Consider the following 144,179-nt stretch of genomic DNA (forward strand, 5'->3'; position numbering starts at 1 on the left):
CACTATGACAGTAGATATACCTATTTCCCTTGAAGATACACAGTTTTGCTTTTTGTTTTGTACGTTTGAGACTCTACAATTTTAAATTTTCATGCAGTTAAATTCTTGCAATTTTTAAAAAACTTATATTTCTCTGGTGAATTAAAACTTTTCTTATAAGTGACCTTGTTTTTCTATGCTAATGGCTTTTGTCTTAAGTTCTAGTTTGTCTTAATATAGTTGAATAAGTTAAATAACTTAACTGAATAACTGGTTATTCAATTGGTTACTGTTTTCCTGAAGCATCTTTTTCCTTTCTTTTATTTTCAATCGATCTTCATACTTACATTTAAGATGCATCTCTTGAAACAGCATGAAATTAGACTTTTTAAAAAGTCTAAAATATCTTCTTTTTACAGAAGTATTTAATCAGTTACGTTTATTGTAACTATACAGTTTTGGTTAAATTTCTCATATTATATTGTGACTCACATCTTTTTTTTCAGAAAGATTATTTTTATCTCTCTGGTTATTTTCTGTTTTCTTAGTTTGAAGATTATACCATCTTAATATTATTTCAGTGGCTACTCTCCATTGTATCATGTAACCTTGACTTACATTTTAATATCAATCTTTACTTTTATATTATTTCTAGACGATGGAAAACATTTAGAATACTTTAACTCAATTTGCTCCTTCCTGATTTATACCTAAATATTGTTAGATATAAGTCATCATTTTACTTTATTATTTTATATTATTATTTTCTAATATAATTTTCAGTTTTATTTTTACTTAATTTTTTTTTTGTTTTGCTTATTTCACAAGTCTCAGATCCTCCATCTGGAATCATTTTCCTTAAAACTGAAGTGAATCATTTAGAATGTCTTTTGTTATGGTTCAGCTGTGGCCAGTTCTGTCAGTTTGGGTACGTTTGTTAACATTTTTGTTTCATATCCATTCTTGATATATATTTTGATGGAGTATAGAGTTCTAAGTTGGCAGTTATTTTTATTCATTAAATTAATTCCTCTGTCCTGGCTTACATAATTGCTGGTGAAAAGGTAGTTGTTCATCAACTGCCTCTCTTGTAATGATGATCTTTCTCTTTTCCTCTGTGGTTTTTAAGATCTTCTCTTTGCCTTCTGTTGTCTATAGTTTCTTTATGATGTATCTTGGTACGAATACTTTTTGTTTTCTAAATAGGATTCACTTTTGGTATAGTACTTTCTATGGGTTTTGATATGCATCTACCATCGTCATACCATAAAGAATAGTTTAGATGACCTAAACATCCTCTGTACTTTACCTATGCATTCTTCCCTCCCCTCAACCTCTGGCAACCATTAATCTTTTAACTGTCTCCACAGTTTTGCCTTTCCAGAATGTCATGTAGTTCAAATCACACAGTATGAAGCTTTTTGAGTTTGGTTTCTATCACTTAGCAACACTCATTTAAGGTTCCTTCTTGTATTTTTATAGCTTGATAGCACATTTTTCTTGTTAGAAGGAATACTATTTTATTGATTGAAGGTATCACAGTTTATTATTGCTCACTTATTGAAGGGCAGGTTGCTTCCAAATTTTGGCAATTATTAATAAAGATTCTCTGAACATCTGTGGATCTTACGTCCACCCGTGTGCACACATAAGTTTTTACTATATGCCTTTTCAATGTTTCTATTTAAAATTAGGCTTCTTGGAGCTGTGAATTGTTGTTTTTCATCAATTCTAGAAAATTTTCATTGTCTCTTCAAATATTGCCTCTGTTCCTATCCTCTCTTTATTTTCTTTCTATGCCTGATAATTCCCATATATGAAATATTTGGATCAGTGCTGCTGATTCTCACTCATGGTATCTGTACCTGTATCCTCGATGCTACTCACTGCCCTTAAAAAAATTATTTACAGGGGCTGCCCAAGCCTTTTTATGAAGTTATCTTCCTCAAAGAAGATACGGGTTTTTTTCCTGCCAGTCATTTAGTATACTATCAGTCCCTAACAAGTTTAGACCAAATCGATGGTTTGAACTTTCTTGGATTGCCCTGGTAAAATCATTTGTACTTCTGTATGGAAGCCAGTGCTTAACTTGTAACCTTCCTGGGAAAGATTTTCCTTTTTTTCCCTTTATACGTACCCTCTCTGCTCAGTGTTAAGGCAACGCTCCTGTTCCATGGGAGAATTAGGAGTATAATAGTGTTAATTCATGCATACCTTAAGATGAACATGTAGTTCTTCAGAATCCAGCTTCATGTGAATCTGTGTGGGTATCTATCAAACCCCAGATTTTTTACAGACTTTCACTTCTGTTGTCCTTGAGGTGCTAGGCAGTCAAAACAAATGTGCACATTCATTATTGTTTCTTCTAGGAAGACAAATGCTCTCTGGGTAAAATTGATTTTGCATTCTCTCTTAACTTTTAGGGTTCTCACTTTCATGCTGGCTTGATTTTGACCTAAAAATTTTTCACCAGCTTGTAGCATTATGATGTTTTTAAGAAAAAAAAAAGTAGACATATGGATATCTATATCTATTTAAATTTCATCCAGAATTTCTAGTAGTTCTGGAATAAAAATTGGTCAAAGTAATGTAGCCCATCATGTCTGGAAGCTGACATTCCTTTAAATAATATTTTTGAAAAGGAAAATAGTGTTTTCTCTGTGAACTCTAATTTTATTCAGACAATTTTTATGAAATAATATTGCTATGTCAAGTGTGTTATCAGTTGTATAGTGGGAAAGCTATACTAAATATTTGGAGTCTTTAGTGGGTTTTCAGAGTTATGTCTAATCTCTGAATTCTCAGCGGATGTTGAAGAGTTAAAACAGTTGCATTTCAAAAGAAATAGTTGCATTTACTATATAGTACGATAATATGGTTCTTTTGATCATCGTATTGTGATTTAACTCAGACATGTTCATTGTTTGTGCAATTTCTCCAACCCCCTGAAAGATGATATATATCCCTCTGGCAGGAAACCAACACTCTAGAGTGGCACTGGGTTATTTAACCACCCTGATAAATAATTTACACTTGGGGATATTATGCAGAAACCTTTTCAATTAACTTGTGTTGACAGAGAAACTAAATATAGTAGTCTGTGAAAATTTTTTTAACGCATTCTTGACCTATCAGGCACAAATAATCTTATTTGAAATAACATCTAGTCTAGAAAATGAATATATGAAAGAGAAAGATTTTGAATAATAACTATATTCGAGAACTAAATATCTATGTTTTTTTTTATTTCAGAGGAAATTTTAACTTTTTCTAAGTACATCGTTTTAGTTCACTAAAAGAAGGATCTGCTGGTAGAGTAAAAAAAGTCAAAGGTTCTAAACCCTAAAGATTTTGGTTCAAATCGTGGCTTCAGATGAGTCACTTCAGTTTTCTAAAGCCTTGTTTCCTTATCTATAAAATAGGAATAAGAATAGCTTACAATGCCGTTATAAGAATTAGAGATAATATATGTAAACTATCTCAAATAGTAGTTTTTATTCTAGAGATAATTTTCCCTAATGAGTTTAATCACACGTCCTATTTTATTCTATTAACTGATGAGCCATGGTCTTAGGGATTTGCAAGAATGTGGCATTATTTTAAAAAGAAAATAAATCTTCTTTAGTTTTTTTCCTACATGTAAACTTATTTGAAACTTAAGAGCTGGAGTAAATTAATACTAAATATGGCAAAATTAATTGTGTTGGATTAAGCAAGTCACATCTGTCAACTGAAGACAGGCTGCTTACTAAAATACACAGGCATCTGCAGAAAGAACTAGAAGATGGTAGTCAATAATTTGACTGAACTATACAGAAGTTTCCAGGGGAATTGGTGGCAGGATGATGATGATGATGATGATGATTGTCTGTATGCTTTCTTTGTAGACATTCTAGTTTTCCTTATACTAATTCCCAATTACCATCGACTATCACTGTCAAAAATAATGCCACACTTTCTTAATGGCATTTTCGTGCCTACCATTTTGACTGTTAAATATGAGTGTTAAAGAAGAATCCAGCATTGTCTTCACAAGTCAGAAGAGCTCTCTTTTCTTCAATAAAGATGGAACTCATTTCCTAGGGTATAATAAGAGACCATCTACCAGGACAGCCAAATCAGCTCCATCTACCTTGACTATCAGTAATGTGGTAGACACCTGTGCTTTCAGGTCATTAATTAACTAATTAATTTGTCAACCTAATATTTTGTGAGTGATTGATATATAATAGCCCCATACCAGATGTTAGCAGGACGCAGAAAAGGTTCAAACAGATTCCTGCTTTCAGCGTACTCACAGTTTAGTGCTTGACCACTCACAACTAACCTTTGAATCCCTTCCTATCTCTACTTCTCTGACTTGATTTGCAGCATGGACATATAAATAAATATTCCTAAGGTAACCAAGGATTCGGTCATGAATGTCTTTCTAATCCATTCACACTACCCAAAACACTTATGTAGGATGATCCATCACGAGTCATTCTACAGTCCTAATCACGCTGGCTGCTGAAGGAAGCCTCGTATTTATTACATTTTTCCTAAATGGAAAACAGCTGTGATAAATTAATCTGTTCACCAGAAATCTCATATTAGGAAATGAAGTATCATATTTCTCATATAGGAATATCTATATCCTGATATAGATTTTTCTCAACTGTCAGTGTCTAAAACTGTGAATAATATCTTCCTATACCTTAGCTGTGTCTTTGAATGCGACTGGTTCACTTGGCCTCTTCTACTTCTCTGTCATACAGCAGAGACAAAATGTTTCCTCAGTCAGGCTAGAAACATTTAAATGATAAACACATATTTAAAAAAAAAAAGTCACTCAGATGCAGTAAAGTCGGCAAAACAGAATGCATAATTACAAGGCCCACTTAAAGAGACACATCCAGAGCATAAATCTCCTGCTTAAGGATGGGCCTAATGTAGATACTACTGCTAATGCCACTAAGCATTCCGTCTCAGAAGTCACTTCCTGTGCTCTGATTCTAGAAGAACTAATTAAGATTCTGGGTATAAGTTGCCTTCCCAAATGGATTTTCTTTATTGGGATACATTTTGCTACCCAAAGAAAATTTTCCTGTTCTTTTGTTGGTTTCTCATTATTGACAGATATTTTGACAAATTCAAATATCTGAGGCTACTAATCTAAGGCTTAAACATTGTAAAATTGTGATTAAAGAAATGTCATACTGATTGCCTCTCTTCCCCCAACCCACCCCCAGTCCTTCAAGTGGTAATATTCAATTTCTTTGTGCCTTCTATATATGCCGTGGCTTGGTCATTTGCAAAGTGATTTTAATTACCAACTTATGTTTTTCCATTCTGGTCAGTAATCCTGCTAGACTACATTCATTATATAAAACAGAATCCATCCCAGATATTTTAAGGAGAGAGGAACAGAAAACAGTAAAGTAAGTATATATAAAATAATGGGAAGGGCTGGAAGAATTGCTTAGGTTCTAGAAATAGAAATGACTCCAAGAATACACAAGAACTGACCTGCGAGGGGAAGGTACTACTTGTGCCCAAATCTGCAACTTCAGAAAGGTGTAAGACCTAAAGGCTGCCAATGGAAATACAAGTTAAAACACATGGATTCATGTGTGTCATACTAAGATCAAAACATCAGGGAACTGGGATCAGGATACCACCGCCACTGCAACCTCCTCTCAACACCCATCAGGAGGTGAGTGGACATGGAATCATTGTAGAGTCTGCCCTAGTTGCCTCTTGTTATAAAAACAAAGAAAACAAAACTAAACAAAAAAATGACTCTGTTTCTATGGCCTTTCTTGCTAGAAGAAAATAGCTAAAAACAGTAGGTAAAAAGGCCTGCTCAATTGTCCCCTCAACATCTAATTTCATGGGTATATGTTTGCTGGAAACTGGTTTTCATTCATGACATAGGCAACGTAGTTTTTGTTTTTGTTTTTGTTTTTAAATTGTCCAACTCATGCAAGATAAAAAAGGGCACTCTAGATGTAGGTAGGAAAGAAAACTGAATACCAATTCACCATATCCAAGATATTTCATGTTCCATTTGTCTTATGTTCCTATGTTCCTACAAATGTAAAATAAAAATTTATGCGAGATACCCTATCTTACACATAGTCTACTCTTTGCATGCAATCTCTTAAGGCAAATGTATGTATGCATTTGAGAATATGGTTGAAATTGTACCCTGGAGTTGGTTGTAAATTATTATACTTAGTAGCATACTGCATGAGATTCTGTGTCGTACTATACCTGAGGATGCTATAACTAATGATTAAGTATGTAATAAGTTCATCATTGAACATCCCTATGCCATATATAGGCTGAAGAAAAAGCCAGACAAACCTCCACTGAAAAAGAGCACACTTATATGACTTTTTACATCCCACATTTACTTTAATGAAATATGGATCCCCCAATCTGCTGTTTCTTTCCTTTCTACTATGCTACAATACTTTTCTTATTTAAGAATAATCACTTTTTTGGTAGCTTCAGTTATTTGTTTCAAAATGTCCAATACAGTTATCTTCCTTTTTCTAGTTCGTAAAGAGAAGATGCAAACTGTGTGTTCAGTGAAGAATGAAAAATATATATCCAAGCCTTCTCCAAAAAGGCCTCAGTGACTTTTGCAACATCCTCAACTTCATTTATCTATAGGATGACTTTTGATAGCTTTATGTAAGCTTTTTAAAGTTCAGCCAAGCCAGCTGCATGATCAACACAAAGACAATAGCTCCCACACACAGGGTTACATGGATTAAAGAACCCGATCCATCAGTAAACCTGCCAGATGGCAGTGGAAGAAAGCTTGTAACTCTCTCACTTTCATTTCAACAGCAGCAAACAATGTTCAATGTTTAAAATAAACTCTTCCAGATGAGCTAAAGATAAACTCTGAGGTGGGTGGACTTGATCTTGCTAGGCTGCAGCTCTGAAGTGTTTGATTACATTAACACAAAACCCCTGGGTAGAACCCACTTCTGTCAACAGAATGCCTAGACTCAAACACCTACTACACGAAGCCATTTCCTGTGCTTTCATGGGTTGGTGGCAGAAACTCGCTTTGCTTTTTTCACAAACTAATAATGATTATATATTTTTCTGTGCTCAATATTTCCTCAAACCGTGTGGATAACTTCAAGATATAACTAAAATGCCAACATATATGTATGTCTGCACAGATAAAATGTTTTGAATCTGTTTACAACTTAAAATTCTACTATTTATTCACCTTACTATTCTCATAGTAGCAAAAGGGGGGGGCTATTAGCAAGATTTAGAACCAATTTCATTCTGTCAAAAGCTGGAGAACTATCTACATCTGTGGGTTATACCAAAAAGAAAAAAGAGGAAGGTACAAGTGCTTAAGTTCAACATTATAAAGGAAGGTAGAAACAACTTTGTTTTTAATAGACTCTAAAACCCCCAACTCAGGACAAACTAGGTTGGAATAGTTCATATGCAACATGGCAACTTTCAAATATAAAATGACATACTGAAAAATAACTTTATTAAACATTCAGAAACTGATTTATCACAATTAATAGGAGCTTTTTAAATGAGAGAGAGGGAAACAAAGCTGATGATGAAATTAAATTTTAAGAACTGGCTACAAAAACACTTTAGGACCAAATATATCAAGTTATCAATTCAATATATTGGTGCATTTTAAAAAATAAAACTATTCCCAAATTTAGATTAGAACTCCTTGGAAAAATATGCTTCACCACACAGAACACATTTATTGTCAATCCCACCAAACAAAAACTCTTCTGATATGAAGTGATATCCCTGCTGTACAATAGAAGCATTCTTATTTTGAATTGATTGGTTACATTTAAAAAGTTGATTAAAGCAGAAAATAAAAAAGATGAATGATATATACCACAAAATGTTTGAACTTAAAACATGTAACATGTTCATTTCTTTGTCTATCTTCTAATATAAGGCTACGGGTTCAGCTGGTATCTTTGTTGTTTTCCTTTTTGAACATGGAATCACTTGGAATTTCATTTTCTTACATTGTTCAAGAATATCTTGTTTTATTATGCTTCACTTAACTGTGCTTTGCAGATACTGCTTTTTTTTTTTTTTTTTTTTAAACAAATTGAAGGTTTGTGGCAACCCTGCAGGAAGCAAGTCCATTGGTGACATTTTTTCAATGGTTTGTGCTTACTTTGTGTCTCTATGTCATATTTTGGTAATGCTCAGCAATATTTCAAACTTTAAGGCCGGGGGCAGTGGCTCACGCCTGTAATCCCAGCACTTTGCAAGGCTGAGGCAGGCGGAATCACGAGGTCAGGAGATCAGGACCATTCTGGCTAACACGGTGAAACCCCGTCTCTACTAAAAATATAAAAAATTAGCCGGGCGTGGTGGCGGGCGCCTGTAGTCCCAGCTACTCGAGAGGCTGAGGCGGGAGAATGGTGTGAACCTAGGAGGCGGAGCTTGCAGCGAGGAGGGATCGTGCCCCTGCACTCCAGCCTGGGCGACAGAGCAAGCCTCCGTCTCGAAAAAAAATATGTATTTCAAACTTTATTATATTATCTGTAATGGTGATTTGTAATCAGTGGTCTTTGATGTTATCATAGTAATCGTTTTGGGGCACTAGGGGCCCCGCCCATATAAGATGGCAAATGTAATTGATAAATGTGTGTGTTTGACTGCTCCAGTCATTCTCACATCTCTTTCCCTCTCCTTGGGTCTCCCTATTCCCTGAGACACAACAATAAGCGTTCAAGTGAAAGAAAGAGTCTCACATCTTTCAATTTAAATAAAAAACTAGGAACTATTAAGCTTAGTGAGGAAGACATGTCGAAAGCCAAGAAAGGCCAAAAGTGAGGCCTCTTGTGCCAAACAGTTGACCAAGTTGTGAACGCAAAGGAAAAGTTCTTGAAAGAAATTAAACATGCGATTCCAGGAAACACATGAATTTTATAAGCAAGTGAAACAGCCTAATGTTGCCGATATGGAGAAAGTTTTAGTGGGCTGCCTAAAGTGATCTTCTAAGATCAAACCAGCCACAATATTCCCTAAAACCAAAACCTGATTCAGAGCAAGGCCCTAATTCAACTCTATCTGGGTTGAGAGGGGTGAGAAAGCTGCAGAAGAAAAGTTTGAAGCTAACAGAGGTTGGTTCCTGAGGTTTAGGGAAAGAAGCCATCTCTGCAACATTAAAGTGCAAGGTGAAGCAGCAAGTGCTAATGCAGAAGCTACAGCAGGTTATCCAGAAGAGCTAGCTAAGAACATTGATGAAGGCGGCCACACTAAGTGATATGGTTTGGCTGTGAATTGTAGCTTCCATAATTCCCACGTATTGTGGGAGGGACCCGTGGGACGTAATTGAATCATGCGCATGGGTCTTTCCTGTGCTGTTCTCGTGGTAGTGAATAAGTCTCATGGAATCTGGTGGGTTTACAAGGGGAAACCCCTTTTGCTTGTCTCTCATTTTCTCTCTTCCCTGCAGCCATGTAAGACGTGCCTTTCACCTTCTGTCATGATTGTGAGGCCTCCCCAGCCACGTGGAACTGTGAGTCCATTAAACTTCTTTTTCTTTATAAATTGCCCAGCCTTGGGTATGTCTTTATCAGCAGCGTGAAAATGGACTAATACACTAAGCAACAGGTTTTTAATGCAGACAAAATAGCTTTCCATTGGAAGAAGATGCGGTCCGAGGCTTTTAGAGCTAGAGAGAAGTCAATGCATGGAAACAAAGCTTCAAAGGACAGTCTGACTCTCTTGTTTAGGGCTAATGCAGCTGGTGACTTTAAGTTGAAGTCAATGCACATTTACCATACTAAAAAGTCTAAGGCCTGTAAGAATTATGTTTAATCTACTCTGCCAATGTGCTATAAGGGGAACAACAAGGTCTGGATGACAGCACATCTATGTACAGCATGGTTTACTGAAATTTTAAGTCCACTGTTAAGACCTACTGCTTAGAAAAGATGCCTTTCAAAATATTACTGCTCATTGACAATGCACATAGCCACCCAAGAACTCTGATGAAGATGTATAAAATGATTAATGTTTTCATGTCTGCTGATACATCTAGTTTGCAGCCCACGGATCAAGGAGTAATTTTGACTTTAAAGTCTTATTATTTAAGAAAAATAACATTTCCTAAGGCTAAAGCTGCCACAGTTATTCCTCTGATGGATCTGGGCAAAATAAATTGAAAAAATCTTCTGGGAAAGTATTAACTGTTCTAGATGCCATTAAGAACATTCATAATTCATGTGAGTAGGTCAAAATATCAACAGAAGTTAGAAAAAATCTGAGTCCAGCCCTCCCTCATAGATGACTTTGAGGGTTCAAACCTTCTTTGGAGGAAGTAAACACAGATGAGGTAAAAATCACAAGAGAATTGGAAGTGGAGCCTAAAGGGTGAGTGAACTGCTGCAATCTCATGATAAAACTTGAAGAGATGAGGAATTGTTTCTTAGGGAATGAGCAAAGAAAGTGGTTTCTGGAGATGGAATCTACTCCTGGTGAAGAGGCTGTGAACATTTCTGAAATGACAGCAAAGGATTTGGAATATTACATAAACTTAGTTGAGAAGGCAGCAACAGGGTTTGATAGGATTGACTTCAATTTTGAAAGAAGTCCTACTGTGGGTAAATACCACCACATGCTACAGATACATATTTCATGGAAGGAAGAGTTTATCAATTTGGCAACTTGCATTGTTGTCGTATTTTCAGACATAGCTCCAGCCAACCCAGCCTTCAGCAACCACCACCCTGAAGTCAGCAGCCATCAGGGTGAGACCCTCTACCAGAAGAGAGAAAATGACTCACTGAAGGCTCAGATAATTGTTACAGGTTTTTTAGCAAAAAAAAAAGTATTTTTAAATTAAGGTATGTACATTGTTTTTAGACATAAGGCTCTTATACACCTAACAGACAACAGTATAGTATAAATATAACTTTTACAAGCACGGAGAAACAAAAAAGCTTGTGTAACTCACTTTATTGTAATAATTGCTTTATTGTGGTGATCTGGAACAAAATCAGAAGTATCTCTGAGGTATTCCTGTACTCACTTAAATAGTAACATCGGATTTCTAGCTTTTTTGTCCTTAAAATGGACTCAAAGTTTAATGTTACTTGCAAAGCACTAACTACAGACTCCTTTTATATTTTTGTATTTATTTTTAGTATTTGATAGTTTGGAAACTTTAGTCAACAGTAAATTTTTAATGACTTGCTTTCATTTACTTTTCACAAAACTACTTTTCTACTTTTCATATAAATTCCCTTTGTACTCACATTTCATTGACTTGCAGTATGATTAATAATTTGTAATGTGATTATTAACCAGCACAGGTGACACATGCATGCACAAATTGGGTTGGGTTTTCTTTGTTGCCTGGGTTTTCTGCACGCCTGGAACTAGAATAATGCCTGGTTACATAATAGGTACTCAATAAATATTTGCTAAGTGAATAACAAATGGTACACAACTTACTCAAGTATATAATAGAACAAGAGGAAGCAGAAGGGCTGTTGTGTGCTAGAAGAAAGCCTATCAGCCTAGAGTTTCACATGCTAGTGCATTAGTATTTTTTTTTTTTTTTAAGAAAAAGAGAATGGAGAATCAGTTATTATTGCAAATCTCTTAGATGGTAGTTGCTTAAAAGTGCTTCCACTGCACTTTGATTACACATCTGGCTTAGCAAAAGCTTTTCCTTACCGTCTGCATAAAACTAAGCATTCCGTCTTAGTTTCCTCTAGGAGTAAATTACCTTTCTCCATGTTAATCTGTAACTAATTTAACTCTCTATTGCCCAGAGAAGGTTTGTGGAACATCTGAAGCTGTCTGTGGGGGCCAAGCTTCTGAAGGGTGATTAGTAACATGTTCTCTCTTCAGTGTTCCACAGGACATTTGGAATCAATTAAATATTCAAATACAGAGTCCCTCAGATCTATGGCCAAGCCCAGCAAGTTTGTCAGGGGAGGGAGTTGAAGGCAGATAACTGCTCTTCCTCACACCAGAATCTGTAGCTGGAGACAGACTTTTAAAATATACTCTCTAGGCTTCCTGGTCTGCAAGCAAATAGTTGTCCACAATTAGAAATAATATAGAAAAACAACAGCAGCCTTATAGAGTAATAGGATTCACAGCATATATGACGACTACTCCCAAACAAGGTGTCTTAAAGGTAAACAAGTAGGTGAGTACATTCAGCCTGGAAGACTGTACCAGTCATTTCAGTACAATAGTATGGTATGTGCTGGCTACAAATGGTTTTTACATTTTTGAAAGATTATAAAAAGAAATCTGGCCTTTTAGATGAAGTCTGCTGAGCCTTGGTTTAGAGTTTTGTTTCCATCAGATGTACTTGCTTAATCATTAGCATCGCTAATTACTATTACTGCTAATAGATAGTAATGATTATGTGCATTGTGGAAGGAGAAATGGATGTGTGCCCATATGTGCCAGGCACTTTGCTAAATGCTTTACCTACTCTGACGCTTTCATTCACTGAGCAATCCTTTAACGTAGACACTTATATTTCAATGTAGAGCCAAAAAAAAAAAAAAAAAAAAGCTCAGAAAGGTGAAGTAACTTGCCAAGGTTACAGGAAGCATTACACAGTAGAGTTGTTAGTCAAACCCAATGTGGTGGTGTGTTTAAGCTGTGAAACCCCTTGTCCAATTAAGTGCTACTGAGAACCCCACTATATAAAATAGTTACTCTGAGCGAAGTTGAAACAGAAGGCCAGCAACCTTAACCCTTCTCAGAATAAGCTGCTTGAAACAGGAGTCAATTTAAAAAAAAAAAAAAAATGAAGCCGAGAACCAGCATGGAAAATGGGCTTTCAACTCACTTCTTCCATTATCTGGCACAATACAGTCTCCCCTCTAATATATTGCTGAGGGTGAGAACAAGTATCAAAATAACAGGACTGCCTTTTACTTATTTCTTTGCCCAGTAAAATGGTTTAAAGTGAGTCAGCAAAAGGGAGAATGAAGGAGGGGAAGTTAAGGACTTCTTCAAAATCTAATTCATCATTTTGGAGCTCTTAGTCCTCAATTCCATCAAACAGTGGTGGGAAGGACATCTTCCAAATGGCAGCTCATTTTACCTTAATAGTTGGTGTTTCCAGATAAGTTTCTAGTTTTCCATCATGGTAAGTTAATATATTCTGTTTTATTATGGTGCCACAAACAAGAACTCTGAAAGGCTCAACTCTTACAAAAGGTCCAAATCCCCTGAAAAGCATCAAGTATCAAAATGCAGCCAGAAAAAGATGGTATTAAATGAAAAAAAGGGGGCTTCCTTTTAATGAAGTCGAGGTGTAGGACAGATTTATTAGCTTCCATTTTTCCAAGTTGCATTCTGGTATATTTCCTGCCCATATTTCTAAGTTCAGCAGGTCTCTTTGTAGGATTACTTTTTTGAAAATACAATGTTTCAAAGAACATGATGCAGCTAAATCCACTACACCTGCAGAGACACACCTGTGATGATACGCTGTTTCTCCAATTCACAAGGCAATGCTCTAACAGAAAACAGACCTTCTGCATGATATGCCAAGATCCTGCCATTCTTGAAAATAACTGATACTCATAAGCTGATATTATAAATGGTCTTAAAAATAATAACCAATCAAGAATTATCCCTGGACTAGTCATTAAATTCAGTGTAACTGTCTATACTTTATAGTGTTATAATTCCTTTTTCCAATATGAGATAGTGAAACAAATGAAATTAAGTAGATACTTTTGATGTTGTAACACAGATGCCTACAATATTACTATTTGGGCTCAATTATTCTTATGCATGCCATTATTTACTGATTTTTTACTATGTGGTGGGCACTATACTTGATTCTTGAGGGAGGAAAGCTAATAATAAATCTCTTTTCCTTAGAGAATTTCTATTCTGATTATCTAACTGAACCTGTGAATGAACTCTTAAACTCCTAGTAAAAGTACCAAGATCAAGGGGGGAAAAAAAAGAGAATTGTCTCTGCCTACGAGGGTTGGAGAAAGGAACACATTTGAAAGGGACCTAAAGGCTAAGTTGTATTTCCAAGGAGAAAGGAGAGGGTATTCCAGACTGAAAGAACACTATAAAGAAAGGCCCAAAGCAAGTGAGTAGGTGACCGTTCTAAAATCAGGACTGGGTTATCTGATGGGATGATCAGAGATGTACTGTCCAAGATACCAGTTGTTAGACATATGCCTATTTAACATTACATATAATTAAAAATTCAGTTCTCAGTTGAATTTGAAGTACTTAATAACCCCATGTTTCTAGAGTCCACATCAGACAATGCAGAGTATTCCTCCCCTCACTGCAAAGTTCTACTGAACAGTGCTGAGTGTGAGAGTATAGGGTAAGCATGGTGCCGTCTAATGGAGCCTCAACTCTATCTTCAACAGTTTAATCTTCAGTTGAAATAAAAGTGGTTTATAAACCACTATATTCTAAGAAATCCCTTTAGGAAGAGCCTTTGGGGACTCCACCTTGGCAGCACTGCAATAACCTGCTTTACCCCTCCAGCTTCTACATTTCAGTGAAACACTTCTTTTGAAGAAATAATTCTGCAGATTTTTTGGTTGTTTGTTTGTTTAAGGCTCAAAACCCACTGTTTTTTAAGCAGGAATGTGATAGATTTGGGTTTTAGAAATATTATCTCTCAGAGCAGTATACAAGATATGTGATAAGAAGAGACTGGGCAGACCCAAGATCAGCAGAGGCTAATGGTGATATGATAAAGGACTGTACTCAGTGAAGCCTCCAAAGAAATACACAGCTAAGAATTTGTATCAGTAAATTTATTCCAAGTAAGACTTGTATGCACACACCAGGCAGATTATTTCCACACAAACACCAAACATTGTAGTAAAAATAGTTAACACTTTGGCCATGAAACTCAAAAATACTTGAAAAACCTCTCGATAGCACTTTGAGTCACTTAATTGTGACAAATATTAATATGTCATCCATGCTTGCCCAGTTATAATTTTACAATATAATTGTATTTTTCATTGTACTTATTATTCATTATACTTACAATATATATTTAAAACATCTTTGCTGAAATTCTCTTATCCCAAAAATAATTTTTCAGTAACTCCAAAATATCCACATGTACCTCTTAGCAGTGCTACTGCAACATCAAAATTCTTTTTCTTCAAGTAACAAGTTCTCAAGCCACACCATTCCTGATCACAGATATAACTGATATGCAGTTTTATAAACAGCTCTTTTACTCCTTGTTCCTATTTTAGCAGGCCAACCATCACTTCACTGATATCCCAGAGTTTTCTTGCAACAGATTCATCCATAGCTTTGGGCAATAATTCTTCCTCTTTACAATCCCCAAAGTATCTTCCTGACACTCCTTCTACTTCAGGTGAAGAGGCCAAATAAATGGAAGTCTGGGCACCTTCTACTGGAGTTTTGAAAAAAGCCCATGACACCAAATTGAAGAGTGGTCTGACCAACAGTGGAATGTGTATGTGCCTCCCCAGATTTGTCCGTACAATACCAGGATGCAACACATTGACGGTGACATTTGTGCCTTCTAAGCGGCGGGCTAGTTCCCTGGTAAAAAGAATGTTAGCCAGTTTGCTCCGGCTATAACAAAAGCTTTTATTATAGCTTTGTTCACTGTTCAAGTCATCAAAGTTGATGTCTCCATATTTATAAAGTTTGGAAGAAACTACCACAATCCTGCTGGGAGCTGAACTTTTGAGGAGTCCAAGGAGAAGATTGGTGAGTAGAAAGTGCCCCAGATGGTTCACTCCGAACTGCATCTCAAACCCATCTTCAGTCTTCATGTAAGGGCACTGGAAGATCCCTGCATTATTGATCAAGACATCCAGCCTGGGCTCTTCCTTTAAATGTCGAAAAGAGAATGGCAGAATTAAGAACACATGCCTTGTATTGCTTTTTCTGTTCATGATAATTACATTTTAATAAAAATGGAAACTTGAGACTAAAAGCATTTAATTTGTTGTTGATCTATCAATCAGATAACTACTTGAAACACTGGCAATTTTGTGTTTAATTAATGGGGAAAGGGATTCCTCTGCAGGATGTTCCTCAGATAAATACTGATATTCATGATCTTTCATTCAACAGCTCTTTTTTCTCATTTATTAAAATGATATACAGAAAGACATTTATCCAGTCATCTTCCAATAAAAGATGTAGAAACTAACTGTAAGACTTAATTTCTTGTTTTATGCTTTTATAACATTTACAAATATATAAACTTTAACACTGCACTAGAAAGTTGACTACGTGATCAGTACCAAGATCTTTCTCAAAACAGAAATACAGTCAATTTGAGGACAAGGTGCTCCTATAATCCCACATTTCTCCCTTTAATTTCAGTTGAACTAGGAAAATATCAATTTGGGAGTTATCAGGTTAATACTGAGATCGTATCAAAATTATAATAAGTATACCTATGATAAAATGTTTAAAAATACTTGCAAACTACTAAAATTGTACTAACAGCTTCTATGAGCTTCCAATAATTGAGAGAAAAATAGAAAAAAAAACAGACGCACAAGCTTGATAGGAGCCTGGCTTTGTGCTTGTCACATGTCACCACATCTAATTCCAACAACTCTATAAGCAAATGAAGCTCACAGGCTAGGTGACTTAACCAGTATCAGAGCTCCTAAGTAGCAAAATAAGATCAGATCTGAAGATTAAGTTTTTGGCACCAAGGCCTATTTTCTTAATTAGTAAGCTGGCATAGTTTTCTAATTGGGATTTTCGAAACAGCTAGAGAGGCAATGAAAGCTAGACAGACCATATGCAGTAGAAAACAGATAAGCATAGTTTATTCCCAGAGCTACTAGTTATCAACACCAAAGGAAACTTATGGTTGCTTTATTCTGTAGTTCTCTCAGGGGAAATGGCACCATGGGGGTGGAACAACTTCAGGACATTTTCTTAAAACTGAAACAAGCAATAGAAAAGGTCAGCAATGCAAACAACACTGGAGAGAACATCATGAATAAATTGAGATTCATAAAGAATAATCAAAGATTAAGAAAAAAATTAAATAGGTAATATAAAAATATCCAGCATAAAGGGGACTCTAGGAGATCTGTATCATCAACATTTTATACTTTGAACATATGCTTTTGTATCTTTTCAAATTAAAGTCCTAAAATTTAGACTGTTCTCATAGGGATGTCTTTTTATTCCTTAAATCATGTAAGATCGTCTTCTCTAGCCTTTTCTGGGTTGTTCTATGTTTCTTTTGATGGACAAAAAAATGCACAACATGTTCCAAGTGTAAAGACACTGTGATGACCCATGATTAATTTGAGGTCAACTTTCAAATTTCACTGGCCCTTCTGCCAACTATAAGTGAAAAGAAAAATGTGTTATATTTCACAACTGTTATCAAAGCCCACCTGTCAGAGGATTAACTATTTCTCATTCTGCCCTGTCTGAGCAACTTTGGGTTTTCCAATAGTCAACTTCAAAAAGAAGGCAAGGAAGGGTTCACTCACGGGGGAAAGAAAGGAGTATTCTTTTTCACAAATCCTTTGGAAGAGTTTCCTGAATTAATCATTTGTTAGCCAGCATTCTTTGCTGGGCTTGTGTCATTTTAAAATTTTATCATTTACTATTTTTTAAATTCTAGGAGATAAATGAAATAAATACCAAGAATACCAACCTGTGGGAAATCTAAATTTCCATTTTTTTTTTCCTTCTAATTATAGTCACTTAACTTCAGAGCCAGGCAGGAACTGAAATACTTAGAAGCAAGGACAACTTAGTTATCTCTTTGTGTCCTCACTTTTTAATTAGTTCTGCCTCAAGTGCCAAAGAAGCACACCCAGTCCCAACTATATTTTAAAGAGGAACAGAAAGACCCACTTTTAATGCTTCCAAAATCTCACTGATGAGTATTATTTCTTAACCTGTGTTACACAATAATTAAATACTAGCAGTAAACAAAAAACCAACTCTCTAGTTCTGCAACAGCTCCCAAACTGTGGCCTACAGCGTTTAGCAAACTCTCAGGGTGTTGTGGAATATTTTAAATTTTCGAGGGAAACACAGTGATACTTGCTCAATTCCTCAAAAACTACTAGCTCCAGGTGGTTCACAGCTTGAACATTACATTGTGCTATATTCCTTTCAATGACATTATTTCTTTGTGGAGCTGACTTTTAAGCAGCTGTTAGCAGTTGCTGTAATAAAAAACAAGAACAATGCTAAAAATCTACCTAGAACAGGAAATGAGGGTGGCAGTGTCCAATCTGATTCCAAGGTTTCAGACACTGGTGTAATGACCAACAGGGATACATTTCCCATTAGTAGTTATGGCTGTTTAAGAATAAAATAAAGATATTATTTTTTTCTTTCAATTATATGCTATCTTCTCAAATAGCTACTAAGTTGTTAGGACATAACTACTTATTAGGTTGTGTCAAAGGAAAATAAATCTCAGAACCCAAAATCACTAAGTCAAAGGTTAAAGTCAAGCTGGGAACTGCCTCAGACAAATCTGCCTCCCATTTTATTCCTAAATAAGATAGCTGCAAAGAAAAAGAAGCTACATACCACCCTCACGATTTGCCCACGTGGGCCTCAAGATCTTTACCCTAAAACAGTTCTGTTGAATTTCACCCTGGCAATGTATTAATAAATTGATAGCTCATCTTCACAAGTGCCAAACAAAAGACAGAACACTAAAGTCATCCTTCTGCTCACCTGAGACACATGCTTATCTGATTGCTGCCTCTGCCCTATTGTTTATGTGAAAATGCAGACTCACTGAGCCAGTCTAAGACATAAGTGATTATTCCTCTATCCCTCCTGCACGTGTAAATTGCACATTCAGTGAAAGGCTAATCAAAGACCCAAAAGAATGCAACCTTTTGTCTCCCATCTACCTATGACCTGGAAGCCCCCACTTCGAGTTGTCTCACTTTTCCAGGAGAACCAATGTATATCTTACACATTTGATTGATGTCTCATGTCTCCCTAAAATGTATAAAACCAAGCTGTGCCCCGACCACCTTGGGCACATGTCCTCAGGACCTCCTGAGGTTCTGCCACGGATGCATCCTTAACCTTGGCAAAATAAACTTTCTAAATTTATTGAGACCTATATCAGATACTTTTGGTTTTACAGTTGTTTGGACTTAACTACGTAACAAATGAACTGGGAAATATTTCTGGGCTAACGGCATCATGAAAAAATTACTGAGAAAATGTGGGAACCTGTTCTATAGACTCAAGAGACTCCATGTCATATAGGCACCTTTCTTGTCCCAGCTAATTTTAAATTTCACTCTTCTGAACAAATGCCCTCTGAGTGCCAGTTATCCCTGCAAGAAACCCTTCTACCTCAGTCTCAGCAGAAAACATCCACTTATGTGGAAATACTTACCATTTGCAAAAAGAAATCCTCACACCTCACTGCCAGGCAGCAGGAGGAAAGAACAGGGGTTAAAAGCAAGTGTTCTGCAGACAGACTACAAGCAAGTTGCTTAGCCTTCCTATGCCTCAGTTTCCTTGCGTTGTAAAGTGGGGATAATAATGCCTACTCCACAGGGTTACCGTGTAGCTTCAATGACAAGTTATAGGCAAGGACACTTCATTTTCATTTAAAACAAAAAGGAAAATCTGAAATCCTTGGCACAACTCCTGGCATACAGATCTTCAATAAATGCTGGGTATTATTTTTACTCCTGTCCCTGTATGGAGCATGACCACTGGGTTCCAAGCTCTATTCTACTTGGAAATCAGGCCACAGTCCCGTTAAGGATGGTGCTGAGTTTACTGGTGGCAGCGAGCGAGGGCCCTACCCCAGCAGAAAAGGAGCAGAGGCCGCGGGAGGAAGAACTTTTTTTTAAAGGACTGATCTGAGGTCCTTGGCTAGCAACTTCCCCCAGTGCTCTGGGGTTCTGAAGACACAGCTCGGTGCAAATTCACGTCTGACACAGGAGAAACAATTCAAAGGCCATGGATCTACTCCAGGACGGTCCTCATATAACGAAATGAAATGTTCAGAAACTGGTTTTTCTCTTGGGCCCATTTCTTTCTCGACATCCTTAGAGGACAGAAGGCAGCCTTCCCAGTTAATCTTTCCTTCTCAACCCTGCAGCTTCCCGGCCACCTCTAAGTGGCTTTTTGGACTCCTTCACCCTCAGCGGTTTCCAAGGTGACACCCTGAACCACCGGGCGGTACCTCGAGGCTCCGCCCCAGCCCGCAGTCCCCTCCCACCCCGTGCCCACCCAGGTCCTCCCCACCAGCCCAGGCCCTCCCCACCAGCCCGGCCCCCCGAGGCCCACACCTGGAGCATTTCCTGGCAGAAGGCGCGCACCGAGCGCAGCGAGGCGAGGTCCAGCTCCCGGACTATGAGCTCGCCCGCCCCGCCGACGCCGGGCTCTGGGCCGCACTCCGCGGCCTGGCGGAGCTCGCGACGGAGCTGACCCGCCGCCTCCTCGGCGCGCGCGCGGTCCCGGCAGCCCATGATCACACGCGCCCCCAGGCGCACCAGCTCCGCGGCCGTAGCGCGGCCCAGGCCGCTGTTTGCCCCGGTGATCAGCACAGTCTTCCCGTGCATGAGGCCGGAGTCCCCGCCTCCGCGCTGCCGCTGGACCCCGGACCCCGCGAACCGCCGGGCCGCCAGCCACAGCGCCCCGCCCAGAGCGGCCAGTACTGCCGCCGCAGTGGCCACTGCCATCGTCGGGCCCGAGGGCCCACCGGTCCTGCCACGGGAGTTCCGCAGCGGCCGCCTTACCGGAACCCAGGAGACACCTGTACGCGGAGAACTCTGAGGCGCGGCGGGTCGGCCCCTGACGGTGTGCGTGGGGCATCCTGGGACTTGTAGTTTCCCGCTGGGGGCGCCTGATTGGTTGGGAGAGTTCAGCGCCCCGGGTCCTGCGCCGTCCGTGAAACCTGCTCCCAGCTTAATGATGGAGGCTGGGCACCCAGCACAGTGTTCAGGCTGCTGGGGTTCATACGTATGGAAATCCCAGAGTCGGGGCGCACTTCCCCGTGGGAATGCCTGATGAGTACTTTGAATTACAGATCTCTGTACAGGCCCTGTTACAAATGCCACTCCTCAGGGCATTTCGTGTGTTTTCCTTTGAGGGCTCCTGGGACTTGTAAATTCAGTTCAACTCACCTTCTGGGGAATGGGCCCTGACAAGCTGAAGTCTGAGGTAGGACTGTTTTTCATAGATGAGACAAAGAATTAAGCAACATGAATCAGTTGGAAATAGAATGGGCGAGAAGTTCTCAAACTTAAATGCACATTAGAATCACCTGGAGGACTTGCGGTGGGGGTTCGGGGTAGGGGAATGAAACAAAACGAAAACAAAAAACCAGGGCCCCAGTAGTAGGGTTTCTAATTTAATAGGTACAGGATGGCGCCTGATAATTTGCACTTCTAACAAGTTCCCAGGTGCTGCTGCTGCAGATCTGGGAACCACACTTTGAGAACCACTGAACAAGGCATTATGTCACTGGTCCCTACTAAAAAAAAGAAAATCATCTTCAAATGATCTTGACACTAGCAGAGGTACAGCGGGAAAAGGTTGGACTTATTGTAAATATAGGCTTCTGAGCAGGCCATTTACAAATGCCTCCCTGCCCTCTCCATAGGACTGTTACACACAACGATGGAAGGCAAAGTGCTTGGCTCACTGTAAAATGCCTCATTAATATCAGGGTTAGTGTCACAGGAACCTATCTTCAAGCTACAAATTTCATAGTTGTATACGAAGCTACTTTTAAAGACTCATTCGTTCATCTGCCTCTCCATCCAATATGTGCCTGGCCTGTTCCCTGTTAGAGCCACAGAGAAATGGGACACCATTTCTGCTCTCAGGGTGCTTACTTTCTGGAACTGTGATCTCCCACTTCCCACCCTCCACCCACTGCAGGTTCTTCACACAAGGAAAAAGAGCCACAGCTTGTATAGTTTGAGACAAACTCCCCAATAATTGTGATAATCCATCTTCCACTCCCTTACATTTGGGAAGGATGTAACATGCAATAGTCAGAATACAAAGAAAAAGGGATGGATTCCAGGAGGTTTCTTATGATTAATGAGAATGGAGCTCAGAGGTGGGAAAGAGCACTCTTACTGGGGATTATACAAGGCACCAGGAACAGGAATCATGAGAGGTGGTCCTACACCACCCTATCCCCAATTTGAAGCTGCTACTCAAACTCAGTGATCCCCCAGCATATCTGTTTCCACTTTATTGTCCTTTCTTCCCCATCCACATCTTGCCCATCCATCAAAATTACAGGCTACCTCAAGTCTTTGTATTATGACCACTTCCAGCCTATGAAGATCTCTGCTCCCTTCATGTGTGACCCTCACTGGCACTGAAGACAAACAGCCTTCTAGTGTTGACTGTTTGAGTTTGCACATTTGACTTCCTTGACCAGATTGTTAAGGTTTTCAGTTTCCTAGAGGATAGGGTTTTGTCTGCATACCTCTTGTGGTCTTTGCATGGGAGGACACCTACAAAATAGTAGGTACACAGTAAGTGTCATGTGTCACAACTGATATATTGGACTGCTTTACATAAAATTAGGGAGCATCAGAAGATGTGTTTCAGCTGTGGTCTTCTCTCATCTAGAGTCAGGGGTAGAATACATGTGTCCAGGTGGAGTAGAGATGAAGGCGGAGGTAGAGAGAGCAGGAAAGGGTAGGAGGAAAAGAGGAGGGAGGAATCCTTAGACCTGCGGTGTAACTGCTGTGTAGTTTATGCATGGAACTTAATGAAATGATTAATCTGTACCAGATGGGTCCAAAGGCCATGAAATTAATAACTCTATTTCGAAGGGAGGAAAGAGACCTCATTATAACTTTTGAAGTAAGATTTGAATTTGAATCTAATTAGTCTTAACACTCATTAGCTCCATATCCTTAAACAAGCTGTCTAATTAACCTTTTTGAATCTTAGGCTCCTCATTGATAAAAAGGACGGTAATAATAATACTATGTAACAAACATTTAATTTGATAAGAAAATGAAGTAACATGTGAAAATAACCAGGTCACTGTGCCTAACATATATTTAATGACCAACCAATTTTTGTTGAAAACAAAACAAAAATCACATGAGAATGACAATGAAGGACCAGGATTCTACACTTCATGTCACATTTTGAAGTGGTAGCGTAGGGTCTTTTTTTTTTTTTTTTCCCATACAAATATGGATGTGCCAGCCTGCCAGGCCCAAAGCCAGAGACTTCAAATATGAAACTCTGTGGACCAGAGGCATTTAACCCACCAAGTAATTTTCAGAGAACCTTTCTTAAGAGTTTCTGTTTAAGGCTTATCTTAGAAAGTACCCTGGAGGAACAACCAGATGATTTATTTCTAAATGAGCAGTATCAAAATTGTTATGCAGGTAAAGTGAAATTCTCATTTTGCTTTGTTTAAAGGGCTGGCCATAGCAGTCACAGAATACAAAGCTCCAGTTTTCAAGAGTGTACTTAACCATACTCCTTCTACCTTTGAAGACACTATTCTACAATGCTGATGGGTAACAATTCATTGTTATCTACAAACATCCAAAAATGAGCAGTGCTTCATGAAACTAAGTAAGCTTCTAAAACAGTCCCTTAAGCATGCAAATATTCAAGTTCTAAACTTATCTTGAAGAGTCATCATTATGGCTTACACAGAGATAGGTGCAATGACATTCAACAGTATTGGTAGTTCAAAGAGAAGTAGCTTGATGGTAACTTGAGGGTTCAAAAGGTTTTCCAAAAAATCAAGAGGAAATCTTTCCAAAGAAGCTAAATTTTAAGGTCCAATTTTCTGAAATACCTATCTAATAATCCTAGAGAGTCAAAAGAAGTGGCTTCTGTAATACCAGACTATTACCACTTTATTTCTCCTCCCTGCCCCTAACTACTGAATTTTTTATTAAAGCCATAAGCTGCCATGGAACCTAACTTCTGTGCCCCTTCAATGTGGAACATGTGGTCATCAAAGAAGATATGGGGCCGGATCTTCACCAAGATGGGACTTTTTGGGGCTCCAGCAAGGAAAAGAGCTTCGTCTATCTCTAGACCCCAGCGTCGAAGGGTCTTCAGCACACGGGCGCCTGAACTGGCTGCACTCCTAGCTGTAACCAGGTAGGTCCTGATAGGACAAAGTAACCGTTCATTTTTGGCATAGAACTTCTTTTGCAGTCTGCCTAAATCTTCCAGAAAGCCTTTCAGGGGACCCTGTAAAAGGAACATATATCACAGCTGTGATACAGTGAGCCAAAGAAAGTGAATGCTAAAAAGCAGAGACCCATAAGATACAATACAAAGGATATAATACAGCATGACATGCAGTGTTATGAAGCTGATGGCAAAAGGCTAAAACTCGATAGGAATTTATGTGAATATGTTGTCTGATATGGAACCATCCTTGCATTCCTGGAATGTGCCTAAAATGACCATATGATTTAACATGTAAACCTATATACTTTAAATATGAAAGAATGTTCAATAAATAATTAAGCCAGGACAACAGACATAAACTATCCATGGTAAGCTGGAATAGCGGGTCACTCTAAATAAACTCTAATTAGTTGCCAAAGCACTACTCTTTTAATTTGCTTTTTGTGAATGTGCATTTTAACTTTATAAAGTATATGCTTTTGTCTAGCTTAATGCTGTTTGACTTGAATCTAACTGTGTTTTTCATTTTTAACCTTTCCAAACACTTAGTTTTAGTATCTCTTGCGTAGAGCCTGGAATTGGATTTTGCTACGTGATACAACCTGAAAATCTTATTTTTTAAAACAATAGTTGTTTTTGTTCATTTACATTTATTTATATTACAAATATACTTGAGATTGTTTCTGTCTTGTGGTTTTTATTGCATTTTCCATGTTTTAAAGATTTTAAAGGATTGTTCAATAATCTGTGTCTTTCTTCTTTGTAGTTGTATATGGGTGGTTCTTCTGACATTTAAGAAGGTTTACATTATTTCCTTCTATAAATTACCTTTACAACTATAACTTTTTATAGTACCCTCAGTCCTCATTTTTACAAAGAATCCCAGATCTATTATTCTTCATAATGAGAAATAATGAAAGCAGGGTGTTTCTTCAATGTGTCTGTAGTCCTCTATTTCTTCTCCACTATCTAATTTTAGTCATTTATTTACTTTTCCTTGGTGTTTATTTACTTTTGCATTATTACATTTTGTTTTATTTCTATTTATCAAGTTTACATTTCATCCTTTGATTGGCTATTGTAACTGAAAATTCCAGCATACTTCTTCTGTAGACCTTCTTTCCCCATATTTTTCCATTTTTTGTTAGTTATATAATTTGTACATCATACAAATTTGTTCTTTTGTACAGTTGTTTTAGTTCGAATTCTATGGTTAATTATATTATATGAATGTTTGTGCCTTTGTGCTTCTAGTCCTCCATGTGTTGGCCAAAATTTGTCCTGTAGTACTAATTTTCTCAAAAACATCTTATGGTAATAATCCCTGAGAATATGGTATATTCTCAACTGTATATCTATTTCCTCTGTCCTTGAATAAACTTTTGGCTGGATATAGAATACATGATTTATATATAAGATTCTCCACAAGATCTTATAAGTAGTGCTCCACTGTCTTTTACTTTTGAATGCTGCTCTTGAGAAGTTTGAGGGCCTCTTGTTTCCCATCCCACCTCTTCCACCACTTATATGAGTAGGCAGCCCAAATAATTATTTCTTCATTTTGAAGCCCAATAATTTCACTAGGCCTCTCAGTGATGGTCATTTTGATTCTATACCTCTATCACAGAATATGGGCTTTTAATATTTAATATTTTAATCATTTAATATATAAATATCTTTTGATAATTTATCAGTTTTTAATTTATATTTTTACGTTAATTTGCATCTTTATATTTAACATCAATTCCCCTCCCCCAACATGATTTTAAAGTTTTTCTTCAGGGATTCTACTTAGGCATATGCTGGGTCTTCTTTACCTGTTATCTATTTCTGTCATTTTTCTATATGTAATTGTATTTTTAATCTGTACCAGATGGGTAATATCTCTATAAGAAGGGAGGAAAGATTTACAGCATTCTATAACTTTCACATTTTATCATCTCTTCTTTGATTATTGCATTTTTACTTTATGATCTTGCTTTAAGTCTTTAAAATCATGGCAAATGTTCAGTCATAATTATCTGTATTATGTCAACTTTTTTTTGTAAGAGCTCTTCATCTGTTATTAGATTTAGTTCTTTTTTAATCTGCCTTTTCTCATAGTATCTTTGAATGTATTCAATGTCAGTTCTCTTTTTATTATTACTTGTACTGAAGTAGACTGGTTTTTCTTGGGACAGTTGGTGGGGTTCTAGGGGAAGGTCAATGGGAATATTTGGAGACTAACTTGTTTTCATGATTCAAAGGCTCCCTTCTTTGCTGTCATGGAAACAAACTGTTTTCTGTAAACACGACTTATTGTGTAACCATTTACTTAAATGTTCTTTAATGCTGTATATCTTAGGGAAAAACAAGTAAATTTACTTTCTCATGGTAAGAGGCCATACATATAGGTGAAAAAACTGGGACTGTTTTTTGACAAGAGCAGCAAACTCATAGTGACTGTTGGCAGGAGCCACCATCATTGCAGTTAGTCTTTAAAACACAGAGGGGCACAGTTTCCCTTGCTGTTTTTGGATGATTTCCAAATGGAAGAAACAGAGAATGCTGAGTTTATATCACCATATTCAAATCAAGTATCCATCTCATTCTCTTTTACTTCTATTTTGGGATATGTTTTGTAATTTATATATTTGCACAGTAGTACAGCATATAATTTATCAATAAAAATATAAAATTACTAGGGAAACTTAGAAAAAGCAAATACTAGGGAAAGACTGTTACTCCAACCCTGATAATGAGAAAACTCCAATCTAAAAAATAACTTTTCTTGAGCCCATCAAAGAGCTGAGATTGTAGGGTAACCAACTAGCATGAAAACTAGGGAAAAACAGGCATCTTCAAGAAGATGTGGAGTGCAAGAACTGTGTACTTTTGGTAGAGTGTTGAAAAAAGTTATACCAGATTCCATACAAGCAAGTACAAGCAATTCAAGTAATTTAAAAAAGACATTGAGAAAGAACTAGGGTGCACCAATGAGAGAGCATAGAAGCCCTGGGATCCACAGGCACAAGAAGTACACACTCTCTTTTAGGCTTTTCTCCATGGACTTCACTAGATGCTGGTGACAAAGACTGCAGGCAGTAGGGTGATAGAATAAAGCCATCCTTGATGGTACAGGTGTGGAGGAGGGGAGCAGCTGCCACTGGGGGCAAAGACTAAAACTCCCCCAGTTGCTTATACCCTCAGAAACAAAGAGCTTAGACTGCTAGAAGGGCTTCAAACACTGTTATCCTCCAGGGCATGAGTAAAGATCCACTGTTACAGAAGAAAACATTCTAACTTTGGGAGGATAAGAGACTATCAAGGATCGGTACCATTAGATATTGGCTATCACTGGGGCATGGCAAGATCCAGGAGAATGTTCATCCCTAAGCCCTAGGAAGATAGAATAAATAGCTGGGAAGGGGTAAGAACGAGGAGACCTTCTCTGCAGCAGACACACAGGGAAGGCCTACTGCTGAAAGTCGACTAGAAATCTGGAGAAAAACCCTCTGGCAAAGTTGATACCAGACAAGCTTGGATCTTGTGGTGCCATGAAGATAACCATAGCAACCACAAAATCTAAAACAAGTTTAACACCTGATTTGATTGATTCAATCTATCACAATAATTGCTAGTCCTACAGTAAAACAGAACAAAACAAAATGAACAACCTACTTTCAGGAGAAATTAAAAAGAACTAGACTTATGACCCAGATATCACAAATATAACAGAGGGAATTGAAAATAACTGTGATTAATATATTTAAATGTCTGCTTTAAAGGTAGATACCATACATGAGTAGACTAGCAATTTTGGCAATTTTGGCAAAGAGATTGAAATGATAAGAGAGTTGAATGGAACTATATAAAGAGTACCTAATGGATGTATCAGTAGACTCAACACAGCTAAAGAAAGAATGAGTGAACTTGAAGATAAGTCAATAGAAATTGCCCAAACTGAAAAGAGAGAAAGAGAAAAAGAAAGAGTGGGGAAAAAAACCCAGAGTATTGAAATGCTGTGGGACACACACACACACACATACACACACACACACACACACACACTCCCCTCTCATATTCAAGCCAAAGGAAATATAGACAATTATGAAGGCAGTCAGAGAAGAATAGACACATTACATACTAAGGACTAAAGATACAAAATTCATAACATTTGTCGTCAGAATCTATACAAATGAGAAGACAATGGAAAAGCATCTTTAAGGTGCTGGTAGAAAAACATAGTAAGCCCAGAATATTACATTCAGTAAAAATAAAATATGGTTTTAAAAAATAAATAAGGTTAAGACTTTTTAGGCAAAGAAAAACAGATTCAGTACCAGTAGATTTGTACTACATGAAATGTTAAAGAAAACAAAATAAAAGATCTCCTGGCAGAAGGAATATGATAACAGAGAAAAACCTGATCTACACAAAGAAAGGAAGCTCTCTGAAAATGATTAAAAGGAATTCGAATATGAAATACATATTTTGCCTCATACTTATTTAGTAGAAGGTATTTAATTACCAAAAACAGAAATAGTAGTGGAAAAGAAAAATAAGTGTTGCAGTCCCCAAGTCACTAAGCTAAACGGAAAAGTTAAGCTTGGAAGAGCTTAGAGACGATCTGCCTTCCATTCTATTCAGTCACTGCTCTGCTTACTGAGATAACTACATATAGGATTGCCTTCTTTGGAGGGGCTAATCAGAAACTCAAACCTGCCTGGAATCCTCCCTTTCCAGACCAAACCAATGTTCATATTACATATGTTGATTAATAAATATCTCATGTCTCCCTAAAATGGATAAAACCAAACTGTGCTCTAACCACATTGGGCACATGTCATCAGATCCTCCTGAGGCTGTGTCATGCGTGCGTATCCTCAACCTTGGCAAAATAAACTTTCTAAATTTACTGAGACCTGTTTCACATTTTCAGCGTTCACAGTAGCAAAGTATAGAGAGTTTATAGCATAGATAAAATAAAAATATACGACAACTGTAGCACAAAACAGGAGAGGGAGAGTTTGGCAGTTCATTGTTGCAAGGTTCTTACCGCACATACGATGTTATAGAGTATAACATTGTTTGACAATACACGGTGATTACTTAAAGTTGCATATTGTAAACACTAGAGTAACTAATAGAAATTTTAAATGAGTCATAAGCCAATAGTGGAGATAAAATAGCATGTAAAAACACACAGTAAATTCTTAAGTAAATAGGGGAAAAAAAGAAAAGGAAAAGGAAACTAAGAATGGTTGGAACACAGAGAAAACATAGGAAGATAGTAGATTTTAATCCAACCAAAGCTATGATCACATTAAATTTAAACATCCTAAAAATAGCAATTAAAACACGGGGATTGCCAGATTGTATAAATAGCAGTACCAACTGTAATATCTATAAGAAAAACAAGTTAAATATAAGCAAAATTTAAATATAAAGGCATAGATAAAAGTATAGAAAAATCATATCATACAAACATTAACCCCCCCAAAAAGCTGGAATGATTATATGAGTATCAGATGAATATTACATAATTATGTATTATATAATATACATATCTTAATATAATCATGTCTTAAATATATACATATCTTAAAATACTAATCTTAATACCTTATTTATATTATGTATTATATATCAATTATATTATGTATTATATAATATATGTAATATAATTAAGGCATTAAGATTAGTATTTAATATATAATTTAGTACCTTAATTAGATTAAAGGTATTAATTAAGATTAAGACAATATAATAATCCTAAATATGTGGACACCTAAAAACAAAGATGCAAAATACACTGATGTAAAACTGATAAAATTGAAAGGATAAATAGATAAGTTCTCAAATATATTTGGAGATTTCAACACTGCCTTCTCAATAGTAGGTAAAACAAATAGACAGAAAATTACTGACAATATAAAAAACCCAAGCAATATTACCTGAATTAATTTACATAATCTAATTGATATTTATAGAATATTGAATGACAACAGAATATTCTTTTCAAATGCACATGACATATTCATCAAGATAGACCATATTCTGGGCATAAAACATACCGCAACAAATTTAAATAATTGAGATACAAAATATATTTTCTAATTACAACACAACAGAGTTAAGCTTTGTTTCAACAATAGAAAGATATCTGAATAAACTCCAAATATATGATAATTAAATAACCTACTTCTAAGTGACCTGTGGGTCAAAGAGGAAATCACAGAGAAATTTTAAAAATATATTTTGAATTAAATAAGAAAAAACCATCATCTATCAAAATTTGTGGGATGCAACTACAGCAGTGTTTAGAGGAACATTTATAGCATTAAGTGCTTATATTAGAAGAGAGGTTTCAAATGAACAATCTCAACTTCCACATTTAAAAACTTAGGAACAGCTGGCTCAGGAAAATTGATTAACCTCTGGCCAAACTGACCAAGAAAAACAACAACAAAAAAGAAAAGACACAAATTACTAGTATCAGAAATAAAAGTGGGGACACATCACTAAGGATCCTACAAATATTAAAAACATATTAGTAAAACATTGTAAAAGTTTATGTCCGTAAATTCAGTCATTTAAATGAACAAATTCCTTGAAAAACATAAGCTCATAAACAGAGAGAAGAAAAGAATGAGAAAAGGAAGAAAAAGATAAATGGAAGTTCTATAGCTACCAAAATAATTGAATCAGTAGTTAAAAGCCTTCCAACAAAGAAAAAAGTTCAGGCCCAGATGGCTTCTTTGAAAAATTCTACCAAACATTTTAAATAGTTTGTATCACATTTTATGAGGGTAGTACTACCCTGTTACTAAAGTCAGATTAAGGTATTACAAGATAATAAAACTATAGAGGATGAACATTAAGACATAAATGAATGAATAATACAAAATATTAACAAATTGGATTCAGCGATATATGAAAAGGATAATACCACATGACCAACTTGAATTAATACCAGCAACGCAAAGCTGCCTCAGCTTTTACAAATCCATTAATGTAATTTACACCTCAACAGACTAAAGGAGAGAAACCACATGATTTTTCTCAATAGATGCAAATCAGGCATAGTCAAAATTCAACCTTCATTTATTATAAAAACTCTCAAAAAACTAGAAAGAGAAGGTAACTCCCTCAACCTGAAAAAAAGGCATCTAGAAAAGACCTATGGATAACAGTTAAGAGTGAAAGACTGATGTCCCCCTAAGATCTGGGTAGGTGGCAAAGGTGTCCACCCTCATCACTGTTCTGAACATTGTACTGGATGTACTAGCAAGGTAAAAAGGCAAGAATGATAAAAAACAGATATACAGCATGGAAACACAGAAATAAAACTGTCTTTAGTCACAGTCAACATTATTGTTGACTTAGAAAATCTCAATCTACAAAATTGTTGTGAGAACTAACAAGGAAATTGAACAAGGTTGCAGAAACAAAAACCAATTGTGATTCTATGTATTAGCAATAAATAATTGGATAGTAAGGATTTTAAAAGTACCATTTATGATAGTACCAAAATATTACAAAATGCATAGGTATAAATAAAAAAATGCAATATCTGTGTGCTGAAACTCACAAAAGACTAAAAAAAAAAAAAAAAAAATTTAAATGTTCTAAATAAATGAGGAGAGGAGAAATACCATGTCCATGGAAAGAAAGACTCAATATTATTAAGATATCTATTATCCCAAGCTCTAGCTATAAATAAAACAAAAATAAAAATAAAAATTCTCACAAAAATTTTCCCCCAGAAATAGATATACTTCTTAAATCTATATGAAAGTGCAAGGGAATCAGACTGTTCTCTCTCTCTCTCTCTCTATATGTATTTTTTGTTGTTGTTTTTGTTTTGTTCTGTTTTTTTAAATTTTAACAAAGTTGAAGTACTCATACCACCTGGTCCTAAGAACTATTGTAGCCAGGCGCAGTGGCTCAGGCCTGTAATCCCAGCACTTTGGGCAGCTGAGGTGGGTGTATCACAAGGTCAGGAGTTCGAGACCAGCCTGGCCAATATGGTATTTTAGTCTCTACTAAAAATGCGAAAAATTAACTGGGTGTGGTAGTAGGCGCCTGTAGTAGTCCCAGCTACTCAGGAGGCTGAGGCAGGAGAATGTCTTGAACCCGGGAGGCAAAGGTTGCAGTGAGTTGAGATCACGCCATTACACTCCAGACTGGGCGACAGAGCGAGACTCCGTCAAAAAACAAACAAACAAAGAAAAAACAAAACTACTATAAAACTACAATAATCAAGACAATGTAATATTGATAAAAGGATGAATATCTATATTAAAGGAACAAGACAGAAAGTCACCCTTTTCAACAAATAACGCTTGAACAATTAAGATATCCAGGAAATTAGAATAAGCAGGAAAAATGAACCACAACTTGTACTTTGCACAAATACCATATTGACTCAAAATAGACTGTAATCCTAAATTAAAAGCCTAAAACCATAAAATTTCTATATAAAAAGTCAGGAGATAATCAATGTGGCCTTGGATTAGGCAAAGATTTCTTATATATGATATTAAAAGTGCAATTTCTAAGAGAAAAAATTGATAAATCTGACTTCATCAAAATTATAAGTTTCTGCTCACTGAAAAGCACTGAAAGATGTTAGAAGAAAGAAAGACAAGCACAGGCTGAGAGAAAATATTTGTAAAACACATACCTGATAAAGGATGAGTATCCAAAACATATGAGGAATTCTCAGAAGTCGATAACAAACCAAAAACCCAATAAAATGAGGAAAAGATTTGAACAGGTACTTCACCAAAGAAGATACATGATGGAAAAAAGCACCTGATAAGATGCTCAGTAACACTGGTCATTAAAGAAATGCAAGCTAAAACTACAATGAGATTTTTTTTTTATAAACACGAAAATTGCTTAAATAAAGAAAGAAAAGAAAAATACTCAATACTACCAAATGCCAGCAACAATGCAAAGCAACAAAATCATGCATTGCTTTTAGGAATGCAAAATGTTATGGTCATTTGGGAAAATAATTTGACTGTATCTCATCAAATAATGATACAGTATACTACTTATCACATGACCTAGCAATTCCACTTCTAGGTATTTAAAAATGAAATGAAATCTTATATTTACACAGAAATTTGTATTCAAATGTTTAAAAGTAGCTTCATTTATAAATGTCAAAGATTAGAAATGGCCTACTCCTTCAACAGGTAAAAGAATAAAGAAAACATGGTACATCCACGGAATAGAATACTACTCAGCAATAAAAAGGAGCCAAATACTGATACATGCAATGACATGCATTATGCTATAATAAATAAAACAAGTCAGATTGCATCCCATATGATTCCATTTATGTGACACCTGGAAAAGGCAAAGCTATAGAAAAAGAAATCAGATGAGTAGTGGTTGATGGGGTCTGGAGATAGGGTACTAGGATGACTACAAAGGGGCATGAGGGAATTTAGTGATTTAATGAAACGGTTGAATATGTATTTTTATGTTAGTGGTTATTTCACAATTATATATATTTGTTAAAACTCTTAAAACTATCCACTTAAAATTATAAATTTTACTCTATATAAACATACCTCAAAAATTCACATACACACACATACATACACACACTTAGAGACCATTATCCCAGAACGGTGAGACAAGAGATAGGGATCAAATCAGGAGATATCAGTTACTTGTCACTGTACTACATTGGAGATTGGAGGCTCATAAACTACATTCAGACTTGTTCAATTAATCCTCTCCAGCTGTCCCATTTGCTGGTGACTTTCAGACCTCTTCCATTTGACAAAGTTAAGATATTGTCATGACCAAACCACCACCCTACTAGCCACATACTTGAATGTCTTCAGTAGGAGTTGTACCTCATAGATTCTTTCTCATCAATGGAACACCCAGCAAAGCCTTCTGGCCTTTATGGAAAATCACCTTTTTTATGTAAAAAATGGCATGGTTTTTAAACTGGCAGAAGTACTGCATAATAAAGGAAAGCATGAAATTTGTTGGGTATTCCTGCAATAAGTAGAGTTGGAATTCACAATTTTAATTGTTTAATGGGGGAAAAAGGCCATTTAAGGAGCAAAAATAAGTGAGAATACATAAAACTAGGAAGTTTCTGTAAAGCAAAGGAAACAGAGTGAAAAGGCAACCTATGGAATGGGAGAAAATATTTGCAAACTATACATCTGATAAGGGTTAATTTCCAAAATATACAAAGAATTCTTACAACTCAACAGCAAAATAAAAACAAATTAAGCTGGTTAAAAATGGGCAAAGGACTTGAATAGACATTTCTCTAAAGAACACATACAAATGTCAATGGGTATATGAAAAGGTACTCAACACATTAATCATCAGAGAAATCCAAATAAAAACCACGATCAAATATCAAATTTTACTAGTCAAGATGGCTATTATAGAAGACAAAACAAAACAAAGATACCAAATGGTGGGGGAGTATGTAGAGAATGTGGAACCCTTATACACTGTGGGCAGAAATGTAAAATTGTGTAGCCGCTGTGGAAAACAGAATGGAATTTTTTCAAAAAAAACTAAAACCAGAACAACTGCCAAATGATTCAGTAATCCCACTGTTGAGTATATATCCAAAAGAAATGAAAGCAGGATCTCAAAGAGCTATGTAAACTGCAATGTTTACTACAACATTATTCACAATGGCCAAGATTTGGAAATAACTCAAATGTCCATCATCAGGGGAATGGATAGAGAAAATATGGGATAAGACATAACATAATATTAATCAGCCTTTAAAAAGAAGGAAATACTACCATTTGTAACAAAATGGATGAGACCTGGAAGACCTGCTAAGATGAATAAATTCTAGAGATCTGCTGTACTATGCAGTGCCTATAGTTAACAATATGGTATTGTACACTTAAAAACTTGTTTAGTGGATAGATCTTATGCTAAGTGTTCTTACCACAAAACAAAAAAATGTTTAAAAGACAAGGAGAAAAGTAAGTTTTTGGGAGCGGTGGATATGTTTATTACCTTATTTGTAGTGACAGTATCATGTGTGTATGTATATGTTCAAATTCATCAAAATGTATACATTAAATATGTGCAACTTTTAAAAATTAAGTATAACTCAATAAAACTGAAGAAAAGAACAAAGTACAGCATGAGAAAAGAACTGAAAAATGTAAAATTTAAAAGAAATTTAGATTATTTACTTCAGATGAGAAAATACTACTTTAACATTTGTCTGGAAGCAATGCTTTCTTTGAAGTGTTTTTGTTTAGGTTTTCTTTTTATGGAGGATTTCCACATTTCAATAATAGTGAACGGCTCTGAATTTCAGCAGAGTAGACTGATATAAAATATAACAAAGAATTTTCTTCTCAATAGTAAGCTTTGTTAATATGGAACTTTATAACACTAGGTTAAGGTTTCCAAAGGAGCTATTTAGAAAGAGAATATGAAGTTGAACACACACACTCATAGTTTAAATATTGCTTGCTTTAATGAGAGGTGACAAAGTAGAAAAACTTTTCAACTTGCAGTTAGTCTATTCATACTTTTATAAATTTATATAAAAATAACAATATTTAAGTTTAACTTAAGTTCAGGAAGAACTGAGAAAAAGGACAATTAAATATCTTGGGAAAATTGACAGAATAAAATTAAAAGACCTATAAGTTTAGATTCAGATTAAATGACATTTTGATCTCAGATTTCCTTTTGTTCAAAAGTTATAGGTTCTGTTCATTTTCGACCTTGATTTTAACACTTCGGTTCATGGATGGATTGAAAGGTACTCAACAGCACTAATCCAAAAAAATCTAAATATTTAGTTTCAGTTTGATTACATATTCATAATTTGCACTTGTTTGAGGATCATTATTTGATTCAGTTCAAGTTCTTAGTTGTGCATATTTTCTCAATTAAGCAATGCCTTTCTTGAGTTTGAAGTCAAGGACAGAGATTCAACAAATGCTTACTCTAATCTATTGGAAATGACCCTACTATTTTGATAATTTATTATGTAGTAGTGGCTTACTGATAAGTAGTATTTCCTGTTACTCGCATACTTCTTATTATGGGAAGATCATACAAGCATTTCCAAAAGTATGGATAAAATAAATTTATCAGCAGTGAATGCATCAAAGTGAGCAATTCATGGAAGAAAGAAAGAAAGCTCCAAAGATAAGACAGTAAGAAGGAGTAGCCTGCCTAAAATAACTTAAACATTCATCAGAATGGACCAATATTGATATTTATATAGAATAGAAAATAAATAAGTACATAAATAAGTACATAAAAATTAATTAGCACTCATTGAACATACCTGAGCAAGAGGCTTACTTTCACATAATGTATCATACTGGAAGAATTTGTCCAGCCCATGCTCCTTGGTAAAATGTTCAGACTCATCAGAGAAGAGGATAGCATCCCCATCAAAGGCTACACGGAGCTGGGTGTCACAGTAAGCCATGTCTTTGGCTCCATCAAACATTGTGGCAGAGGCAATACCTGATAGATTATGGAGACTGATTAATACTCTTCTCAGGTCCATGCGTTATAGTTTCTACCATTAAAAAAACAAATTCTCCCAGACCTTATGATTTCTCTCTAGCTATTACCTGATGGCTCAACTCCTCTTCACAACCACAGATCTCAGAACAGTTGTCTATGCACTGCCTCTGTTTCTATAGGAATGGGAACATGTAAAATGGATTGTAGGACAATTACTGAGGATGTCCATTTCCAGGAAAGTCAAAGCTCTAAAGCACAGACTTAAGTGTTGCGCCATGTGGAAAAACTTCAGAAGAATATCCAACAAAACTATAAGCCTCATAATCATATGCAAAACTTAATGTAAGTAACCATTAGTGTAAACCTCTTTATTAACTAGAGGAATAAAATCAGACTAATACCTTCTTGTATTGCCTCTTGCACTTTTTCAGAATCTGCAGCAATATACAAGTTGGTAAGATATGCCTTCAAATAGCCAATTGGGTTTTTTCCGCCGGTCAGACAGAAGCGGTCAATCAGTAAGCCTATTATCAGACAAGAAAGACTTTGTTACGACAGAGATTAAAGACAAAATGCTGTAAATCCAAGTAAAAGTTACCTTACAGATAACTGAACTTATTTGTAAATTCAACTGGCTTTATTTGTGAACCTAAAGGAAAGTTACCTTAGAAATAAACTTTTAAAATCGTCTTATAGCACCAATATTTAAAATTCCTAAACTATTTTATGTAATAGTGGTTGTGTTTAGTACATTATAGTTTATATGCATAGTATATTCACATAGATCATGCCATTTTATTCTCACAAACATACTGAAGGTATTATTATCTTCATTACAGGAAAGGAAAGTTAGACATAAAGACTTAATCTAACACACTGATTTAGATGCATAGAGCAGACTTGAGCCCAAGTGTTTGACTCTTGTCTAGGCTAGAACACTTTTTCTTGAACTACAGCCTGCTCACTTACTGTAAAGGTCTATTAAGATGTGGCTCTTGAGATCGTGCTACTGGACTCCAGCCTGGCAACAGAGTGAGACTCTGTCTCAAAAAAAAAAAAAAAAAAAAAAAAAAGGCTGTATCTCAAAACCATACAATTACATGGAAAGTAAACAACCAACCTGCTCCTGAATGACTTTTGGGTAAACAATGAAATGAAGGCAGAAATCAAGAAATTATTTGAAGCTGATGATAATAAAGATACAACATACCAGAATCTCTGGGACATATCTAAAGCACTGTTAAGAGGGGAGTTTATAGCATGAAACACCTTTATCAAAAGATAGAAAGATCACAAATTAACAACATAACATCACACCTAGAGGAACTAGAAAAAAAAAGAAAGAAAAAAACTAACCCTAGAGCTAACTGAAGGAAAGAACCATAATTAAAGCTGAACTGAATGAAACTGAGATGTGAAAAAATATACGAAAGATCAACAAAACCAAAAGTTTGTTATTTGAAAGAATAAATAAGATTGATAGACTGCTAGCTAGACTAACAAAGAAAAAAAGAGAAAAATCCAAATATACACAATCAGAAATGACACAAGTGACATTACTACCAACCTCACAGAAATAGTAAAAACAAAAACCCCTCAGATTGTTACAAACACATCTATGCATAGAAACTAGAAAACCTAGAAGAAATAGATAAATTCCTGGAAAAATACAACCTCCAAAGATTGAACCAGGAAGAAACTGAAACCCTGAACTGACCAATAACAAGTTTCTAAATTGAATCAGTAATAAAGAGCCTATCAACCATTAACAGCCCTGGACCAGATGGATACTCAGCCAAATTCTACCAGACATATAGGAACTGATATGAATCCTACTGAAACTATTGTAAAAAATTATGGAGGAGAGACTCCTCCCTAATTCATTTTATGAGGTCAACATAACTCTGATACCAAAACCTGGCAGAGACACAGAAAAAAGAAAACTTCAGGCCAATATCCCTGAAGAACACAGATGCAAAAATCCTCAACAAAATACTACCAAACCAAATCCAGCAGCACATCAAAAAGCTAATCTACCATGATCAAGTAGGCTTTATTCCTAGGATGCATAGTTGGTTCAACATACACCAATCAATAAATGTGATTCATCAAATAAATAGAACTAAAAGTAAAAACTATATGATAATCTCAATAGATGCAAAAATGGCTGTCAATAAAATTTAACATCCTTTCATGTTAACCCCCTCCCCCAAAAAAGCCTCAACCTTGAAGGAACATACTTCAAAATAATAAAAGCCATCTATGACAAACCCAGAGCCAATATCATACTGAATGGGCAAAAGCTAGAAGAACTGGAATAAGACAAGGATGCCCACTCTCACCATCTGTATTCAACATAGTCCTGAAGTCCTAGCCAGAAGAGTCAGGCAAGAGAATGAAAAAAGACATTCAAATAGAAAGGGAGGAACTCAGATTATCTCTCTTGGAAGATGATATGATTTTTCACCTAGAAAATGCCACAGTTTCTGCCCCAAAGTTCCTACCTCTGATAATAACTTCAGCAGTTTCAGGATACAAAATTAATGTGCAAAATCAGTAGCATTTCTATATACCAACAGTGTTCAAGCTAAAGGCCAAATCCGGAATGCAATCCCATTTGCAATCACCACACACAAAATTGAAATACCTAGGAATACAGCTATCCATGGAGGTGAAAAATCTCTAAAAGGATTACAAAACACTGCTGAAAAAAGTGAAAGACAACACAAATAAATGGAAAAACATCCTATGATCATGAATAGGAAGAATCAATATTGTTAAAATGGCCATACTGCTCAAAGCAATTTACAGATTCAATGCTATTCCTATCAAACTACCAATGACATTTTTCACAGAATTAGAAAACACTATTTGGAAATTCACATGGAATCAAAAAAGGGCTTGAATAGCCACAGCAAACCTTAGCAAAAAGAACAAAGCTGGAGGCATGACATAACCAAGCTTCACACTATACTACAAAGATACAATAACTAAAACAGCATGGTGCCAATACAAAAACAGACACATAGACCAATGGAATGGGTTAGAAAACCCAGAAATAAAGCCACATACCTACAACCATCTGATCTTCAACAAAGTCAAGAAAAACATGCAATGGAGAAAGGACTCTGTATTCAATAAATGGTGCTGGGATAACTGGCTAGCTATATGCCAAAGATTGAAATGGGACCCCTTCCTTTCACCAGATACAAAAATTAACTCAAGATAGATTAAAGACTTAAATGTAAAACCCAAAGCCCAAGCCCTAGAGGAAAATCTAGGAAATACCAATCTGGACAGGCTCTGGCAAAGATTTCATGATGAAGACACCAAAAGCAATTGCAATAACAAGAAAAAAATTGACACATGGGAGCTAATTAAACTAAAGAGCTTCTGCATAGCAAAAGAAACTATCACCACAGTAAACAGACAGCCTATAAAATGGAAGAAAATATTTTCAAATTATGCATTTAGAAAAGGTCTAAAATCCAGAATTTGTGAGGTATTTAAACAGATTAACAAGCAGAAACAACCTCATTAAAAAATGGGCAAAGGACATGAATAGACACTTCTCAAAAGACATACATGCAGCCAGCAAGCATATGAAAAAAATGCTTAACCTCACTAATCATTAGAGAAAATAAAATCAAAACCACAATGAGATTATCATCTCATATCAATCAGAATGGCTACTGTTAAAAATCAAAAACTGACCTGCTGATGAGGTTGTGGTTAAAAAGGAACACTTACGTGCTGCTTTTGGTGGTGTAAAATAGTTCAGCTGGTATGGAAAGCAGGTTGCAGATTTCTCAACGAATTTTAAACAGAATTACCATTCGGCCCAGCAATCCCATTGCTGGGTATATGCCCAAAGGAATATAAATTGTTCTACCATAAGAATATATATATGGCAGGGCATGGTGGCTCACGCCTGTACTCCCAGCAGTTTTGGAGGCTGAGGTGGGCAGATCATCTGAGGTCAGGAGTTTGAGACTGGTCCGATCAACATGGAGAAACCCCGCCTCTACTAAAAAAATACAAAATTAGCTGGGCGTGGTGGCACATGCCTATAATCCCAGCTACTCGGGAGGCTGAGACAGGAGAATCACTTGAACCCGGGAGGCAGAGGTTGTGGTGAGCCGAGATAGTGCCATTGCACTCCACCCTGGGCAACAAGAGCAAAATTCTGTCTCAACAACAACAACAACAACAAAAAGAATATATGCACACAAATGTTCATTGCAGGACCATTCACAATAGCAAAGACATGTAATCAACCTAAATGCCCATTGATGATGGACTGGATAAACAAAATGTAGTGCATATATAACGTGAAACACAACCATAACAAAGAATGAGATCATCTTTTTTGCAGCAACATGGATGGAGCTGGAGGCTATTATCCTAGGTGAATTAATGCAGCAACAGAAAACCAAATACCACATGTTCTCACTTATAAGTGAGAGCTAAACATTGAGTACACATGGACACAAAGAAGGGAGCAATAGACATCAGGGCCTACCAGAGGGTGGAAGGTGGGAGGCAGATGAGGATTGAAAAATTACCTATTGGGTAATATGCTTATTACCTAGGTAATGAAGTAATCTCTACACCAAACCCTGATGACATGCAATTTAGTCATATAACAATGAATTATCATCATTAAACATTAATATAACATCAAATGCTTTTGTAAATCAGTAACTATTACAAAATAACACTGGCTGGCTGTAAGGGGTTTGTAAAATAGGCACCTTCATATACTATGGGTAAAAGTATACATTGGTACAAGCTGTCTAGAAAGTGATTTGATGATACGCAATATGTATTAAGAGCTTTTAACAGCTTTGTACCTTTTGACCTAAGATTCCTTAGTTTTTTAAAAAGGAATATTCTGAAATTCTGATAAAGATTTCTATAGAAAGGTCTCAGTTTAGGGTTATTTATAAAAGCAAAACCTTCAACAATGTGACAGTAGTTATATAAAGTATAGGATTATCCAAATGATAGAATATGTACCAATTCAAAGGATTTTTTTTAGATATATGATAAACTGGGTAGCTACACATGATATAAAGCAGAATACTGTCTAGTTAGTTCCAGGAGAGTCGGTCAGGTCCATTAACTGTCTTGGTGGAAGTATCTGCTTTGGTATTAGAAAATGCTCTCATTTTTTTCACTTATGTCAATGTTGGGCATATGTGGCACAAAAGTGTGCTCTACAAATCCCTAAATCATGTGAATTTCATCACCCAGAAATTATTTGGTGACACCAAGACTCCAGAAATGATTAAAGCATCGTCCCTCTTCTTAAGGAGATCACAGTTCACTGAGGAGCCTGGCATGTAAAACATTTGTTATAATAAAGACCCCGGGAGACAGAGATACGAATTGCTTTCAGTACCCAGAGAAGGAAGTAACTAACTCTTCTGGGTCAAAAGATTTTTATTCCATGAACAAGGCTGCATGAGAAGGTTGTACACAATCAGTTCATCAGCAGAATTAACAGGTAAATAACTGATTTCTTATGCTTCCAGCCTTGATAGGTCAAATCACCTACTAAATCAATGTTAAATACTAGCTGTTGTTTACTAGGTGATTGTTATATGGCACTCATTGATGTTAAATTTTTATGTTCTCTCTTTTTACTTCCTAACACTAAGAAGACTACACTTTTAAAAGGCAAAAATATTTTTAAATGTACTTCAATGATTCCAGCCTTATAGTTAGAATAATATAAAGTAAAACTCATAACTTATATCTCGATTATTTGTAAATATGCCCAATTTAAACGTTATTTTAACTTCACACACCCATTTAGAAAATAGGCCAATTGTGCCTGAAATAATTCAGGTAGTTCCATAATAGGAAAAGTTGGAACTTTCTCTTAAAGTCCCCAACACACTGATAGAAACACTGAAGAGACTAGAATCAATCAAATTTTATTTTATGTGTGGGGAGAGAAAGCAGCCGGGGACAATCAGATTTTAAGAGTGGAAAGGAGAGGTGAAAACCTTTAAACCTTTAACACGAATCTGTGGTGAGCAAGAAGTTTGATCACACAGTAAAAACCTTTGGGTTGACGGCTCCTTGAAGTCAAGTTCAGAAGTGAAAAACATAAAACAGAGAAATATATTGCAGGACCTAGGATTAAGACTTTGAAATTCACACTTGACAAGTTAAGTCCAGAGCTTTGAGCCCAACTCTGTGCTGAAGTTAAAAATGAACATGGCCTCTCTTGTTCTGACATAGGCAAATAAACATTCCTGGCGCAGAAGGGGGTGTCAGTATCAAAGACACTGCGTTTGGTTAAGCCACAGTTAGCAAAATAACATGGCTTCTCTCTTTCAGAGCAGAGAGCTGTTCTTCCACATGGTATTTATTTTACTTACCATAGTGATTGACGCTGTTTATAAGCCGCACTCCCACTTGGGCATGGTTATTAGTCATCAGTACAATATCAAATAAGTCCTGTTCATCAGGATATAGATCACGGAGTCTAGCATTGACATATTGTAGTGCCTGCAGGTTACAAACATGAATGTGTGTAAAGAGGGGCAGGCAAGGTGGTTTTGGGGAGGCCACAGAGGAAGCATCTCATCAGAGTCAAATTCAAGCTCTGAAGAATCTTCTCTGAGAGATTCTGGCTCCTTTAAGGAAGATTTATCCCATGCATTTCTGTATTATCAACCTCTCATTCATAGGAACTCAGTTAATGTTCAGAATACATCAGTAATGTTTGTTGAGAATTGTTTCAACTTTGGGTTCACTAGAATTATCTCTGGGGGACAGGTAGAGAGTAGGGTCAGGCTAACCCTTTTATGCTTTGTCTATGTTTGATTGATTTTTAAAATCTGCTTTTACTGATCATCTAATGATTGTTTTTAATTTTGAAAAATATAGACTGCTTCATGAATCTGCATGTCATCCTTGCTCAGAGGTCATGCAAATTGTCTCTGTTTTGTTCCAATTTTAGTATATATGCTGTCAAAGAGAGTACTTTGTGTATTAACATGTATCTTTAGGTTTGTGGCTCTTGCCCATGCTTTTACTATGACTCATAAGTACATTCTACCAACAACTTGTAGAGGTGTCATTTGTTTTTGTATGGTTATAATGTTATTGTGTAATATTTACATAAGCAGATCAAAGTTGTAAGTGCTATACATTTCAGTGTAAGTTCAGAGAACCTTACCTTTTCTATTAAAATCACACCCCTAAGTGCCAACAGCATCTTTATTTTCTTAATATGCTATGTTTGGGGCCAGAAGAGCTAACGTGAATTTCATTTCACTGTAATATGGTGTTTTATTTCTACTACTCAGGATTATAAATTCATTATGGCTTCTTAGCACTCCTTCGAGGGAGAGAGGCTTCTGTTACAGGTCTCATGATTAGGACTTCACTTAGGGAAGGCTGACATACCAAATCTAGGGCTGTGGGCTGGAGTCCCTTCCTCCACAGTCTGGAAGCCTGTGCGAAATCATAAACTGACCTGGGTCAGCTAGAAGGAGACAAGAATGACAATGGTGGGCTAGGAATGATCTGGGAAATTGAATGCCCTCCCAAGGGTTGGCCTGGGTCCTTCCCTCGCCATCGAGGGTCCTGGCGGACCAAAGACAGCTTGCAGAGTACCTTGACGAAGCGGAACGCCGGACCCGGGGTCAGGATGACATTCTCATTGGTGAGCTGATACTCCATGTACTTTTCCAGACCCTCTTCCTCGTAGATTTTCCTGCCGTCCACCATGTTGAAGAGCGCACAGGATGAGAGAGCAATGGTGATGGCGTTCTTGGGTTTGGGCTGCAGAGAGGGACGCCAATGGGAGGACAGTCACATAGCCAGGAAGGGGACAGGGTTGGGGCTCCTTCACTGGAGGGTGAGAATAGGACCGCGGGTCCCTGCTTGGAGAAGTGGGATGCTGGAAACAGCTGAGGCTGGGACTCCCTGAGGTTTGGGGAGGAGAAGCGGGAGACTGGGGAGGACCTCCCTGCGCAGCGGAGAGGAGGGCGGCTGGAAGAGGCTCTGCTGCCCGCTGCAAGGAGGGGCGCCCCGGGTGCCAGGGGTGGTGGGCTCGCTCACCGGCCTGGGACGCGAGGAGCTCGGGTTCTTCTCATAGAACGACCTCATGGATGCCCAGTAGGCAGCCTCATAGTCGTCCTCATCCTCCCGCTGCTGCTGCTGCTGCTCAGGCAGACAGTCGCGGTCCAGTTGGTTGGAGGCGGGGTAGATCCCCCTGCGTTGGCTGGAGGACTTCCATTCGGTGGGGGATGTGCGCGAATATTCCCGCGACTGCGAGTCCCGGCTCTGGCGGATTTCCCGCACGATGCCTTGGGCCCAGGCCTCCGGATTGTCTTGCATTTTGGTGTTGCGCCGGGAGCCAGGATCGGGCTCTGGGGGCGTGGGAGGCCGTGAGTCCTGCGACCGGGGTGGCTGGGGCGACGTGGGCGGCTGGAGCGAGGGCTGCCCGGACAGTGCCGGCGGTGAGGAGTCATGAAGGCTTGGGGAGGTGGATGGAGTCCGGGAGCTCGTGGAGCTGCTGGGGAGCTGCAGCAAGACAATGGGCGTCTGAAGTCGAGGCCTGCCCAGGGTCCCTGTGGCCAGCTCTGCCCAGCTCCCGTCAAGGATCTGTCCTTTCTGCCCGTTCCTAGACCTTGGATGGGTGCTGGTTCATCTCAGCTCCTTAAGTAGGGCTTAAGGGAACCGGACATTTCTAGGCTTCAGCTGTTTGATATTTCTGTTAAACAGACACAGAGACTGTCTGCTTTCATTCTCTCTCCCCTAGCTTCCCCATAAGCATTTCGCACATTTTTATTTGTTTGGAGTAGATAGGACCCAGTCCTCCTCCTCCCCCTTAGGCGGCTGACACATGGTTTGCAAAGTTCTGTCCCTTGCTTGGCATATACCTACTCAGTCAGAGGCCTGCAGGTAGGACAGAGGGCGTGCAGAATGGATCTTGCTTGGCCAGTGCCTTAGTGTGTGACCTCCAGTTAACTCCATGAGCAAAGTGGGCCAGACATTCTCACCAGAACACTCTACATATCTCCTTGGGGCATGTCTCTCCCCACTCCCCATGTGAATGTTAGAGTGATGGCTGGGAAAGTCGCTTGTCGAGAGACTAGAGCATCTCCCCAGGGCCTTCAGAGCTCCTTGTGCCAGGGGACCACAGTTATATTGAATCATTTTCCTAAACAGGAAAGGACTATTCTAGAGAAAAATCTCCTTTACTAAGGTGAGCAAGAAGTTATTAGGCATTCATGTATGATTTCAGATTGTTTCATACATGACTCAAAAAAGGATGTTTTTGTTTAGATGATTGAGTCAAATGCGATAGAGATGATGAATTGGGTAGGAATGCATGCTCTCCCAGTGGCTGGGTCTGGATCATTCGCTCTGCTTCCAAAATCTTAATCTCAAAACTAACTTTTTTTGTTTAATTGCTTATGTGGTCAGGCCTAATTAAAGACTCAAAGCCCCACACAATCTGACACTCTTTTTCTCTTGTGATGACCATTTCCTTCTCTCTTCTGAGAATCACAGTTAATAACTATTTGTCGAATTAAGGAAGGAAGGAGGAAGTGTGCAGCCTCCAGATCTAGAGCCCCTGGGTTTTCATGCTAGCTCTACAACTTATTAATGTGAAACCTTAAACAAGTTCCCTCTATACTTCAGTTTTCTCAGCGGTAAAATGGGATTTATGGGCGGAAGGGAGTTCTCCTGAGGGCTAAATTAGCTAACACATGTAAAGCACATAAACAGGGCCTTGCACATAGAAAGCGTCAATAAATGTTAACCATTGTTATTATTCTATCATCTACTCCTCCCTTTCATCTTTACCTCTACCTTAGCACTGGTGTTCCTGCTTCTAGGCTCATCTATGGATGGAGCCTTGGTGGATGGGCTGCCGGATGTTCTAGACCATTGACTGCGCACAAGGTACCCTCGAGAGTCTGTCTTGCGCAGTGATGATTCTTGTGATCCCTGTGATGGAAAGAAGAAACCCAAGGGTGTAAAACCCTGTCACCCACTCCTTCTATACATGTGCCTGCAGAATAGTCATGTCAGGCTGAATATAGCAGCACCCAGTGAGAAGATCCCTGGCCTCAATGACTCTTAACCCGAACTCTTGTGTACTGTTCTAACTCTGGTCAAGTCCTCACTTCTGTTTGGAGCATCTATGTGGGGGTCCATTTGAAAGAGCATCCAAAACCAAGGTGCAAACATATTTTTTCACTATGACTCCTCATATATGGAACTTAGTATGGTTCACCATTGTTCCTCCCTTTTCCTCACTTCTTCCCTCGAGGATAAGCCTGTTAACTGATGCTGAAATGATATATCCACCGTTTTTTACCAGACTCTAAAGGTGAGGGCAGCTGGTGCCCCACTGAGGTTGCACGGGGACTCTAAAGCATCTGCTTAAAAGGAATGGAGCCCTCAAGCTTTCCTTTTAGGAGAAACAAGAATGAAGGAGACCAGGGAGCAACAAAGTAAAAGAGTTTCTATTTGCCATATTCTTCCCCTCACCCAGATTGTCTGTGGTTCCCCTCCAGAATCAGTAGTGCGATCTCTGCTCACCCTCATCATGGTGATCTGCTGGCCCTGCTCCCACAACAGGCACATGTGAATATAAATACGTATTGTGCGGCAGGGGCCAAGGGCTGTTCCCTCAGCTGCACAAAGGCAGCGTCTACACGACGAGTGACCCCGGAAGGGGCAACATCTCAGCGAGTGATTCGGATTGACTGCACGCCTCATCTGAAAGATTGTGCAGAAAGTGGTAAATGCGATGGCCAGACCCCCTCCCCTCCCTGATTTGAACAAAGATCAGTCTCCTCCCTGTGTAGGCTGAGCAGAGGAGCCTGCTGTGGTTCCACACATTCTAAGTGAACACTTGGGTATGGATGGAGGGGAAGGCAGGGCCCAACCTCTCCTAGTTCCTTAACTTCCTCATGAGGACATTAGGGATGCCTTAATACAATTCTCAACAGCTTGGTCTTCTCTCCCAGAACTCCCTGCCCCCTAACATTTTCCTTTATGCTCTCTGCTCCTTAATTTCCTCACCTCTGCTACAGAGATCGGCTCACCTGATTGCTCAGACGAACTCCTGGTTTGTCAGATTCCTTTCTTTTTTCTGCTTCTAGACTCTCTTTTGAGGACCTCATTCCGGGCTCATTCTTGACATGGAAACAAAGAATATTTATTAATTTTTAATCTCAGGGCGTTAGGAACCTTGACTTTAAGAATACAAGGATAAAGGAAACATGGAATTTATTTATTTGCTTATATAAAAAGATATAAACTCTAGACCTTAGTTTACCCTGTTCTAACAAGAATGAGTTAAAGATAACACATATTTTATTAAAAAGAATTATATAAACAAAATTTAATATAGAAATTTGTTGGTTCATAGATTTGAGATATAAAGCATTTATTGTTTAAAGACTGATAACACGGGAAATATTAGAGAATTGTGAAGTTGTTTATGTAGAATAAGTTTTTTTTTTCTCTGTTACTCTGAAGATTGCTACTTATGAAACTTATTTTTCCTTACCATTTAGAATTCAATTTTTTCTCATTTTCATCATCACTATAGCTCACATTTTCTGTGGATCTATCCTTGCCAATATTAGTTTGATTTCTAAATATAAGGACCTTAATCTCATACAAATTTATTGAAAGTCATGTCTTCTGTTCCTATCATCTAATTACTCATAGATGTAGAGTGGAAAGGGATTTCTTACCAACAAATTAACAACAGATAGGGAAAACCAAGTAACAGAGCACAAGAAGATAACTCACTTTGTGGAACTCTATTCAAATATTTATGTTTTCATTTTCATTTGGAGGAGATACTTATTGGAGTATTATTTGAACTGTTTCATGATAAGTAAGTGGCTGCAATGTGATCAAGATTAGTGTTATTTATCTGTTTAAGGAGCACAACTTCTAGGTTAGACCAAGATCCGCTAGAGCGCTCTATAGACATCCATTTAAGCTCTATGTTTTGCAGCAGGAAAAATCTCATCAATGTTAGTTGCATGAGAATGTTAGTTGCGTGAGAGAATGGCATAGCTGTACAGCTCCTGAACTAATTTTAAAATCTTTTCATCAACCCTCACCCCCCTTATACACATACATAGCAGTCACCATAATATCCTCTTACTTCTAATTCCAAATGATATTTTAAATCCAGTTCCTTTTTTCTATCTCTATTATCATTGCGTTGTTCCAGGCCTCTGACCATCCTGGGACTACGTTTTTAGAATATAGCCTTTCGAGCAGGTTTCATGGCCTTAAATCCTCTCCACTTCTAGATCTGTCCACCGTATTTATTTAGAGTAATATTTACGAGATGTAAATCTAGTAATGCTTCATTCCTGGATAAACACTTTCTTCACTTGGTTCGACCAGGAGCCTCATGATGTATTCCTGTGTACCTGCTACTTGCATGCCCTTCACTCTACACTTTATCACTGTGTTCTACTAATACCAAGTGACTTGTATTTGCCTGCATACACCACCCTTATTTCCTTATGGTCTCCTCTTCTCTCTTATGTTCTTCAAAACCCAGCTCAGTGTGACCTGGGGGAAGTTCCCAGAGTGAAATATTGCCATGTGTTGCTTATGTCTTTTGTATATACTTTTACAGAGCAATGAGCTGTCCTTTGTTCTCTCTCCTACTAGGCCATGCCTTCTTCAAAGACAGCCACTGTTTTTACCTTTTACTACTAACATATGAGTATATGCTAAATGAATACTGACTTATTGCATGTTTTAATCTTTTTCTTTTCTGTCTTCGTTTTTTAAACATTTCTCCTTCTTCCCATTTCTCTGCTCTTTCCATTGCCTTTATTCTCTTCCTTCTCTTTTCCTCTACATGAAGCCATTATCTGAAATTATTTGGTTGTTGCAGAGCCTTTGCAGAGGCAAATGATGGACTGATATCCACATTTCTTCAGCTCCATGGCAAGATTCTAAGACACTCGATTTACTCACCTTTTTCTGTTTGAGAGATGTTTGACTCATTTTTTAACTGTTGAAATTCTTTTGTTGTTATCCAGATTTTTGTCTCCCCAGCTCCATTTCCTGTCACTTCCCTTGCTCAGTCTAGCTTTGCATTTAGAATGTCAAATTTATGACATCATATGTGATTCCATAGTAACAAACTGACTCTGTGAATATGTGATTAACCTTTTCTTAAAAAATAAAAAAAATGTTTCTTCATTTTGAGTGTATCTGCTCATAGCCATTGTCTTTGTTTTCAGAAATTGATGTCTAAACATTGTTCAGATGTTCAATGTGTAGCAATATCAATATTACCACTTCCTTCTTTTTAAATCTTTTCAAGCATTTCTCTCCCATTCATTATATTAATCCCATTTGTGGCTGTGTGTTTCCTGGTACTGCCAAAATGAATGGCAAAGTCATTTGTGGATCCAGTCATTTATCCATGTTCATTCTGCCAGACAGACTTTGGAGGGCTTCCCTCAGATCTAGAGACTCTCTTTGACAGCTGGGATTTTGTTCTAGACATGGAGTTTAGACTTGAGTTTGAGTTTAGCTTTAGTGTCTCATGTTTCTTTCAATGGCAAAACCTGTTGAGGAAGACACTGACAAAGTCCTTTCCCCATGGCTAGATTCAGTGTAGAATGTTACCTTTGCTGCCCCATCCTTAACCCTTAACCCTGGGCTGCCCCATCCTTAACCCTTTAAACACTAAAGCTAAACTCAAACTCAGGTTTAAACTCCATGTCTAGAACAAAATCTCAGCTGTCAAAAATAGTTTCCAGATCTGAGGAAAGCCCCCCAAAGTCTGGGAGAGTGAACATGGATAAATGATTGGGTCCACAAATGAGTTCGTGATTCATTTTGGCAAGTAACAGGGAACATACAGCTACCAGTAGGATTGATATTTGTAAAAAAGTAGCCCCTAACTCTGGTTTACAGAATCTAAACATGTTCTTCATTTTAGTTTTCTCCTTTTATCTTCACCCAGGCTTTAGATAGGAGACATGTGCTATGCCAACCTGAGCTGATGAAATCATAAGGGACTGAGGCAGGTTTCTGGCCTGTTTTCATGGGACAAGTTGATAGCTAAGGTTGAATATCGGAAGTTGTTGGTGGTTTTAAGTTAAGTTATCCAAGGATCTTTTAGTGAGTAAAACATTCAGACTGTAGGTAAGAGTGCCTGGGTTTAAATTATTTCATCCCTCCTCTACTCCCCACTGTACTCCCAATCCTCACCATTCTACCCAAAATTTGTACAGGGGTCTTTTGTTTTTGCATGGTTATGATGTTATTGTTTAATAATTTTTATAAGTTATGTAGACAATCAAAGTTCTAAGTGCTATACGTTTCAGAGTAACTTCAGAGAACCTTACCTTCTCTATTAAAATCACACCCTTAAGTACCAAGAGCATCTTTATTTTCTTAATATTCTATGTTTGGGGCCAGAGCAGCTAACGTGAATTTCATCTCATTGTAATAAGGTGTTTTATTTCTACTATTCAGGATTATAAACTCATTATGGCTTGTTAGCACTCCTTCGAGGGAAGGAGCAAAGGCTTCTGTTATAGGTTTCATGAGCAGGACTTCACTTAGTGAAGCCTAACATCCCAAATCTAGAGCTGTGGGCTGGAGTCCCTTCCTCCACAGTCTGGAAGCCTGTGCAAAAGCATGAACTGACCTGAGTCAGAGGTTTATTCAACTCACACTTCTGCAGACTATACAGGAAGCATAGTGCTGGCGTGTGCTTCTGGTGAGGCCTCAGGAAGCTTCCAATCATGACAGAAGGCAAAGAAGGAGCAAGTGTGTAACATGATGAGAGCAGGAGCAAGAGAGAGAAGGGAGGAGGTCCCAGATTATTTTGAACAATCAGATATGCTGGTAACTCATTACCATGGGAGGGCACCAAGCCATCCATTAGGGATCCACCTCCATGACCCAAACACCTCACACTAGGCCTCACCTCCAACATTGGGAGTCATCATTTAACATGAGATTTGGAGGGGACAAATATCCAAACCATATAATGGGTTAAGCATGTTCTTGTTGCAAGACTTAAATTTGCTGCTCCGTCTGCTGCAGCGGCCCATATATTCACATGCCTTAATTCCTTATTTTAGTTAACTCTGCTCTCAAGCAATCTCCTCAGAGAGGACTTCTCTGACTGTCACTAAAAATGGGACCTCAGTTCCTTCATCTTTTAACCCTTATGTCACTTTATTTTCAATCATGACATTTGTTTCAACATGACTTTGTTTCACAAGACTTTATTTGCTTATTGTCTTTTCTGGTCCTGCTGAAGCAAAAGCTACTTGTGAAAAGTGACCTATATATCTTTTCTACTGCTGCTTTCTTCTTGCCTGGAATAGTTACTGGTAGGTACTTCCATAAGTATTTGTTGAATATAAATACACAAATCTTTTAAGAAATGCATTTACTTAACAGTGATAAGCAGGATACAGAATATTGTGTTAACAGTAGTGGTGGAATTTTTTTTTTTCTTTTTGAGACAGTGTCTTGCTCTGTCACTCAGGCTGGAGTGCAATGGCATGATCTCGGCTCACTGTAACCTCCACTTCCCAGGTTCAAGCAATTCTCCTGCCTCAGCCTCCCGAGTAACTGGGATTTCAGGCATGTACCACCGCACCCGGCTACTTTTTGTACCCGATAGAGATGGGGTTTCACCATGTTGGTCAGGCTGGTCTCTAACTCCTGACCTCAGGTGATCCACCCACCTCGGCCTCCCAAAGTGCTGCGATTACAGGCGTGAGCCACCGCTCCTGGCCATGTGGAAATTTTAAAAAGTCATTTCCCTATGCCTTTGAGGAAGACCATGAAGTTAGTGTATGGAAAGAAAACCCAGAAAAGTGCTGTGTTTATTTCCTGTCCTCTAAAGCTTTTTTTTCCTAGAGATCAGGGGTTCTCAAGCCTGAGAGTGCATCAGAATTACTTTGAGAGCTTGTTAAAGTGACTTTGCAACAGGAGAATGGTTAAACTATGGCACATCCGTACCATGGAACACTACTCAGCAATGCAGAGGAACAAACTATTGATACACACAATAACCTGAATGACTCCACAGAGAATTATGCTTAGTAAAAATAAGAGCCAGTCCCCAAGAGTTATACACTATATGATTTCATTTGTATAACATTCTTGAAGTGACAACAATTATAGAATGGAGAACAGGTCAGTGGTTGCCAGCATGAAGAGGTGGGTGAAGTTAAGTTGGTGTAGCTGGAAAAGGGCAAAATGAGAGATCTCTGTGGTGATGGAAAGTCTGTATTTTTTATTTGGTTGTATCAGTGTCAACACCTGGGCTGTGATATTGTAGTATAGTTTTGTAGAATGTCTAAATTGGGCAAAGGGTAATGGAATCATTCTGTATTTTTTTTTGCAACTGCCTATGAATCTATAATTATTTGAAAAATTTTTAAAAGTTTAATTAATTTCTTAAAAAACACATACACACAAATTTTGGGGCCTTTCCCCCCAGAGTTTCTGATTCAGTAGACCTGGATAGGGCCCAAAACCTAAATGTGTGACACATTCCCAGATAAAGCTGATACTGCTGGACCGAGCACCACACTTTCATAATCACTAAGCCAGAGTAATTAGGAATTCTTCATACTCACAGGTAAGCTCTAGCTGGTCCACTGACCCCATGTGAACAACATCAAATAATCCTCTCCCATCTTAAATATCATTTCCTGTAGTAAAGATTAGTGAAACAGTCTCTAGAATGGGTCTGTCAGACTCCAATGCTCAAGACAAAGCCTCATTTTTTTTTATTATTATACTTTAAGTTCTAGGGTACATGTGCACAATGTGCAGGTTTGTTACATATGTATACTTGTGCCATGTTGGTGTGCTGCACCCATCAACTCCTCAGCACCTTTTTTTTCAATAGGGCCCTGTCTGATTGGCTGGACCATAAGCAGTTCCCAGCAACAGCCGCGTCCTTTTCTGACTTCCTTAGTTTGAAAGGAACTGTCCGAGTTGTAGGTTCACATCCTTGGCTGCACATTAAAATTACCTGAGAGCTTTTAAAAATCCCAGTGCCTGGGATCTTTCCAGGTCACAATCACAGACAAGTTTAATTAGAATCTCTGAATATAAGACCCAGGTATCAGTATCATTGGTGTTTGACTGGAGAGCTGAGCCCTAGACTCTCAGTAGAATTTCTAAGGTACCTACCTTCCTTCCTCCCTCTCCCCACATTGCCTTGGGTTCAGTTTCCCAGATTCCACAAAGGGGAGGCAGCACCTGCTCAAGAAGCTGAACTCCCAAGTTAGAAACCCCAGTCTTACATTCCTTTCTCTCCCTTATCTGAGGTTTTTACAAGTTGCTTGTCTTTTTTCTCAGCAGTGTCTCTCAAACACCAGGCACCTTTGCATTCCATTAGCTTTTGCCAGGTCTTCATCTTTTCCAGTGAGCTGTGCAAGAGTCTCCTCACTAACCTCCTCAACTGTACTATTGTGTCCTCCTCAAATCCATCATTATATAGCCACTAAAGAGATCTTTCTAAAACACCAATAGATTCTTTCACTCCCTTATTTAAAACCCTTTGTGGAGAACCTTTTTTTCCCCTTGGAAACAAATTAGTATGATATCCAAGACTCTCCATGACTGAGTCTTTCTCCCATTCCTTGCCTCCTTTGCAAGCTTCATATATCTAGATTTCCCCAACAAAACACTTCTTACTGCCTTAAAAAATTCCTGATTTATTGAGATATAATTAGCACACCATATGATTCACCTATTTAAATTGTACAATTCAATGGTTCTTAAAATATTTGTAGTCATGCAACTATAAACACAGCTGAATTGTAGCATATTTTCAACAGATATAACCCCTAACTTCTCATCCCCTGCCCAGTCCTGAGTAATCATTAATTTACTTTCTTCATAACCCATTTTACAGATTGATGCATCACTACCCAGCAGAATTCTGAACTTTGGAGCAAGACTGACCTAGGTTTAAATCTTACCTTAGCTAGTCTATATGTTTGAATCATTTACTTCATCCAAACTTCAGTTTTGTTGCCATCAAAATTGGAAAAGTTACATCTACTTCTCATACAGACTTTGAGGATTTTTGACAGTATAAGAAGGTGTCTAGCAATAATAGATAGGTGTTATCATTATATTTTAGTGAATTATGAATATAAAAATTTGAAAAAATCATTGCTGTGATCCTATAACCAATAACTAGATACCTCATTGCAGCAGTAACTACACTTTCAGATTCTAATAAGAATGTGATCTAATGTGATATTTCAAATCAAGACTGTCTTAGAAAATTTAACATGATTAGCACTGGACTCAATCCAGGTCATGGGGTGGATAGTTTTGGAAATATCAGGCCTAAGATTAGTCAGCATAGGTGCATGATTCCTGAGGCTCACAGAAAGGCTGTAGAGAAGGGGAAAGGGTCACATTTTCTTATCATCTCCACCTGTCACTTAGATCAGCTTGCTGTATTAATTTTGCATGGACACGTAACAAATTACTACTAACTTACTGGCTTAAAATAATGTGCATTTATTATCACACAGTTTTGTTAAGTTAAAAGTCTGGGGATGTTCACCTTGATTCTTTGCTTAGAATCTGTTAAAGGTAAAATCAAGGTGTCAGCCACGTTAAGCTGTTACCTGGAGGTTCTGGGGAAGAATCTGCTTCCAGTCTCACATGGGTTGTTGGCAGAATTCAGTTTCTTCTGGTTGTAGGACGGAAGTCCAAGTTGCTGGATGTCAACCAGGGAATCACCCTCAGCTCCTAGAGGCCACTCTCAGGCCCTTGCTTTATGTCTGCCTCCATCTCATTAATGGAGAACCTTCCTTGTGCTGAATCCTATCAGTCAGAAAAAAACTCCTTTTAAAGGGCTCAGATAATTAGGTTATGCTCACTGGGATGATCTCTTTTTTATTAACTCAAAATCATCTAATGAGTAAGCTCAATTATATCTACAAAGTCTGTCTTGCCATGTATAATAACATAATCATGGGAGTGATGCCCCGTTGTATTCCCAGGGCAGGGAATTACACAAGGGTGAAGGTCTTTGGAGAGATCATCTTAGAATTTTGTCCTCCACACTTATTTAATTGACTTTGCCTAAGTGAATCCTCAAAATAGGGAATTAAATAAATAAAACTCAGACTTGCAAATTGGTGTCCACCATTATCTGTTTCAGTGCATATGGACTATCTGGGGCTAGTATGGGCACTTGATTTGAAGATATATTCTGTTTTTAAAGGTATCGACTAGGATATGTAACATGTATGAACGTGTTAGAGCCTGTCACTAAGTCCCCAGGATGTACGTGTGTGGATGTTTTTGGAGGAGTTGTGTACTTTCTCCTGCACCTTTCTGAGATCTGTGATAGTTGATGTGGGCATGGAACAGATCTAGGAGCACATTGACACCTCAGAGAAAGTTTACAAACTCAAGATGTCTTCATTGGAATAGTCCTAAAATTAAGTACAAGGATAAAGTCGTATATCCTTCTTAGTTCCTTTCTGTAGAAATGGAAGTGTATTTCATGGTTGATCTCTAAATATACTAAAGTAACAGTATTAGTTTTGGGGTCAAATAAATTTGAGTTTTAAAACCAACCCTGTTACTAACCACTTGCTTAACATCAGGGAAGTTACTTAGCATCGATAAATCTTTTTTTTATGTCTATGAAATGGGTATTATACCTAGTTGTAGGGTTTTAGGAAGAAATAAATGAGTAGCACATATAATGTGCTTGGCCCAAAATACTGGTTCATGGTTAGGGTCTATGGTGAGTTGAGTCATGAACAATAATTTGAAGCTGTTCCCATCAGGAGCTGTATTCTATTTCCCATCTTTTGAATCTGGCTCTCTCTTGTGATATGCTTTAACTAATATAATGCAGGGAAAATAACATTATGGGAGTGCTTGAGCCCAGGGCTCCCAAGGCTTGCGGTGACTATCTTCTTGGAATGCTGCTTCCATGGGGTGGCTTGAAATCTTCGTGTTAAGAAAATAAGGACAATAAGAAATAATATTTTTAAGCACATGCTAGACACATTGCATTTTATACTATTTAGTACTTTTTAATCACCAAGCAGTGTAGAGTGAAACGACTTGCCTGAAGTTGCGAAGTGATGGTTGTTTAATCACACTTTCTCTTCTACAGTGGCCCGGTCTTTTATACGTATCTTAACAATAGGCCAGTCTGGAATCCTATGTAATTAATTGGATAGTCAAAAAATTGGATAAATAAAGTTATTATAGTTTCTAAGTATGAGCTTCATCCAATGAGACTGTATCTCTATGTATTCGCCTATTTTCACGCTGCTGATGAGACATTCCCAAGATTGGGTAATTTACAAAGAAAAAGAGGCTTAATGGACTCACCGTTCCATGTGGCTAGGGAAGCGTCACAATCATGGCAGAAGGCAAAAGGCACTTCTTACATGGTGGCAGGCAAGAGAGAATGAAAGCTACGTGAAAGGGGAAACCCTTTATAAAACCATCACATCTTGTGAGACTTATTCATTGCCAGGAGAACAGTATGTGGAAACCACCCCCATGATTCAATTATCTCCCACCAGGTCCCTCCCACAAGATGTGGGAATTATGGGAGCTACAGTTCAGTATGAGATTTGTATGGGGACAGAGCCAAACCCTGTCACTCTAAAAGTCTCTACAGGTCTCAGATCATGATAAAGGAGCAGCTTCTCATGAGCTTGGCCCTGCTTATGGTGCATATGCAGAATACTCTTGCCAAATGCTGGTAAGTGAAAATTCCTTGTCCAAAATATCGACTAGAGGTCAATGTGTATCTACTAGCCGCTTCCCAGATGGCAGTTACATCAACATTCCACTCATGTAGGTCAAAGTTGAAAAATACAAGTTCTGGGAAGGTTATCCAGAGAGGCGAGCATGTCTCTCAGAAGTCATCAGCGAAGAAAAAAGTTTTCTTTGAAGTTCATAGTTCTTGAATCAGTCCATCTTGACCATCCGCATGATTCAGGGGTTACTATGGAGTCAGAGCACCAGAGAACTCTGTCCATGGACACTAGATAGAATGCCTTTGATGGATTGGGAAAAAATTTTTAAAAAGTGAAAAACACTTGTACTTTAAGAAAAGAATTTTAAAAAATATCCTGGGGAAGGTAGTCTCAAATGTAAAGATGCTCTATAAAATATAAGGTCTTGAAAAATAAAATCTTACTTGCATAGATTAGGGCTCTGGAGTTCAATCTTATCTGTAAAATAGGAATTAAATGCCTATGCACATCTTGCAGTTTTTTTGTGAAACATGAATGTGGTCATGCAAAGAAAAGCACAAAAGAAGTTCACAGGAAGTTCTTTATAACACATCCCACCAAAAATCTGCATGATGAACAAAGAAATAGGTCACTTGGAAGATGGCCAAAGGATTTGAAAACTGGGCAGGCTAAGTGGAAATTGATGACCACTTCCTCATAAAGGTAAGGGAGCTTGGTGCCAGTGCAAAATCGATGTCTTGCTCTTTTTAAGAAAATCATGAGGAATTTTTTCCATGTTTTATTAGGCTTAGCCAAAATGGTACATGTTCACCTTTTCCCTCCATCCTGCCTTCAACACTCACTTTAGTAAGTAAAATTAACAAATAACCCCATTTCTCCCATTAGTAACAGCCATGAGTTGGAATGTTCGACACTCGCCAGCATTAACCGAACCCTAATCAACCAAATGCTGTCTGCCACCCCCTCCTTACAATGCTCACCTTTCTTTCCCCACGCCTGTGATAGCTTTCCTGAAAGACATTTGTGTACAGAACTCCTGTCTTTGGTTCACTCTCCCTCACATCATTAATCAACGTGCTATGCCTCATCCAAAGGAGGGAAAATAATCCAGTTTCCTGCTTCACGCCAGCCAGATGAACAGGTGCTAAGTAGGACTTACATAGGCACTTAAGCTGCTGCACCTGGAATCGTGGTGCGTTTATGAGATCGTGTCTTGGATCTCACAGAAGGTGTCTTTGTGTTGACCGGTTCTATATGATGTCCTCATGATTCTGCTGTCCAGGGTCAGGACTTAAGTAGAACAATGCAGGAAAATAACTTCTAGCCTAGGTTCTTCAGGAGTTGATCAGTTTGCTAGGAGAACCTATGATCCAAAAGGGACTGTGGGGATGAGGAGACTTTATTAGGTAACTTTTAAGAAAGGAAAATAATCAAACAAATAGGCTCAAGACAGGTTAATCACACCTTGCCTACATTGAAACCAAGGGATTTCTTGTGTGGCGGTGGTCCTTGTAGGAGCTTTCAGGCACCAGGAGCTCCCAGGTGGCGTGTTCACCTCTTTGAGACAGGCAACATGTTGCCAAGAAAAGAAACATCTTCATACTCTGCAGATGTGGCTTTTCATATTAGTGCTGCCACTTCCTATGTGTCTCTGAGAGTTGCTTAGCCTCACAGCCCATTTCCTCATTTGTAAAATAGGAATGATAATCATAGTGACTTCATAGAGAGAAAGGAAATGAGGAATGTAAATGATCAAGCGCAATGCCTGGCACAGGACAGGCACTCAGTAAGCATCGTCTTCCCAGGTTCCCTGCCTCCCGATTCACCTGCATAAACATATTTCAGGCACTCTGGGTAGGGTTTTATCTGGACCCTGTGACCACCTAGGGAAGGCCCTGCCCTGAACCGCAGTGCCCCGTGGACGACAGACTGTGTGTCTTGTCTGTTTGTTTTCCTTTGGCCTGTTTTTTTATTTTGGGTCTGTGTGATTTCCTGGCAAAAGCCCCATCAGTGGTGAGAAAATATGTGTGTTTGCTGTTATATTTGAGGAGTGAGCAGCTTGTTCCTAGAGGTCCCCCAACCCCCGATATTGTTGCAAAATGTAGGTCAGCAGTGTCCTCAGTGCAGCACAGCTCAGAGTAGAGTCCCAAGTCTGGACCAGCTTGGATTCTGTATTTTTGGTGATGAAAATGGATAGAATTCACTCTAGTGATGTTTTTCAGTTTTTTAACATTTGGCTTTGGCATCAATGACCTTCATTTTCTTTTCCACTTAGTTCCTTTGGCTTCCCACTTCTTCCTGTCCAGTAACATTTTAAAAAGCTTGCTTTTGCTCCTGTGTTTCTGTTCCTGTGGCCAGGACCACCATCCTCCCAATCAATAGTTCAGGAAAGATCCCAAATTAATCACAGATTGCTGCATTTTCCTCCCTGTCACATCCTGTTTCTCTCTAGCATCTTTTGGCTTGACTTCCTTAATACCAGTAAAAATCAGCCACACAGCCACATCACATGTCCAGTGTCTTACCGTGGGCCCTTCCGTGGCACCTGTGCATTCTCTGTCCTAAGCCCCAGGCCTGCCAAGTTATAATTACTTGTTCTTATGTTTTTCTTTTCCACTAATCTGTGAATGCCTTTCAAGGACAGAGCCTATGCATTATTCATCTCTGCATCCCCAGTGTTTAATACAGTGTTTGAACAAAATGTTTCCTGAATGAATAAAAGAATTAGTAAAAAATTGTGTGTTCCCAATTAGAAAGACTTTCTGTGCCGTAGGGTAGACAAGGGTTTGAGGCAGCACTTTCTAGGACAATAAAATGAGACTCCCAATACTATCTCCATCAACCCTGGGCTCTAATGAGACTGCCTATTTGAATTTTTCCAACTTTCAGCCAAAGCACAATCAGTAATTGATTAGTCTCCTTTCGAGTTTGGCAGAGGATATTCTAAGTAAATATAGGTATGAGTGCTGCCTTTATGACCCAGGCATACCAACTTCACATGTCCAAAACTGGACTTACTGTCTACCTTCAAAATCTTTTCTTTGTCCTCTGTTTCTTATTCCAGTGAGCTCTGTTACCTGAGCAGGACTGGAGAGGCATGCAAAGCCTCTCCTGGCTCCACCATGAAACTGTTCATTTGGTTACTGAGTTCTACTGATTCATCTTCTGTAATGTCTCTTGACTCTGCACCCTCCTCCTGCTCACTGTCCAGTTCCTGCCCTTCTTGCTTCTGATACAAACTTCTACACCAGGTGCAATGACTTCCCCAAGCCGAGGTAATCACTTCTTATTTTAGACCACATCTGTACTGAGAGTAAAAATCTCTACTGATAAGATGTTTCATGTATTTGTTTAAATATGTTTGTCTCTACTAGACCATTAACTGAGAACAGGAATTATGTTCATTCAATAAATAAATAATACAGGGTTGAATTTTAATGTAATTTGAAATTAAATTATAGAAAGGAATTCTTAGATTTTTTAAAGTCAGATTCATCAATTGTTTATATTTTATTCCACTTAATTTTTCTGTCTCTTTTTTCTTTCTTCCTCTTACATAGATGCTTTTTTTTTTCTAATTTGTGAACAAATTGTACTCATTGTGCCCTTTTATTCATAAATAGTTCAATGTGCATTTACTAAACAAGGATGCTGTCTTACATAACCATAGTGTAGCTATCACAAACTTGAAACTTAACATTGATATAATATTATTATCTAATCTATGGTCTCTATTCACATTTCGCAACTGCTTCAACATAAGGTACTTTAAAGTTATTATTTTCTCTGTTTAGGATCAAATCCAGGATCATATGTTGCCTTTAGTTTTCATCTCTTTAGTCTTCCATCACTGGTATATTTCTTCAGCCTTTCTTTATGTTTTTGACCTTGATTTTTTTTTTCTTTTTTTGAGACAGAGTCTCTCTTGGTCGCCCATGCTGGAGTACAGTGGCACAATCATGGCTTACTGCAGCCTTGACCTTTCAGGCACAGGTGATCCTCCCACCTCAGCCTCCCGAGTAACTGAGACTACAGGCATGTGCCAGCATGTCCAGCTAATTTTTGTACTTTTTGTAAAGATGAGGATTTTCACCATGTTTTCTTGAACTCCTGGGCTCAGGCAGTCAGCCCACCTCGGCCTCCCAAAGTGCTGAGATTATAGGTATGAGCCACCATGTCCAGCTGATCTTGACTTTTTGAAAATTATAAGCAAAATATTATGTAGTATGTCCCTCCTTTGGGGTTTTCTGACAATTCCTTATCATTGGATTCAGGTTGTAGATTTGGGGCAGGAATGCCGCTGAAGCGATGTTGTGTCGTTCTGAATGGTAATGTCAAGTTGTCCTAATATTCAGTGACTTGGTTGAATTTGTGTCCTCCAAGTTTCTCAGTTACTAATTGTCCCTGTGTAAGTAATATGCAGTTGTGATGAAATGTGTAAATATAGAATCCTGACCAAACTTTCATCAGTGGTTTTAGCTTCCATTGATGTTTTCCTAGCTCCATTATTCCTTTTATGTTAATTAGATGGTATTCTATTTTAATAAAGTACTTCCTATTCTCTTACATTTACTCTTTTCTGTAAGTATGGGCTCATAGATTCTTATTTATTCAATAGGTATAGTTCATGATTTATGCAGATGCTCAAATTGTCCCAGATTTGGCCATTGGAAGCCCTGTCAAGTGGGTTCCCTTGCTTTTGAAATGTCCCCATGTTTCTTTCAGCACTTTCTTACTTTCTAGAGTAACAAAATTCTCCAAACTTATCTTTTACTTTTTCTGTCACATCCTTAAATTAGCCATTTCTTCACAGCTGTAATTTTTTTGGTGAACAATAGTATTTAGACGTCAATATGTAGGCGTTAAGTGTTCTTTTTGCTTCTAGGCCCTGTCAGTGGATGGAGGTCCCCTTCACACACACACACACACACACACACACACACACACACGTTTATTCCCATATCTCTTTATCTACCTGCCTGTCTATGGTATTAAAAACTATGGGTTTATATTGGTACCTTCAATTCCAACCCAACTTTTCTGTGTTCACATTTACTTTGAATATATAGTAAAGATCTTGTGGCTATCTGAAATCTTCGTGTTCAAGAACATTTTTTACGGTAATGAAAAGCCTACAAGTTCTATATATTTTCATTGAAAGAACTTTTTAATGTATTTCTTTTATATACACAGGTGTCTGAAATAATTATTCAATTAAAGTCCCACTCATCTATTTCTATGAAGGAAGTCAATGTTTTATTAAATTTTTATCTTGCTTTAAAAGATAGCCTCAAGAGGGAGATCTGGGTATTACCCCAGCTCTTTCATTAATGCAGACAAGAGAGTTTTGAAACAGCTGCCAAGCTAATGGCAGCTGTTACCAGGTTTGGATGCTCCTCCAATAACATCATGTGTGTTCCTCTGTTTTCAAACATATTCCACCACATTTTTGTTGTCATTTTATATGTCTGCCTCTCCTGTGACATCATGAACCCCTTGATTGTACTTTTTAGTTTGGTACTTTATCACAGGCCTCAATAAATGTTTTTGAAGGAATGAAGGATGGGTGACTAACTGATGAAATGAATGACCTTCTCTCTCTCTCCAGGGTCTGTTTAACTCATTCATTTTAAAGCCTGATCTCAGGCTGGGAAGCTGTGGGATAGTAACAAAGGGGAATATACATGCATTTCTGCAATAGATCTGTATGGCAACAGATAGATTATAAACTATGGCATATATTGAGAACCTGCTAGGTACCAGATGGCTAAGTTATATATTTCTCTTATTTAAGCCTTACAACAACTCAGTGATGAAGGAAATAGTAATCTCATTTTCAGATGCACATTTCAGAAAAGCTAAATAACTTTCTGAGAATATTATGGAACTAGAATCCAAACTCTGGCTGGTTTAACTTTAAAACGTAAATTTCATTTTGCTGTGTGATGGTGCACATCAGAAATTGGATGACATCAGAGCTGTGAGGTAATAGAGCCAAAAAGATAGCTAATAGATGACATTCTCTAGAGGGATATCACCAAAATCAGTGAACTTATCAAATAAATGCAATGGTGAATATAAACGTAGTTTATTGTATTGGGGAGGAAGTGTGACATTTCTGGGGGAACAACAGACTTTAAAAAAATATATGGGCTAATTGAGTAGATAGTATTTTAGATACTATCAAGAAAAATGAACTTGGCCAGGCAGGGTGACTCATGCCTGTAATCCCATCACTTTGGGAGGCCAAGGCAGGCAGATCACCTGAGGTTGGGAGTTCAAGACCAGCCTGGCCAACGTGGTGAAACCCTGTCTCTACTAAAAATACAAAAAAATTAGCCGTGCATGGTGGCTGGCACCTGTAATCCCAGCTACTTGGGAGGCTGAGGCAGGAGAATTGCTTGACCCCAGGAGGCGGAGGTTGCAGTGAGCCGAGATCGTGCCATTGTACTCCACCTGGGTGACAGAGTGAGACGCTGTTTCAAAAAGAAAAAAAAATGAACTGATGTAAAATGAGATGAGGAAACTGAGGCCTAGAAAGAAAAAGTTATCTAAAGTCACACAGCAAGTTGATGTTGGAACTAGGACTCGAAACAAAGTCTTTGTGTTCTGTCTCTTATTACTGTACCTCACTGCTTTCTTTTATGTTATTTCATTTTTTCATAGTCTACCTACCTTTTTCATTTGCTTTAATTCAGTAGCAGAATGCTCATTGAGAACTTTGTATCAATCATCGTGCCAGGCACCAGAGAAACAAAGGCAGGAGCACAAAATTTGGGGTTAGCAAAGCACTTGTCTCTTGGTAAACAATGGACGGCCTCCTCCCAGAGTGCAGACAGAGGTCAGGAGATGGCAGCCCATGAATATGGCCCTGTGTGTTTTGTGGGCCTTGTTACTGTGCATATGTACTGAGGCTCAGTGTCACATTCTGCATTGGCCCCTGGTAAACAACACACAGAAAATGGATGAGAATAACTATGAAGAGGGAGAAAATGTCCAGATGTTAGTAGCTCATAACGTTTTAATTTAGAGTAGTGCTTTCGCCCAACACCATCGCCAAAGGTTTGTCTTTGGTTTATTTGTGTTATCACAACAGTTACGATGGAGTTAAATGCAGCCTTTGAAAAGAGGATTTTTGCTTGTTTCATTTACATTCTACTGTTCTTTCATGAAACATTTCTAAATATCCATGGGGCCCAATTCTTACAAAAATAAATCAGATAAACCTAGGGTTCTTGCCAAGTCAAATATCTACAGTTTCTGGCAATTATGTAATTTCCAACTCTGCTGCAGTGACTATTGCTGATAAGTCAATCGTCATAAAGAGAAATATTCCAGACCAATCTTTATTAGTGTGTCCTTCACTGATATATGCAATGTCTTTTTTTTTTTTTTTAAAAAAAAGCAGAATTATAACTTTTTTGGGGGGTCTCTAGTGAATGGCTTCTCATCATAACGATTTATATCTGGATAATATCATAGTAAAACACGAAAATGGTAAATTAAAACCAATGAAATTAGGTTCTGTTGTTATTAATAAGAATGGCTCTGGTTTTCACCATTTTGTTATGATGGCACTGTCATCTAATGCAGCTGTGCAGTAATGTCTTTCTGGCATTACAGTTTGATTTGGCCCAGACAAAAGCAATATTGAGGAAGTTACTCTGTAGAGCTTCTCCTGGAAGAAGGAACTTGAGAATCACATGCTAATTTAAATTGTTCTTTCAAGTTGAGGTTAAACATATTATTGATTAGAAAGAGCTTTTATGGAGAGAGGAACTCTGCTATTCTTTATGAGTGGTATAAAATAAACAAACTGAATATACCAGCTCCTATTTTTTTTTCAGAGTCACATATCTGTTTGGTGCAAATATATATCACTAAAGATGTTTATATGAAAAAGCATTACTTTTAAATCATCATTTTTTGCCCATGCTTTGAGAAAGATCCCCTGAGACTGACTCGCTGTAGCTAGAGCTCATAATGGTAAACACTTGCTTTTATTGGGGTCACCATGGTTTGTGCAATATTTCACTCACATTATCTCATTTATATCCTCCTACAATACCCCTAAGAGGTAGGTAGGGTTTAATTTTATAGATGAGGAAGCTGTCATTCACGCTGCCCTTGCCCAATGTTCTTTTGAGTAATTCTAGTAAGTAGCAGCCCTGGGACTCAAGTGGAATTTCTGACTCTTGACCACATCCTTCCCCAGTACTGTGCTTAAGAGGCAAGTAGTCCTTGTAGGTGCAAAACCATATGCATCCTAAAAGGACTACCTGTCTCAAGCGCAGTTCCTTTGATTTCTCTGAAGAGAAAGTAGCTTGATAGCACCGTCTTAGTTCAGTTGCTGCCCTCTTAGAGCACAGAGTGATCACCAAGATGAACATTCTTTCCCACCTCACACTCACATGGAGAAAGGAGCATACAGGAAGGTGGACGTCTATGTCAGTGGAGAGCCCAGACTTTTAGCCTCTCTCAGAACAGGCTTGATCTACAAATTGTTATTACAAGAATCCTGCTCATGGAAACACAGCTTTTCAATTTCTTGAAGATCGTCCAAGCCAGCCAGTTGTTGTTCTTTATGGAAAAAATGTCCTTCTTTGCCAGTATCAGTGAAAAACACAAGCAAAAAGAATGGAGCTTATTCTTAGTGGTTAAGAGTTATTTATTTCAGATCTCTGCTTCTTAGGGTAACTATAGAGTTAGTTAAATGGAAATTTCCAGCTACAGTATGTTTGGAGACAATCAGTCTAGATAGGTAAGAAAATTTCAACAGAGAGGCCGGATTGGGTGAAGAGGACTGGAAACAAGCTTTCCACAGGTTCTTAAGGCAAGTGATAAAGGTATGGTATTTGCAAAAGATGGGGCTAAAAGAAAATATGAGAAACACACAAAAGGGTATCAATGGCTTTGCAAAGAAATGCAACATATACATACATTTGTGTTTATGTATGTATGTGTTTATATACACAAATAGCTTTTGAAAGTAAAGGCTATTTAAATTGCAAAAATTAGAATGCAGAGAGAATGATTGCTATTTTTGTTTTGCATTTAATGGGCATTGATTTCAGACTGTTGGACAATGGTGCTCATCCTCACTTTGTGCAAGCAGGACAGTTGCAGGGTGAACTTGATGTATAATTAATCAGTTTGACTCTTAAGCTCTTTTTGTGATTGAACAGCAGGAGCCAAGCATGCTCCTATTTACTTGTCAGTTTTTCTGCTAGACTATGAAACCACTTTGCTGGGGTTTTATAGTGAGATATGTCTCACTGATCCATGTCCTTGGTTTGGTTCCTAGTGTGGTGCTTGATGCATAGTACAACTCAGAAGAGGTTTGTTGAATGAACGAAGTTAAGTTACCATCAGACTTTAAGAGGGGGCATTTCTACTGGGACAGTTTTGGTCAACCGTGGCCCCCATCTTATTCTACCTAATAGCAGCATTTGACACAGACGTTCATGTGTTCTTTGAGTCACTTTCTTTGCTTGGCTTGCTGGCCACTTGCTCTTGGTTCCCTCCTAAATCACTGGCTGTTCTTGTTGCATCTTCTCTCCGTAACCCTCTTCCTCATCTGTGACTTTGAAAGATGCAAGAATCTGTCCACCAACGTCTCTCTTTCTATAGTCATTTCTTGTGTGAATATATGGCACTGGCTCTGAATGTCATCTATACTTCTTCAGATCCAAACTCTCTTTAATTCCAGACTCAGAAATCCAACTTCCTATACAATATTTACACATGATTGTTGAATTGGCATCCCCAATTGAACAAACTGAAAATAGACTGTTTTGATATCTATCACCATCTCTACCCCCAAATCTGCATCTTCTCTGATATTCCTTATTTAAGTAAGTGGCACTTCTATTCACCCAGTCTCTCAAGTCCAAAACCTTGAAGTCAGCCTCCCCACCCCATTTCTTTCACACAAATTCATCCACTAGTTATGTCAACTCTACTTTTGGAATATATCCAGAATCCCACCTATACTGTCCTTTCTCTATTGCTATTTTCTTACTTTAATCCACCATTAGCTCTTAGTTAAGCTTAATTAATGTAATAACTTCCCTATATGCTCTCACTAATTCTTAATTCAACTTGCCCTCCATCACTTATTCTCTTCCTCATGTAGCAACCAGAGTGATCCTTGTAAAATATAAATGATGCTGTGTCATTTCTCATCCCTCAGCCCTTCAATGAATGATCCTCATACTTGGAGTAAAAAATGGGCTTGCTATCTTCTGCATAATCTGGCTACCTCCTGGATGTCACTCACCGCCTGTTTTCCTCATTTCTCACTGCAAAGAATGTATCTATCTAAAGATCTTGTTTCCGCTGGTTTCCTTTTGCTGGAAAGTCATATTCCTAGAGTCTCGTGAACTCTTTTCCATTTTATTCACTGTGCAGCCGTACAACTGGGTCTGTTTTCAGAGTGGGAGAGGATTACTGGGCTCCCACATATTTCATTAGGATTGCTTTGGAAATGAGGGCGCTTGGATTCCCTGCTGCTCTTGTTTTATTTGGGACTGTGCAACAAGGACAGGGACAGGAGTAGGCCTGCAAAGGCAATTAACATGCAGCATGCACAGCTAATTTTACAAGCCTGGAGTCTCTTTAAGTGTCCTCCCTGGGAGTGTTTCCCTCTGAATTAGAAAGCTCTAGTTTTAGCTTGATGAACTGGTTTCTGGTAAATTCAGTTGTTCTAGCCCCTGCTGGAACTAGAGTGATGGATATTCAGAGCAGAGAATGTGGCTTTTAAAAATGACATCATGAATAGGGTTGCCAGATTGAGTAAATAGAAATATACAATAGCCAGTTAAATTTGGTACTTCAGATAAAAAATGGATAATTTCTTAGTACAAGTATGTTCCAAATATTACATAGATCCTCTAAAAAATTGCAAAGGACATTTATAATTTAAAAAATATTATTTATCTGAAATTCAAATGTGATTGGACATACTGTATTTTATCTGGCAACCCTAATCATGAATAATTAAAAGTTGATATTGCTGTGTTGTTTGAAGGCAATAATTTGATTACTAATTAGGTTCACTGAAATCAATAGATATATTAGTTATTTGTCCTCATTTTTTAGGAGAATTGCGTCAATAGAATAAAATATGTATTTTATCTTTTATATTGTGGAAAAATCAGAATATTCATATAGACATAGATATTTGTTATCTGTATGATAATTTGCTATACATGTTTAGAACATTTGTTTTTATTTAATGCATGATTGAAGACTGAAGCCTAAATATGAAATTCTTTATTTTATTAAACTAGTATACATAATAAACATAGTAGATTAAGTAAGCTCGGGAATTTTATAAATAAAACTATTTCCTGATTATATAAATGATATATGTTTTTATAGAACATTTAGAAAATACATAATGATATTTTAAAAATAAGCCTATAATGTTTTTTATCTATTTTTTTGGTGGAAAAACTTTTAAAAATATGTTGGGATTATGTCATAATATAATTTTGTTGCCATTAGAGATTTATCATTACAACATGTATCCATTTTATTTCATTAAAAGTATTTATGAAACATTTTAATAAAAATATAATATTCTTTTTCCTTTTTGTTTTGTTTTGTTTTTTCTTGTTCTAATGTTAAAATGAGGATATTGGTACATAATTGTTTGAATCACTGGGTATTTTCTTTGGATTTATTTCTGAAAGTGCAGTTACTTGATCTAAAGATCAAAGTATCTTTAAGACATGAGCTGCTTGTTGCCAGTCTTGTGGAAACCTATATACTCTATGCTTTATGTTTCCATCTTCTGGCCAGAGGGACCTCCCTGGTCTTTTTTGCCCTCCCTGCCTCTACTCACTTCTTCCCCTTGGGATAGATGTGACTTATCTGATGGATAAGATTGAAAGCAGGAAGTATGAGTCAATTCCTTCTAAATTCTGTTTCTTTCAGATCTAACTATCCAACAGAAGGCACTTTTGCCATGTGGTTAGATTACCAGGGTACACTCTGCCTGGCTGCGCATGCCTGCAGTTGTTCATTCTGCTAATGAGGAAGTTGAAAATTGAAGACAATATTAAGGAACCCATTGCGACTATTCATTTAATTTACACCCTCCTGTCTAGTGATTTTAAGTAATACCTCTGACATCTGGTCTTTACCTTTCTGACATTCATGTTTAATTCTTAACTAGTTCCAAACTCAAACTGGGGGGAAAGATGTAATTAATTATCTCAAGGTAAAACCCCCCAAGACAAGCTTACTGACCAAATAACATGAGGAGAGTGAGATTTTGGGTACTGCCAGCATTGCCTTAAGGCATTACAGCTTTTGTTGTGTAGATCTTGCAGTCTTTGACCTTTCATCTTGGCAGTTTGGATGGTGTGTAATGAGGTTGTGCAGCTGGAATTATTAATTAGCATGGGTCATACAAGTTTTGATAAATATGAATTGTGTGATCCTCTATGTCTTACTTTGATCTCATTTACAAAGGTATGGTTTGGATGAGATGAAATTCCATCTTGCTAGGAAAAGAGTCTCTCAGTTCCTGCTAAAAGGTCATTTTAAAATCACTGTATAGGCTTCTAAAGAATTTTCTGATAAAAGCCTTTTTCCTCCTCTCTACAGGGGAATTTTTTAGTATGGACAGCAGGCCAAGAGCAAACACTTCAAAGATAGCTTCGGTCTGTGAGGAGTAGACAGCACCAGAAGACCAGTTTCATCGGCTCAATCCTGCAAGTCTGGAGACAAAACACATTTTTCATGAATTTTTCACTTTCCAGCTCTTTCCTTCGTCTTCTTAGTAGACACCAATTTTAGCACTCCTAACTCTGGTGCTCTTAGATTTATAGATGTCTATATTCTATATTCTAATGTCTGAACTGTGAGAAAGAAATTTATGTGTTTCAACTTCATTCACAGGGCACATTGAGGTTTTGGAAGATTCTGAAGCTTAAGGGAAATGACAGAAAATTATGAATATAAAATTAGGCATGAAAATGAATATTAAGAATGAGAAATAAAGTCCCAACAGATTTTCAGGAACTTGGACATCCAGATCTCTTTTTCTGAAGCCTCCTTGTCAATTTACCAGAAGTGCTTACCTTGAAGTACTTCCTGACTGCTATAGGAAATATTCCAAATTTCAAGCTTTTGCTTCTCCTTCCCTCTCAGAACACTCTGTTTCTCCAGAGCTCATGATGTCAGGCCCCGATGCTTACACTTAGTTAATCTCCATCAATCTAGCTCCGCCTTCTTTGGAGTCTGTCCTTCCAGGCCCCATTAGTTATCTGAGAGAACACCCCCCTCTTCTGAAGGGATGGTAATACTCTTTAGGGAGGTGACTCTCCCCACTCAGAAAATTCGGAAATTCCTCATCAAAAGCAGAAGCTTGGTCTAACACAAAACAAAGGTGCTCCATTATGCAGAACTTCTTCTGGCGTTATGGGCTGAGTTGTATCCTCTCAAAATTCCTATGTGGAAGCTCTAACCCTCAGTACCCCAGAGCAAGACTGTATTTGGGGATAGGGCCTTTAAAAAGGTAATTAATGTTAATTAAGGTCATTAGGGGTGGGCCCTATTCTAATATGACTTCGATCCTTCGAAGAGATTAGGACACAGGCAGACACAGAGGGAAGACCATGTGGAGATACAGCAAGAAGAGGGTTATCTGCAAGCCAAAGGGAAAGGTCTCAGAGGAAACTAACCCTACTGATGCCTTGATCTCTAGCTTCCAGCCCCTAGAATTGTGAGAGAATAAATTTCTGTTGTTTAAGACACCCAGTCTGTGACACTTTGTTATGGCAGCCCTAGCACATCCATGTATTTGGATAGAGGCCAAAGGAGGGTCATTGCCTTATGATACGGTTGCATCCTAAATTGAGCAGCTTCTAAGATTACAAGAATGAGGGAAGCAAGGGTTTATTCTGAGTGTCAGGAGCCCATGGCCCCTGTGTCGCAAAGAGCTGTTTTGAAGCACTTGGTCAATTCCATGTGAGCAGCTCCCAGTGGCAGCTCGTTGTCCTCAGTCTTGCACTTCGCTGACTTGCATTCCAGTTGGCTGCAAACTCATTATAACCATACCTCCTGCTGACTTTTCAGATCTCAGCCCTGGTAGGGGTAACCACTGACTACAGGCAGTGACTGTTTTCTAACTGTGCCGCCTACTGATCCTTTCTCTGTAAATTCATGCTTAATCACCTGCTACTCAGTGAAATGCTAAATTGTTCAAATAAACATTGCTGGGAAAGCTAAGATCAACAATTTAGGCCTGTGTGTTAGCAGCCACCTCCAAAAGAGAGCAGGGAGGCCTAGGCTTCTGGTCTTAGCTCTGCTGTCACCGTCCCTGGTTATCCACTGCTTCCCCACACCCTTCACCACCATTCTCCAGTGGGTTCAGCACTTCCTCTTTGAGATTCCCATAAATTAATTCTAGGCTTCATCCTAACCTGCTACTTCCCACACTATATTGTGAATGTTTATTTAAAAGTGTCCCTCACTAGACTGCCAGTCTCTTTAACTCATGGGCTGTATCCAATTCATCTCCACATCACTGGGGGCAATCACAGTGCCTGTCACAGTGCAGGTGCCAAAAATTGAGCTTCAAGATAGCTCTTTATGTGAAAAAAAATTATGTTTACATAGCATTGACCAAGAGCATATTGTCATAGGCTTTGCCCTGTGTTTTTCCTTTAGGTCATTTCTATTCAACCAACTTGTGTTGAGTACATACCAGGTGCCAGGTGCTGTGTCAGGTTTCAGGGATAAGTTGATGAAACTGACTCAATCACTGATTGCCCCCAGGAACTTCCAGTCTACCAGAAAGAGAAGACAAGCACCTGCATAACTGTGACACAGTAGGTACTGTGTCCATCATAAGAGGAGTAGGAAGAAAACAAAGCACTGTGCCCTGAGAGTCCAAAAGTGAGAAGGTGAGAATGAGGTTTATAAAGGGTGGCAAGAGAAAGGCTTCCTAGAGAATTTGCCATTGGGATGAATGAGTGGAAGATAAGATATATTAGTTTGCCAGGGCTGTCATGACAAAGTACCACAAATTGAGTATCTAAAAAACCAGAAATTTATTGTCTCATTGTTCTGGAGGCTGGAAGCCTGACATATAGGTGTCAGAAGGGTTAGCTCCTTTGGGGGCTGGGAAGGATAATCTGTTTTATGCCCTTGCCTGGCCTTTGGTGGTTTGCTGGCAGCCTTCAACATTTCTTGGCTTGTAGAAGCATTATCTCAACCTCTGCTTTTATCTTCACTTGGTGTTTTCTCTGTGTGCATTTCTCTGTGTCTAAATTCCCCTTTTAATAAGGATAACAGTCATATTGAACTAGAGGCTTACCTTGCTTCAGTACGATCTTATCTTAACTAATAACATCTGCAATTATGTTCCAAATGAGGTCACATTCTGAGGTGGTGGGGGTTAGAACTTCAGTATATGCATTTTGGGAGGGACACAATTCAACCGCTAACAAGTAGGTTTTCAGGAAGCAAGGACTAGAAGAGGAGCATAAGAAGGAAAGCTCTCCAGGAAGCAAGTACTATGTATACTTTCTGCTTCGAATAAGCAAGCTTCTGAATTACTCAGTCTGACCATTCTCTTTACTACCGCTTTCTCAACATTTTACTTATTTAGTTCCCTTTGTCAAGAATGTTGTCTTTTCTCCTTGCCTCCTCCTCCTTATCCCAGAACTACCTCTTAAATCCTATCTGACTGTGACACTAAGAGGTACACACTGTGATACTAAAAGGTACTATTCTCTGTACAATCCAGTTTCTGTGCTTTAGAGAACTCACTCTATTTCTTAGCCACGCTTCTCCATACGAGACACAAACTCGTTAAAACCAAAAGACGTATGTACTTCCTAAGCACACACACTACTATTTTATGCACTTTACACCATACTTAATGTACCTAAGGCCCCAGAATTTTCCACCCAAAAGGTTCCATATCTGCTTCTGATGCCTGCTTGGAGAGCCTTCCTAGGCCAGGCATTCGGAGGGCACAGACCATGCTGCCAGAAGCCACATTCCTAGAAGGTGGTGGTGGGAAGGGAAGAGAGGGAACTTTCTTTAATTGTGCTGTTCTCCCATCTATCAGTGGTAGAGGAGTGGTTGCCTGTGAGAACCAGGTCAAGCACCACTTTCATATTCTCAGAGAAGCCATTCCTGATCCTCTAGTCTCATTCAAATAATGCTAAGATCCTACCGCCTGCCCCACACATCAGCCTTTGTTTCCACTCTCCTGGCCAAGCATTTCCTTGGAACCTCTCTAAAACCACTTACTACATTTTATCATAGTCATATTCATGTTTGTTATATTTCCCCTTTATAATAGTTAATTTATGTATCAACTTGACTGGACTAAATAATGTCCAGATAGATGGTAAAATATTATTTCAGGGTGTGTCTGTGAGAGTGTTTCTGGAAGAGATTAGCATTTGAACTGGTTAGACTGAGTAAAGAAGATCCACCCTCACCAAGATGTATATTGGGGATCATTTCTCGAAGGCCTGAATAGACCAAAAAGGGGGAGGAAGGGTAAAATAGTTCTCTGCTTAAGCTGGAACACCCATCTTCTCTTGCCTTTGGACATCCCCTTTCCATAAAGTCATGCTTAATCACCTGCTACTTGGTTAAATGCTGAATTGTTCAAATTGTGTGTTAGCAGTTAGCAACTCCCAAAGGTCTTTGACTTCGGTCATCAAGCCCTGGTCTTGGGTCTTTGGATTTGGACTGGGATTTATACCATTGGCTTCCCGGGTTCTCAGGCATTTGAATTTGGACTGGAACTATGCCATGGATTGAGGGACTTCTCAGCCTCCACAATCACATAAGCCAATCCCTCCTATAAATCTCTTTCTGTATATCTGTAAATGTCCTATTGGTTCTGTTTCTCTGGAGAATCCTAACTAATACATTGTCCTCCTTTTTTGTTCCTGTACAAACTGTTATCTTTTTCCCTGAATTAACCTCTAAGCTACTTAGAAGCAGGAACTGTGCATTCTCATCTTTTTATGTAATGCAGCTAAATATGTAGCTACTAAGCAAATATTCTTTAAATACATTCAGGGATTCCTGAATGAAATATGATATTTTGTAGACTCTGGAAGGAAGTTAGTGTAGTGGAAACAGCATGACTTGGAGTTGGACCATTCTGGATTGTGCTCCATCATTTTGTATGAAGTAATGGGGCAGGGTCACTTATGAATTCTTTTAAAATTTAATTTTCCCCTTTATGGAGTGACAGTCTCCAGTAGGAATAGCTTAATTAATCATGCTCCTAGAAAGACAAAGCACAAAATAAGTGTGAGAGGCATCTTGCTAACCTGCTTAAGATTTACCTGAGGAAAATTTACGTGTACAAGTGTTCAGACCCGGCTTCAAGATCTGAGTTAGGAAACCTAGGGTGGCTCTTATTAATCTGTCCTTTTGTAAATAGCACTAAGTGATTCTGCTATGCAGGGAAATTTGGGAACTGTTGTTCTTTTTTTTTTTTTTTTCAATTTTTATTTTAAGTTCTAGAGTACATGTGCAGGATGTTCAGGTTTGTTACATAGGTCAATGTGTGCTGTGGTGGTTTGCTGCACTGATCATCCCATCACCTAGGTATTAAGCCCAGCATCTGTTAGCTATTCTTCCTGATGCTCTCCTCCCCCCATTCCCCTCCCACCACAACTGACAGGCCCTAGTGTGTGTTGTGGAACCACTATTCTTGACCATTCTCGTCAATCTTAGAATCTCTCATTAGATAATGGGCACTGGGGATCTCTGGTAGAGACTTATAGTCTTTAATAAACACAAAATCCTTTAGTCACAGATTGCTTCATGAGGCTTATGTTTTGTGAAACATGCTTTGGAACTGCTATAGGAAATATTCCAAAATTCAGTAAACTTATATTTGATAACTTTTCCACATTTAACTACTAGGCACAATAAAATAGGTAGATTTTTTACTGGGAACCAACCAGCAACAACAGCAAAAAAAAAAAAAAAAAAAAAAAAAGCCAAGTTACATTAAAAAAAATTTATTGTACAACATAGTGATTATAGTTAATAACAATAACAATGTACTCTATTCTTGAAAATTGCTACGAGAGTAGATTTTAAGTGTTCTCACCACAAAACATGATAAATATGTTAGGCAATCCATATGTTAATTAGCTCAATTTAGAAATTTCACAATGTATACATATTTTAAAACATGTTATATATGATAAATATATACAATTTTTATTTAATTTAAAAAATGAATAACACAAAAAGTAAAAAATGGAAAAATCCGTAAGTTTCTCACTCATTTGAATTAAGATTTCTGGTTGTGTAGTAGACACAACTACTTGTCTAGCTTGTTGATTCCTTAATTTCAGCAAAATTTCTTATCTTACTTCTACCCTAGATAATTTCTTCCAAAACAAAGTACAACACACACTAAGGAATAATGATTTCTTTTGGGTCAGTTACATCTCTTCTGATGGGGCTCCCCAAGACTGAAAACTGCATCAGCTTGAATTCCTCCTTCATCTTCAATATCCAAGTAAGCACTCAGATTTAAATAAGAATTTCAATATCCAAATCAGCAATATCCAAGTAAGCACACTGACAATTATTCCTTCATACCTTGTTCAGGCACTGTCCCTTTTCCTCCTTTTCCACGGCTACCCATTCATACCTCTACCGTCCACTTGCATTACCTATTATTTTTGAACTAAATTGTGTCCCCCAAATTCATATTTTGAACTTCTAACCCCCAATGTAATTGTATTTTGAGAGAGAGCCCTTAGGGAGGCAATTAAGATTAGATGAAGTTACAAGGGTAGGGCCACAATTCAACAGAACTTGTGTCCTTTTAAGGAGGAAGAAACAACACGTCGCTCTCTTTCTGCCTGCACTTTTACATAGAGGAAAGATGATGTGGGAACAAAGCAAGAAACTGGTCATCTGCTAGCCAAGGAATGAGGCCTCACTAGAAACCCACCTGGCTGGCACCTGGATCATGGACTTCTTGCCTCCAAAATTTGAGAAGATAAATTTCTGTGGTTTAAGCCATCCACACTGGTATTTTGTTATGGCAGCACTAGCTGACTAATATACTATTTGTCACTGTGTGCTTGAAGGAAACAGCTCCCCTCTTTCTAGACCATCCTGCACAGGTTTGCACAATCAGCACAGACATTATGTTAGTTTTCGATTCCTACATAACAATTTGCCACAAACCTCGTGGCTTAAGCAATGCCCATTGATTATCTCATAGTTTCATGCATCAAGAAAGCAGGCACAACTTAGCTATGTCCTTTACCCTTAGTCTCACAAGGATGTAATCAAGGTGTTGGCAGGAACTACAGTCACATCTGAGGTACAGAGTCCTTTTCCAAGCTCACATGACTATTGGCAGAATTTATTTCCTTGCAGCTGCAGAACTTATGGTGGCTCTTTCAAGCTCAAAAAGGATATCTGAAGCTAGTAGTCTCTTTTAAAGAGCTAATTTGATTAGCTCAGGCCCACCTATATACTATTCCTTTTGATTGACTCAAAGTCAACTGGTTATGGCCCTTAATTACATATGTAAAAATTCTTACCAAACTCAACGGTAGGACATTATATAGGATGTATACCACAGGGATCTGTTAAAAATCTTGGAGACTACTCTAGATTTTTGCCTACCATAGACATGATTTCCTTGATTACTGTTTAAAGGCTATGCACAAAGTATGAATATGAAGTCCCTGCTGAACTCAAGCTTAAAACAGTATACAAATGAAAATACAGCAATGCATGCCTACGTCAAATGCCAGAGGAGTGGTACAAATAGTTAGGGCGGCAGGAGTGCTGAGAAGCTCTTTGTAACCAGACTAAGGTTTCTTGGAGAACAGTAATTATTAGCTGGTCCTTTGAAGATGAACTGAATCTAAACTATCAGAAGGGATACCTGTGTTGTCAGTGTATAATAACATTTATTTTACTTCATACTGTCCACTTTTATTTCTAACATTTTTATTCAGTTGAATTAAATGTTGCTAAATGGTCCTTTACCATAACATTTTTTTATTGTTTGCCTACAATTTACCCGTCTCTACAATGCAGTCTTCTTAACCTGTTGTTTTATTTGGAAGGTTCCATATGGAGATTAAACAGCAAGGCAGAGGGATTAGTATATCAAGTTAGCCGTTACTCAGTTAGCCATTAATTCATCAAGCAAGCTGGTCACTTTTTCTTTCTGGCTCAAAATGACTTTATTTGTAAGTAGAGGCTTCAAGATGGAGTAATTTATAATGTCCCTTTTAGACTTACTCTGTTACCTAGAATTTTTGGCATCCCAGAATAAGATAGATTTCCTTTTAAAATGCATTTCTACAGTATTTGCACTTCTCCTTCAGGACCCTCACCTAACTTATAATTACCTGTCAAAAGTTTATCCTCACTAGATTTTAAAGTGTCTGTGGTCATGGCATGTATCTTGTTCACCACTGTATTTCAGCACCTGGCCCAGTGCTTGATATGTAGTGGGTTCTTAATAATTCTTTATTGACTAAATGAACAACAATTGATGACCCTGTCTCACAAATATGCTCTTATTTTCATATGTTTAGTCAACATTTTAAATAATCAGGCATTGATGAAGCATTTTCAACATTATGTGATTGAGACCAGTTTACAAACCCTACCTATCAGAATATTATAAAAATATTGACTTTGTTTTTTCTCATAGGCTGAGGACAACTCCTGGGAGCCCAAACTGTAGAGTACACTGAAGCAGGCAGACTTGGGGCCAAGTGGAGTCTTTAAGGATGCTAATTCAGGATAGTCAGAGGAATCATATTATAAGAAGAACAGTGTCGTTGAGAGAAACCAAGGTTGAATGCTAAAAGGGGGGATAAGTAACAAATTCAGGAGAAAGGCAAGGATAAAAATAGGGAAATGATAGTGAGTTTCGTGGACCAATGGAAGGCAGTAGAGAATCAGCTTCAAGGAAGGGATCCAGGAGAGTGGTTTAGAACTGAAAGAGCGAACAACAAGAATGTGCTAGCTCTCCTGTACCAGGTGTGCCTGCAGGTAGAAGGGAGACTGGGTTTTGTGATAGGGGAGATTTTATGTTCTAATTGGATTCCTTTGTATTTTTTTTTTTTATTTTTTTATTTTTTTGAGACGGAATCTTGCTCTGTCACCCAGACTGGAGTGCAGTGGCACGATCTTGGCTCACTGCAAGCTCCGCCTCCCAGGTTCATGCCATTCTCCTGCCTCAGCCTCCCAAGTAGCTGGGACTACAGGCACCCACCACCATGCCCGGCTAATTTTTTGTATTTTTAGTAGAGAGGTTTCACCGTGTTAGCCAGGATGGTCTCGATCGCCTGACCTCATGATCTGCCCACCTCGGCCTCCCAAAGTGCTGGGGTTACAGGCATAAGCCACCATACCTAGCCTCTAAGTGGATTCGTTTTATGGATTTATAGGATAATATTCTCTGGTATCTACAATGCTCAACTTAAAAAAAGGGCCATAACAAGATAATCCATTTATAATTCTGTTTTATTAAGAAACTAAAACTTTTCCCCATAGATCCAGTGCTAAGTGAAGGTTGATTAGATTTCTCAAAATAATTTAAGAGCACTATCTGTGTTTTTCTGAGAATACTATAGAAATTTTTTTTTTGAGAAATCAAGCATATTTTATCTTTTCAAAGTGTTTTATAGGAAATACTTATAATATATGTATTAGGCTTACCAGTTTCTTTGTCATAAATAACTTAATATCTTCTGTAATTCACTTAGCACTGATCTGCTTAAAATTAGGATTTTAAAAAATGTCTTCATCTTGTGGGAGTAACTGTGTTAATTTCTATTTTAAGCCTCTATTTACTATTAAAATTAGGACAACTTGTTCAAGTTTTATAGTTTTTATCTTGAATAAATATTGCTAAACTTTAATTGAACAACTTGGCTTAACTTCAGTTTTGGAAAGTCATCAAAATCTTTCCCTTCCTCTTTTATTTCATCAGATCCAAATTCATTTTTATTTTCCTCCTTTATGTATTGTTTCATTAGATATCTTTTTTCCCAGATATCAAGTTAAATATTTTTAGCGGTAGCTAATTTTAAATAGCACAAATACTATGCTTTTTTATTCAGGAGCATTGTATATATGTGTAGTGTAAATTTGGTCCCATATTAAGTTATGACCATACTCTTTCAGTTTTAGGACTGTGAAGGAGCTTTCGAAGTTATTCCAGCCACTTTAACTTACAGATAATGAAAAAGAAGTCCAGAAAGTGTGTCCAACATTTCATGACAAGTTAAAGCTGAGACATGCAGAACTGTAATGTCTTAATTCTCTGTTCACTGACTTTTCGATATACTACACTACCTTTTGCCTTGAGCATTTGTTTTCTTTAGATTCTAGGCTGGACTTCTTTCCTATGCCCAAAGAAAAATCTTATGTATAATTTTATGCAAATATCATTATTTTAAAAATAGTCAACTAAATACCCCAGAGGGCTTAGCTAGCTTGTTAATTGGAAAGGGACATAAGATCACGTGTTCCCTCCCAAACTTTAAACAAGCTAATTTGTAGTAATATTGTTTTATAAGGATCAGCAGATATTAAGAAGGATTAAATAATTAGTCCAAGAATACTGAGACCATTAGCAGCACAGAACTTGTTTCTATAGCTACCCACCCTGCACACGTGAAGATTTATGACCACACTGTTGAGTTGTTTATGCTCCTAGAAAAAAATATGAGGCTTAGCCATGTTAACTTGTAGTATATGAGAATGATGGAGCTGGAAAATGTAGCATTGTAGGTTTAGGTACTTCTACATGATGGAGGTTACTTAGATTTTACTTATTCATTCAACAAGCATCCACTGAGTTGCTATGGTCAGGCAGACAAGGATGAAAGATATGATCCTCATCCTCTAGATGCTCCTAATGTGAGGTATTAAAGGAAGAAGTGATAGAAAGGAGGCTGGAGGGGAGAATCAATAAATAACTGATTCCTTTCTAGAATATTTGGAAGAACCAGCAGCATGGGAGTGATTTTTCCTCTCTCTTTGTGTTCCCATCCATCTGAGTTTATTGTTCCTGTGCCATTTCTCCCTCTGCTGCCCACTGTCCTTGTAGTTCCCTGATTACTCTCATCCTTGCCAACCTTGTTGTAGTTCTAAAACTATTTATTATAATTGTTCCTTGGAAGCACTTGAGGTCCTCTGCTAAGAACCTTCATGTTTTCCAAGGAAAGTACTGTAAAAATTGCACATAAACAAGAGTTATTGTTAGACAAGTTCATCCAAGCCATATCATCCATGCTACCAATTTCTGGCACAGCCCTATCGCTAACCATCCATCTTATTTCTGTTTGAGGCTCATGCATATTTCTTACCTTATCCTATTTTCTTCTCTCCTCATCTTCTGACATTTTCGGTTCTTGCCAAATGTTTCGATTAAAGGTTGCATAGGTTTCTACCTAGTCTGTGATGATGCCTTCTATCCAGCTGTGATTCCTGTTGAGTACTGACGCTTTACAGTGGGAGGTTGGTAACAATATATTTCCTGGTCTTTTTCTGAAAGGTTTTGCTATTAATGCAACTGCTACTCGGACCTGAATAACTGGTTAAAGCATGTGGGTCAATTTGTCCTCAGTGAATGCAATTTTTTTTTTTTTTTAAATGATGGCAGTGGGGAATATGAGAGAAAGGCTGTGGGCCTTGGAGTTCAGAGCTAAGTAATGGCTACAGTTTCATGTTCCCTCCCTTAGTTCATTGGGAAGTAAGCATAATAGCCTACTTTTTTGTGTGTTCTGGATACTCTTTAAAGCTGTTTACATGGATTAACACATTTAGTCTTCATAGTAATACAAGAAGCAGATGCTGTATTCCCACTTCACAGATGTGGAGACTGAGGCTTATTGAGTTTAAATTAAATGGCTGACTTAGTCACAACTATTAACTGTCACTATAAAGCCTGTTCAGCCTGTCTTTGAGGCTTGAGCTCCAAATCACTGTGTTAAGTTTGGATCTTTCTTCATTTTAATGGAATTCACCTTTATTATTATTATTTTAAAATAAATTTCATGTTTTTCTCCACTCTTTCCATTCAAACCATAGGAGACTTATATAATGCACATTTCAAATGTACATCCTGTTAAAAGGATACCAGGTTACTTCACAAGAAAGAACACCCACTAACTTAATTTTAGACAGAACATTAAGCTATATGACCTCCAGAACTCCTTCCATCTGTGACAGTCTGTGATTTCAGAGAGGGATCTTGCTCTTTAGAGAAGCATTCTAACCAAAGACTACTGAAAGAATGGGACAACTGTTAGCCTGAAGGGCGTAGTTGTCTTAGGGTCTCAGAGAGTCTCACTGTATTAACAAAGACAGAACTACGCTCTGATCCTATAGGAACTAATACATTAGCTCCCACTCTATGGACTATGTCAGAAGATCTGTGTCCAGGTCCGTACTGTGCCCCTTATTAGCTGCATAACCTCAGACAAGAAATTTTACCTGTGAGAGCCTAATTTCCTTTTGCGTAAGATTAAAATAAAGTGACGTATCTCAGAACTGATAAAGTGTTAGTGAAAAACCTCGAGTACAATGTTTGCTGCATACCCTAGGTCTTGTGCTTCCCATCTTTAGAGTCAGGCCACTCAGTTGGCTGCTTTTCTCAACCATGACTTAATATTTCAAGATGATGCTTATTTCTTAAAATTTCATTAATTTGAAAAGTCATGACCATTGCAGCTGAGATACGGTATATATTTTCACAAAGACAAATCTTTCTCAGTCAACGGACAGCTCATAGAATTTCAAAATGGTGAGTAATCTGAGAGATGACGCAATCAAGTCCCATTATTTTTCAGCACAAAGAGGTTAAATGGCTTTCCCAAGATTACACAGCAAATTGGTGGTCAAGTCAAGGCTAGATTTTCTTTTTTCCTAATTCCAGGCCCAGTATTTTTGCTGCAAGATTCCAATAAACTCAAGATGAGGGTTAAAGTTAGAGGGAAGGCTATTTAAACTACATTATAAAAGAGACATTTTATGTGTACTTTATTGTTTCCACCTAAATAATTGCTTATACATGAAATGTTATTGGTAGCGAGGAATTAGACCAAAAAGCAAAGCAAAACAAAACAAAAAAAATAGGTTATACCATCCAGCAAAGCTGGATTTAAGACATTTATTTGCTATATGACCTTGAAACTCTGTAAGTTTCAGTTTCCTTATCAGCAAAATGGGGATAATGATTATAGCTTTCTAGTTGTTAGGAGGATTAAAGGAGATATTATATATAAATCACTTAATGGAGTGTCTAGTGCATGGTTGTCATATCATAAATGTTAACTTATAGTGGTAAAATAAACTCAATGTGAACAATTTCAGCCATTACCACAGCTATCCCTTTCAAGGGTGGATTCATCCCAGTAGAACAAAAATGGCTTGTTTTTTAGTGAAAGTTAATAAATTTTGGGACCAAACAGACATCTTAGGCAAGATGTCCATTGACTACAACATGTCCACACTACTGACTGATTTAGGGAGCTCTCCTGAAGCACTCAGAGGGTACTCAGTAGTGAACCAGTCCTTGAAGTTATAGTGCATGGGACTTTATTGAATATGACTAGAGAAGAGGTACAATTCTTCACCAGAAGGATCTTTATACTATAAAATATAAGTAGATACACTATGTGGTTAGTCTATGTGCTATGAAAGCTTAAAAGAAGGATTAATGTCAAGTAATAACAATACTCTAAATGGTTGGATAAACCTAAAACTAGAGACAATTCCTGTCTGTCAATTCTCCTACTTAAAGGGCTACTGGCTGGGTGTGATGGTTCATGCCTGTGATCCAGCATTTTAAGAGGTTGCGATGAGCAGATCACTTGAGTCCATGAGTTCAAGACCAGCCTGGGCAACATAATGAAACCCCATCTCTACAAAAAATACAAAAATTAGCTGGGCATGGTAGCATGCACCTGTAGTCCCAGCTACCTGGGAGGCTGAGGTGGAGAATTGCCTGAGCCAGGAAAGGTATAGACTGCAATGAGCCCTGACAGTGACACTGCACTGTAGCCCTGAGACAGAGTAAGACCCTGTCTCAAAAATAAACACATATATACATACATACATACATACATACATACATATGAAGGGCTCTTATGCTATCAAGACTAGAGATATGCAAGAGTGTCTACTGTTATTTTTAAGAAAGCCCATGGCTGAATGAGCTGAATGATACAATTGGGAGGAAAATTGTCTTTTTTTCCCCCATATTTTACTTGAATAATTTAATATAGTAGCACATTTTTTTCTTATTAAGACTTTCTTGAATCAGAACACTGAAAGAAATATTTAAAATCATCCATTCCTCTTGAATGCTATTATATCTGGCATCTTTGGAATATAGGTTTTGCTATTTCAATGTGAATATTTTCTTAAAGTTGCAAATTTTATACTTCCTCGTATACCAAAAAAATCTAGTTATCTTCTGAGCTAGATATTAGGCAAATAACAGCCTCCTGACATCTGTTTGCAAATGCTTTCTTTTTGTTTACTTATACTAACTGTGTTGGTGAGAATTGGCATTATTATTACAAAACGCCTGATTCTTTTAGTCTAGTGATAATGGAATCTAGAAAGAAGGGAAGATACACCAAAGGGAAAGTGGGGTCACTGTAAATTTTGTAAATTAATGCAGTATGGAATTTTGGAATCAGTTCCCAGAGTGTAAGTTGATCAGACACTGTAAGAATACATTATTGAAATATAATAAAGGATAGGTAGAAATTGGCATATATTTGACCATTTGTTCTTCCTATTTTTTGACAATATTTTAAAAGAGTTCTTAAATATCGTATGCTAATAATATAATTTTTCAGCTCTGAGTAAAAAAAAAAACAAATTTAGCAAAATTCTAAAAAGAGAGAAAGGAAGGAGGAGGAGGAGGATTGGGAGAGGAGATGAAAAGAGGAGAGAGATGCATTAAGTGACACTTGGCTAATGTCCAGAGCAGCTACTCTCACTTTAGCTTTTATCCTAAAATCTCAAACTGAGAACAAAGAGCATTTGACTGCTAACATCTCAGAAATAGGAAGGGATTTGAATCATTGACTCCTGAAGAAGGCATGCCATTCTGGGAGATGTCCCAGACCCTTTAAGAAGGGCCCATGTATCTGTTCATCTGTCAGCACACATTTCCCATGTCTGTCTTTCTGTTCAGAACAATGCTGTCCCTACTCGCCTGTTGTGTCTTAACTGTTTTTATTGCTGTGGAAATATTTCAGAATTTGGAATATTTCCACTACAATCGTGTCATCTTTAAGAAATTTGAACACTAAGAGTACATGTTATCTCCAGTTATGATGAGTTGATTCATTGCCGGATGCTAGTTAGCCAAAGATAGAAGCAATTTTTATGCAATTAATCATGTTTCCTGCAAACTCTATAGTAGTTTTCAAAAAAGGTACATTATATAAAACATTTCGTCCTTTACTGTAAGCTTAATGTTTGAAGAGTGTCTCATGCTTCTTGGAGGAAGACGTGGCATATGTTAAATAAATATAGATCTGTTAGTCCAAGATTTTTACAAAAGAAGTAGATGTTGCATGTGTAACTGAAGGAAAATCACTTGACATTAGTAGAGAGATCTGTTTAAGATTTGAGTATTTTTTGAATTAGAAAATAATCTCTAGTTATACATTTTCTCTTATATAATAAGTTTGGAGTTAGGGATAATAGACTGTGTCCTGCATGTTGGAATCTGTGAATGCTGTGGTTTGAGTGTGCCCGCTACATTTCATGTGCTGGAAACAAAATCCCCAAGGCAACAGTGTTGAAAGATGGAACCTTTAAGAGGTGAGTAGGTCATCAGGAGTCTGCCTTCATGAATAGATTGATGCTGTTATCATGGGAGTGGGTTCCTGATAAAAGGATGACTTTGGCCCCCTTCCTCTTTTGCTCACAGTGTGTATAAGATGCACTACCACCATGGGATGACACAGGAAGAAGGCCCTCACAAGCTATGGTCCTAGATTTCGGTCTTCCAGTCTTCAGAACCATGAGCCAAATACACTTCTATTGTTTATAAATCACCCAATCTGTGGTCTTCTGCTATAGCAACAGCAAAATGAACTAAGACAATGGTCCAGAACACAGCCAGGCTCTGAGTCTGACCAATGAGCCTCATTTTCCGATTGACCTTAGGTCAGTCTTGTACAAGTTAATTTGGCATGATTTAGTTATCTTCTGTGAAGTGGGAAAATGAATTACATTCATTCAGGCACTATTTATGGGGTGTTCACCATGAGTCACAAATGATGTTAGGCATTGAGGATATAAAGATAAATAAGATAAATTCACACCCCTCAGGAGCACAGATGATAAGTGAAAATAAACAGGTCTCTAATGCATGGGCCCAGTTCAGACTTTCTTCTAGTAGCTGAGTGATGCTGGATGAAGTACTCTGCCCTTTTGAGCCTGCTTCCTCATCTAAATATGGCAAGACACTGACGATACTTCTCTGAGAAAGTTGTCACTAAGGTCAAATAAGAATAGAATAATGTCTTATAAGTGATAGAGCACTAACCATATAAACCATATAAAATAACCATCAGAGTTATTTTAGGAAGAAAATATGACATAGTAGAATGGTCACAGGTTTGACTGAACTCAGTTCAAATCTCAGCTCTACCACTTAAAAGTTACATGAAATTGAATTGTTATGAAGATTAAATATAACAATTCATCCATACACCCACCCATCCATCTGCCATCCATCCATCCATCCATCCATCCATCCATCCATCCATCCATCCATCCCTCCCGCCCTCCCTCCCTCCCTCCAAGTCATTAAGTAACTACTGTATATAAGGTATTTTTCTAGAAATCATCTCAGAGAATGCTTTCTCCAAAGGGCCATACAGTAAATATTTTAGGCTTTGTGGTCAACATGCTTTCTGTTGCAATTACTCAACTCTGCTGTGTAGTATGAAAACAGCTCTATGGAAAATTTATAAACAAATAAGTTTGCTATTTCCTGATATAACTTTGTTTACAAAAACAGGTGGTAGGCTAGATTTGGCCTGTGAACTATAGTTTGTCCACCATGTCTGTTATAAATACTAAACATGGCCCTTAATCTCATGGTGGTTTTATTTTAGTGAACAGGATAGCAAAAGACAAGTAAACAAAAAAGTAAGATAATTGTAGATACCCTTTCTCTAACAAACTATAAAAATGACTGTTGTACCTCCCGGTACGTGACATAGGGTAGAAACTTGGTGAATACTTACTGAGCTGATATATGCAGATATATTTGTTACTTGTTCTGTAGTCTCTGCAACTATATTTTCTTCAGTGTTGAATACACAATTGGTTATCAACAAAAGGCTTTCGGTGAATTTGTAAATTCTCATTTGGAAGTTGCGTGCCTCAACAAGATTCCAAGGCCAAACATACTGCGAAATGCTCATATTTTGGGGGCCATTTATTATTTTCTGAACTATTGAAGGGATCAGTTGATGTTGATAGATTTCAAAGTGAACTCTGAGTTTGCATCAGTTCTGGGACTCTGTGAATAAGGTAAGGGCTAGCAGTCCCTAGCCTTTGAGAAGTACCCAGGATGTCACCTGTAAAGGTTAAAAAAGTCTTAGGAGAAAGGCAAAGATGATTGTCTATTTTTCCAAACTTCTACTGAGGTCACTATATAAGGAAGAACTATCAAACAGATTAAAATTATTTTTCAAACTGTTTGTTTGTAGCAGGGTATGCTTTTGAACCTTCTATTGGTTTGAAAAGCTACAGGAATAAGGTAACCGTGGGATCCCAGAGTTTATAACTGCCCCATTTTCCAACTGTGCTGGATCTCACGTGACTGCACAATTCACCCCTTCTCTTTTGTTCCTCCTTCTCCCCCTCAGAGGTACATGGGGATGGAGATACATAGGAACAGTCTCAGTTCTCTCCCACCTCACTGAAATCATAGAAACTGGATAGAGACTGCTTTGATGGATCACTAGAATTATACAATTGTTTCATTAAGAATACTTAGATATCATTCATTCCAAACTATTCATTTATAGATAAACAATTTCCCAGGGAGGTTGATGATTACATTGGCTTTGGAGTTTGAAAATTGGAAGTTATCAAATGTTTAAAATGGAATTAATTTCAACTCGAAAATAAATGACTAGATTGCTTTTAATTTTTATAAATAACAATATTTTTAGGATTCAAACACAATCACACATTATATAAACCTATATATATATATAGCGCCTAACTATGCCTGGCACATTTAACTCTCCCTATCTCCCTATGTGGTGTGTGCTATTAGTATTCCCATTTTGCAGATGATGTAACTGAAGAAGAAAGGTTATGAAACTTCCCTGAGAACAGAAAATAATAAATCTATGAGGCTGGGTTTGAACCCAGGTATTCTGCTTCTAGAGGAAGACCCACATTATAATTTTTTAAACATGTATCCACTAATTATCCACTAATGATTTCTTCTTCATTTATTTTATTATATATTTTTTATTTTTCCATAAGTTTTTGGGGGTACAAGTGGTATTTGGTTACATGAGTAAGTTCTTTAGTGGTGATTTGTGAGATTTTGGTGCACCCATCACCCAAGCAGTATACACTGCACCATATCTATAGTCTTTTATCCCTTGCCCCCCTCCAGTTCTTCCCCGCAAGTTCCCCAAATCCATTGTATCATTCTCATGCCTTTGCATCCTCATAGCTTAGCTTCCACATATCAGTGTGAACATATGGTGTTTGGTTTTCCATTCCTGAGTTACTTTACTTAGAATAATAGTCTCCAATCTCATACAGGTCACTGCAAATGCTGTTAATTCATTCCTTTTTATGGCTGCATAGTATAATTTGAAAAGCTATTTTTTCTCCTTCAGGTCTCACGACAACATAGTGAAACAACAACTGGACCTTAGCAGGATTGATATTTAAATACAGAATTGCTGAAATATAAATGCAAAATCTGAATGTTAGTCTCTTTTGGGCAATGATAATGTACAGCTGTAAAATATATAGCAAGATTTTTCTAGGCAACTCCTATAATTCTGGAACAGCTAGAACAGCCCCACTGATACCTGATTTATAGTTCATGGAAATAAGTTTTGAAGGCTGTGATTTGGCCACCTGCATCTAAATCTGTGTGATAATGAGTCACATCATGGATGCAATTCAGAGGTATTTGAAGAATTCATCTGTGAATTCTTGGCTGAGAGTTTCTCCAGAAGAATACCAGGGAAAATTACATGTTTCCCTCTAGTTGGCTGATATCAGTACTTCTGAGATTAAGAAATTGTGAAAAATCTAAGGATTGCAAGGTAAGTAAACAATGTCTGGACACAGGATGGTCCAAATTTGCATGATCACTATGAAGTAGAGTTACAGAATTGAATGAACTGAGAGCAAATCTAAAGTCCTACCATAATCTTTGAGGGCCTCCTGATCTCAGTCTGACTAGATTTTGACCTCTTTTTGGCCTCTCTCCCCAGTCCCTATCCTCACTTTCTAACTGCACAGGCTCCCTGCTCTTATTCTCCTGCTCAGACTTTGGCCATCCTTCCCTCTGCCCTGTGGTCTCTGCCCCAGCAGGTCCACGTGACTCACCCCCCACACTTCTTTCAGCTCTCTGCTCAAGTGTCACCCAATTAGAGCAGCTTTCCCTGACCACCATCCATTGGACTGGCACCCCACCCTAAGTCCCTCATTGTGCTTTTTTGTGCTTCATAGCCCTGTTATCATCTAACATTTATCTTGTGCCTTGTTGTCTATTTCTGCCACTAGAGAGCAAGCTTAATGAGAACAGGGGCATTCTTTTTGTTGTTCACTGATGTTCAATCTCCATACTAGAAAAGTGCCAGGGCACCTAGTAAATATCTGTTGAATGAATGAGTCAATGGTGAAAGGAGAGCAATGTGAATGCATAGTATTTCCTTTTAGACTTGTTGAGGCTCTGTTGAGAACTTGAAGAGTGACCACTGGGTGGCCACAGCCATCTTCACCAATCTCATGAAGTCACACTCTTTGCTGACCATACTGTGCCAGAGAGCTTGGCATGCTATTGTTCTTCTGAGTGGAGGCCTTTGGGTTGTTTGTCTTACTTCTAATTGCTCAAGGGAAATGAGCCTTTAAAAGACCTGGTGCCATGATATTTATCGGTGTGCTTTGGAGTTCATACACATTCACTCATTGATTTACCAAACATTTATGGAGAACTTACTGTGCTTCACATGCTTAAGGGTTAGAAATGAACGTCTTGGGTTCCCTGCTTCCAAGGAATTGTCTAAGGTGTATCAAAGGAGGCAAGTGAAGAGCATCACAATTCTGGATGATTAGCGCTCTGTAAGGACAGGAAGCTGTGGATCCTGCAGGAGGTGTACCCAACCCAGCCTACAGGGTGTAGTGTGAAAGAACAGGCTTCCCAACAAGATGAAAAAACGTTGAAGGAAACTAAAGATTCTTTAGGTGGAGGGGGTGGAAATCTTTACAGAAAGAGAAAACAGGGTGTAAAACATCCAAGAGCTGAGAGAACTTGGCACAACTAAAACTGAAGTAGACTATTCTGCCTAGGCAATAAAGTACTCCAGGTAGGAGAAAGAAGAGATGAAACTGGAGAAATAGTGCTTAATGCTGCAAGGAAAAATTAAGCTTATCAAAAGCAAATTCCAGAACTGTATATATCTAGACCTCTAGGTGGGTTTTCCAAAGAATCTTCAAGGGAACTGATATGATTTGGCTGTGTCTCCACCCAAATCTCATCTTGAATTGTACCTCCCATAATGCCAGTGTGTCATGGGAGGGACCCAGTGGGAGATAATTGAATCATGGGGTGGGTTTTTCCCATGCTGTTCTTGAGATCTGATGGTTTAATAAAGGATAGTTCCCCTGCACATACACACTCTCTTGCTTGCCGCCATGTGAAGAAGGATGTTTTCTTCCCCTTCTTCCATAAGTTTCCTGAGGCCTGCCCAGCTGTGCTGAAGTGTAAGTCAATTAAACCTCTTTCCGTTATAAATTACCCAGTCTTGGGTATGTCTTTATTAGCAGTATAAGAACAGACTAATACAGTAAATTGGTACTAGGTAGTGGGGTGCTGCTATAAAGATACCCAGAAATATGGAAGTAACTTTGGACTAGGTAACAGGCAGAGGTTGGAATGGTTTGGAGGACTCAAAAGAAGACAGAAAATTTGAGAAAATTTGGAAATTCCTAGATATTTGGAGGACTCAGAAGACAAAAACATATTGGAAAGTTTGGAACTTCCTAGAGACTTGTTGAATGGCTTTGACCAAAATGTTGATAGTGATATGGATAATGAAGTCCAGGCTCAGGTGCTCTCAGATGAAGATGAGGAACTTGTTGGGAACTGGAGCAAAGGTGGCTCTTGTTATGCTTTAGCAAAGAGACTGGAGGCATTTTACCTTGCTGTAGAGATCTGTGGTACTTTGAACTTGAGAGAGATGATTTGGGGTTATGTGGCAGAAGAAATTTCTACGTGGCAAAGCATTCAAGAGGAAGCAGAGCATAAAAGTTTGGAAAATGTTCAGCTTGACAATGCAATAGTAAAGAAAAACCCATTTTCTGGTGAGAAATTCAAGCTGGCTGCAGAAATTTGCATAAATAATGAGGAGCCAAATGTTAATTACCAAGACAATGGGGAGAATCTCCAGGGCATGTCAGAGATCTTCAGGCAGCTCCTCCCATCACAGGTTCAGAGGCCTAGGAGGAAAAAATGGTTCCCTGGGCCAGGGCCAGGGAACATGTGGTATTTGATTTTCTTTTCCTATGTTAGTTTGCTAAGAATAATGGCCTGCAGGTTGAACCATGTCCTTGCAAAGGACATGATCTCATTTCATTTTATGGCTGCATAGTATTCCATGGTGTATATGTATCACATTTTATTTATCCAGTCTACCATTGATGAGCATTTAGGTTGATTTCATGCCTTTGCTATTGTGAGTAGTCCTGCAATGAACATACACATGCATGTATCTTTATAATAGAATGATTTCTATTTCTTTGAGTGTATATTCATTAATGGGATTGCTGGGTCAAATGGTAGTTCTGTTTTTAGGTCTTTGAGGAATTGCTACACCATCTTCCACAATGATTAAACTAGTTTAAACTCCCACCAACAGTCTAAAAGTGTTCCTTTTTCTCCACAACCTTGCCAGCATCTGTTGTTTTCAGACTTTTTAATTAATAGCTGTTCTGACTGGTGTGAGATGGTATCTCATTGTGGTTTTGATTTTCATTTCTCTAACCATCAGTGATGTTGAGCTTTTTTTTTATATATGTTATTTGGCCACATGTATGTCTTCTTTTGAGAAATGTCTATTCATGTTCCTTTGCCCACTTTTTAATGTTTTTTTTTTGTAAATTTAATTTTCTTATAGATGCTGGATATTAGACCTTCGTTAGATGCATAGTTTGTGGAAAATTTCTCCCATTCTGTAGGTTGTCTGTTTACTCTCTTGATGGTTTCTTTTGCTGTGCCAAAGCTCTTTAATTTAATTAGATCCCATTTGTCAATTTTGCTTTTGTTGCAATTGCTTTGGGCATCTTTGTTATGAAATCTTTGTCTGTAACTATGTCCTGATTGATATTGCCCAAGTTTTTTTCTAGGCTTTTTATAGTTTTTGGTTTTACATGTAAGTCTTTAATCCATCTTGAGTTGATTTTTGTATATGGTGTAAGAAAGGAGTCCAGTTTCAATTTTCTAATTATGGCTAGCCAGTTCTACCAGCAACGTTTGTTAAATAGTGAATCCTTTCTCCATTGCTTGTTTTTGTCAGGTTTGTTAAAGATCAGATGGTTGTAGGTGCATGATCTTATCTCTGGGTTCTCTATTCTTTTTCAGTGGTCTATGTGTCTGTTCTTGTACCAGTACCATGCCATTTTAGTTACTGTAGCCCTGTAGTATAGTTTGAAGTTGGGTAGCAGGATGTCTCCACCTTTGTTTTTTTTGCTTAGGATTGCCTTGGTTATTCAAGCTCTTTTTTGGTTCCATGTGAATTTTAAAATAGTTTTTTCTAATTCTCTGTGAAGAATGTCAATGGCAGTTTAATGGGAATAGCATAAAATTGTTAAATTGTTCTGGGCAGTGTGGCCATTTTAATGATAATTGATTCTTCCTATCCATGAGCATGGACTGTTTTTCCATTTGTTTGTGCCGTCTCTGACTACTTCTTCTTGTTTTTTTTTTTTTTTTTTTTTTTTTTTTTTTTTTTTTTTGAGATGGAGTCTTGCACTGTCACTGGGTTGGAGTGCAATGACATGATCTTGGCTCACTGCAACTCTGCCTCCCAGGTTCAAGCAATTCTCCTGCCTCAACCTCCCAAGTGGCTGGAATTACAGGTGCCTGCCACCATGCCCAGCTAACCTTTTTTTTTTTTTTTTTTGTATTTTTAGTAGAGACAGGGTTTCACTATGTCGGTCAAGCTGGTCTCGAACTCCTGACCTCGTGATCCACCCACCTCAGCCTCCCAAAGTGCTGGGATTACAGGCATGAGCCACCATGCCTGGCCCTAAGTCATCTCTGATTTCTTTGAGCAGTGGTTTGCAGTTCTTTGTGAAGAGGTCCTTCACTTCCCTTGTTAGCTGTATTCCTAAGTATTTTATTCTCTTTGTGGCAATTATGAATGAGAATTCATTTGTGATTTGGCCCTGGGCTTGCCTATTGTTTGTGTATAGGAATGCTAGTGATTTTTGCACATTGATTTTGTATCGTGAGACATGGCTGAACTTGCTAATCAGTTTAAGAAGCTTTTGGGCTAAGACAGTGGGGTTTTCTATACATAGGATCATGTCATATGCAAACAAAGGTAGTTTGACTTTCCCTCCTCCTGTTTGAATACCCTTTATTTCTTTCTCTTGTCTGAATGTCCTGGCCAGAACTTCCAATACTGTGTTGAATAGGAGTGGTGAGAAAGGGCAACCTTGTCTTCTGCTGGTTTTCAAGGGGAATGCTTCCAACTTTTGCTCCTTCAGTATGATATTGGCTGTGGGTTTGTCATATATGGCTCTTATTATTTTGAGGAATGTTTATAATATCTAGTTTATTGAGAGCTTTTAACATAAAGGGAGGTTGAATTTTAACAAAGGCCTTTTCTGCATCTATTGAGATAATCATGTGTTTTTTATCTCTAGTTCTGTTTATGTGATGAATCACATTTATTGATTTGTTTATGTTGAACCAGCCTTGCATCCCAGGGATGAAGCCTATTTGATTGTGGTCATAACCTTTTTGATATGCTGCTGGATTTTGTTTGCCAGTATTTTGTTGAGAATTTTTGCATCAATGTTCATCAAAGATATTGGCGTGAAGTTTTCTTTTTGTTGTTATTGTATCTCTGCCCAGTTTTGTTATCAGCATGATGCTGGCCTCATAGAATGAGGTAGAGAAGAGTCCCTTCTTTTCATTTTTTTGGAATGGTTTTAGTAGAAATGGTACCAGTTCTTCTTTGTACCTCTGGTAGAATTCAACTGTGAATCTGTATGGTCTTTGGCATTTATTTTTGTGTGTGTGGTTTTTTTTTTGGTTGGTAGGCTATTTATTACTGCATCAATTTCAGAACTTGTTATTGGTCTATTCAGGGATTCAATTTCTTCCTGGTCCAATATTGGGAGGTTGTATGTGTCCAGAAATTTATCCATTATATATATATATATTTGCTTATGTGCATAGAGGTGTTTACAGTATTCCCTGATGGTTGTTTGCATTTCTTTGGGGTCAGTGGTAATATCCCCCTTATCATTTCTGGTTGTGTTTATTTGAACATTTTCTCTTCTTCTTTATTTGTGTAGCTAGAAATCTATCTATCTTATTAATTTTTTCAATAAACCAGCTCCTGTGTTCACTGACTTTTGAATGGTTTTGTTTGTGTCCCTATCTCCTTCAGTTCAGCTCTGATATTGGTTATTTCTTGTCTTATGCTAGCTTTGGGGTTTGTTTGCTCTTGGTTGTCTAGTTCTTTCAGTTGTTTTCTTAGGTCATTAACTTGATATCTTTTTAGCTTTTTGATATAGGCATTTAGTGCTATAAATTTGCCTCCAAACACTGTTTTAGCTGCATCCCAGAGATTCTGGTACATTGTATTTTGTTCTCATTAGGTTCAAAGAACCTCTTGATTGCTGCCTTATTTTCATTATTTACCCAAAAATCTTTCAGGAGCAGATTGTTCAATTTCCATGTAGTTGTATGGTTTTGAGTAAATTTCTTAATCTTGAATTCTAATTTGCTTGCAGTGTGGTCTGAGAGACTGTTATGAATTCAGTTCTTTTGCATTTGCTGAGGAGTGTTTTACTTCCAAATATGTGATCAATTTTAGAGTAAAAGCGATGTGGCGATGAGAAGATTGTATATTCTGGGTTTTTGTTGTTGTTGTTGTTGTTGTTGTTGTTTTGGCAGGGGGATGTGGTGTGGAAAGTTATGTAGATATCTATTAGGCCCACTTGATCCAGAGCTGAGTTCTGGTCTTGAAGATCTTTGTTAATTTTCTGTCTTGATAATCTGTCTAATATTGTTAAATTCTCCCACTATTATTGTGTGGTTGTCTAAGTCTCTTTGAAAATCTCCAACAATTTGCTTTATGAATCTGGGTGCTGCTGTATTGGGTGCATATATATTTAGGATAGTTAACTCTTCTTGAATTGAACCTTTACCATTATGTAATGCCCTTCTTTGTCTTTTTTGGTCTTTTTTGATCTAGGATTGCAACCCGTGCTTTTTGCTATTTTCCGTTTGCTTGGTAAATGTTCCTCCATGCCTTTATTTTGAGCCCATCTGTGTCTTTGCATGTGAGATGAGTCTCTTAAGACAGCATGCCAATGGGTCTTGGTTGTTTATCCAGCTTGATATTCTGTGTCTTTTAATTGGGGGCATTTCGCTTATTTACATTTAAGGTTAGTATTATGATGTGTGGATTTGATCCTTTCATCATGATGCTAGCTGTTCATTTTGCAGACTTGTTTATATGGTTGCTTCATAATGTCTCTGCTATGTGTACTTCAGTGTATTTTTGTAGCTGCTGGTAATGGTTATTCCTTTCCACATTTAGTGCTTCCATCAAGAGCTCTTTTAAGGCAGGTCTGATGGTAAAAAATTCCCTCAGCATTTGCTTGTCCGAAAAAGATCTTATTTCTTCTTTGCTTATGAAGCTTAGTTTTTCTGGATATGAAATTCTGTGTTGAAATTTTTTTTTAAGAATGATGAATATTGGCCTCGAGTCTCTTCTGGCTTGTACAATTTCTGCTAAGGGGTCTGCTGCTAGTCTGATGGGCTTCCCTTTGTAGGTGACCTGACCTTTCTCTCTGGCTGCCCTTAACATTTTTTATCTCATTTTGACTTTGTAGGATCTGATGATTATGTATTTTGGGGATGATCTTCTCATGAAGTATCTTACTGGGTTCTGCATTTCCTAAATTTTAATGTTGGCCTGTCTTACTAGGTTGGGGAAATTTTCCTGGATGATATCCTGAAGTATGTTTTCCACATTGGTTCTATTCTCCCTCTCTTTCAGTTACCCCAATCAGTTGTAGATTCAGTCTCTTTATATAATCCCATATTTCTTGGAGGTTTTGTTCATTCATTTTCATTCTTTTTTTGCCTCTATTCTTATCCGATTGTCTTATTTCAAAAAGAGTCTTTAAGCTCTGAGATTCTTTCCTCCATTTGGTCTATTCTGCTATTAATACCTGCGATTGCATTGTGAAGTTCTTGTAGTGTGTTTTTCAGCTCTATCAAGACAGTTATATTCCTTTCTATATTGGCTATTTTTGCTGTCAGCTCCTGCATTGTTTTGTCATGATTTTTAGCTTCCTTGCATTGGGTTACAACATGCTTGTTTATGCTTGTTTAGCTCAGTGTATATGATGGTTAATATTGAGTGTCAACTTGATTTGATTGAAGGATGCAAAATATCATTCCTGGGTGTGTCTGTCAGGGTGATGCCAAAGAAGATTAACATTTCAGTCAGTGGACTGGGAAAGGTACACCCACCCTCAATTTGGGTGGGCACAATCTAATCAGCTGCCAGCATGGCCAGAATAAAAAGCAGGCAGAAGAACGTGGAAAGACTAGACTGGCTGAGTGTTCTGGCCTCCATCTTTCTCCCATGCTGGATGCTTCCTGCCCTTGAACATCAGACTCCAAGTTCTTCAGTTTCTGGACTCTTGGATCTTCGGCCACAGACCGAAGGTTTCACTGTAGGCCGTGCTACTTTTGAGGTTTTGGGACTTGGACTGGCTTCCTTATTCATCAGCTTGCATATGGCCTACCATGGATTCTAACCTTTTGATTGTGTGAGTCAATACTCCTTAATATACTCCCCCTTATATTTACATCTTTCCTATTAGTTCTGTCCCCCTAGAGAACCCTAATACAGTGAAGTTCATTTTTATCTGCATTCTGAAGCCTGCTTCTGTCATTTCAGCCATCTCAGCCTGAGCCCAGTTCTGTACTCTTGCTGGAGAGGTGTTGTTGCAATCATTTGGAGGAAAAGGGGCACTCTGGCTTTTTGAATTTTCAGTGTTTTTGGCTGATTCTTTCTCATCTTTGTGAACTTATCTGCCTTTAATCTTTGAGGTTGCTGGCCTTAGGATGGGGTTTTTGTGTTTTTGTTGTTTGTTTCTCTTTTAACAGTCTGGCCACTCTTCCATAGGGCAGCTGTGGTTTGCTGGGGGTCCACTCCAGACCCTAGTCATCTTGGCTTTTCCTGTACCTGGAGGTATCACCATTGAAGGCTGAAAAGTAACAAAGATGACAGCCTGCCCTTTCCTCTGGAATCTCCATCCCAGGGAATTACTGACCTATTGCCAGCTTGAATGAACCTGTATAAGGTGGCTGGAATCCCTGGTTGCAGGGTTTCACCCAGTCAGGAGGAATGGGATCAGGGAGCTGCTTAAAGAAGCAGTCTGTACAGCTGCTCTGCTGACACTCCACACCACAGCTCTGTGTGTCAGACCCAAGGCTCTGGTAGTGTGGGCTCACAAGGGGATCTCCTGATCTATGAGTTGCAAAGATCCTGTGGGAGAAGCATGGTTTCCCAGGGGTCGCACATTCACTCACCACTTCCCTTGTCTGGGGGTATGGGTTCCCTTAGCTCCCTGTTGCTCCTGGGTAGGCCATCACCCCACCCAGCTTTTCTTCATTTTCTGTAGTTCGAGTTATTTCTCTCATCATCCCAATGCAAGTACCTAGATATTTCAGTGAAGGTGCTGCATTCACTCGCCCCTTTCATTCCTCTCCATGAGTGCCACAGACTGCAGCTCTTTTAATTGGCTATCTTGGACCCCTTCCTGGGCCAAGATGGCCAATTAGAAACAGCTGCAACTCTAGTTATGTGGTTTCAGTGCTGTGTAGTGTTCCATGGTATGATCGTCACACAATTTTAGTTTTTTCTTTCCATGTTGATGGAAAAGATATGGAAAAGAAAATTTAGAAAATTTTAAAATTTCTCTTTATGAATACATGAACAACAATTGACATGAAATAAAAATTGACATAATTGTTGTTGGAGACTTTTAAGACCTTCTCTCAGATATTGACAGAACAAGTTGAAATAGATAGAACAAGTGAACTAGATAGAACGAGTTAAAAGATAACTTCTGGGGATGTAAGGAATATTGATGGAGGAGACTTAAGTAATGGATTCTTAATGGCTACATGTGGCCTGGCATAAGGATCATAATACTGAGGACCCCCAGTCACAGAATGTGTCTACCTACCCATTAAGCTTTACCTTTGAGTATTCATGGGAAGCAGAGACATAGCAGGCTGAAGGGTAAGGGGATGTCAGAAAAGCTAAAGAAGATCACTCTGAGGCCCAACCTTCATTCCACATGTGCACAGAAGCAGCTTATAGAAGGCTGGGGTTCAAGTAGGAGAGCAGTGAGATTCATCCAGATCACACAGAGGTTTGGCTGAGTACAAAACAGAGACTTGCAGAAAACTGTGGGTGGGGCAGGAGACCTGAGAGGCATCCTTTTTCACTTCAGCAGACCTTTGTAGAAAGTGCTTCAGAGGTCCACTGAAGGCTGGGGGAAGGGAATCAGGGGAGAAGTGATATACTGAGGCCCAAAACCCCAGAACAGGAGCCCAGAATTCAAAGGGAACTCAGTGACTTAGAGGGTTGGCCACTAGGCTATAAAATAGGAAGAGACCACCCTGGTTTAGAAATCTGCACACTGGGCTGTAAAGCTTAAAGGGTCCTTCAGAGTCTGACCATGCTCAGATTCTAAGCCACATTGAGCTAAAAGCCCTAATCCTGTGCTCAAATCACTTGAAGCCAGTCAAAACCATCTAACCAGATCTGCAATAAAACCCAGGCAGATCAACTACAGTTTAGATTGGTTTAGCCTTATTCCTGCCTCCTGCCGCACATGCAAACACACTGTGGAGGGACACACTGCATATGTGAGACCAAAAGCAGGAATAAGTGTTGGCTTCTCATCAGAAGCAATGCAGGCCAGAACACAATGGAATATCTTTAAAATACTGACAGGAAAAAATGTGTATTCACAATCATATAATATTATACCATAGGATATGACATATTAGCAAATTATCCTTCAAAATGAAGCAACATAATGGCCTTTACAAATAGACAAATGCTAACGGGTTTCCTGCAGACCTGTGCTGTAGAAAACTGAAGGAAATTCTTCATGCTGAAGTGAAATGATACTTCATAAACACCTGAATCTGCAAGAAGGAATACAGAGGCAAAACTTTTCAAAAAACTGTTAAAAACTGATCTTTGTGTGAGACACAAAAGAACGAACCATTCATTTAAATGAACCATTTAAACAAACTTTAAATATTAAGACACAGATTGAAAGAATTAGAATGGAAAAGATATAACATGCAAATGATAAACATAAGAAGGCTGGTGAAACTATACTGTTAGTTAAAAAATGGGTCTCAAGAACAGGAGAGTAACTAGAGATAGAGAAACTTCATTTTCTCTTTATGGATAAATGGTTAATACACGAAACAAGAATTGACAGAACTAATTACAGCTGGAAAATTTTAAGACCTTCTCTCAGAGATTGATAGAACAAGTTGAAATAAAAATCAGTAAGGATATAGGGGATTTGAACAATATTGTCAACCAATGTGACCATAATTGACAATTATAAAACACCACATCCAACATTTAAATAGGTATTCTGTTCTAAAGTTGATATAAAACATTCATCATACGCAGGGTCCCAAAACAAATCACAATACATTTCAAGGAACTGAAATAATACAGAATATGTTTCTGGCCACAACACTAATAAATTAGTATCAGTAACCATGAGATATCAGAAAAGTCCCAAAACAACTCAAAAAGAAAGAAAAAAAAGGGAAGGAAGGAAGGAAGGGAAGAGAGGAAGGAGAGAGAGAAAAAGAAGGAAAAGAAGTTAGAAGACTTATTCCATCTAATTGTACTGTGAAGCTACAGAGTAATCAAGAGATGGTATGGTATCAGCATAAGTACCAAAACTATATCAAATAAAACAGAAGTATACCCACACATCCATAATCAGCTGATATTTTTTTACAAAGGTGCCAATTTAATTAAAAGAAGGAAATTAAAGTATTTTTGTAAATGATCCTAGAAAAACTGACTAGTCACATAAAAATCCCCTGAATTTCAATCCTTGCCTCATACCATAGGATAACAAAAAATAATTCAAGATAAATTGTCATTTTATAGCGAAATTTAAAACTGTTCAACTTTCTAATTAAGACACAGAAGGATAACTGGGCAACCTTAGGATTACGTGGGTAGGTAACTAACAATTTTTTAAAAAACACAAAAAGCCTGAAACATAAAAGAAAAAATAAATTGTACTCCATCAAAATGAAAATTTTCTGTTAATCAGAAGATTCAAAGAACAAAATAAATAAGCAAGCAACTAAACTGGGAGAAAATACTTGCAATAAATATATTTGACACAGAACTTGTATATAAATTATACAAAGAACTCCTACAAATAATTAAAAGACAAACAACCCAATAAAAAAAAGAATAGACATTTAGAAAAAGAAGACCCACAAATGGCCAATAGGCATATAAATAAGTACAAATGGAAATGAAAACCACAAGGAGTTATTTTCATCTACTAGAATAACTAGCCTCAAAAAAAAAATATTAAATATTGATAAGAATGTGGCATCCTTGGAACTCTCATTCATAGCTGATGGGAGGATAAAGTGATTCTACCACTTAGTTAATCAGGCAATTTCTCATAATCCTAAACACACATTTACTATGTGAAGCAGCATTCTATTTTTCTTTTTTTAAATATTTAATAAAGAGAAATAAAAATATATGTCCACAAAAGACTTGTCAAAAATCTTTAAGCAGCCTTAATCATAAAAGCTTCAAACTGGAAGCATTGTGGCCTTTAACATGGTGAAATAATACCCAGCCCATAAAAGGGAGCAAACTACTGTTACACACAACAACCATGTATGAATCACAAAAATACTATGTTATATGAAGTAAATTAGACACAAAAGGGTACACAACTGTAGGATACATTTACATGAAATCTCCAAACAAGCAAAACAAATCTACGGTGATAAAAATTATGCCTCTGGGCCGGGTGCGGTGGCTCATGCCTGTAATCCCAACATTTGGGAGGCTGAGGCGGGTGGATCACCTGAGTTCAGGAGTTCGAGACCAGACTGGCCAACATGGGGAAACCCCTTCTCTACCAAAAATGCAAAAAAAAAAAAAAAAAAAAAAAAAAAAAAAAAAAAAAAAAAAATAGCCAGGTGATGTGGCAGGCGCCTGTAATCCCAGCTACTTGGAAGGCTGAGGCAGGAGAATCACCTGAATCTGGGAGGTGGAGGTTACAGTGAGCCGAGATTGTGCCATTGTACTCCAGGCCTATGGGCAATGAGAGTAAAACTCTGTCCAAAAAAGAAATTAGGCCTCTGAGAAATAGAGGGAGTTGACTGGAAAGACAAAACAGAAGGTCTCTGGGCTGGTGGAAATATTTTATATCTTGTGTTGATTTTAATTACATGGATATATATTATACAACTGTCAAAACTCATCAGACTAAACACTTAAATTCTGTATGTTTTATTATATTTTTGTTATACGTAAATTATACCTCAATAAAATTTTAATAAATTGAAACAAAACAGTGGAATGGAGTCACTCAGGCCTGTGAGGAGGCTATTGCAATAATTCAGGCAAAAGGTAAAGATTTCCTGGACTAAAGCAGGGGACATCAAGAGGGAGAAGAAGGAAGCAGGAAGCAGGAATTTATTCTCAAAGGGCTCTCTCTAAAGTCTGGGATTCGTCAGACTACAGTCAATCTGTGTCGTATGAGGACCTGTGATGAAAGAGCAGAAGCCGAAAACTAATCTTGGAATTTGCTAGATTTGTTCTGGCCCCTTTTTGCTTACAGGAGATTTCGATGATTGTGTGAAGTGAGGTATTGCTGGATCCTTTCTCAGGTCCATCCTTAGACTGCATAGACTCAACAGCCTATACTCTTGTCTTCCCTTAAGTGCATGGTAAAAGCTGTCTTAAAGTCTGAGCCTCACCTTCTTCCTATGTAAAATGGGGGTAATAATAGTGTATTTGTAATAATATTGTTATGGTAATTAAGTGAGCTAACACAGTAAAGCACTCAGTATAATAATTTATTATTCCAGGTAGTTGTTCACTGTTTTTCCTGCTATCTTTTTGTGTATTCGTATTTTGACACTCTTATTCAGTACCTTTTAGCACTTTGGACTCTATTTTGTAACAATGTTTACGTATCCTATGAGGGCTGGGGTTTCTCCTAATGAGTACAGATCATTAAAAGTTTTGTGTGCTGAGACAGGTACTGAGTACTTAAAAGTTTGCTTGTTGAAAGCACAGATAAAGGAAATTCCCAATCAAGTTTTGGTGAAAGACAGCGACAGACTGGGGTCTAAACGTCTCTCTGCTCTATTTCTTCTCTCTTCCCAGCCATCATCCATGGAAAGTCAAGATTAGCCTCCTGGATGGATTTGTGAGAAGTAGAGCCTCTCCTCCAAACCGCAGAAGCCACTGTGTACCAGCTTGTCCTATTAGCATACCACGTGCCCAGGAGTAAACAGGCAATGGTGGGACCACAGACAGATTAACCCATCACCTAAGGTAAGGCAACTGAGCTGGGAAAACCAGAGGTCTATTTAATTTCCTGTTACTTTTATAGTGATTGAAACAAAAAGCTATTTATTTATTTATTATTTAAGAGACAGGGTCTCATTCTGTCACCCAGGCTGGAGTACAGTGGCACAATCATAGCTGCCTGCAACTTTGAACTCCTGGGGCTCAAGCAGTCCTCCTGCCTCAGCCCCCCAAGTAGCTAGGACTACAAATGGGTGCCACCATGCCTGGCTAATTTCAAAAAACCATTAAAAACATAAAATAAAATGATGTGCTTGGGAATGTGAAGAGTGTGTGTGGGTTGAAAAATGAATATTTCTTCCAGTGAATAGCAATTTAATAAAACTGAAAATTCGTACATTTTCTTGCTAGTATGGTTGATAGCTGTCTGGTTCATCCAGATGATTGGTTACAGACTGCTTGAAGTGAGAATCCCAAATGAGGTATAAGCAGTGAGCAAATTTTTGCAGAGTGGTGCTGAGTGTCTTAGAGTGCAGTGCTGATGTAGTCACCAGCTGAGGTCCTCAGTACCTCAGGTGGTGCAGTCCCAGGACCCAGGGGTTCAACATAAAGCAAAAAGCACTTTGAATGGGTTGGGGCAGGTGCTGGTAATGAAAGAGAGTGCCTGTCTTCATTGTATCATGAGTTCTATGACAAGACTTTCACCAACCATGTAAGATTGACATGAATATTAAATGAGATAATACAATATGCTCAGCTGGAAGGAAAGATAAGGGCTTCTCTGTGTTATGTATCTGTTCTTTTGTAAAGTCTGGTCACCATAATACAGGGAAATCCTTACCTTCTTTTCTGGTTGAACATCTCATATGTTAGTTAATCCTCATATCAATTTCACACGGTGATATTATTTCTAGGACACAGAAAGAGAAACTGAGGCACAGTATTTCACTAAGTTGGCCAAAGTCATACAAGCACTCCGTGAAAGAGCTGACGTTTGTGTAAGTTCTAATGCCAACAGTGATACCTTTTACTCTGTGATAGCCACGCTGTGATACCTTCCATTCCTTTGCCCTTTCCTGTCTTCCAGTTTAGCTCTTGGCTGCTTTGCTCATGCTGTAACCTGCTCCCCATGCCTAAAAGGCCCTTTCACTTCCTCTTCTCTCAACGTGTTCTCAACAATAAAACATGCCAGCTTTCTCGTAAGAGGGATAATCTCTCCTAGCACCATTGTACTACCTGCTTTCCACATACCAGTGACTCCCCATAATCTTTGGGGAGGACATTTAATTTTTGAACATTCACTACCCTTTAATTTTGACTTCAGTTTGCACCTTTTAGTGTTCTTTTCCAGTAGACTGCCTCATAACCTGTGCAACATCAGCATCCAATCACTGTAAAGTACGCAAATGTCCCCATTTTTTTCTGATCTATATCTATGGTGGCCCTGATGTTGGTTTAATTCCCAGAGGGTCTTTTACAACCCCTTTTAGGAAGCCTTCATTGACAACCTCAGGCTAGGTTTATGCTATTTCTTTATGTTCCCCTAACACTGCATATTTTACTCTGTCAAAGGATTTTTTGATTCTCTAGTGAATTTTTCAATTTACTCATCTAATTTTCCAGTTATATTGCAAATAATGAAATCTGGAGCTATAAGCAACTCAGTTTGTTACCCACAGTGCTTAGCATAGGAACAGGCTAATAATAGGAATGTAGTAAATGCTTAAAAATAATGTGACTTGAGCCAGGCACAGTGACTCACGCCTGTAATCTCAGCACTTTGGGAGGCCGAGGTGGGCGGATCACGAGGTCAGGAGATCGAGACCATCCTGGCTAACACAGTGAAACCCCATCTGTACTTAAAATACAAAAAATTAGCTGGGTGTAGTGGCGGGTGCCTGTAGTCCCAGCTACTCGGGAGGCTGAGGCAGGAGAATGGTGTGAACCCAGGAGGCAGAGGTTGCAGTGAGCTGAGATTGCACAACTGCACTTCAGCCTGGGCGACAGAGCAAGACTCTGTCTCAAAAAAAAAAAAAAAAAAAAAAAAAAGTGACTTGAATGCACTTGAATGTACTAATTTATTTAACAAAATGTAGAGAGACCTATTATGTGCAAAGCCCTATGTTAGACTTTTAAGAATGCTGAAACTAAAAATATAGTCACTGCTCTTAAGTGGCTCACAGATAGCAGAGAACCTGATATTTGAATGGATATTTGGGGCGATGTCCCATGGGTTAATGTAAGAGAATGTTTGCTATTGTGGAACTCGGAGGAAAATGCCTAGGAAATGAAGAAAGCTTTTTTCTCTTTAGTTTAGAGGACATTCCATTCCATAGTCCTGAAGAGCCTTTTTTGTGCTTAGATGTAAATTAACAGGTGTTTGATACCAGGAAATAACCTGGTGTTTGATATTATTAGTTCTCGCACTAATCTTAAGTACAAGTCTTGGTATATGATCTTGGGCAAATTATTTACTCTTTCTGTGCCACAGATTCCTCATTTGTACAACAGGAGTAATACACTGCCAGGACCATCAGGTCCATCAAGCAGAGCAGGGACTGCGAGTTATGCTGCTGGCCTGTCTTTCTCTGGGTCTTCAGTTGGAATGTGGCTAGCCTATGCTGATTTGGTGCTTAAATCCTGTATTTATTACAAGAAGAATCTTTTTATAAGCTGTACATTTATAAAAACTGATCATATACTGTGTATACAAAAATCTCAAGATGGTAGAGTCATATATGAATGTACTAAGTAGTACTAAGTATTCCACTGTGCTTATTGGTAATGTAGGTTTTATTACAAAATTCATACTAGGTACTTACAAATGTAGCCTGCTTCTTTCCAACTATGAAAACAGTGTCACTACTTTCTAGTTCAGTCTCTGCAGACCCTTCTCAACCCTTTTCCTATAGGTAATTTTCTTCTGAATCCTTCCTCCTACCTCCTACATAAAAAAAGAAATCAGTGAACCCAAAATAAATATGGATAATAAATGTATATGCCTACCACATAGGATTGTTGTGAGGATGAAATGTGGATGTCTTGATGTCTTAGGATGATATCTTGCATTCAATAAATGCTAGCATTATCAGTCTTTTCATTACAATTATTATTGTTGTCCTCAGCAAACCAGCCAACTCCATAATTCTGGGATAGGCCTTTTCAATGACATGAAAATACAGAGTAGCAGCTCCAGCCCTATATTTATGTTCCCGCTTGTGCCATAGAGATTTGTAAGGGGGACACACAAAGTGAGAAAGAGATATGGATTCTGTTTGGATTCTTTGGGAGAACATACATTTTTTAAGAGCTGGAAACTTAAAACATAAAAAACAAAGATATCCTAGAATTTGTTGCTCAAGGTTCTGAAGAGACTTCTTAAATTTTGAGAGCTGGAAAGAGGAGGAAACATTTATTCTTTGCAACCTAATAACAGGAGAACTGTCATGCTACAATTCACCTTTCTCAACTAGATGAGAAAAACAGGCTCGAATACTTTCCAATGCCTGGACTGTTTAGTGAGAGATGTGAAACTGGTAGAGTCCCCTGGTCCCTGTTTGTAACCTCATTATGCTTTCTCCTGGAATGGTCTGAATTCCTCTTGCACTCACAGAGATTGGTGGATAGTGGATACTGCCTTGGCTCATCACGGCCAGTTCCAGCACACATCTCCCTCTGGGACTTTTCACCAGCTCCTGAACAAATGGCACATCCCAGCTGCAACCTCTTCATCCATTCTCCCCGACTCCACATTCAAGTCTTGAAAATTACATTTTCTACTCTTCAATCAACTCCCAAATGTAGACTTCCTCTACCTTTTGCTTTATATCTCCCAAGGTTGCGAATGTATTTCATTCCAGCACTGAAGCAATTTAAAATAACTAGCATATCTTGCCTGGAGAGAGAGGGCTCTTGGTAGCAATCTCCCTGTGGTCTATCCTACTATTTCTAGTTTCTTCTTGATTTAGAGTCTGTCACTGTGAATGGGGACCCATTGTTCTCAGGAAGAAACCTGATATTCTCAAGTAGCCCTCGACACCTTAACTGGCTGCCTCCCTTTTCTTTCTCTGTTCTCGCCCACAGCCTCTGAGGACTAACTTCACACATTTCCCCAATGCTACTTGGCCTAAGACTTGCTTTGCTCCTCCATGCTGGCCTCCCCCAGCCCCCTCCTGGTAACCTCAAGATGTAAAATGCTATAGTATCTCTGGCTTAGACTCCTTATCTGGCTCCAGATTCTTTCCTTCTCCCTCTAAGACATTGAAGAAGAAGAAGTAATGTTCATTTATAATGCCTAACTTCTCTAACTTTTCCTTCCAGTCTCCTTCAGATGACATTTTCGCTCATGCTGCCTTAAAAATGAAATGTCCTTTTCTCAATTGCCCTAGGAGATGTGGCATTTCCCCAGAATTAGTTGGGATTAGATCCTTAGGTTGTTGCATTGGATGAGAAATAGTTTTAACAAAGTTGGTGATGGGTTGTATATCAAAACAGAGAGAAGTGGGAGGCACTCGCTGCTTTGGAGACAGCATCCTCCTTCCACAATGGAATTTTTGGCAAGATCTTCAAGTTCTTGAGTTTCTTTTTCTCTTTCCTTCTCAGAACTGCAGGAAAGAGTAATTTTGTATTATTTAGGCTTCTCACCACCACCACTTTATTGTCCTACATGCTTTGTAACATGCTGTAGATGAAATCTGAATATCACACAAGGCTTCAGAATCAGGAAAATGTGTTCAATGACTATTCTGTTTTCTCTCACCCAGATATTAAACCATGTTATTAATAGTATCTTCGATTGGGTGTGCTTTAATATATTTCCAGAACACTTTCAGGCACATTCTTATTTGACTTCAAAAATTGGTTTACCTAGTTTCTGTCCAGGGGTTGTCTTCTGATCGAGTGGCTACAATGTGGTCAGAGGGACATAACGAACTTGCATTCTGTGCTGTCCTCAGAATACTTGGGACCCACTTCTGTTGAGTTTATAGAAATGTGTGTGTATGCAAGCCTGGAGTTTTATAAAATTTCTCACATACAAAATGATTTTTATAAAATGTCTCACTTATGCTTCTTCCTTTTATAATAATACAAGCCACATACTTTATAAGACACTAAAATATTTTATGAACAGTGAAACCAAATATAAATGTGATCATTTTATAGTAAAGTTCACATCCAGGTTATGAGGAATTAAGAGACTCTTGAAGATAGTCTGGATGTTGGGATGTGGGTATATATGAATATACATAAATAAATACATCTACATGTATACATTTATATAAATTCACACATACATGTAGACCTATTTCAGGGTAAACATGGTAAGTAATACATTTTGTTTGACTATTTTGCTCTCTTTGTAGATAAATATATAAGTTTTGCTTATCCTAGTAAAGGAGTACTTCCTAAACAGGATTCTGTTCATTGCAGTGACAGGGGACTAGTGATTCTAAGTTGGAGAACTGGTGTGTCTACTGTCATCACTTATCACAAAGACCTTGGTGTAGGATATGCTCCTGGGAGAAGGCTCATAGGGAGAGAGATTTTTGTGATGGAGTAATCCAGATGTTTGAGCAGCTGTATTAGCAGAGTTGTTTGGGCAGTTTTACACAATAATATTTTGTGATCAAGTTTTGGTATGTGAAATGGCCATTGTTTCTCAAAGTTCTTTTACTCAGAAACAGAACATGAATTCATAGAGGGTCACAATTTAATTGAGAAAATGAAATATATCCTTCTGAGATGTTACACTAAAACACAAATGGCTTTTGCTCCATCCCAGACATTCATGTGAAACAAAGCATTCTGCTAAAGAAGAAACCCATAAGGGCTTTTTAAAATAGGACACACTTTGATTGTGATCCAAGGAAGAACTGATAGTGAGAGATTAAAACATTTCCAGGGAAATTTATAACTTCCTGCATTTTTAAGGTTACTTTGTGTCTTAATGGGCAGGCATAATTTATATTTGCCATGGCAGAAAGACGCATGGCCAGAGATTTTCTCTGCTCCTCAGAATCTTGGTTGATTTAAGAGAGGAGATGCTATCTCATGCAGTACCAAATGGAGCCAAGACTTGTACACTTCACACAGCAACCAAGCCTGTCTATATATGTTGACACGTTTTATAGGCAGTACTTTTCTGAGCTCTTGTTCAAGATCAGAATAAAAATACAAATAATAATAATAAGATTTAAAAAAAGGATAGGAAAAGAGCAGCAGGAGAATAAAGTGAAATTGCTACTGTGCCAGAAATGCTAAGATTAGCATCAGCAATTAATAATCCTAGGGCTTCTGTAATTCTAGAGTGTGTGTTAACTAGAGTCAGCTCAGCAAATGTTTATGGAGATCATGTGCCAAGCATTGTGCTAGACATTGAAAGATTAGAAAGGTGAATCAGACTCACCCCTTTATGATGTAGTTGGGAGACTCTCCTATGGGAATTATTGCCAAGAAAATAAAAAAGACATTAAATGTGACAGAGAAGCACAAAGAAAAATACCATAGGGACAAAACTTAGAGATTATGCTAGATTTAGAGATTGGGAAAGCCACATGGAGGAAGAGGGACATACAAAGGATTTTACAGGAAGTGTGAATTCTGGTGAATGGATATGGAAAAAAAGACATTTAGCAAAATATGGCATTCACAATTTGTGAAGATGGGAGTACATATAGCGGTGGAGAATGAAGAAGTCTGAGTACATGGAATAAAGGATGCTTTATGGGGACTGTGGCAAGGAAAGTCTGAGTCATCACTAGTAGAATCTGTTCTCATTATTAGTAGCACTAGAGTGAGGTTTGCTCTAGTGTGGACTTAGAATAGGCCATACACTAAAACTTGATGTAGGTGGGTGCTGGTTTGAATCCCACCTCCTGCTTTGTTCCAGTTCTCCAAGCTGCTATCCTATGGTTCATTCTGGCATGAGCTCCTCTATATGCTGCAATAGATTTTAGGGAAACTAAAATGACCTGCCAAAGAGAAGGATCCCCTGACGGTGAAAAGACCAGGCAACACGCTAAGCTAAATAGGATGCATGGCTTTTTACTTCAGTTCTGTTCCAAAGGTACCGTCCTTGGACTATGCTTATCTTCCCCCTCCCTGGAGGCTCCAGATCGTTTTCCTTTAGTTTCTAGACATAAGTTCCCCTTAATCATGGGCTTTAGGGATTTGGGCTTGATCCTGAGAAGTGCTGTGAAGTTGTGGACAAAGACTCTGGCTCTGTGTGAGTTCTGCTTACTGGCTATAGCCTAGAAGGATGCTGTGCTGTGTGTATAAATCATCATTATACCCTGGTACCCATTAAAATAGTTGGACTGAGAATCATTGGCTTGGGATTTTGTCTCGGTTTGACTAAAACTGCGCTTTATTACCTTGGGCCAGTTACTTAACCTATTTAACCTCCAGTTTTGTCTTTTGTAAAATTATTTGGTTCTACTTGATCTCCAAGTTTTCATCCAGCTCTAGTTTTTATTGTTGTTCTACAAAGAAATTTGGATTGTATGGCTTTTAAAACATGAATAATCCAAGAGCGGCTGAAGTTTCACATTTCATATTGACTTTTGCATTAAATTTACTTTTAGCTGATATACTTCAAATTTGATATGAAATGGCAAACATATTAAGTCATTCTTTCCTTGCAAGTATAATTCTAATGTAAGTCGTTAAACCTGTCAAGGAGGGAAAAAAGTCAAATATTTTTGTAAACAAACAGCTGATGGGAATGCTAAGTTTATTTAAGTTTTGAAAATCTTTGCATAGGAAGTAGTATCCTGTAGTGATTAAATCAAACAGCTATATTAGGAATTCCTTACCAAAATCAGGTATTTACAGTAAATTTTGCTGCGGAATGTTGGTTGGTTTCTATACAGTTCTGAGGCTATTTTGCTTCATCTTGAAAGTAGCAGGGTATTAAAATACAGTACTGTGAACCTTTTACCCTGAAGCTTAGCTGCCTTTTATTTTAGGGAGGAAAAGGTAAAAACTTTGGAATATAGTTGTGTAATGTAGCATAATGCAGTATAAAGAGGAATGCCCACATGTTTAATGCCCCACAAATGGAACTTCAGAAAACCACAGTAGCTTTTAAATGGTGCATTGCAAGAATAAAAACATGATCCAACCCTGAAAGCATTCCTGCTGGGTGGCTAGATGTTACTGCCTTTTAGGCCTGACTTTTCTCAGGGGTAAATCAGACCTTGTACAGCCTTTTATAGAGTGAGGCTTAGATTGTTCCATTATGCTTAGGAAAATATGAAAAACGAGCTAAGTGTTTCAGCAAATTTTTAAGCTAATTGAATCAGTAAGGCAGAAGCCAAGAGTGGGAGAATTTCTAATTCTGGTCCTTTGCTTTGGGCAGTGATATTGGAAGCTAATGCATAAAGTATGAGTTATAAATGCCTGTTTACTTGTGTGCCTTCCTGACTAAACTGAGTTGCTTGAAGAAAGGGACCTTGGTTTATATAAATGCATATTTCTGTCTGTGGTGACTGGTACATAAATGGGACATAGTGGGTCACCAGTGATTATTTGTAGAATAAAATGGAAAAAAGAATTCAATAGAAAAAAATCTTTAGAGCAGAGTAAAATAACAAAAGCAATACATGAATGAGAAGAAGAATGAGCAAACATTTCCAGGATAAATAGTGGGAATTACTAGTTTTGTGAAATGAAGAATTCCTTTGTGCTTGTTAGCTTTCCTTAATGTTCTGTTTAAAATGCATCCATATTTATTGGACCCTTATTTTTGCAATGGGATGAAATCTTATAAAATTGGGGTTTTTACCTTTCAACAAAGATAGAAGCTGATTCTAGGAATGAAATACAAATTATCCAAAGTGTCATTCTTTGGGGAGCAGTGTGTATAGGATGGGGTTGTCTCTTAGGACCTTTAGATGCTTCAATGTGGCCCATTTTACAAATACAACTTGTTACTACCCTTTTATTGACTGTCCTTAAATTGACATTTTCATACTCGTTTTCTGCCAATCCATCCTGCGGAAAAGCAGCTTGATGTAGTAAAGGGAGAGAATATAAGAGCCCTGGAAATCATTATATTTGGCATTCTGGAGTACAGGGTAGGTTCATAGATCAGAATATATTTGTGTGTCTGTGTGCGTGCGCTCGCGTGCATGCCTTTGTCTATTTGACTGACTTAATACTACATATTAAGGCTGGAAATGCCCAAAGTGAAAGAAAATTAAGGAAAAGGCATTTTATTATCTGCTTTCTGATATTGATTTACAACATCAAAGCAAAGACACAGAGATTGGTGAGATATTTAGCAATCAATCTTCTATCTCTGTTTTTAAGTTTGTTGCTGGTTTATAACTGGTGTCTTAAAAATTGGTGTATGGTGGCTGGGCGCAGTGGCTCACACCTGTAAGCCCAGCACTTTGGGAGGCCGAGGCAGGCGGATCACAAGGTCAGGAGCTTGAGACCAGCCTGTCCAACATAGTGAAACCCCGTCTCTACTAAAAATACAAAAAATTAGCCAGGCAGGCACATGTAATCCCAGCTACTCGGGAGGCTGAGGCAGGAGAATGGCTTGAACCTGGGAGGCAGTGGTTGCAGTTAGCTGAGATTGCGCCATTGCACTCCAGAATGGGCAACAGAGCAAGGCTCTGTCTCTAAATAAACAAATTGGTGTGTGGTTTAAATGCAGATTTTATACTTTAAATTGAGACCATCATCTCAGTTTTGAAGTAGGAAATTCCTAAGATAACTTTACTTTGTAAAAAATGAGGTCACTCAAATGGTAGACAATTAATCCCAAGGCTTTAATTGTCATCTAAAAACATAAAGAATAAAGTGTGCCATTTCCTTTTTTATCTTTTTCTTTTGGCTTTGTTTTAGAGAAAATAAGTTTCTTATCAATTCCGCAGACATAGCGCTAGCTTATATCTTAAGAGCGGATGCTATCAGTTTTAGTACATACCCTGAAGTTAAACTATCTACATTGAGTAGGAGAGGGGAGCTTTCCTGGCATTAAACCCAAACAGAATCTTAGTAAAATTTATAATAAATCTACTTCATTATTGCATTATATAAATGGTCTTAATCCTAGAAATGGCTATTAATGTGGTGTCCTCTGTATATTTTGATACCATAAACATAGAGTGTGACGCAAAATTGGACAAATGGAATTCATTCATTTGAATGTGTTCCTGTGGTTGCTTTTTTCTCCCCTGGCTATTCTAGAGGTTAAACCTAAGGAAATGTCTCTAATTTTGATGTTCATTAGGTGCAATCGAAATATGTTTCTTGTTAGTAGCGATTATGTGGAAATAAATTTTTTTAAATAGTTATTCTTGAGATTAGAATTCTTGAGCTTCAGGCACATTTAAAATTATTACTTAAAGGTGGAAAAAGTTACTTTGTAGATTTTAAAGCTGCCAATGTCCCTGATTAAAAAAAAATGAACTTATTCTGGGTCACCCAAAATAATTAAAAAATTTCTTTTAACAACAGTTATGTATTGAATACTACAAGAAATGGGCTGGGCTTGACTGCCTTCAACAAGTGTATAATCTGTTCTCTTCTTAAACCATCTCTCTATCCAAATGTCATGTTAAGGGCTTTGGATATCATTCTTCTGGGCCATAACATCCTGTTTATATGTCCATCTGCAAATTAATTTTCTTCTATTAATTAGAACAAAATATTGAACTATGTGTTTGTCTTCCCAACCAGGCCCTGAGATCTTCAAAGTCAAGAGCAGTGTTTTGTTCAATCTTATGTTCCAAGAAAAAAGGAAAAAAAAACATGGATCTTGACACTAAATACTTTAAAATAATCCCATACTTTGGGCCATTAGATTATTTCCTCTGTCTCCCATTTTGCCTTATATAACATTGCAACAAATATTTTTTCGTATGAAGCTTGGTTTGCTTTGTGAAATTTTCTCAAATGTTCTTTGCGTAATAATAATACAATTTACATTTATATTTCATGTTTTAATTATATTGCTAAGTACTTCACTTGTGTTACATTAATTAATCCTCATACTAACCTCTAAACTAATTGCTATTTTCTTTTTACAAATGAATAACCTGGTATTTGGAGAAATTAACAGTTCATCCAAGGCCACACGGTCAGTAAGCAAATCCAAAACTATCTGAGCCCAAAGCCTGTGTCATTATACTTTATGCTCTATTTACTTATTTTCGGGTAGTGGAATTAATAAGTCAAAATTAAGAATAATAAAACTATTAGTTTTATCAATGAATATGATAAATATATAAGATTCTTGAAAAACTGAATGCTCTACAGGAAAGGGAACATGATGTTTTGCTGCAGGTGTCAAAGTTTTGCATGGGGAGCTTCCTTAGCACTTGACATGTGTGCCTTCTTATGTAGTCCTAAGGAGAGTTCTGCACATGTGCTGATCTGGAAGAACAATGCAGCAATTCAGCACTATAGATCATTCTGCCCTCCAACAGAAAGCAGATCAGAGAAAAAGGTGTTCTCTGTTACGTGGCACCAAGAACACCTAATGATCCAAGAACATCTCACTTTTGTGGCATTGAAGCCAGGATGTCAGCTTGGTCCATGCATTGATACAGCTGGTGTGTTTGTGCCTTTTCTTAAACAGTGGGGGCTGCTGCTTTATGCTAGCAAAAGACATAATTTTGGAACACAAATATCAATGTATCTCAAGTCAGAAAGCAAGGAAAGAATGATTGGCCCAAGGAAGCTAGGAGACCAGTGTATACCTTCCAGAATTAATCCCCATGTGACCTATATCTGGCTCTGTCTGAGGAGGACGGGCCAAAAGATTCACTTACTCAGTGCTTTTTTCACATTTTCCCAAATCTCCTAATAAATGTAGCATACATAATATAGCATAAAGTGTCCTTAGTATGGTATATTAGAATGAGGAGACAAAGACCTGTGTTAGCATCGTGGAGTAGCTTGTGTGTTCCTAAGTAAAATTTATCTTCTGCACAGAGGCTTCAGTTTCTTCGTTTATAAAATGAGGAGGCAGGGATAAGATAATCTGTTAAATTTCTTTCCCACTTTTGAGTTGTAATGATGGAAAGTTCTATAATAACATTTAACATTAAGAGTTCTGTAAATAACATTTGGTTCTGATTTAGACTGAAAGTGTGTTCAAATTCTTGCTCTACAACTCACTAGCAGTTACTAGTGAGTTGCCCATGTTACTGAACTTTTATGAATCTCAGATTCTATTTCTGTAAAATGGAGCTAATAATATTTTTTTTGTTGTTTTTTTGTGGAAAGACAGCTCAATGCCTAGCACAAAGTCATTCTATGAGAAATGAAGACATGGTAATGATGATGATGCCATCAATGTTTTTGTTTACCACAGTTTTTCATAAAAAGTCACATCAGATGTTCAATGTCCCTGTGCTGTATAGTGTATGTATTAGTTTCCCAGGGCTGTTATTATAAAGCACCGTAAATTGAGTAGCATAAGCTATCAGAAATTTATTCTCACAATTTTAGAGGATAGAAGTCCTAAATCTAGGTGTTGGCCAGGCTGGCTCCTTCTGAAGGTTCTTGGGTAGAATCTGGGCTACTCCTTTCTCCTAGCTTCTAGTAGCTGCTGGAAATCCTTGGCATTTCTTGACTTGCAGTTACATCCCTCACACTCTGCTTCTGTCTTCCATATCCATCTTCCCTCTCTGTGTGTATCAGAGTCCCCATGTCTTCCTAGGATCTTCTTATAAGTACAATAGTCATTGATTGAGGGCCCACCCTAATCTAGCATCACCCCATTTTAACTTGAATACATTGTCAAAGACAACTATTTCCAAATAAGTTCACATTCTAAGTTAGTAGCAGTTAACATTTCAATGTATCTTTTTGGGGAACACAATTCTACACAAACTAGTCTATGGGGAACTGTACAAATATAAAGCAGGGAAGTTATGATTTCTGATAGTGATGATCACAGGTTATGCAAAATCAGAATACAAACTAGTGACTTAACTGGATTACCTTGATATCTCTATATGCCCATTGCTTATAGAAATCAAGTCAGGGAGGATTTTGGTTACACTCAATGTCATAGATCACTAAAGTCATCTGAGTTTTCCAATTTTGGGGAATAGTCTGTGTTCCTAAATTACTTTTGATTTCCCCCAAAATTTGTGTCTGGGCTGTCTTTGGAAATAGTGACTGCTGAAGACAGTGAAATTGTCCTTGAACTCAAAAATTACCCATTTTCAAAATGACTGCTGATTTTGTGTCTGTCAGGCTCTGAGTCAGATGATTTATTCTTATTCAGTGGCTTGTCTCTGGTGCGACTCCTCCTGATAGCTCAGAACTGCTCCACCTGCTCCTCGGCCCCACTGACAAGAGCCAGGTCCTAATGCTGCATGACAAATTGCAGCACCAAACTCGTTTACTTCTGAACCACTGAGCAGGAATCCCTTGATTTTAAACCCATCAGCATCATGCCTTCAGTTGCCATCTCCTTAGCAAGTGTGAATTTGAGGGGCATAGTTCTCAAAGCCCTCAAGATGTACGGTTTCCGCAAGGATGACAAATTAATATGACATTTAGGAAGGGCTCTAAGCTAAGAAAGACATATTTCCTAGGAACCTCCAAGTATCTCCCTCCCCAAACACATGAATTTATGATCTCATGTGTGAGTTGCTGGGCCAGCAGATGATGATAGCTGACAAGCTATCTTCGATTTATTTTCTCTTGTGTCCAATACACTCGGAAAATAATATTTTGTTGTTCACTAAATTGGAACCTCAGTTCTACCAATGAATGTCTAAGCTTACCAAATGTCTACTGTTTTACTGTCTTCTTCTCACATAAACATATCTGAAATGTTGTCTGCAGATGTAACTTTCAGGATCAGCATTGTTCCAAGGTCAGGGCATGGCACTGAAGCTGCCTGGTTTCCATTGAGGATTGATATGATTCTGGCCATTCCCCTCTATTCTTTTATGAAATCCTGGGATTATTCAGCCTTTTCTAGGATCTTAAATCTATATTTCTATCCATCATCTATCTATTGACCTGCTTATCTATCATCTATCTGCAATATTATGTTATTTCTTTGAATATATAAAATATTAAAATTTTGAATGGACAAATCTGAAAGACTAGAAATATAAATGGTGGTGGATTTATTTCCAGAAATAATAAACATCTTTTTCTTCTTGAGCTTCAATTTCCCTAATTTCCTTTTGTTCTCATTATTCTTGAACTCTTGCATTCAATTAAGCCTTGGATACCCTACTAAATTTTAATCTTCTTGATGTTTTACTTATTTTCTCCATCATGGTATATTTTTCCAGATTCCAGCTCTTTTTGCCTTTCTGTTTTCATTCCTCTCTCCTTCTCTCCTGTCCTCCATCCTTGTCTTCTTATCTCCCTTCCTTTTCTACCTCTTTTATAATTCAAAAATAATGAAAAGTGTGTAATGAAAGAAGTAGAAGGATAAGAGGAGGAGAAGGATGAGAAGAAGGAGGAGAGGGAATAGAGGAGAGAAGTGGAGAGAGACAGAGAGAGAGAGAAAGAAAAAGGAAAAAGACATAAGGGAAAGTAAAAAGAAGCATAAAGTGGTAAGATGAGAAGATGGGAACAGGGAAGAAGAAAATACCTAAAACTACAAGGCCTAATATTAGTGGGCAATAGATTTAGCACTGAATGCTTGTCCAGTGAACACTAAAAGGGAAATATGACTAGTTGAAAAATATACATTGTTGCTAACATAAAATCATACCATTTGCTTAACAAAATGGAAAAATATTAGTTTGAAACTACAGTAATATAAATATTTCTTAATTGAATATCAACCCCTAAACTGGCTTTTAACAACCAAAAGTTTAGATGTTATAACTTCAATTCAATGGGAAGTGAAGCCGACCACTTCACTGAGGCACTGACCGCCCAGTGCAAAGCTACATCTCTAAGCTCTGCTGCAGGAAGGCTCAGTAATAAGAACATAGAATCTAGAGTTCCAAGACCTAGGCTTACCTGTTTTTATCACTCACATGTTCTGTGTCCTCAGGCAAGCCTTCTTGTCTCTTTAACCTCATATACATACAAGTGTTATCATTCGTTATTAATTATTGTCATCCCAAATTGTTATGTTCCAAATACATTTTAAGTCTCAGATAACACCGTTTTTCAGTCTATTATAACATTGTTAAAATATTTGATTCCATGAAGTTAATTGAATATATTGAATATTACATGGAAAAACTTTACGTGCTTTTTAAAAAATGTTCAAGGGCTTTTATTTTCTGGTTTTCAGGTCAAATTTTTGGATCACAGATGTTACAAAAATACATATGGAGGGCATCCACTGCAACAGCTCAATATTCTTTTAGATTACGTTTTAAGAAAAGAAAAAAAGAGAACAAAAAACTTACAACAACACCTGCTATTCAGCAGAATTTGACCTGACCCCTTTCTCCTTTTCTTGTTACTATAAACATCAAGCTCTTTAAGTGAGAGCTGTTTAAAGGACTGAGGGTTGTGAGTGTTCCTTCCTAGATCCCAGATGCATTGGGAGACGGATGGACTTTTTGATCTTTATTTTATGAGTGTCTGATAAATTGCCTCTGGCACCTGGCAACTGAAATTTCACTATCTGAAAACTAACCCTCATGTCAAACAATGTGACCAGCCTCAGCCTCTCACTTGAGGATCTCTGTAGCTGGGTGGAGGATGCCTTACACTTCCTGGACAGGTCTACCACCATGCTCAGGGATTTACATACTTTTAATTTTAGAGGGACGGAAGCATTATTAAAGGGCTTTATATGCTATGCAAAAATGTGTTTTTTGAAAGGTTTCATCATAACTCCCATTCTAGGATTTTTGAATAAGTCAAATAGACACTTCAACCCACTGTCTGGCCTGAAAAAAAATGCTGGTAACAGGATAAAGATTTGCAACTTTGGGTCATGAGCCTCTCCTCACTAGACTCCATCTGTGTGTTGATATAAGAAGAATGCAGGTGGTCTTTTTCTGGGAACAGCAAAGCTATAAACAAAGTCATCAGCTCAGGCTATTATCACCTTTCTTTTAACATCTTATCCGGGGGCAAGATTAACTCAACCCCAAGGAAGGGCTCTATCATTTTCTCTGTTTACAGAGATTCAAATATGCAGATATTTTAATTTTTTAGAAGAGAGAAAAATAACGAAATGATATAAACCCTCTGATATTGTGCTTCTTCAAAGGGAAAGAAGCCTGAGAGAGCAATGATGAATGAAAATATTAATCATACCATAACTTCCAATGAATATGTCATCATCATGGTGGGAACACAGGTCCTGTGACTTGAGACACCTATGTATGTGCCATATTACCACTTGTCACTCTTTTTTCCTCTTCCTCTGCTTTCTAAACTTGTCTGTTTAGAAATAGTTGTTACACCTGGAAGACAAAATGTGTACATTTACTCTCTTCTCCCAATCTTGGAGGAAATTTTTGTTCATCTTTTACCAAGTTTCCTTCCGGGTTGCTGCTTTATGTACTTTTTGAGATCTCTTACAGAGGTCTAATCCTGTTGGCTAGATGGAATCGAGTTCAGACAGGCTAAAGTTTTGTTTCAATTTATTTCTGTCTCTCAAATTCCTTCTTTCTTTTTGCAGCCATCAAGAGATTTTTAGTTTAGGCTTGGCTGTCCGAAATACAGTAATACTGGTATAAAAACAGCAATACCCTAGGTCAATCATTTACTTACCTAACAGCATTTATTAATTATGTATTGAGCAAGCAAAAATTATTATGCTCAATCCTGAGTTTACAGAAGTAAATTGGATATATATCTTGCCATCAGGGGACTCACAGTCTCATGTGAAAAACAAACATGTACACAAACAAGTAGAAGATAATTTTTGTCATTGCTTTCTTAGAAGTCTATATTTGGAAGAATGAGGCTACAAAGGGGCAAGAGGGGAAATTTACAGGTGACATATGTGCTAAGTCTTGAAAATTGAAGAGCTATTCCTCAGTAATACAATCCAGGCAAAAAGAGCTACCGAGCAATGCATGGACTCTTAAAAGGACATGAGAGGTGCGGGAAGCAGGAAGCAGGTTGAAATGAGTGGATCACTGAGCTTGGCCTAGTGTGAGATGACACATCCACAGAGGGACATCTGGTTCATCAATCCTGGCAGGGTTTGGATGCTGTGGTGAAAATTTACAGGTAGAAAAAAAAAAAAAAGAAAAAATGAAATTCAGAGCTTATGCATCTTTTTTTTTTTAAAAAAGTGACAAAAGGATGTTTAATGATACAGGTTAGTTTTGAAAGAAAAATTATTCCATCACTAATATACATCTAGGACATCCATGACAATGATCTGTCATGTGGTGAAAATAGAATTTTAAGGTGAAATTCTAGGAAGAAATCAAGGCTTTGGGTTAATGTCAGCAAACCAATAATTGTGGATCCTAAAGTTTGGGATTCATATTGGTTTTGGCTCTTACACAATAAAACAATAAAACCAAGCAACACAAAGTTGGGGTAGGCATGACGAGCAGTAGACTGCAGGGCCAGAGACTGGAAACTGCTCCTGGTTCTGCCACCAAAACACTCGATGGATTGAGGCAGTTTCTTGACCATTCTGGGACCTCAGTTTCTTTATTTTATATTTCCCCTTGGAAACACTAATTATACTTGCCATGATTCATATGTGTATATTCTACTAGATTCTAAGGTCCAAGAGCACAGGAGACATGTGCTGAAAGTGATTTTTCTTTTCTGCATGTTTTCGGAGCCCTGTCAGCTCAGGCATGTGGATGTGTTTCCAAGGCTTCAGGCTTCAGGTTTTGCTTTACTTAGGACTTCATGTTACAGTTTCCTTCCTTCCTCCCTTCCTTCCTTTCTTCTTTCTTTTCTTTTTTTCTTTTTTGGTACTGTGATATCCTCTATAGAACAGAGACTGAAATATACCATTCTCTTTCCTAGGTGCCTCTGAGAGGGTGAATGGAAGCTGGGCTTTCTCCACGGGGTTCTAAAGAGTTTGGACACATAGATTCAGAGGCATCTTTGGATGATCATACAGGGCTCTTAAACATCTCCCTGTGGAAGAGAGCAGTCCATGCTGCCAACTCCCAGATTCTCATCCTGGGAGATTGGGAGAATACCCTGTGTCATTTCCTGTCCCCCGAGTGCTGCCAATACACATGCAGGTATGAACTCTCGTTAAACCTGGGGTCACCTCAGCATTGAAAAAGCCAAACCCTGATTTCCTCTGAATGTAACAATTTAATTACTAAAATCAAAATATGAGTGATATTTCCTCATTAATAATTCCTCCTGACCATGTAAAGCCAGACAGAATTTAAAGTACTGGGGTGAATTGACTAAACATACACACAACAATGAGAATGATGCAAACTCATAAAAATGTATAACTGTGTCTTGTATATCAATAACTGGTAAGTATAATACAAACTCTTGGTCTTAAAAAGTTTGGATCTGTAAGCTATGTATTGGGCCCTCCCAAAATATATGAAAACTTTCAGAATGATAAGAAGTCCACAGTCAGTTGTTTGCACTGGCATTTAAAGTGTTGTCTAGAAATTGTGATTTAACAGCTACGTTTTGTGTGTGTGTGTGTGTGTGTGTTTATATAAAAGAAGATTGCTTATAAAAGTAAGTATTGGTTTGGGAAGTAATAAGTTTAAAAATAATAAAATTGTTGCATTCAGCCTTCTCTCTGGCTTTTCTCCTCTGTCTCTGTGGGTTAGAAAAAGTGAAGCTGTCAGGAGTAAGCAGACTCCTATTGTGCTGAGTGGAAATAGCGTGTTGTTTTTTTCTTTCTTTTCTTTTTTTTTCATCCTTTCTGTTGTTGATAGTTACACTGGGTTTTGGACCCAGAAATGCCTCAAAAAATATTTGCTGAATGAATGGAATGCCTACAATGTCTGCTGACATGTAAGATCTTTAGCTAGGTGACCTGGGAATTAGGCATTGTAGATTAACTGGTACAATGCATTATTTGAAAAATTTGCTTCCTGTTGAAGAAATCAGGCAAGAGAACCTGAGATAACAAAGACAAGGGCTGCCGCTCCAACCAACCTCATCTCTCCGTCAGTTAGGGGAAGGGTGGCATGGGATCATACACAGAGAGGATGTGGTGTAGATATGTGTGTATGTGTAAATACATATGTGGTGCGAGTGTAGAAGCGCATGACACATGTGTAATGTGCAGAGGCAGCTTACTCTAGGGAGAAAGAAATGGGAATCTGATGCTTTTTGTATTGCCACTTTCCCTCAGAAATCAGAAGTACGAACATCTGTAATGTGTCAGGGAATGCAGACATTTGAACATGTCTGGTTTTGATATTATTAAATGACCAATTTATTAAAGTAATTGAAGGGATGAACGTGTGGCTCTCCCCACTTTACAGATAAGCTGAGATTGAAGTGTGAGATGGTACAGTCTAGCCAGGTTAGAACTGGATGACCTGCTGCTGATGAGAGGTAGCTGAAAAATAGTTCTACTTTAATTGTTTTATTGTCTACTTTATGTTATCAGTACTTCTGGGAGAGAAGAGTTATAGATAACAAAAATGATATAACCCATGTGCCTAAGAAGCCCCTGTCAAAAGGCATGAGATGCTTCTTTGGGCATATCACATTTCATTTAGCAAGATTCTCTCTTAGAGTGTCTGAAAAAATATACAGGAAGGTCTTGTATGTACTTTTAACACACGGTCTGTAGAGAAGGATTTAATCAAAGGTGCAGCAAACAGTACTTAGAAATGAAATAGTACTTAGAAATGAAGAGCTCCCCAAAGTTCAGCCTTTCCAGTGTTTAAAGGAACATTTTTGACCTCTAGAAGGGCAGATGTTTTCTTACTTCTGGAACTTCTTTAGACAGATGACGGATGTGCTCTTGCAGTAACAGGTTCATTCATGCAGTGTGGTCATTGAGGAAGGACCCAGTCATCAGAGAGGCCTGGGCTAACATTTTGGCTTAATCGTTTAACAGCAGAGTGGTGAAAATGGATTTTATCTGTGTCTGAATCTCAGTTCTGTTGCCTGAAAAAATGAAAATAATATACCTGTTATATAGTGTGAGATTAAAGGAGATAATACAAATTTCAAAATGTAATACAATGCCTGGTAAGTGCTCAATAATGATTCACTTTTATAGTTTTAATCATACATCATCAAATCTAAGACATCAACAATGATAACTTGACCACCAGATTTAATGATAACATGGCACGGTATGGCTTAAATATGCTATTTTTATTATATCTTTAACCACTAATATACTCTAATCCATATAATAACTATTAATTTCCTCTTTAGGCGCATCATCAATATTTGAGGTGAATCCTGCCAATATGCAATCTAAACTTCTTCTGAATCAATTTGGCCACTAGGGATTTTAGAGAATACCAGGTGACATTGTCCTTTCTTAACTCCTGCTTGTTATCTTGACACAGCACCTTTACTACTGGCAGTACAATTTGAGGTTTGTCGTAGGAGACCAAGTTACCTTTTTCTTTTTATTTTTTTAATTTTTGCATCAATTGAATTACCTCCTCCAGGAAGTCCAGTAGTCTCTTTTGAGAGAAGCCAGAACATTGCTGACAAATTTCTGATGCTTGAAAGACAGTACTTTTGGTCTGGGAGGGTGTAGAAGAGCTTGGAAGTTAGTTTGTTTACCTGTCTGTCATCCTGTCTTGGTCCTAAACTACTGCTCTGTCCCCACTGTCTTTCCAGCATGAGAAAGCTTAGCTAATTTTGAAAACTATAGAATTTTACTGACATTCATTGAATTGTCTGACATGTGACAAACAATCTGCTTATATTTTAAGCAAACAAAAAATACTACTCTTTCAGTGTTGCTTTATAGTATAGTCATCAATGTGTGGTTTTTGTTTGTTTGTTTGTTTGTTTGTTTGAGACAGAGTCCTGCTCTGTCGCCCAGGCTGGAGTGCAGTGGCACGATCTTGATTGACTTGCAAGCTCCACCTCCCGTGTTCACACTGTTCGCCTGCCTCAGCCTCCCGAGTAGCTGGGACTACAGGTGCCTGCCACCAAAACCGGCTACTTTTTTTTTTTTTTTTTTTTTACTTTTTAAAATGTATTTATTTATTTTATTATACTGTAAGTTCTAGGGTACATGTGTACAACGCGCAGTTTTGTTACATATGTACACATGTGCCATGTTGGTGTGCTGCACCCATTAACTCATCATTTACATTAGGTATATCTCCTAATGCTATCCTTCCCTGCTCTCCCCTCCCCACAATAGGACCCGGTCTGTGGTATTCTCCTTCCTGTGTCCAAGTGATCTCATTGTTCAGTTCCCACCTGTAAGTGAGAACATGCGATATTTGGTTTTCTGTTCTTGGGATAGTTTGCTGAGAATGATGGTTTCCAGCTGCATCCGTGTCCCTACAAAGGACACGAACTCATCCTTTTTTATGGCTGCATAGTATTCCATGGTGTATATGTGCCACATTTTCTTAATCCAGTCTGTCACTGATGGACATTTGGGTTGATTCCAAGTCTTTGCTATTGTGAATAGTGCCGCAATAAACATACGTGTGCTTGTGTCTTTATAGCAGCATGATTTATAATCCTTTGGGTATATCCCCAGTAATGGGATGGCTGGGTCAAATGGTATTTCTAGTTCTAGATCCTTGAGGAATCGCCACACTGTTTTCCACAATGGTCGAACTAGTTTACAGTCCCACCAACAGTGTAAAAGTGTTTCTATTTCTCCACATCTTCTCCAGCACCTGTTGTTTCCTGACTTTTTAATGATCACCATTCTAACTGGTGTGAGATGGTATCTCATTGTGGTTTTGATTTGCATTTCTCTGATGGCGAGTGATGATGAGCATTTTTTCATGTGCCTGTTGGCTGTATGAATGTCTTCTTTTGAGAAGTTTCTGTTCATATCCTTTGCCCACTTTTTGATGGGGTTGTTTTTTTCTTGTAAATTTGATTGAGTTCTTTATAGGTTCAGGACATTATTCCTCTGTCAGATGAGTAGATTGCAAAAATTTTCTCCCATTCTATAGGTTGCCTGTTCACTCTGATGGTAGTTTCTTTTGCTGTGCAGAAGCTCTTCAGTTTATTTAGATCCCATTTGTCAATTTTGGCTTTTGTTGCCATTGCTTTTGGTGTTTTAGACATGAAGTCCTTGCCCATGCCTATGTCCTGAATGGTATTACCTGTTTGCAGATGACATGATTGTATATTTAGAAAACCCCATTGTCTCAGCCCAAAATCTCCTTAAGCTGATAAGCAACTTCAGCAAAGTCTCAGGATACAAAATTAATGTGCAAAAATCACAAGCATTCTTATACACCAGTAACAGACAGAGAACCAAATCATGAATGAATTCCCATTCACAATAGCTTCAAAGAGAATAAAATACCTAGGAATCCAACTTACAAGGGATGTAAAGGACCTCTTCAAGGAGAACTACAAACCACTGCTCAGTGAAATAAAAGAGGACACAAACAAATGGAAGAACATACCATGCTCATGGATAGGAAGAATCAATATTGTGAAAATGGCCGTACTGCCCAAGGTAATTTATAGATTCAATGCCATCCCCATCAAGCCACCAATGACTTTCTTCTCAGAATTGGAAAAAACTGCTTTAAAGTTCATGTGGAACCAAAAAAGACCCCGCATTGCCAAGACAATCCTAAGCCAAAAGAACAGAGCTGGAGGCATCACGCTACCTGACTTCATACTATACTACAAGGCTACAATAACCAAAACATCATGGTACTGTTACCAAAACAGAGATATAGACCAATGGAACATAACAGAGCCCTCAGAAATAATACCGCACATCTACAGCCATCTGATCTTTGACAAACCTGAGAAAAACAAGAAATGGGGAAAGGATTCCGTATTTAATAAATGGTGCTGGGATAATTGGCTAACCATAAGTAGAAAGCTGAAACTGGATCCTTTCCTTACTCCTTATACGAAAATTAATTCACGATGGATTAGAGACTTAAATGTTAGACCTAAAGCTATTAATACCTTAGAAGAAAACCTAGGTAAGACCGGCTAATTCTTTTTTGTATTTTTAGTAGAGGCGGGGTTTCACCATGTTAGCCAGGATGGTCTCAATATACTGACCTCGTGATCCACCCGCCTCAGCCTCCCAAAGTCCTTGGATTACAGGCCTGAGCCACCGGGCCCGGTCTAACCTTCAAATATTTTAAGCAACAATTGGTGTTATAAATGTAAGCTTAAATCTGATTATATGTGATGGTATCAATGAAAATGACTACCTAGAGATGACTTAGGACGAACAGATAGATACCTTGTAGATGAGCTATATTCACAGATGAATAAGCAAGGAAAACTCTCTCACAAACATCACTCTGAGTAACTACTAAGAAGTTGCTTTTGACAATCAGTTTTAAGCTGTGTTTAGTTTTAAAAACAACAAACTATTTTGAAGTGCACAATGCTGTATACAATTATGATAACATCACATTGTACCCTAAAAATGTATGCAATTATAATTTGTCAATTACAAAATAATAATAATTTTTAAAAAGAAAACAAAAAGATCCAACTACGTCTTCTAAATTGAAAAAATAAAAGAAATATGGTGTTATTGATGGCATCTCCTAGCTTATTCTAATTCTCATATATAACATTTCCTCAAATGTGTATCCTCCATAAGGAAAATCTATGTGGGTATACACTTGATCCCTGAATAACTCCAGGGTTAGGAACACTGACCCCTCCATACCAAGTTGTCAAAAATCCACACATAACTTTTGACTCCTTAAAATATTAACTAATAACACCCTACTCTTGACTGGAAGCCTTATTAATAACATAAACAGTTGATTAATATGTATATTGTATGTTACATATATTATATACTATATTCTTACAATAAAGTGAGTTAGAGGAAAGAATCTTATTAAGATAGTTATAAGGAAGAGCAGATATACTTACTATTCATTAAGTGGAGGTGGAGCATCATGAAGGTTTTCGTCCTTGCTGTCATGTTGAGTAACTGAGAAGGAGAAGGAAGAGGAGGGGTTGATCTTCTTGTCTCAAGGGTGGCAAAAGAAGAGGTGGAGGAGGTGGAAGCGGAGTCATGAGGGGCAAGTACACTCTGTGTAACTTTTATTGAAAAAAATCCACTTAGAGTATACCTGAATGGTTGAAATCCATTTTGTTCAGGGGTCAACTCTGTATATATTTATTTCTTTGTTTGTTTCATTTTATTTTCTTCTATGCTTCTGCAATAGCTCACTCTATTTGATTTCTTTTCTGTTACAATACTGGGCTAGCATATCCATAGAGACAGGCCCATTAGCCTCTTTGAGAATTTGAGCTCTAGAAGCAGTACATCACATTAGTGTAGACCCAAGAATGAATGATTCGTTTGCAAGCAGATTGCAGCTTAAATTTCATCTCTTGCCATTTGGTGGTTGTGTGGCGTTGGTCAAATAACTTGATCTCTTGTGAACCTGTTTTCTCGTCTGTAAAATTGCTATAGTTTGCATTTTGGGGGGTTGTATTTGGCCTATGTGCTCTATGATTAGATTGTTCCTCTAGTTGCTAGCATAGATCTAGGGTAGCATAAATTGTAACTATTTTGCTAACATAGATCTAACATAGCATAAATTGTAACTTTAAGATTATTGCCATAAATTATTAAAATAATACCATATATGCCTGCTGCTTTGTAGTTTACAAAATGTTTCCTTGAACACTAACTTCAGTTTTGTAACATCACTGTGAGACAGAGTAGGAATAATTTTATTAAATGACAGAAGATTTGATTTAAAAGCACAGCTCCTTACTTTTAGTACAATCATCTTGTCCTTTCTCCTTACCACTTTTAGTGCAATCATCTTGTCCTTTCTCCTTACCTCTTTTAGTGCAAAATCGACGATAAGTTTGAGCAATTAAAAGCCTTATTTGATGCAGATCTGTTTTCATATTGTATTGTTTCAGTCTAAGTAATTTTTGAGCAAAGGTAGTTTGGTATCAAATAGGAAACTGCAGATATGTGTTGGCATCATTTAGGCCCAATAAACATTCAAGAAACTTTACTTGCAGTGAGTTAGGTATTTCAAGAAAGGGTTACTAGGCCTTCACAGTGCAAAGTAGAGGTGAACAGCCTGGGGTGGGAGTTGTGGATAAGAGGAGTGTATTCAGGGTCACCTCACTTAGCCCTGTACGTAAGACTACCAGAATAGTACTGATATGGTTTGGCTATGTTCCCACCCAAATCTCACCTTGAATTGTAATAATCCCCACATGTCAAGGGCGGGGCCAGGTTGATTGAATTGAGTCATGGGGACAGTTTCCCCTATACTGTTCTTGTGGTAGTGAATAAGTCTCATGAAATCTGATGGTCTTATTGAGAGTTCCCCTGCACAATCTTTCTTGCCTGCCACCATGTAAGAGGTGCCTTTCTCCTCCTTTGCCTTCTGCCATGATTGTGAGGCTTCCCCAGCCATGTGGAACCATGAGTCCATTAATCCTCTTTTTTTTTTTTGTAAATTACCCAGTCCCAGGTATGTCTTTATTAGTAGCATGAGAACTGACTAATACAAGTATCCTGTGAATTTAAAACCTACTTTTAAACCTCTGTGAGCTAATGTTGCAACTAGATATTTTTTTCCTGTCATCTCCTAACCCTAAACTTTTGGTACTCCATGATCAAAGTGCAATCTCAGGCCTCGAGCCTGAATGAGTCTCAGCCCTGGAATCACTAGTAGATTTTCTACGTGCAAAGTTCAAGCAAAGTGCAGGGTTTTTGGAATCCAGCTTTGGTGCATCCCATCCTGTAACTATGATATATGATAAAAGGAAAAATTGCAGCCAAACTTGACTATGTTCAAAGCAAGGTGCTAGTGAAACGATGGGATGGAAAATAAATCCTAAAGGATTAATAGCTCATGATAAATGCTTTATTATAAGAGCTTGTGAATGATTAGATAATTCTTACTTCCAAGAGTAGAATTTAAATATTTCTGCCTGGCTCGTTACCAAAGTAAATAAATCAGTTATATATCTAGTTAATAGTCGAATCTTTATGTGCAAAAATAAAATATAGGAAAGGTAATTTTTTCTTGTAAATAATCAATGTCTAATTTATTCACCACTTTTTTTAAAAATCATATTTACTGCTAGTTGAACCAACTTACTAAGAAAATAAAAACATTTTCAGTAAATTATAAAAGATATTCTATTTGACACCTATCTCTTCAACAAAATAAAAATAAAGTGTAGTGAGGAATTTTCTGGCTGCTGTAGTTGTTAGTAGAAATCAAACACTTAATGAAATTGTTTGCTCATTTGCAAAAGTATTTATAACTATTCCAGGACAGTTCTCCCCTCACTAACACCCACGCGATTCCCACTGAGTGGAACACGTGCCTGTTCGAGGGTAGAATCCAAATATGGTGTCCATTTGAGCTAATTTTCTTTCTCAGTGTGCTGAGGTCAGATTCTCTTGGACAAACTTATGAATCCAACTGATATCTTTAATAGCCTGGAAGCTTATATACCTATTGATTTAAGCATGAGGAAAAAATATTGCTAACTTAATCTAAAAGTGTGATTGAAATGTCTCTTGTATCTGGATCAGTGATTTGGTTTTACTGGCTTTCACTCAACTCTTTCTTATCATTTTCAGATACAACTATTATAAAGAATAACTGCTTTGTTCTGATTATGTTTTCACACATTGCACGTTATCTTCCTCCTAAGACACTTCAGAGTTTTAAAAGGACCTTTGGAAAGCTCGATGTAAGGCACATCTGGGATTATCTTTTGTCTTTTGAATCAAGATAATCAAGAAGTATTTCATAATACATACTATAGAGTCTGAAATGAACTAGTAGGTTGTGAAAGTCCTTTGTAAACTCAGAAGTGGTTTTTAAAAAATGTTTTTATTTCAATAGCTGTACAAGCAGCTTTTGTTACCTGGATGAATTGTATAGTGGCAAAGTATAAGGTTTTAGTGTACACATCATCCAAATAGTGTACACTATACTGAACAGGTCATTTTTTATCCCTTACTCTCCATCCACCCACCTCCCTTTTGAGTCTCCAATGTGCATTATACCACTCTGTATGGCTTATGTACCCATAGCTTAGTGCCCACTTATGAGGAAGAACATGCAGTATTTGGTTTTTGATTTTTGGGTTACTTCACTTAGAATAACGGGCTCCAGTTCCATTCCAGTTGCTACAAGAGTCATTATTTCATTCTTTTAATGGCTAGGTAGTATTCCATGGTATGGAATACTACATTTTCTTTATCCATTCATCAGTTAAAGAGCATTTTGGTTGATCCTATATCTTTGCAATTGTGAATTATGCTGTGATAAACATATGCGTGTAGCTGTCTTTTTTATTTAGTGACTTCTTTTCTTTGGAGTAACTACTTAGTAGTGTGCTTGCTGGATCAAATAGTAGATTTGCTTTTAGATTTTTTTAGAAATTTCCATATTGTGTTCCATAGGAGTTGTCCTAATTTACATTCTCACCATCAGTGTGTAAGCATTCCTTTTTCACCACAACCATACCAACATCTATTGTTTTTGACTTGTTAATAATGGTCATTCTGACTGGGGTAAGGTGATATATCATTGTTGCTTTAGTTTGCATTTCCCTGATGATTAGAGATGTTGAGCATTTTTAAAAATGTTTATTAGCCATTGTATATCTATTCATGTCTTTTGCTCATTTTTTAATGGGATTATTTGTTGTTTTCTTGCTGACTTGTTTGAGTTCCTTGTAGATTCTGGATATTAGTCCTTTGTCAGTAGCATAATTTCCAAGTATTTTCTCCCATTCTGTAGGTTGTCTTTTTTTTTTTTTTTTCTGTTTGCTTGTTTGTTTGTTTTTGAGACAGTGTCTCGCTCTGTTACACAGGCTGGAGTGCAGTGGCATGATCTCGGCCTACTGCAACCTCCGCCTCCTGGGTTCAAGCCATTTTCTTGCCTTGGCCTCCTGAGTAGCTAGCTGTGACTACAGGTGTGTGCCACCAGCTCAGCTATTTTTTTTGTATTTTTAGTAGAGACGGGGTTTCACTGTGTTAGCCAGGATGGTCTTCATCTCCTGACCTCATGATCCACCTACCTTGGCCTCCCAAAGTGCTGTGATTACAGGCGTGAGCCACCATGCCCAGCCCAGGTTGTCTGTTTATTCCAAAGATTATTTCTTTTGCTGTGCAGCTTTTTAGCTTAATAAGGTCCCACTTATTTATTTTTGTTTTTGTTAGCATTTGCTTTTGGGATCTTAGTCATAAATTATCTCCTTAGGCCAGTGTCCAGAAGTTTTACTTAGGTTTCATTCCAGAATTTATATGGTTTAACGTCTTAGATTTAAGTATTGAATCCATTTTGCGTTAACTTTTGTATATGGTGAGAGATAGAGGTCCAGTTCCATTCTTCTACATGTAGCTATCCAAACTTCCCAGAACCATTAATTGAATAGGATGTACTTTCTCCAATTGATGTTTTTGTATGCTTTGTCAAAGATCAATTGGTTGTATTTGAATTTATTTCTAGATTCTCTGTACTGTTCCATTGATCTATAGCTCTACTTTTATACCATTACCATGTTGTTTGGGTTATTATAGCCTTGTAGCATAATTTGAAGTTGGGTGATGTGGTGCCTCCAGATTTGTTCTTTTAGCTTAGTATTGCTTTGGCTATTTGGGTTCTTTTTTGGTTCCCTATAAGTCAAAAAAGATTATTTTTTCTTTTTAGAAATTAGAAATAGCAATCTTAATTGTTAATGATGTTGGTTTTTTTCATAGGAATTGCATTGAATCTGTAAATTGCTTTGAGTGGTATAAAAAATGATGTTGGTATTTTCATAGGAATTGCATTGAATCCATAGATTGCTTTGGGTGGTACAGTCATTTTTATGAAATTGATTCTTCCAACCCATAAACATGGAATATATTTCCATCTGTTTGTGTCATTTATGACTTCTTTCAGCAGTTTTTTGTAGTTCTTTTTGTAGAGAGCTTTGACTTCTTTGGATAAGTATATTCCTTAGTATTATTATTATTTTTTTAGCTATTATAAAAAGGACTTCGTTTTTAATTTGATGGTTAGCTTGGGCATTGTTGGTGTATAGCAGTGCTACTGACTTGTGTACTTTGGTTTTGTTATCTGAGGCTTTGCTGAATTCATTAATCAGATCTAGGACTCTTTTGGAGGAGTCTTTAGGGTTTTCTAGGTATAAGATCATATTATTGGCAGACAGCAATAGTTTGACTTTTTCTTTTCCAATTTGGATGCCATTTATTATTTTTTTTCTTGCCCGATTGTTCTGCCTAGGACTTCCAGTAGTATGTTGAATAGAAGTGGTGAAAGTGGGGATCCTTGTCTTCTTCAAGGATCTTCTCCCAGTTTTCAGGGAGAATGCTTTCAACTTTTCTCCATTCAGCATGATGTTGGCTGTGGGTGTGTCATGTATGGCTTTTATTATTTTTAGGTATGTTTCTTCTATGCCCAGTTTGTTGAGGGTTTGTATCATAGAGGAATGCCAGATTTTATCAAAGACTTTTTCTTCATCTATTGAGATGATCATATGTTTTTTGTTTTAAATTCTGTTTATGTGATGAATCACATTTATTGACCTGCATATGTTGAATCATCTATGGAATCATCTATGGAATAAAACCCAGTTTATAATGCTCAATTTTTTTGTTGTGCTGTTGAATTCAGTTTGCTATTATTTTGTTGAGAATTTTTGTATATATATACATAAGAGATACTGGTGTGTAATTTTCTTTTTTTGTTATGTTCTTTTCTGGCTTTTGTATCATGGTGATACTGGCCTCATAGAATGAGTTAGGAAGGATTCCCTCCTTCTCCATCTTTTTAAAATAGTTTTAGTAGAATTAGTACCAATTCCTCTTTGACTGTCTGGAAGAATTTGACTGTGAATCAATCTGGCCCTGGGCTTTTTTTGTTGTTGTTGTCAGACTTTTTTAATTTTTTAAATTCCTGAGTCAATCTCACTGCTTGTTATTGGTCTGTTAAGTATTTCTATTTATTTCTGATTCAAGTTAAGGGGGATATATATTTCCAAGGGTTATCTGTTTTCTCTAGATTTTGTAGTTAGTGTGCAGAGAGGTGTGATGTTTATAGTAGTCTCAAATTATCTTTTGTATTTCTGTGGTGTCAGATATAATGTCTCCATTTTAATTTTTAATTGAGCTTATTTGAATCTTCTGTCTTAATTTCCTGGTTAACATAGATAGTTTTGTTTATCTTTTCAGATAACCACCTTTTTGTTTCATTGATTTTGTTTTGTTTTGTTTTTTATTTCAATTTCCTTTGGTTCTGCTCCGATCTTTGTTATTTCTTTTCTTTTACTACCTTTGGGTTTGGTTTGTTCTTATCCCTCTAATTCCTTGAGGTGTGACGTTAGGTTGTCAATTTGTAATCTTTTAGACTTTTTTAATGGAGACATTTAGTGCTATAAACTTTCCTTTTAGCAGTGCTTTGGCTGTATCCAGAGGTTTTGATAAATTTTGTCACTGTTATCATTCATATTATTAATTTCATTGTTAACCAAGAAATCATTCAGGAGCTTATCATTCAATTTCCATGAATTTGTACAGTTTTGAGGGTTCTTTTTCAAATTTATTTCTAGTTTTATTCCACTGTGGTCTGAGAAGATATGTGATATTATTTTGATTTTTTAAATGTATTTGTTCTAGAGTGCAATATAAGTCCAGTGTTTGTTGTCTTTCTGCCTCAATGATCTGTCTAGTGCTGTCAGTAGAGTGTTGATGTCTCCCACCATTATTGTGTTGCTGCTTATTTCTTTTCCTAGATCTGGTGGTAATTGCTTTATAAATCTGGGAGCTCTGGAGTTAGGTGCATATATATTTAGGATTGTTACAACCGCTTGTTAAATTGATCCTTTTATCATTATAAAATGTTGTTCTTTCTTTTGTTTTACTGTTGTTGCTTTAAAGTGTGTTTTATCTGATATAAGAGTAGCTGTTCTTGCTCACTTTGGGTTTCCATTTCTGTGAACTATCTCTTTCTACCCCTTTACCTGAAGTCTATAAGAATCCTTAGATATCAAGTGTGTCTCCTAAAGACAGTAGATATTTGATTTGTGGATTTTTAAATCCATTCTGCGAATCTGTATCTTTTAAGTGGAGCATTTAACATTCAATGTTAATATTGAGATGTGAGATACTGTTCCAGTCATCATCAATTGTTACCTAGTGACTTTGTTTTCATCATTGCGTTATTGTTTTACAAGCCCTCTGAATTTTATGCTTTTAGGAATTTCTATTCTGGTGTATGTCAACCTTTTGTTTCAAGATTTAGAAGTCCTTTCAGCATTTCTTGTAGGACTGGTCAAGTATTGACAAATTCCTTCAGTATTTGCTAATCTGGGAAAGACATTTTTCTCCTTAATTTATGAAACTTAGTTTTTCTGGAGACAAAATTCTTGACTGACAGTTATTCTGTTTAAAGAGACTAAAGATGTGACCCAAATCCCTTATGGCTGGAAGGTTTCTGCTGAGAAATCTGCTGTTAGTCTGCTGTTAGGTTTTTCCTTTGTCAGTTATCTGATGCATTTATCCCATTGCTCTTAGAATTCTTCCCTCCAGATTGATTTTAGATAGCCTGATGACTATGTGCCTTGGTGACATCCTTTTTGCAATAAATCTCCCACAAGTTATTTGAGCTTCTTGTGTTTTGATGTCTAAATCTCTATCAATACCAGGTAATTTTTCCTCAATTGTTCACTTAAATATGTTGTCCAAACACCTGGGTTTTTCTTCTCTCAGGAACAACTATAATTCTTATGTTTGGCAGTTTAACATAATCCCATATTACTTGGATGCTTTGTTAATTTCTTTTAATTATTTTTTCTTTATTTTTGCTTGATTGAGTTAATTCAAACGCCTTTCCTTTGAGCTCTGAAATTCTTTCTTCTACTTGGTTTAGTCCATTGTTTAAACTTTCACTGCATTTAAAAAAAAATGTCGCTAAATGTGTCTTTCATTTCCAGAAAATTTGATTGATTTTTCTTTAAAATGTCACCTGTTTAGAAAACTTTTCATTCAGAGTCCCAATTTTTAACAAACTTCTTTATGTTGTTTTTCACCTTTGTCTTGTATCTCCTTGAATAATGTAATAATCAGTCTTTTGAATTCTTTATCTAGTGTTTCAAAGCTTTCATCTTGGCTTGAGTCTACTGCTGGAGAGCTAGTGTGATCTTTTGGGGGTGTAATAGATCTTCATTTTTTTCATATTGCCAGAATTGTTTTTCTGGTTCCTTCTCATTTGGATACATTATTTCTTCTAATTATAATTGGATTTGTTTTTTATTCAACTGGGTTTAAATTTTTTTTTTTTCTCCTTGAGAATGTGACTTTAATGTTTATAGTTTGTTCTCACCTAAGGTTGGCTTTGAGTGTTTTTATTGTACTGTATGAGTTCTTGGTTATAGAGAATCTTTGTATGATGGCTTTCTCAGATGTTGGTTGTAGTAGCTATGTGCTGGATATGTGAGCAGGTTCACTGTCTCCTGTGGGGCTGGAATGGCAGAGGTCTAATAAAGCTTATCTTCTTCCCTAGTGGAGTGCATTTTAAACGTTTTTTCCTGTAGTATCTTACTTGCTGGGTTGAACAGTTCAAAATTTAGGCATGTAGGGGGTGCCCACAGGTAAAAACTGATTGTGGCTAAAAGAGGTGGGTAAGTGCAATACTCCAGTGATGGGCAGAGGTGGACAGAGGTCTCAGCCTTGACAGAGGCAATTGGGGAAGCTCTCAGTAAAATGCATTGTTCTTTTCAGGGGGAGGTGAGGGAGCCCCCATAACTCTCTTTCCAGACCAGCAGGAAAGCAATCACCAGTCACACTCCTGAGTTGGTGTTCCAGCTATTCAGTCCAACAGGCACCTCTTTTCATCTACAGAAATGCTGATTTCCACATAGATAGGGATTGTGTGACCTTGAACCTAGATGACACTCCTCCTCTGGGAATGCAGTCACCCTGAAGTGTTCTAGAAAGGCTATCTACAGATGCATCCATGCTGAACTCCTGTGGGAGAAGCCCCAACTCTGTCTGCAGTGGTAGGTGAGGGGAAGAAGAAGTTTCCTTCTTGAAGACCCTTCATGAGCACTGGGGCTGCCTGACTGTTGGGGTAGAATTGCAGACTTTCCCCATTGAGTCCAGCACTGCACCTTGGCTTCAGCTGAAAGAAACTTCCCACAAGAGGAAAGTTCAGAGACTGAAGACCTACAGTCTGGTTTCTTCAGTTCCATGCAGTGCTCCCTTAATGTGATGCATTCCTCCTTTTTCTGGGAGTAGCAGTCCGTGAGGCCAAACTACTGTGAATCCTGCTGCTACTCCGGGTCTAGCTGCCCACTGGGGATGCCATACTCTAGGCTGATGCTGGGGAATGTCTGCAAGGGACTCGGTGAGGTGACCTGTCTTCTAGTCTCCCAGAAGCAGGTACAAGCACCACTTCTCATTGGGGGAGGGTGAGGAATGATGTATATATACTCTGAGGTTTTCTTGATTACCGGCAGCCTTAATGTGTTGGCTTTCTCAAACTGCAGCTGTAGTAGTAATGAACGGTTCATGGACACACTAAAGACCTCCTGGTTAGGCAGGGTGATGCAGGCAATGGCAATACCTGAGGTCATGCAAAATTTTTTTTCTTCCTAAATGCTATGCTATTGTGCCTGAAGATGCTGTAATGGGCTCTGCTGGGTGGCTTTCGAGCAAGGAGGTGGAGCCTGCAAAGGAACACTGTCTGCAGTGGTAGCAGTGGAATTTATGCTTGCTTTATGTTACCCAGGGGAGGTACTGTGGTGTCTCAGGCAATGGCAGGGGCTATGGAGCTCCCAAACATCCCTGTCCATTATATTATGCTGCCAGGGGTGGTGGAGGGGCAAAGCCAGGTGGGAGCTGGGTCAGGCAAGCCATACTCTGGCTCCCCACATATGTGTGCAAGAAGCAGCCCCAGTGGTGTTAACAGGGCAGTTCTCTGGCTGCTGGGTTAATGTTCTAGAGAGAAATGCAGCTGCCTTAGATATACAAAATAATCCTCACAGGGAGTGGTGTGTAGCAGGTGGAAGTATGCTCCATTCAGCTCCTACACACTTGTCAAGGCAGGTCTCACACCCATAGTGTTCTGCTAGCAGCAGATAGCTGGGTTCCAGGCAGCCTGTACTCAGAACTCAAAACTATCCCAGGCCATAAGCATTCCAGATGAAGGCAGAAACTGTGGCTTTCAGGCCACGCCCCTCCTGGTCTGCCCATGAATTAGGGGCATCCAGCTCCTGTGTGCATGACTATAGCCACTTCCCACTTGCCCTTGAGTTCTGGCCAAAAGGGCGCATCCCCACTCAAGACTATATCACAAATCTCAGTTGGAAGCTTCTCTCGACCTTCGACTGCTGCCTGAGTTAGGTGGCAGACTTCTGAGAGGTCCTCTATGAGGTAGGATCAGGAATGGCTTCCCTCCATCCCTGCTGGAGTCTGGGAGTACACACAAAGCATGTCCCAATGCTGTTCCTTCTTATATACTCCCTGCTACTCACTAAATCAGCTGCAGTGTTAGGTAGAGTTAAGGCCTTTCTACCTAACCTGGATTGCCTGGCTCCCCTGTGGGAGTGTCACAGAGGCTCTCTCCCCTTCTCACATTCCGAAGACTCACAGTTTTCTATCTGGTTCACAGTGAAGTATGCCGCCTGCCATTTGTTTCAAAGGGTCTGTGGTTTCTTCTTAGTTTTTCTGTTAAGTTCCCATGATTCTTCTTGGAAAAAAGCTAACATTGTGAATCTCTACACACTACCCACTACTGTGTCTTTCCAAGTAGACGAGGCTTGCTAACAATGCCTCCATCTGCCATCTTGGGAAAACAAACAAACAAACAAACAACAACAACAACAAAATCTGAAATGTTTTAAAGAGGACAAATGATAGCATCCATATGCATTATTCTGTGATCAAAATAATTGATAGCTAGACATTACATTGTTTAACAGTACATAGCACATAGTAGGTGTTCATGCATTTTATTTTTTCAATAGACATCTCTTTGTTGTTTTTGTTACATCAACAAAACCCCTCTGATAAATGGCTCTAGTTTGTCACCATTTTCCTGAGCTGCCAAGCTAAAATTTGATGTTCTTACTTTCTGTTGACCAGAAATGTGTTAGAAAAGAGTCTGGATTTGTCCAAAATCCGCAGCTGTATTTCAACCTTAAGGCTGAAGCTTCTACAGGAAAGTTCTGCAGTTTTTTTAGTGCAAAGACTTGCAAAGTTAATAAACTGTCACTTATTTAAAAACCAATCTGTATCTTGGAGATTGAATATTTTAATTTTAATTGTTTAAATTTATAAAGAGAAGGGAAAATTAACAATATTAAGAATAGAATTTTCTTTCCCATTCTTTCCAATTTGCCTTTTTAATAAAGTTAATTTTATGAAAATAATTTGAATTACATATGGTTCTTAACATTAGGATACTATTGCATTTGCAAAGTGTCTCATCGACTGCTGATTAGAAAAACTGGATACCTGACACTTTAAATACTATTTATGAGACTGATAGATGGAAATGAAAATGTATGTTTATTTACATATGTGTTTCTTGGGGCCAGAAGCTGTATCCCATACAAAGCAGTTTTCCCTTTCTGGAATCTCACTGTGGTACATTGTGGGAAATAAACAGTGGAAAAAATACATGGACCACTCTGTGTTTCCCTTTACGAGGTAAAGTGAGTTGGGTGTAGATCCCCAGTTGGTGTGATAAGGACTGAGATGGGGAAGGGGTGGTCCCTGGTGGGATTGAAGTCAGATGTTGAGATCAGGGGTTCATAAGAAGAGTGCCTGATACAGGATGAGGCTGGTTGGATGAACTGATAGATTGGTAGATGGCCTTGTCTAAAGGCTGAATTAAATTTCTTCTCTGTCCCTTTCTCAAATCATAAAAAAAGTATTTGGATTATAAAACTGGCCAATTCTTCTATATGCCAAGTTTTGGTTGTAGGGACTATTCAGTCTGAAAGGGTATCCAGTGAGAGGGAACAAATTCATAACATTTTACAACAAAACTAAAGTCTAAATATGATTGCGTAGATGCATAATCAAGTTTAGAGAATTGAATATTCAAGTACACACACACAAAATTAATTTCTTCACTAGAGAGCAAGTAACACGTCATCTATTCCACTTTTAATAAGACTGACTTAATGAGGTTGATACTGAATTGCAGTGCAAGTTTCATATAAGAAAGGGAAAGAGAGAACACTTGTGTATTCAGCAGGTACTATATACTTAGCACTATACTAGCCACTTTACCAATGTTATTTTCTTTTATTCTTATAATGAGCTTGTGGTTTATGAGGGATGGGCAATGTCCAGTTACGAGAAGAAAGGAAAAGAGGCTAAAAATGTTGCTGAAATTCAGATGGCAGGTAGTTTTCCAATCCAAATTTGAGTCCTAGACTGTACGCAGCCAAAACTAAGGGAATTTAAAAATTTGGATGAAGACTTTAAAAAATATTATAATGTCTTTAATAGGTCTCAAATATGGTGTTCTTGCTTGTAAAATCTTGACATGGTCACATTTTACCTCTCTTTATGTGGAAGTTTCATTAGTGCCACTGATGAAAACATATGATGTGTATTATCTCATTTTGTTGCATCAGTACTTGGAGTACAGCAGCAATCTAGAAGAGAATTCTTGTGAAAATGCAAAGAAAGATAGTAGAAATTAGGTGTGTTTATGTGTTCATACATGAGGTTATATAAGATTTAATGCCCTTAAAAAGATGTATGTTGTCCAATTTGGTCCTGTTTTCCTCGAGCTTGCACAGGCACAAATGTAGTCTTTTATAGGATTGTGAATGGGAGTGGTATGTAGTGTCATTCAGAGGATAATCTGAATCACCCATTGTGTTTAAAAGAAAATAGGTTTCTTTAAAATAAATATTTATCACAGATTTCCTTATACCAGAAAATGATTATCTGCCATGCATAGTAACTGATATGCTTTGACTGTGTCTCCACCCAAATCTCATCTTGAATTTTAGTTCCCATAATCCTCACGTGTCATGGGAGGGACCCAGTGGGAGGTAATTTAATCATGGGGGCAGTTCCCTCATGCTGTTCTCATGGTAGTGAGTGAGTTCTTACAAGATCTGATGGTTTTATAAGGGGCTTTTCCCCCTTTTGCTCTGCACTTCTCCTTGCTGCTGCCATATAAAGAAGGATGTGCTTGCTTCCCTTTCCACCATGATTGCAAGTTTCTTGAGGTCTCCTTAGCTTTATGGAACTGTGAGTCAATTAAACCTATTTTCTTTATAAATTACTAAGTCTCAGGAGTTTCTTCATAGCAGCGTGAGAATGAACTAATACAGTAACCTTTGCTTACTTTGCTGCAAATCTCCTTTCCCTCCTGAAGAGTTAACCAATAAGCCTATAGAAACTTTCCTGGAACCCCTCCTTACTCCTTATTGTTGTCATATGTGATTGCAGCTTGCCCGTTCAGATACCTTCTGTTTCTCCTATGAGAGAAGCCTATGTGTGTATCTATGTATGTGTGCATGGACATAGGAAATTGTAATTAGTTAAGATTTCCTCTAGCATATAGAAATTTTCCATTATCCTTACTTAAATGTCTTCCAAAATTTGTACATCAAAAGGCATACCTAATTTTTAACTAAATAAAGTGTCCTGTAAATGACCTGTATGTTATTGCTTCCCTAGTGCCTAGAGGAATGTCTGACAAATTGTACTGGGTAAGAGATGTGTGATAAACTCAATTTAATGTGATGTTTTCTGTGGTCTTTTCTAAGCCTAAAATTCATTGATTTATTGATTCAGTGATTTAATATGTATTTGAGTACTACTACATGAATCATACTGTTGTAGACAATGGGATGTAACAGTGAACAACAATTGTTCTCCCTCATTAAATTTGCATACTGGTAAGGAGAGATGGATAATAAATATACAAATGAATAAACGGGTAATAGTAGTAGTGAGCTAGGGGGTGTGATAAATGTTGTGAAAGAAAGTACAGTACAGTGCAAGGCATAGAGTTGGGGTCCTTTTTTTAGATAGGATGGTCAGATGAAACTTTCCTGATAAGATGCCGTTTGAGTAGATAACCTGGACGGAGTGAAATATTAAGTGAGGCATATATTCACAAGGTAAGCATTGCAGGCAGAAGAGAGGCAAAAGTGAGAGAGTGATTTCAGTTTTAAGAAATAGCAAGCCCACAGTGTTCCAGGGCAGAGCAAAGGAGGTAGGGGAGGAAGTTGGGAAGTGGAGAGATGTAATTGGAATCTAGCTCACACAGGGCTTTGAGAGCCTTCAGAAAGTCGTTAGAGAAATTTGATCATAGGAGTATCAAGATATTGACATTCAACAGCAAAAAAGGAGTCAATTTGACTGTATAATAATTTAAGGATATAATTTACATATATATTTTACAGGATCTCTTTGATTGCTTTGTGAAAGGTATACATTTGGGATCAAGTGTGTAAGCACATTCAGTTAGGAGCATTGGAAAAAACCTGGGTGTATGATGATGGTTGGTTGAACTAGGGTGGCAAAAAGTGCTTTGTTTTTAGAAATACTTCAGTGGTAGAGTCAAGGTAATTTGCTGACAGATTGGACATGAAGTACGAAAGAAAGAAAGGAGTCAAGGCTGACTCTAATTTTACAGGGGTGAGAGTGAGCTGCCACAACTTGAAGAATGGAATTTTTATTTCCTAACATGGGGAATGCTGTAGGAGAAACTGGTTGTAGGAAATTGGCAGGTTAAGTTTGGAACTTCTATTAGAATTCAGATAAGAATGTTAAGAAAACTGTTGGAGACTAGTGTTCTATGGCATCTGGACTGGAGGTGTACTTCAGGAGTCAATAGCATGTAGATGGTGTCTAAGTCTGTGGATCTGGATGTCAGCACCAAGCAAGACAGAGTAGAAAGGAAAAGGATGAGGTCTTAAGACTGAGCTTTCACATGCTTTATATTTAAAAGTTGGAAGGTGACAGGAGGGATACAAGAGACTGGATAATGAAAGCAGCCAGTAAGCAAGCATCAACAAGGTGTTTGTTGGTGACAATTGAAAGTGGTTGTTTTGGCTGATTGTGGAAATGACAGCCTGATTGGAGTAGATCAAGAAAAAATGGGAGGAGAGAAGACAAGATCAGGATTATGACTATTTCTTCCTAATGGTGTTATAAAGAGAAGGCTAGAAATCTGGTGGTGGCAAGAGGGTATGTGGGTCAAGGGAGGAGTCTGGGTTCTCTCTTTTGTTTCTGATTTTAAGATGGCAAAGGATTTGACATGTTATATAATGTGGAAGGTTCCAATAGAAAGTGACAGCAGTAGAGATTTATATGTGTGCTTTTTGATAAAACATTTCTGTTGACTGTCCATAAAACAGATGGATTTTGGCATTAGGGCGCCTCCTGGTCCATGGTGGGTGGGAATTCCCTTTGCACTTTGTAACAGAGTCAGCACTGTGACAGAAACTCACACATCACTCCATTTGCTAAGCTAATAAAGAGGGCAATCAAAGGCCCATGTGCTCATAAGGTAGGCTGGTACGATCAGAAAAGGAGATTTATAGACTAAAGTGAACCACAATATTAAAAGGTCACAAATAACATTCCCTGTTGCATCTACTTTCTGCATATCCTAAGGCCCTGTATTTTTGGCTGCTGTTAGAGAATTCATTTGAGTATGGTTATGAGCTTTTGTGTTAACCCATGATCGATGAGCAGAATCCCAGGTGTGTGGAATGAATGGTGGGGCGGGGGCTGGGGCTGGGGTAGTTAGGAGGTTTTCCTACTGAAAACTATAATTGAAAAGGGTAGAGCTCAAGACTGGCCAGGACAGGGCAGTGCCTCTTGCTGCTGTAATGTTCTAAGACTTCCCTCTGGCACTGACATCCTGTGGTTCAGTGACTGCAGAAACCGATTTTCAATAACAGAGAGAAACTGTTCTTCCTTCTACTTAGGAAACAGACCTGTGCTTTCTTCTATGTTGGATGTATTGTAGTTGTCAAATTTCTCCTCAGGAAATTTAACCCTTTTTGACTTTCACCTCCTTTAAATGTCTCCTTTGCTTCAGATATCTTGTGTAAGGAAATGTTCAAGTACCTTCAGTCCTATCATTTTCTACTAATTAAAGATATTTATAATCGGTTATCAATAGAGGCTAAAGTTTCCTTTTGCCCAGTCTATAACAGAAAACAGTTTTTTACTGTATGTGTATGTGTATCTTGTTGAAGATGTGTTTAGTTTATTTATAGAAACTGTCTTTTCAAATATTAGAAGCACCTGTTTTTCTAGAAACAGCTGTCTTATCGTTAAAGTAGGTTGATCAGGGTGTGGGCAATATTCTGGTAAAGTGATTTGTACGCACTTTAAGTTTAACAAAATGCTGCATTCCCTTATGTTGTTGATCTACTTCTACACTAAATATAACACTGGCAAGTAAAGATGGTGATGAAAAGTGATTTCAATTAATCAGTGGTCAGTAGCACTAAAAGAATTCCTGGCCACCCCTGGCTGCCAGGTGGACCTAGCAATCAGGGACGTAGAGATAGTGGTTTTGTCAAAAACTTTAACAGTAATAATGCACTTTCTTATCCTAAAAAAATTAAATTAACAAAGGACTATTCTCATTATCAATTAGGAAGCACTAAGACACAAAATATAATCATGAAGATATTTGGGGAGCTAGAAATCTCCATAAAAGTGGAGCTAATCCCAGTGTTTTCCTTTGATTACTTTTGGTACCATTTAGTCCACTTACTGTATCATCTTGTAATTGCCCTGAACAGTTTTTCATCACAAAAGCAGTTACGTTCTCTCGCTATTTGACACAAAGTATAAAGAAAAAGTATTTAAAATGTCAGGCTACTTTGGTATGTTATACCACAAAGGATGGAACAGATGTTTTTAAATAAACATCAGCCCTGGTTGTGGGTTGTTGAGACACTGAGAGAGCACTTTTCAGAAGCAGGGGCAGCTCATGAATTTAGAGGAGGCTTAAACACTGTAGTTTCACATAAAGCCATAAAGAGTTGGCAGAAGTATCAGGGATCAATGAATGGGCACAGAGCTGAGCATGTTATAACTCAAATTGCCAATAAAAACGTCAACTTTGAATCTGAAGCAAATAGTTTTGTAATTCTGAACTGAAAGCATTTTTTAATTGCTTTCGAATGGAAAAACTTCATATAATTTAATAAAATTTATCTCCTTTATAATCAAGAAAGCCATTATTGCAGCAAAGGGAAGTGGAGGATTTAAATGTCATTCCTAGCATCTCATTTCCCAGCTCTTTTATTGGGATGTTATTAAAACAAGACCAAATGTACTTTGCTACATCCATAAAAGCCAGTCAAGCAACAAGAGTTCATCTGGGCAGTGTGGAATCATGAAACATGGCCCGTGGCCGTAGCCAGGCTGGTGTGGGGTGAGACATGTCCTGGAAGCAGGTGTGATATGTCAGGAGCAATGTTTTGGCATTCTGGAACTTGTGGAGCCTAAAGAGCAGCTGGATGCAGGAAGGAGGATGCCAGGGACAATGGCTATCTTTGTACTCTAGGGATCTATTTGGTTCTTTAATGCACGTCGTGAATCAACTAAATGCTTGGAAACAAATAATGGTAGGAAACAAATAATGGTAGGAATCGGCTGGGGTCCTAGGCA

General features: G+C 37.8%; 2 protein-coding genes, 1 long non-coding RNA gene and 1 other non-coding gene across 4 annotated transcripts; 1 reads left to right on the forward strand and 3 right to left on the reverse strand.

The window, feature by feature from the left end:
• Positions 1-13,397: 13,397 nt before the first annotated feature.
• Positions 13,398-20,778, reverse strand: RDH14 (retinol dehydrogenase 14). The gene is made up of 2 exons (XM_007971381.3): positions 20,277-20,778; positions 13,398-15,836 (listed from the first exon to the last, which is right to left on the reverse strand). Exons 1-2 carry the CDS (start codon positions 20,667-20,669, stop codon positions 15,219-15,221), a joined length of 1,011 nt encoding a protein of 336 aa, XP_007969572.1. The 5' UTR covers positions 20,670-20,778; the 3' UTR covers positions 13,398-15,218.
• Positions 20,659-102,643, forward strand: LOC140713294 (uncharacterized). The gene is made up of 3 exons (XR_012095217.1): positions 20,659-21,150; positions 23,885-24,090; positions 102,374-102,643. It is a non-coding gene; the product is annotated as an uncharacterized lncRNA (long non-coding RNA).
• NT5C1B (5'-nucleotidase, cytosolic IB) lies at positions 23,652-47,820 on the reverse strand. The gene is made up of 9 exons (XM_007971383.3): positions 47,706-47,820; positions 47,146-47,376; positions 46,462-46,599; positions 44,701-45,165; positions 44,254-44,421; positions 43,011-43,140; positions 37,020-37,142; positions 36,431-36,615; positions 23,652-24,183 (listed from the first exon to the last, which is right to left on the reverse strand). The coding sequence occupies exons 1-9, from the start codon at positions 47,781-47,783 to the stop codon at positions 23,860-23,862; spliced, it is 1,842 nt and encodes a 613-aa protein (XP_007969574.3). The 5' UTR covers positions 47,784-47,820; the 3' UTR covers positions 23,652-23,859.
• Positions 43,512-43,618, reverse strand: LOC119627378 (U6 spliceosomal RNA). The gene has a single exon (XR_005243581.1). It is a non-coding gene; the product is annotated as a U6 spliceosomal RNA (small nuclear RNA).
• Positions 102,644-144,179: the final 41,536 nt, after the last annotated feature.

Source organism: Chlorocebus sabaeus, chromosome 14, assembly GCF_047675955.1.
Source record: "Chlorocebus sabaeus isolate Y175 chromosome 14, mChlSab1.0.hap1, whole genome shotgun sequence".
NCBI classification, from domain to species: domain Eukaryota; kingdom Metazoa; phylum Chordata; class Mammalia; order Primates; family Cercopithecidae; genus Chlorocebus; species Chlorocebus sabaeus.

Excerpts from the sequence above, each read along its gene's own strand:
- RDH14 (XM_007971381.3), bottom strand. The coding sequence starts at position 20,669 with ATGGCAGTGGCCACTGCGGCGGCAGTACTGGCCGCTCTGGGCGGGGCG. Across the intron at positions 15,837-20,276 it reads TCTGCCAGGAAATGCTCCAG|GAAGAGCCCAGGCTGGATGT; the intron begins GTGTGGGCCTCG and ends CGACATTTAAAG.
- NT5C1B (XM_007971383.3), bottom strand. The coding sequence starts at position 47,783 with ATGAGGTCCTCAAAAGAGAGTCTAGAAGCAGAAAAAAGAAAGGAATCT. Across the intron at positions 37,143-43,010 it reads AAACAGCGTCAATCACTATG|GCTTACTGATTGACCGCTTC; the intron begins GTAAGTAAAATA and ends GTCTGATAATAG. Across the intron at positions 24,184-36,430 it reads AAAGTAAGCCTCTTGCTCAG|GGTCCCCTGAAAGGCTTTCT; the intron begins GTATGTTCAATG and ends TTCCTTTTACAG.